The 144179-nt window shown below is 38.2% G+C and overlaps 1 protein-coding gene across 6 annotated transcripts; it reads left to right on the top strand.

Annotated features, from left to right (window-relative positions):
• The first annotated feature begins 89070 nt into the window (after positions 1–89070).
• On the top strand, positions 89071–123271 carry LOC125168846 (uncharacterized). Of its 6 annotated transcripts, none has more exons than XR_007153317.1 (5): positions 89071–89903; positions 90426–90460; positions 90549–90561; positions 92318–92531; positions 123216–123271. XR_007153317.1 is itself a non-coding variant. In XM_047864252.1 (4 exons), exons 1-4 carry the CDS (start codon positions 89472–89474, stop codon positions 92465–92467), a joined length of 630 nt encoding a protein of 209 aa, XP_047720208.1. In that variant the 5' UTR covers positions 89071–89471; the 3' UTR covers positions 92468–93361. The 6 variants fall into 6 exon arrangements, 2 of the variants coding, with proteins under 2 accessions (XP_047720208.1, XP_047720209.1); XR_007153316.1 differs by lacking the exon at positions 123216–123271 and adding an exon at positions 101246–101309; XR_007153315.1 differs by lacking the exon at positions 123216–123271 and adding an exon at positions 93088–93361.
• The last annotated feature ends 20908 nt before the right edge of the window (positions 123272–144179 follow it).

The raw sequence follows: 144179 nt of genomic DNA, 5'->3' as shown, positions 1-144179 counted from the left end.
TTTCTTTCAGCTTTTTTGTAAATTTCAAGGTCACGGGCCTGGAGGAGCTAGGCTCCAACTTTCTTTTAACTCCAAAACTTTTAGAGTTGCTTTTAATCACCCATTCTGAATCCTTTGAAGAAGTAGGACAATAAGCATCTTGTTTCTAATCTCTACAAATGAAATGGATGCTACTTTTGTGCTCTTCCCATTCTTAGCCATTTGGGGTGCAATAAAGTGCTAGCAAATACATTCACCAACTGATATTTCAAAAGTCAACAAAAGAAAACCCAAGTGCCAGGAAAACAATTTGTTAAATACTTCTACCTTTTCATATGAAAATGCCAGAGGTCCCTGAAGACAGAAATATATCTTATTTTATATTTCAAAGTTGTACCGTAATGCCTATGTGTACAAGAATTATCATGAACTTACTTTAAAAGTAGTTTTATACAAAAATCTTCCTACTATATGGTTTAGAAATCATTTTAAGAAAATAAAAGTCTGAAAAGAATATAAAAATTCCTTATATTAAACATTTTGCTCATTCTTTAAAAATTCATAATTAAGTATTTCCACTGTTTAAAAACATACAGAGGAAAAAAATTTAATGAGAATGGAATCCCCTATGTACATGTATAAGCCTACTGTCACTGATTTTTCCCTGCTGTCATACTCTATTTATACAACCTCTATTCAAATGAAAATGCTTCAGGGAGAAGTTAAGTTGCATCTAACCAGATGCAAAGAGGGTCTTACAAGAATGTATCTGCAAAAAACCTCTCTTTATCCTTTGCCCTCCTACCTGCAGCTACACCACACAGGATCAGAGGGTACCTAATTTTCAGGACTCTCACAAACACGTTGCAACTATCTCCCTAAGAAGACTTTCTGACAAGTTCTGCACCACTTACACTGCGTCAGGTAACCCTGCAGTTTCAGTAGAAATGGAAAAGACCTACAAAAGGAACAAATTCCACCTTAGGGTCATGGTTCCTCCTAGTTTCTGACCACTAAGGCCACTGTTTGGTTCTACCTGATCTCCTGGACTCCAGACTATTGCTTATTTCAGAAGCATGGACTCTGAAGTCAGAAAATCTGTTTAATTCCCAACCCTATTACTTACTAGCTTTTTGACCTTGAGTAAGTCACTTATATGCTCTGTTCACCAGCTTCTTCATTTTTAACAGTGGGGGTCATGAAACCCTATCTCAGAGGACTCACTCAGGAGAGAATGTAATAAAACAATATACTGAACTTTATTTGGAGAACCATCAAGTATCACACAAATGTTAGTTCAATCGGCACATAAGAACAAAGTATACCCAGAACTTGGAAAATATAACTGAACCTCAATCTAGAAAGGGTAAACATGTAATGTCTTTAGTTCTCTGTAGAAGTCATCCGTTATAGAAAGGCCATTTGGGGTCCTCTACTCCAAGTCTAATATGGTAATTAGATATCTTAGCAAAAATGATTTATTTAAAATAAAGCTGTAACCTAATGTTATTGAAATTTGTGTGAAGAATTTATTAAAAGAAGATGGCACTAAAAATGGATTTTTTATAAAGAAGGGAGGTGCTACAAATAAAAATGTGGCAATATTTAACCAGCAGTGTCCAACAGAAACAGAACCTGACTCAGCAGACATTAGGATTTTGAGAGACAGATGTTGTTTTTTGTTTTGGGTGCTTGTTTGTTTATTTGGTGTCAGTGTACTTTTTTTTAAAGTTTTTATTTAAATTCCAGTTAGTTAACACACAGTGTAATATTAGTTTCATACATCACACCATGCTCATCACAAGTGCACTTCCTAATCCTCATTACCTATTTAACCCATCCCCCACCTACTTCCCTTCTGGTAACCATGGTTCTCTATGGTTATGAGTCTGTTTCTTGGTTTGCCTCTCTTTTATTTTCCCCTTTGCTCATTTGTTTTGTTTCTTAAATTCTACATGAGTGAAATCATATGGTATTTGTCTTTCTCTGACTTACTTCACTTAGCAAAAAACTCTCTAGCTCCATCCATGTCATTGCAAATGGCAAGATTTCATTCTTTTTTATGGCTGAGTAATATTCCATTGTGTATATATACCACAACTTATTTATCCATTCATCAGTTGATGGACACTTGGGCTGTTTCTGTACTGTGGCTATTAAATATAATGCTGCTATAAACATTGGGGTGTATGTATCCCTTTGAATTAATATTTTTGTGTTCTTGGGTAAATACCTAGTAGTAGGATTACTGGGTCATAAGGTAGGTTTTTTTTTTTTAATGTTTATTTTTGAGAGAGAGAGAGAGAGCGAGAGGGAGCAAGCGTGAGTGGGGGATGGGCAGAGAGAGAGAGAGAGAGAGGGAGACACAGAATCTGAAGAGGGCTCCTGACTCTGAGCTGACAGCACAGAGCCCAACACGAGGTTCAAACCCATGAACTGTGAAATCATGACCTGAGCCTAAGTCAAATGCTCAACCGACTCAGCCACCCAAGCACCCTGATAAGGTAGTTCTATTTTTAAGATGTTCTATATTTTAAAATAAGCTTAATATGCCAGTCTTCACTGCAGTATAATGAAATCTTCTTTCAACAAAAGTAAAAACCAGACCTAAACTGATATGACCCACAATGAGACACTGTGGGTGAAGCCAGTCTTTCTTCTGACTTCTCAATTTCAATATTACCTATTTTTTATTAACATTACCTATTATTTTTACCTATAATCTAATTTCAACATTACCTATTTTATTTGTGAAGGTACTTTGCATATATTCAAGAGCCACATAACTGTTCCCATTCTTCTGACTCCATACTTCTTCTAGATTATAATGCCAATGTGGAAAAATACGTGAACAAAGTTGAAAATAATAGAATTTTATACATTAAAAAACCCTGATGGTTATAGTATTCCTATTCTATGGATATTTCACAATAATTTTAAATAATGGTTGTAAACACCACATATAGCAAGAGCCCACAAAGTCACATGCCCACCAGATCAGGGTAAAAGCAATAAAGAAAGAAGCAACCTGGTTTAAGACCAGGTAATGATGGGAATCATCATTAATGAGAAAGGTGAAATACTAGCCAACAAGGGTAGCCACTACTCAACTCCAGTCATTTACTGCCACAGAACAATGCAGGCCCAATGTTGCTTAATCTTCTGATTTTTTCAAAAGAATCTGGAAGTTAGGATCTGTGAAATATCTCGACTTTCACACATTGGCAATTAATTCAATCAAAAAACCAAAAAACAAAATACACTAAGTAAGCTAATATGAGAGTCAAATAAAACATGAGTATAGCCTGGATTTGGCTCAAAGTCCAGAGTTTGAACTCTGCTCTCCAACTTTGAAAAAGGCTTGTGTTACAATGTCTAAAAACACAAAATATTAGAATATAAGTCAAACTATACAAATGCAATGTACTTTCCTCATAAACATAGATTTATCAAAACTATACATGTGTCACGTGTAATATAAACCAGGAATGAAGGTTGTTATCAATGTCTGCTTTTATATCCATAAAAATAGTCATCTGCACTACTCAGACATTTATGTCACATTGAATTTTAATTCTTTTAAATCTGGGATTGACTTACAAAATCAACTTAAAATATTCTATACTTTTTAATATACTTGAGCTGAAAATATGTTTCTTCCTCACAAAGAAAACTATAAATGGGGCGCCTGGGTGGCTGAATCAGTTACGCATCGGACTTCTGCTCAGGTCATGGTCTCACAGTTCATGGTTTCCTGCTCTGCATCTGGCCCTGTGCTCACAGCTTGGAGCCTAGAGCCCACTTTGGATTCTGTGCCTCATTCTCTCTCTGCCCCTCCCCAGTTCATACTCTGTCTCTCTCTGTCTCTCAAAAATAAGTGAATAAACATTAAAAAAACAAGAAGAAGGAAACTATAAATAAAGCTCAGATATTTAATACAGTATTCAGTCAGTCATGCATGGAAGTAGAGTGATAGTACACAAAACTACCGAAACATATATGTAAAATAATAAAAACTAAGACTGGATTGACATGATAGACTTTATGCACATCTAAACCTCTTCGTATCTTAAATTCAATGAAATGAAAGAATATACTGTAAAAAAATAATTTGAGACTTCCAGTGAAAGCAAGAAAGAGCATTAAGCAGATCACAAATTTTGAGGATTTCTCAAAGTATAGAAAGCATATGGAAACAGATCAGAAAACAAGATTAGAGGAAAGCTCAGTTTTAGACACTTGCAGGAAAAAACTGCTGTGAAGGCAGGCGCAGTTTCAGAGAACTTCAGACTTAGAGTCAGTTGAATAAGGAGCAGATGGAGGTTCTCAGGCAACCATCAGAATGCACAGGTGCACCAAGTACAGCAAGACAGGGTCCTTCCCTCCTTAGATTATGTCAATAAGTAAATGATGGATCAAAGAAGCTACTATGAGCACTGGAGTCCAGGATACTCTTGGTTGATAATTCAGGCCTTGTCCCATCACCCGTATCTGTCTGCTAGCCTTCTTCAACATGTTGGTGGCTAAGGATATGTGCTAACCAGGGAAAATAGTAGGGATAAGGAAGAGGAGGAGAGATGATTTAACAGGATATATGGAGCAATGTTTCAAAATATATTTCTTTAGTTTAACAACTGGCAGAAATGGCCCACGGACTGTGGGATAGAACAATCAGATGATCTGAATGTGCCAATTAGATAAGATGCTCCAACGTAACAGACTTCCATTAACCAGCAAAGAAGTTTTAAAAATAAATAAAATAAAAAAAGAACTTCCTCCCTTGGACTCAAAAAATAGAATTCTTAAATCCTCAAAGCAACCTTATTATGTAACCACAGCATGATTTATTAAAGTGTGAATGCACCCATCCTGGGAGAAGGAGGGGCTAACTAAAATATATTTAGTCTTCACCTAATCAACTTACTTCTCCATCCTGCACAGTCCTCTGAGGAAAATTCTCTTTTGCACTGTCCAGTTTCCCAACACCTACTGTAGTTCAGAATCAAGAGAATGAATGAAGAAAGGTAAGACTGTAGAGCTGAGAGGAAGGAAGGAAGAATTCCTGCTTGCTATGACAGTTTCTGGACTCACCTTTCTTGTGGAGAATCTGAGTAATGGGAAAGGAATAGAGAAAAATAAGAAAAGAAACCAGGAATACTATGTCTGCCCATTTAATAGAGTTGGGGAAAATAGATGAGCACAAAGAAAATCAGCGGACTCCTGGGTGGCTCAGTCAGTTGAGCATCTGACCCTTGATTTCAGCTCAGGTCATGATCCCAGGGTCATGGGATCGAGCCCCGTGTCACTACATAAGATTCTTCCTCTCTCTCCCGCTGCTCCTCTCTCCTGCTCTCTCCTGCTCTCTAATAATAAAAAAAAAAAGAAAGAAAGAAAATCAGGTTGGGGTATCAAAAAGAGCTCAACCTTTTAGAGAGAGAAGGGTTGCTAAGCAGCCCTAATGTGAAAGAATTGGAGAAAAGAATAAAGAGGACTGTCAGAAGCATTACTATGAATTATAACTTAGATTTTATTTAACATTCTTTGAGAGAAGTAAGTCAAGACTGAGATCTCCTTTAAATTCTTTCTGGCTGCTGGACTGTGCTTCTCTGTATGCAATTCTGCAGGGATAATCCAGCAGGGCCTTAGTATTCACAAAGGTTAGGGACTTGTGGCCACCAGGAGACGTCAAAGGAAAAACAGTATAGGTATAATCAAGAGTTCCAGCACCTATGTGTACTTCTTCCCTTGTCCAAGATATTTACGTCCCAAATACTAAAATTAAAAGGCATTTCTAAATAGAACAGCTTTAAAAAAAACTTTTTTAATTTATTTTTGAGAGAGAGACAGAACATGAACAGGGAAGGGACAGAGACAGCTGAAGAGACAGAATCCGAAGCAGGCTCCAGGTTCTGAGCTATCAGCACAGAGCCCGATGCAGGGCTCAAACTCACGAACCATGAGGTCATGACCTGAGCCGAAGTCGGATGCTTAACAGACTGAGCCACCCAGGCGCCCCAAACAGCAACTTGATCACTAATAAATCTTCCGTCTTTCTCATACACATACCCCACTTTAAAAGTGTGCTTTGAAGGGGCACCTGGGTGGTTCAGTCAGTTAAGCATCTGACTTTGGCTCAGGTCCTGAACTCGTGATTCATGAGTATGAGCCCCTTATCAGGCTCTGCAAAGTGTGGGGCCTGCTTAGGATTCTCTCTCTCCCCCTCCCCTGTTCTCTCTCTCTCTCAAAATAAATAAATAAACTTTTCAAGCGTGCTTTGAAGAATTAGAGGAAGGAATAAAAATTAGTTCTTCTGGATTCCATTTCATTTTTTTGGTCATTGTTTTTAACAGAAACAAGTACCTCAAAGATTAATGAAGCTTGCTAGGGATGGTAGTTGAGGAGGGTTCATATATTCTAGTAATTCTCCACTTGTGATTTAGAATAAAATATGAAGAAATTAAAGAAGCAATTATGAAAACTCTGGTACTTAACCTTCTTTAATAGGTCCCAAGTAACTCCATATTAATACATAACTCTCTGGCAGGACCTATCCTTTCCTTCAAAGTAGACCAAATTTTAATTTAGGGAATATAGGGTGTTTTTCTTTCCTCATTTATATTGCACAAGGTCAAACATTCTTTACAAGATTATTCAGCCTTCACTGGTAAATGGAAAATATACTTTAAGTCAGACAGAAGTGTCTTACTGGTGCTCCTAAAATCCAGAATATGTTGGTGGTCACCTCCTCTCACCACTACAAGATTAACTTTGCTTAACACTCTATATTTTTCTATCATAGATACCTCGTTTACCATTTCTGCAATATTCTGTCTCTAATATTCAGTCACTTTCTTGCTCCTCCATACTCACTTTTCCATGAAACTATCTTTTCTTGATTTCCTATCTTATCTTTTTCACTGAACTAAATTCTTACCTCAATTTATCAGAACATATACTTCTCTCATTCAAAATCCAATTTGGGGTGCCTGGGTGGTTCAGTCGGTTAAGCATCAGACTTTGGCTCAGGTCACGATCTCACGGTCCATGGGTTCGAGCCCTGCATCAGGCTCTGTGCGGACAGCTCAGAGCCTGGAACCTGCTTCAGATTCTGTGTCTCCCTCTCTTTCTGCCCCTCTCCCATTTGTGCTCTAAAAAATAAATAAACTTAAAAAAATAAAATCAAAATTCAAACTCAAGCCTCAAGCATGTAATCTTCATAAATTAGGCAGTCATGGGGCGCCTGGATGGCTCAGTCCCTTGAGCATCTGACTGTTGATTTCAGCTCAGGTCATAATTTCATGGGTTTGAGCCCTGCATCAGGCTCTGTGCTGACAGTGTTAAGCTTGCTTGGGATTCTCTCTCTCTCTCTCTGCCCCTCTCCTGCTCTCTCTCTCTTTCGCTCTCTCAATAAATAAACATTTTTTAAAAAATCAGGCAGTCACAAACTCAGATTCATCCAGATTCCCCAATGGGATTCACAAAGGTGTTACAGCTTTGTATAGAGTATGTCCTCAAAATTTTTTAAATTATTATTGCTGAGTTATTATCATTTATTAGATTTATATGGCACTTCTCCAAAATGGCTCACCAATCTTCCTAAGATCCAAGAAAAGGAAGTAAACAGTAATTCTCTCCCCAGTTGACAGTTGGAATAAATAAGTAGTATGAATGGGCTCAAAGTTTCTCATGAAATCAGTTACTGTGTTAAAAACTAAAGGCCACAGACTTCAGACCTAGAGGGAACATCCACCATAACCTAACTGGTTCTACTTCAAGCTGCTTCTTCTCTTCCTTTTTTCCAGTTTTAACAGTATTGAAAAAAGCTAATTGCTCCAAAATTTAAACTTGATTTTAGGCAATTTGATGCTAGCTTAGGGTTCTCTGGCCTTTTGGAATGGAATATCCCTGGGAGAGCTAATACTTTAAACTCTCAATTTTACCTTCTGTAAAAGGAGTAAGTTTCGGCTCCTTTTGTGAGGACAAGTTTTGATAATGGATGAGAGAGAGGGCAATTTATGCATTAGCAGTGATGCCATCTCCTGGGAAGGAAGTGAGGAGAAAGGCCTTTAATAGAAAAGCCAGAATCACGAAGACTAACTTTGTCTACTTCATCCTGGTTTTTTGTTTTTTGGGGTTTTTTTTGTTTTTCTTTTTTTGTTTTGTTTTTTGTTAAGAGTAAGGTACTGTGTACTGTGAGAGGCAAAAGCACCCAACCTAGTCCTGGGTTCTAATAGAATGCAAAGCTCTAGGGGCAGAGATTCTCATCTTTTTTCTTCATTACTATTTCTGGCATCTAAAACATTATTTAGCACACACTATGTAAAAATATTTATTAAATGAGTGAGTGAACTTCTCAGAGAAAGTGATCAAGTAACAAAGAGGGAGCAGGGGTGCCTGGGTGGCTCAGTAAGTTAAGCATCCGACTGTTGATTTCAGCTCAGGTCATGATCTCCTACTTCGTGAATTCCAGCCCTGTGTTGGGCTCTGCGCTGGCAGCATGGAGCCTGCTTGGGATTCTCTCTCTCTCTCTCTCTCTCTCTCTCTCTCTCACTCACTCACTCAAAATAAGTAAATAAACATTAAAAAAAGAAAGAAGGAGCACATTTCAAGGGAACATAATGTACAAATGCACAGTAGCAATGGTCCAGAGATGTACAGATAGTTCAGCATGGCTGGAGCATAGAACACCTATCAAGGAATATCAGAACATAATTATGGACAGATACAGAGGACTTCAATCATAAAGGGACTTACTGACCAGGCTAAGGAGTTTGGGCTTCATCATGACAAAAATGGAACCATTAAAGGAGTCCAAGAAGACGAATGGCATGAGCATGTTGAGTTTTGGAAAGATTTCTCTGACATCACTGTGCAGGTTAAACAGGAAAGACTGTCTAGAGGCAGGGAGACTAGGTAAGAGGCCACTGTAGTTTACTCAAAAAGAATTTTGTATCACTTATTTAATATATATGATGAGCGCGAATTCAATAGCAATTCAATGTTGAGGAATCACCACTTAAGAAATGCTAGAATACCTGAATATTAGTATAAAAAATTTATTTGGATCCACACCTTGCTTATTAGCACATCTGTGTATCTTTATGATCGGATATTTTAAAAGACAAAGAAAATAAACCAGAAAATTAATCTTTTGTGGTAATTAAAAAATTATCTCAGAAAAAATGAGGGGCACTTGGGTGGCTCAGTTGGTTAAGTGTCCAACTCTTGGTTTTGGCTAAGGTCATGATCTTGCGGTTCATAGGTTCGAGCCCTGCATCAGGCTCTGCAGTGACAGTGTGAAGCCTGCTTGGGATTCTCTCTCTCCCTCTCTCTCTCTCTGCCTTTCCCCTGCTCGCCCTGTCTCTCTTGAAATAAATAAATGAACTTTAAAAAATTATCTCAGAAAAAATAAGAGTATCAGTTTATTAAACTGCAATAAAAAAATACCAAAAGGAATACAACAAATTAGGAGAAAGTGATAAAAAGGTGCATTGTGCAAAATGTAAAAGAAGTTTACAATTATGTAAGGGCAACATCAAAGGAGAGAAACTGAAAAAAGAGACACAAATAGGAAAGGAATCATAGGGAAAAATACACAGTTAAAAAATAAAGAAATTTAGTTTCGAGTATTACTGCTTAAAACATAAATTATAAAGTCTGATACTGCCTGGGCTGAACTTCGACCTAGTGACATTACTAGTTGATTCAGTCTTTCTGAAGAATAAGCAGTAATATGTAACAAGAACTATAAAACGGTTCATATTTTTTGACTCAATAATTCTAGCTGGATGAATGTAAAGAATGTAATGAATGTGAAGAAATACTCAGTACCCTAAAAGGGAAAGAGGGAAGGAAGAAAAGAGGGAGGTTAGGAGTAAAGGAGGGAAGAAGGTAAGAAAATAATCTATATAGAGATGTTCTGAGATGTACTATTTAGAATAGCGGAAAACTGGAAATCATCCAAGTACTCCTCAGTAGAAGAATAGTTTTAAAATTATGATATATCAGTAAGACAGGATTTGACACAGCAATTAAAAACACATCTGGTGACAAAGGAGAGCAATGAATTTGGGAAAATGTAAATAAAATTTTATTTTTTTGTATTCTCTTTTCTGTGAAGCCACTTATTTGTGAAAGGGGTACTTTTTCAGCTTGTCAGTGAGAATGTCAATGTGCATCAGAATCTAAAGCTCAATGAAATTAAGAAAGAGTAACTTACTATTTCATCCTGGTCTCTGGCTCTTTCATTCTTTCACAGAACAGGAAATGGATCTGACAAGACCGATTTTCAGAGTCATTTTGATTATTGCCTTAGTACCTGTGCTCCTGTAAGTGATACCAAGCTAGATGTTATATGATTTGTTGCAGTTTCTTACTAAATGCTGAGGTTAAGCTGATTTTTACGTTTCTTTGCTTTACCTCTGGGCCTTTGCAATTGAGGATAAAGCTTCAGCTCTAACTTCTGAGATCTTGAAATTCTTAGACGTAAGAAGGGAAAAACGTGGTCTGATGAATACTAACTACTTTTGACTTGACATTCAGATGAAATAAAAGCTCTTTTCTTACTTCTAAAGAAAAAAAAAAAGAAAGAATATGAAGGTGATAAAATCTCACTCTTTCTCATCAATCTTTAAAATTCCACCATCATTTTTATGACCTCTTTTGTGGAATAAAGCTCCCATCACCAATCCTAGCACAGAGATCCTTTTCTTGTCATTTAGAATGGACCCACAGCTGCACTACCATTGACTTTAGAGTAAGCACAACCTTAACAGTGAAGCCTAGCACATCTTGGCCTTTCCCGAGTGTATCTAAATGCAATAGAAAGCTTTTTTAAATGTAAGCAGTCTTATCAGTAAGTTCCATAAATTACCTTTCACTTGAAGAAATTCCCACAGAGTTGAAATCAGATGCTATCAAAAAACCAATATAAGTCAGGTCAGCCACTTCAGTGATTTTGGTGGGCAAATGTATCATAAGTACACCAAAGTCTCATTAAAAGTTCACCTCTCCGAACCTTCTTCCAAGTGGTAATCAGCACCAGGATCATTTTCTCCTTTTCTCTGATATGTATGTTATGATATTAAAAATGACACCAGCTTGAGTTAGAAGAAAAAAAAAATTCAAGAAATATGGCTCCAACTGACAGCTTTGAAATCCAGGCTGAGTCCTTGAGATAATGGCATTTCCCTATGGTGGTACTACATTCGACAAATTTTTATTTAACCTTCTTCTTTGCCACAGAAATTACTTCAAATCAAACTTTATGATAAAAAACTAAAATGCATAAATACAATAGGTCTTAAAAATAATCTAAGCTCATATGTTGTCTATATTAGGACATGATGAGACTGAACACCACAGTTCTCAAGACAATGGTAGGTTTAAATGAGTGTCATACAGTTCCTAATAAAAGACGAGGGTCTAAAAAACACTTAACTTCTTTTCCCTCTACATGAACATGATCCTTTTATAAACCTTTGCAGGAACATCGCATCATCCTATTGACTAGAAACCACCTCCTTATTCTGAGTTGCACATTCCTGTCACTGCACTTCAAGGACTCTCACCTCTCCTTTCTCTTCTATACATTCTTTCCTCATTAGATTGTATCTAGTCCTTGGGGCACTTGGTTGGCTTAGTCAGTGGAGCATGCGACTCTTGATCTTAGGGTCATGAGTTCGAGCCCCAGGTGGGTCCAGAGATTCCTTTAAAAAAAGGAAAAAGACCCTTATAAAAAAAAAGCCTATATCTCGTCCTCATCCTCTTTACCAGGGTATCACATTCTATCCTTATGTCTTGGGGCACCTTGGGGCACTTGTGTCTTGGGGGTGGCTGAGTCAGTTGAGCACCTGACTCTTGATCTAAGCTCAAGTCATGATCTCAGGGTCGTGAGTTCAAGCCCCACAGTGGGCTCTGCGCTGGGTGTGAAGCCTACTTTTTAAAAAAAGACACAAAAGCTACTTGGCAATGAGAAAGAATGAAATACGGCCTTTTGTAGCAACGTGGATGGAACTGGAGAGTGTTAAGCTAAGTGAAATAAGTCATACAGAGAAAGACAGATACCATATGTTTTCACTCTTATGTGGATCCTGAGAAACTTAACAGAAGACCATGGGGGAGGGGAAGGGGGAAAAAAGTTACAGAGAGGGAAGGAGAAAAACTGTAAGAGACTCTTAAAAATTGAGAGTAAACTGAAGGTTGATGGGGGGATGGGAAGGAGGGGAAAGAAAAAAAAAGACACACACACACACAAAAAATTTAGGTGCCTACCCTTGTCTCTTAGCGGTCTCATATGCTATGTCTCTCCCAGTCTCAGCTGGCCAATCCTTCAACTTGCCATCACTTAAATCACTTTGAAAATCAGTCTTCCTCACAAAAACTTTCCCAAGCAACTGGAAGCAAAGAGAACAGTCCAGCCATTGGACTGTTAAACTAATAAACTTACCTTATACCAATCATTGGGTACCACTGCATTCATCATCAAAAATTCTTTAAGTAACTGTTTGATCCTAATGAGTTTTCATTCTTTGATTGTTCACTTTACATCACAAACATTCACAGAGGGGCACTCTCTTATACGAAGAACAGATCATGTTTCACACAGAGTTATTTAATAAATGCTTTTTTATTATGAAAGTCTTAAGAGAGATACACACCCAAATCCCAATCTGGAGTGTTCAGTGTTCATTCCAGAAACTGAAAAACACTGACTAATCATCACCAACCCCTATTTCCATGGCTACCAAACAATCTCAACTTCATTGTTGTTGTATCTCTTCTTCTTCACTGATCTCCATTAATACAAACAACCCACCAGATGTCATTGTCATTCTAAGAGAACAAACTTTCAGTAGTATGAAGGAGGCAGCCAGAGGAATCTGGCTTTTCCATTATATCTCCATTTTTACTTACACTTCCACTTTTAATTATTTAATTTCTTCAGTAGCAGTGCCAAGGTAGAAGAAAAGGTAAAACTTCACGCCTCAAAGTACAAATGGATCCACCAATCATATTTTAATGATTCTTCAAGAAACAAAGGGTAATTATCAAAAAATGCCCAAGATAGGTAACTATTTTTATGTCTGTATTATTTAGTACTATAAAGTCAAGAGACTAAGTTTCAAAAAGAAGTACCATTGAAAAAGGAACAGGATCATGAAGCTGATTAAGACATATTCTAGGCGCAAATCACTGGGATTACAACACTGGCATTCACTATTGAGTAGGTTAGGGACTCCTAGCTATGTGCTTACTTAGGCAAACTGCTATCATTATCCAACTATTTAAAAGAAAATACTTGTACAACAAATAATATGACTACCTCTAGGACCTCTCCTACTACTCCCAACATCATTCTTTCTTTTTACTGAGAACAATAGGAATCAAATGGAATTAACTGAAGACTGAATTTTTTAGATCTTGACAACTGTGATGAGAGGGAGATGTGGAGTGCCAAAAAAACAAAAACAAAAACAAAAACAAAAACAAACAAAAAGAAACAAACAAACAGGAAAAGGGCAAGGGCAACACAGAGCAAATAATGTGGTAACAAGTGTCTTAGTCTCAATGGGGATAGAAGGCATATTTATTGAAGGCATAATGTGTTACTTTTGAAGAAGAGAGGTAGTGTTAACCAAACAGCAGGTGGAAATGAAATGTTAGTGGAGGTCTAATGCTTTTAAAGAGACAGAAGTCAACAGGAATGGCCATAAAACATTTCTACATTATAAAACCTCAGGGGCCCCTGGCTGGCTCAGTCAGTTGAGCATGCGACTCCTGATCTCAAGGTCATGAGTTCAAGCCTCATGTTGGCCATAGAGCTTACTTAAAAATAAATAAAATAAAATAAAAATAAAAATCTCAGGCAAGTCCTATTTTGAAAGAGATAGTAACACAAAAACTGAGACTAGAGGGTAACTTTAATCCAAGTAACCCTTAAGGATCAATGCCAATTATATCAGAAAAATGAGTAAGATGCTCCTATTTTTCCTGAGTCAAAAATGAACAGAGTTCCCTTGCTTACAGGTCATTTTAAAAGTCAGTTCAAGAAACTACATATAGTAAAAAAGAATTTTGTCTCTAAAGTCAAACTCCAATTTTTGTACACTTGTATAAGCATTTCATAAACCTGAAACCTGTTTTCTGATTTACTAGAAGTCAGACTCTACAACTTTAAGAAGCACTGTCCCAAAAATACAATAAGCAAAGGAATCACAAACATTATCCCCAGGGCTACAGAACTATAGCAACAACTTTGTGCTGTGACTGAATCCAGTGAGGAGTGAAAGCAATTCCTGTAATTGTGTCGTTACCCTGCCACCCATACCTCAAAGCCTTTTTTTTATTTAAAATAAACAAAAAGTGGAAGTAATCCTTAGAGATTCCCTGCAGTCCCTAGATGATGATATAACTCAATTTCTGCTTCAATATCCCATTAACTCCAAATAAGGAAAGACAACTCAAAATCATTTCCAAGGACATCAAGAGATACTGCAGGATAAGCTTTTAGAATGAAGCTCCTCACAATAATCCACACCACTAAAATAGACCTAAGCAGAGCCCAGAACAGAAGGAAGAATGGTTTCCTCTCTAATTTTCACAGCACTGTGCTTCTTCCAGCAGAGGAAGGTCAAGCTTTGACTTACAAGATTTCCCTAGGTTAGTGACTAGGCCACTTCTCATGGTGGACTTCTGACAAGGAACAAATGAGCCACGGGCAAAACAAATGTCTCAGCAAACTCTCTTTTTTCTTTTTAATTTTTTTAATGTTTATTTTTGAGAGACAGAGAGAGACAGAGCATGAGTGGGGGGAGGGGCAGAGAGACACACACACACACAGAATCTGAAGCAGGCTCCAGGCTCTGAGCTGTCAGCAAAGAGCCCCATGTGGGGCCTGAACCCACGAACTGTGAGATCATGACCTGAGCCGAAGTCGGACACTTCAATGACTGAGCCATCCAGGTGCCTCTCAGCAAATTCTTAGAATAGGTGTTCCGCAAGGAACTCCAGCTTGTGTTTTGCAGCCAATGACACTACCTCCAGGTGGGCTGTCCTACCACCAGAAGCATCTTCTGCCCTCTAAACCCACCACGCTTCAGCAGGTTGCTACCATTTGTCACCAATACCACATCTGTGCCCCACCCCCCCATGCAAGGTGAGACCCACGAAAGCCTGGCATCCCCATCCATCCCTGGGGGAAACAGGACTTGCCCACTGGACTGGAACAGCTCTGCTTCAGCTCAGTAGCTTTCTTTCCCACATGGGCAATGCAGATTAGATCCCTTGCCCAGGGCCCTGACTACCTCTTTTGCTAGAAGATTATACCTCAGAGTTGCTACTCCAAGATAGTTTACAAATGAGACTTAGATACTATAAAAGAAAAGCTGTTCTTGGGTGACTCTGGGCAAATAAAGAGAAAAAGGATAAGTCCACCACAGTCCAGGCAAAGTGAAACCTGTTCAAAGTTTTAGAAAATGACCCTAGAATAAATCTTTCTATAATATGCATTATTTGTTAGAAGTGTGAAGCCCGGGAAATTTGTAAGCTTAGCACTTCAGAAAAATACATATTTTTTTCTAAACTTTAAATAGCTACACAAGTTATAAGAGAGCAACAGATTTACAGCTATATGGATCAACTGAGGATGAACTAATAGGGAGAGAATATAGCATTTCTTGGGTACTTTTTCATTATTAGAACTTCGAAGCACTGGATACACAGATTTACAAATTTACTTACAACCCTGACTTAGGCAAGCAGAAACCAGCTTGACATAAACTAATTGTTTTAACATTAAAATTCTTATAGCATAAGAAATTCTTATTTCTATGCTATAAATGTTATAGTAATATCACTGACCAGAACATACATACATACATACACACGCGCGCACGCACACACACACACACACACACACACACACACACACACACACACACGGCTTTGTTTCCTTGGCACGGATGACCTCTACTGACCAAAGGATAAATTCAAGCCAGTTTGACTCTTTTAGGTATCCAAATTTTTTGTCAGCAGTCTAATAAAAAACCTATTATGTATTTAACCCCTCAACTACCATTCATAAAGTCTATAAACCTTACTACATTGCCAAGATAGTTCTATCTACTTTCATTCAAATGGATATGAAAGAGTAATTATTAACTATCCTAGTAAGGAATCTTTAAAATCACTTAATAAAAAAATAATGCTTTTAGGGAAGCTGACAATGAAAAAATAAAGGAAGAAGAGAATTGCTAAACAGGACTTAATTCTGACAAGAAAGAATAGATTGGTGATGTAAAAAAATGACAAAAATCTTCAAAGAAGCCATCTATGTTAAAGTCAAGTATCTAATCACCAAATAAGATAATTCTGGTTGTATTAGACATACAGGTTAAAGTTAAAGAAAATAGATTACCAAAACTTCAGAGGTAAATTAGATATAAGCCAATGTTCAGAGATCGTGAAAGAACAACTTCAGGGGCGCCTGGGTGGCTCAGTCGGTTAAGCAGACAACTTCGGCTCAGGTCATGATCTCACGGTCCGTGAGTTCGAGCCCTGCTTCGGGCTCTGTGCTGACAGCTCAGAGCCTGGAGCCTGTTTCAGATTCTGTGTCTCCCTCTCTCTGACCCTCCCCCATTCATGCTCTGTCTCTCTTTGTCTCAAAAATAAATAAACGTTAAAAAAAATTTAAAAAGAAATTTAAAAAAAAAGAAAAAACAACTTTGAAGTCCCAGAAGACTTTTCAGCAAAATTCAAGCAAAAGTTTCAACTATACAATCACTAACATAAGGGGGAGATCTCAAAGTTGACATGTATTGTCAAGAAACCCTGTGAAGCACCTAAACACTAAAGAACGTGTTCAAACAAGAAACCCTATGAAGCACCTAAACACTAAAGGACGTGTTCAAAACATACAAGAAAAAAAAAATCACATGGCCAAGGTCAAATAGACACAAGACTGGCAAATATTTATAAAAAGAATGTTTGGAAGGTAAAGGCGCAAAATGAGCTTATGTTCACACTCATGGAGGGCAATAGTAGGAGCTCTTCTTAGATGAATAGAAGTGGGGAGAATCAAGAAAGGCAAGGACTACTGTATGAGGCAGAGAAAAAAGCACTCAGTTTCTGTTTCATCTCTTTCTTTATCCAGATTGAAATTCAACTTCACAAGGACAGAAAAACCTTGATTAGAAATAAATAAGGCAAACAAAAGAAATAAATTCCATGTATGTAGTAAGGGACCACTTAAATTAATTCACTTATTGAGCACCTACTATGTCCCAGGTTCTGTTCCAGGCCCTGAGCATGTAACAGTGAACAAAGATGACAAAATCTGTGGTTTCATCACGCTTCCATTCTACTGGAGTCGACAGACAATAAACAAATAAATATAGAATACTCATTAGTGACAATACTTAGAAGAAAAATAAAGCAAGATAAGAGGATAGAGAGGTACTATTTAGATAATCAGTGAAGGCGCTTGTGAGAAGGAATTTAAGCAGTGACTTTAAGCAGTGAAAGAAAAGCCCTACAGGCTAAAGCAACAACAAATGCAGGGTCCTGAGAGGACAGAATGTTTAAGTTGATGGGTAAGCAAGAAGGCAACTGTGGCTAGAATGGTGGGAACAGGGAAAGAGCAACAAGAAATGAAATTGGAAAGATGAACCAACTATAGAGGACTTTATGCTGCCTGAGGGGGAAACCCTTTGGAGTGTTAGAGCAAAGCAGATATGGGATCTGACTTGTACTTTGAAATTATCACTCAGGCCACTGTAGAAAGGGAATATTGAGGAATAAGCATGAAAAGTAAACAAACTAGGATGCTCTTGCAACACCAGGACAGGGATGATGGTGGCTATAAGAGTTGGAAGTCCCCAAGTCTATATAAGCTACATCTCAGAGTACCTAAAAAATGTACAGATGTGTTATTCACACAACCACTCTCAATCATTTTTTATATCTCACAAAAAACAAGAGTGGTGCCAGAAACCGAGAAATAAGCGTTTTCCCAGTTTTCACAAACGGAGGAGAGGAAAGGCAGATTCCATACTCTAGGAGTCAAAACAAGCCTCCTATGAAAAAACAAGCCTGACTGGTTTTATTTCCTCTAAGAAACCATCAAATACTTCCATTTTTTCATATTTCTTTCCAGTACTTATTCTCCACATATTTAATTTTTCAAAGTTGTAATTATAACATAGATACATTTTTATTGGCTACCTATTTTAGATTGCTCTGTATTATAAGCATTACTCTGTGTTGTGATTCTGGCATAATTTTTTAAGTAACTGCAAATGAAAAGAAACAATAAGACAAGTTTGTAGAGGAGGAATGGAATTTCAGGATATTTCTGCTTATTTCCTGGAGTCACAATACACAATACAAATGTGGTACAGATAAGTTTGGGATGGCATGATGTTATGCCAGGAAAATAATGAAAAAGAACATTTCTTATCAATATCTCTTTAATATTTTTAAATGTTTATTCATTTTTTTTGGAAAGACAAAGAGAGACAGAGCACAAGCAGGGGTGGGACGGAGAGGGGGATACAGAATCTGAAGCAGGCTCCACGGTCTGAGCCATCAGCACAGAGCCCAACGCGGGGCTCAAACTCACGAACCGTGAGATCATGTCCTGAGCTGAAGTCGGATGCTCAACCGACTGAGCCACCCAAGCACCCCTCAGTATCTCTTTTAATAAAAACAGTATCAGAAATTTGAGAGCCCTTTCACAAAGATGGCTAGAAAAAATATTTTTCTTCTATAAATTCTAGGAAAGAGCTTTATTTCTTTATATATGTAACTAGCAAACTAGCTGTGATAAAATGTAAGTAGAAAGACAAGAGGGAGAATAAGATTTATTTGTAGCTAGCTGGTGTTTTCTACTTTGTAGTTATATAATTCATCATAGTCTTCAAAGAGCATAACACTTCATTACTTCCAGTGTTAGAAAAATGTATTACATCTTCTAAATTTTCTTAAACCAATCAGTTTGCTTTGGAATCTTAAATATATACTATCCTTTTTCTTCTTGGGGGTAACAGATACCATTTTATTTCTGTTTTACAATCCAGACAATGGTGCAAATCAACATCAGTTTCACATGTTGAGGATCTAAAAGAAACTATTTGAAATTGAAAAACGTAACAATATAAGTGACAGTTCTAGATGACTGTGTAAGTTCACAGTTTGAGCCCACACCCCTCCCCCTATTCCTGCACTACTCATGTAATCATGATAGACAAAAAATAAAAAGGAAAAAAGGGAAAATCCTAGCTGGTGTATTAGCCAGGATTCACTTGCAGGTATAAAAATCCTCTAGTATTTCAAGCGGAATCAGAAATAACACTGAAGTGCTAACATTTAGATGCCAACAAAATAGTTGGAAGAGTTGGAAGACCTGGCTCTATGCTAAACCTTCAGAACAAGTCTCAGAATCCATATAGAACTGGCCTGCCAAGGGAACAGCCACCTCTGCCACCGTCAGAAAGTGAAAGAAGCACAGCACTGCTCTGCTAAGAGCTGGACACAATCATAATTCCTTAGCCACATTCAGGAATTAGGCAGCCACCAATGTGATTGTTGGTTCTAAATACACAATGTCTGGGATGCCTGGATGGCTCAGTCAGTTAAGTGTCTGACTTAGGCTCAGGTCATGGTCTTATGGTCTGTGAGTTCAAGCCCCACATCGAGCTCACTCCCGTCAGTGCAGAGCCCACTCTGGACCCTCTGTTTCCCTCTCTCTCTACCTCTCCCCTGCTAGCTCTTGCTCTCTCTCTCTCTCTCTCAAAAATGAATAAAAACATTCAAAATATAAATAAAATAAAAAATAAAACACAATGTCTTAGCTCCAGTTGCAGATCAGGAAGTTGCTGCCAGAATTGTTGGCTTCAGGGGACACAGCCCAAGGCTACGACCTGGGGATCAGAAACAGCTGCAAACTCTAAGCCACTGGACCTGCTCCAGCAAAACTAATGCCATGTGTACTGAACCCTATCCCCACTGAACTCAGTTCTGAATTCAAGTCTCATAGAAGTGAATGTGATTACTACAATCTGAACTACATCAGGAACCCTAGTAGTAACCTTCATGTAGTAAGAGAAGGAATACTAGAAGGAAGTTGAAACAGATGCTGAGTTATCCTACAGTCATATCCAGGAAGATGACAATAAATTATATGAATTCTATTGTTATACATTGGTTATAATAAATATTCCCAAGGACTATAGATAGAACAGAAACACAAAGCAGTGAATAAAGCTTAATGGACTCCAAGTCTGGAAGCAAGCAAAGAAGGCCAGGAATTCAGCTTCTGTAGGTTAATGAGAATTACAATTGCCTCACTTAAGGCATGTAATTGGAGCCAGCACATTGCTTTAAACCAGGGAGTGGGCAGAACTCCAAAAATGAGACTAAAAAAAGCAGTTTATGTGAAGTTGTACAACAAAAGAGGCAGGAGAGGCCAGGACCCAAGCGAGCCACTTGCTAGATCAATGGCTGGATGTACATTATCACCATTATCATGAAGATCAGGAATCCTGAATTTCCCGTGGAACAAAATAGAGGCAATCATAAAACTGCTAGGCAAAGTAGGGTGAGGTGAAATGGATAGTGACTCTCACTTAAGTTAAGCTCTCAAAACAAAATTCCAAAATACATAAAATAAACACCACAATGAGCAACAATATCAACCACTGAGAGATTAACCCACTCAAGACAAAATGGACATATTAGAACCATCTGAAAGTGACCTCAAACCAAATATGTCTAGAATCCTCAGAGATAAAGAAAGGAAAAACAGCCATAAAAACACAGACATTCAAAGTGTAATCTCAGTACTAATCAAGATAAATACAAATAAATCCACACCTGCACTTGTCATTGTGAAGCTGCAGAACATTAAGGCACCATAAAGAAGTATTATCTACCTAAAGGGGCACATGGGTGGTTTAGTTAGTTGAGCATCCGACTCTTGATTTTGGCTGAGGTCATGATCCCAGGGTCATGGGATCAAGTGTCAACCTCCACACTAAGCGTGGAGCCTACTTAAGATTCTCTCCCTCCCTCCATCCATACCTCTCCCCCACGCACACTCATTTTCTTTCTCTCTCTCAAATTAAAAAAAAAAGTATTATCTACTTAAAAAAAGAAAAGACTGACAGCAGGCACTTCATCAGCAATAATAGATGCCTTGAAGATAATGGAGCTATATAACAAAATGTTAGAAACAAAAGAACTGCCAAGCCAGAATTCAATGCCCAGCTATGCTATCATAAATAATGAGGACAAAATAAAGACACAATGAGTGTTCCACTAACAGATTCTCAGTAAAGAACTGATATATCTTAGGAGGTACTTTAGAAAGGAGGTCCCAAAGAAGAAAGCAAAATATCCTGGTGGTCCCACAAATAGATAAAGTATATTATCAAATGTTCCTAATTGCAGATTACAAAAAATTATGAATTTTTCATAATTAAAAGTGGTAACATAAATGAAAACATATGCTACACGAAAGAAGCCAGTAACAAAACCATATATTGTTTATTCCATTTATATGAAATGTTCAAAAAAGGCAAATCTAAAGAGACAGAAAGTAAATTGTGACTGCCTAAGACTGGGGAACACGGGAGGGAATGGGAAGGAGGCCAAACAAGAATCCTGGGTACAGGATTGCCTTAAAGGGGGACAAAAGTGTCTAAAATTAGAGAGGGGTGATAGGTGCACAGCCCTGTGAATAAACTAAAAAATACTCAATTGTATACTTTAAATGGGTGAATTGTAAACTATGTGAATTCTATCTTAATGAGCAGTTTTTAAAAGTGGAATTGGAAAGAAAGAAGATGTTTGTATACATTTAAAATCCTTTTAACTTGGATACAAAATTTTGTAGTTATGTGTGAATGTTAAAAACATAGGAATAACCATTACAAGAACAGAAATGTTATCTATGCTTCTAAAATCAGTAGAGGAACATAAAAGATGATACTAATAATTTTGTCAATCTAAATCACAATAGTAATATTAAAGAAATCAAGAAGAGAAAATACACAAGAAAATGGCAAAAATGAGTTCAAATCTCTTTCTCTCTCTCTCTCTCTCTCTCTCTCCACACACACACACACACACACACACACACACACACACACACACACACGTCTATTAAAAGACAGTCTAACAAGACTAGGTTAACAAAATGCAACTTGAGACACATCTAAAGCAAAATGATCTGGGTGCCTGGGTGGCTCAGTTGGTTAAACATATGACTCTTGATTTCAGCTCAGGTCATGATCTCACAGTTGTGAGATGGACCCCCACATCGGGCTCCACACTGGGCGTGGAGCCTACTTAAGATTCTCTCTCTGCCTCTCTCAAAAAAAATAAAGAAAATGATCCAGAAAATTTGACAATATAGTAAACAAATATATTTTATCAAAATTAAACAAAGAGGAGCACCTGGGTGGCTTAGTCAGTTAGGCATCCAACTCTTGATTTTGGCTCAGGTCATGAACTCACAGTCTTGAAATCTAGCCCTGTTGTACAACATGCTCTGTGCTGACAGGGTGGAGGCTGCTAGGGATTCTCTCTCTCCTTCTCTCTGCCCCTTTTCCACTCGTGCTCACTCTCTCTCGGTCTCTCTCAAAAATAAACATTTTTAGGGGCACCTGGGTGGCGCAGTCGGTTAAGCGTCCGACTTCAGCCAGGTCACGATCTCGCGGTCTGTGAGTTCGAGCCCCGCGTCGGGCTCTGGGCTGATGGCTCGGAGCCTGGAGCCTGCTTCCGATTCTGTGTCTCCCTCTCTCTCTGCCCCTCCCCCGTTCATGCTCTGTCTCTCTCTGTCCCAAAAAAAATAAATAAACGTTGAAAAAAAAATAAAAAAAAAATAAACATTTTTAAAAATTAAGGGGTGCCTGGGTGGCTCAGTCGATTAAGCATCCAACTTCAGCTCAGTTCATGATCTCACGGCCCGTGGGTTCGAGCCCCGCGTTGGGCTCTGACAGCTTGGAGCCCGAAGCCTGTTTCAGATTCTGTGTCTCCCTCTCTCTCTCTCTGACCCTCCCCCGTTCATACTCTGTCTCTCTCTGTCTCAAAAATAAACATTAAAAAAATTTTTTTTAATTAAACAAAGAAAAGCTGGTAAAGCAATATGAACAACAAAACAGAACTTAGGATATAAAACAGAAATAGGAGCAAAATATGGTATTACATAATGATAAAAAGAACACTCTACAAAGAAGATATAATAATCTTATACAATAAATATAGGCTATCAACTGTATAGGAAGCGCAACCAGATACAATTAACAAGGAGAAGCAAACAAAACTATAATTGTGAGATTGTAAAACTACAGGAGATTTTAACACTCTGATATCAGAACTGCTGATCAAGGAGACAAAAATTCCCTAAGGAGATAGCAAATTCGAATACAATAGTAAGTTTGATCTTATACACAACACACACACACACACACACACACACACCACATTCTCATATAAAACCCTGTACCAAATAGAAAAGAACGTACAGTGGTTTAGGCACACAAAGACATTCATAAAAATTTATTACATATTAGGTCCCAGGGGTAGCATCAACTAATTTCTGAAACCAAAACTCATCCAACCACATTCTTTAAGCACAATGCAATTAGAAATCAATAATAAAAAGTAAAAATAAAACCAACAAAACTATGTTTGGAAAATTTTAAATGTACTAAAAAATAACTCAAGATAAAATCAAAATAGAAATTATGAAATACCAGAGCTGAACAATAAAGAAAGTACCATTTATCAAATCTTGTAAAAATGCAACTAAAAGGGTAAAGAGAGATAGGCAAGAATGGAATAATGATGTACACTATCAGCACTTCTAGTCAACACTGTTTTAGAGGTCCCAGACAGTACAATAAATGGTATAAGAAAAAACATATAAAATAAAAAGGAAATATCAAAACATTAACATCATTTGCATGTTATCATTACTTTCATTAAAAAATCTAAGAGAACCTATAATTAGAATACAGAGAATTCAGAAAGGTTGCTGAATATAATATCAACTTACAAATATTGGCAGTATTCTTATATTCCAGTAGTAACCAATATGAAAATGTAATTTTACAAAAGAAACCATTTGCAATAGCAATAAACACTATAGGGCAACTGGAAATAAATCCAATAAATTATGTGTAAGACTCTACCAGAGGAAAGCATAAATTGTATTAAAAACTCAAAGAAGAACTAAATAGAGAGAAATATGTTCTTAAATAGGAAGACTTGATAGAATAATTGTACCAATTCTCTCCAAATTACTTTATAAAAAAACCAACACAATGCTAACAAATGTTCTACAGGGAATTTTTATGGAACTTAACAAACTGATTCTAAAATTCACATAGAAGAAGAAAGAGCCAAAAGAAGCCAGGATGATTTTGGAAAAAAAAATGTAAAATAATTAAAATAGTGTGATTTTTAGCTCAGGGATAGACAAACCAAGGGAGCATAACAGAGAACTCAGAGACAGCCAGGTGTATCTACAGAAAATTGATATTAGACAGTGGAGACATTCCAAATCAAGGCTGGAAATAGTGTATTTAATAAAAGGTGTTGGGATAATCGGCTGTGCACATGGCAAATCATATCTCCACCATAGAGCCAAACAAAATTGATGGAACCAAAGTAAAAAAAAAAAACAAAAACAAAAAACAAAAAACAAAAAACCCTAAATGTGAAAAGCAAAGCTAGAAATTTCCAAAAGAATTATAACATTGTGGTTCCTTTGACCTTCTTTCTGGATTTAGTTTCTAGATTCCAAACAATCCTAGCTGTTCTCCTCAAGGACACCCTGTACTCAGAACTGAATCTCTTTATAATTTGGAAGCTGCAAGCTGCAGAGTAAAGTGGGAACATGACTTTCTTGGTGCTGTTATTAGACTTCTGGTAACACAGCTTACCTAAGACCACACTAGCTCTATTTCTTCACTACAAAATAGGACTGATGCACACTGCACTCACCATCTATTAAACACCTACATCATTTTTTACATGTGCTACACTTAAGCCAAGTCTCTCACATTTGGGGCTCAATTGTATAGGGTTTTTTTGTCTCCTCCATGTACAAAGCCTTATTCTTACATCTATTTAATGACATCATTAAACTAGGCCAGGTGTCTTTGTCTGTGGTGACTTTTTCAATATCTTCCTATGTCATCAAATGTATTCATTATCCTTTTCTACACTAGGTCATTCACAAAATCAGTAAGCATGCCTTCTACAGGAGTCATCCAAGAATTGAAAAAAAAATAACAACATTGATGGAGAAATTCTAACAGGGCAATGCTAGAGGTATAACACAAAATTTCCTGCATTGATTCACTAATACTCATCCACTTAACTGTATTAGTAATTGGTCCCTATTTTTCCCCTGGCCTTCAAAAATACTATGACATGTGGTCAAATGTCCTCCTGAGTTTTGGCTAAGCTCTTCTTATTGCATTTCCATGATCAGTCAATCTACTAAACCTGCCAAGAAGTGAGGTGAGTGTGACATAACTTGGATTTAGTGAACCCACAGTGGTAGCCTCAAATAACTTGGGCTTCTACTTTTAGATCATTTATTAATTTATTAAGGTTATAAAATCACTTATTAATAATTTAAAGTATATTAGAAATTAACATAAATTACCAAAGACTAAATTATGACGACTCCACACATTCATAACATAATTATTATAGTCTCTGTGGGGGATATATAATTATGAAAAACAAATCTATCTCCATGATGCGTAGGCCAGAAAATTTCTTTAATATCTAGCATTCACAGAAGAGAGCAAGTAACTCTAAGAAACAGGCCCCCCCCTTGGGGTGGGGGAAGAGTTTGGAGAGGGTGATAAATGTATAAGGATAATTTGTGTTAATAAGAATTACTCTATTTAAATTAGGAGAAGGAGTACCGGACACAAGTGGACAAATTCTGTACTTCTTTCTAAGGGGAGAGTAAACAACATGTTCCAGTTCCAGATCCAGATAAGAGTTAGAAAACTCCGCTCCAGGATAACAGGGGTGCCCCACCTGAACACAAAGAATGTACCACACGCAGTGCAGCCCAAACACTGAAACTGGAGATTAGAAAATATTCTGCCATCCTCACAGAGCCAGCTTTGAAACTCTTCCTCATATGATCCTCCTGTTCAATTCCCACATGAAACCTCTCAGAAATTTACCTCCATCTATAGCTTTCTTAATGTCCCCAAAATGCAGACTGTTCACTCTGGGACTGAGAGATCAGCTGCCTGTAAAGATACTGTATATACAGAGATGGATCCAGGGTCAAGAATTTTCACTAACCACAAAGGGCCATGAGCTAGAATAAATATTTTGCTACTTAAGGCACCTTTCCAAGGGTTTGATTAGTAAGATATTATTAGAGAATTATTACAGAATAAGCAAGACATTATTATTAGATGTATTATTAGAAAGCTATTAACTACAAAAACCATTTCTGGAGACAAAGAAATGCATTTCCCAACAAACTACACTAGAGGGATCAGACTGTAATACTGGATAGTAGACAATATTATCTTTGCCTGAAGCTCTTTTTTAAGTTTGTTTATTTATTGTGAGAGAGGGAAAGACGGCGTGTGTGAGGGGCAAAGAGAGAGAGAGAGAGAGAGAGAGAGAGAGAGACCCAAGCAGGCTCCACACTGTCAGCATGGAGCCTATAGTGGGGCTCACGAACTAGGAAATCATGACCTGAGCCAAAATCAAGAGTTAGAAACTTAACCTACTGAGCCACCCAGGTGGCCCTGAAGCTTTCACTTGACTGTAAGTGAGAAATGGAAGTACAGAATTCCTAAAAGCTAAAAACTATAACCAGCTGCTTTGTGTGACTATGAAAGTTCACCAGAGTCTAGTAGTGTCTAATAGACAATTTTTTTATTTTGTCTGCTTTTCTGTAGCCAGTTCCCTTCCATCGGCAGCTAAGCAAAGATAAATGAATCATTCAGATGTTATGATTATCATTAGATACCTATATTTCTTAGAGCTATCAGTAGAATCTGAAAGCTGAAAGACATGCTAGAAGGCAACTAATGTAACCACCTAATCTTTACAGAGGGAAAAACAGACCCAAAGAGTTCAAGAGCCCAAAGTCTCATGATCTGTTAGTAATGAAGTGGAACTAGAACCCAGATCATGAGGGTCCACTTTTACAGGTATAATCTTGGTCTTCCAGTCTCACTCTTCTGAGTAGGGTATTATTTTCATCCTGTTTAAGCATTATTGACCATCAATGGGACACTGCAATGACATTTGACAAAAGCCTTACAACTCTAGAAAGGTGCAGAATACATTGTGCTTTTATCAAACAGTATTTTGGAACTGGAAGAGTCTTTAGAGACTATCCCTCCATATCTCTGAATCTTATGCATGAACAAACAGAGCTTAAGGGGTTTGCACAAGCTCCCAGTGTGGAGTGCAAAGTCAAAATTAACAACTGACTGCCAGTGGTCTTCACATTTCATTGTAGGGCTCTCTTTTCCTCTTTTCTAAAAAAACTAGAAACAAAATACAAAATACAAAGAAAAAAAAAAGCTTCTGCTTAAGAACAAGAATTTTGTAAAGTGAGGCTATCTGTAGAGTAGGTACAGGTACACCCCAGAGGTACCACAGGTTTGGTTCCACACCACCATAACAAAGTGAATATCACAATAAAGTGAGTCAAATGAATTTTTTGGTTTCCCAGTGCATATAAAAGTTATGTTTACACTATACTGTGACCTAATAAGTGTGTTATAATGTTATGTCTAAAAAAAACAATGTGCTGGGGCGTCTGGGTGGCTCAGGCAATTGAGCATCTGACTTCGGCCCAAGGCATCTCATGGTTCATGAGTTTCAGCTCCATATTGGCCTTTCTCTGCTGTCAGCACAGAGCTTGCTTCTGATCCTCTGTCCCCCTCTCTCTCTGCCCCTCCCCCGCTTGTGCTGTCACAAAAATAAACATTAAAAAAAGCAATGTGCATACTTTAAAACATACTTTATTGTTTAAAAGTGCTAAGCATCATCTGAATATTAAGTGAACTGTAATCACTGATCACCACAACAAATACACTAATAATGAAAAACTTGGAAATATTTATTTTTATTTATTTTTTTTGTAAGAGTTACCCAAATGTGATGCAAAGACACAAAGGGAGCAAATGCTTTTGGAAAAATGGCACCAATAGAATTGTTCGATGTGAGGTTGCCATCAATCTTCAATTTGTTAAAACACAACAACAAAACACTATCTCTGAAGCACAATAAAACAAGGTATGCCTGTGTTATTTTTATCAACATTTCTTTTTTTCCAGTAAAACACAGCTGGAAAAGGAACTTATAAATAAATAAGGCCCACTCTGCCTCTGATTCTATCAGCCTGTGGGCTGATTGCTCCCTGCCTATTTCTCATCCACTGGACATGGCCAGCGGTTGAGGCCAAGACACAGGACAGGGAAAGGCCTGGCAATGAATCAGTGAGCATAGAAACGAATGTGCTTAGGTGTGTTCACTCACTTCACTCACTGGACTTCATGTGATGCAAGGCTTTAAGCTATAGAGTGTCCTGGGCCCAGAGGACTTTGTGGTTCAAGAATTCCAAAGGATCCTAGACTTCTAACAACTTCTCTTCGCAGAGACATCTTTAGCTAAATGGTTTCTGGGTACTAGCTTGAAAAGCTAACCACCATATTGCTTATTTATTTCAAACACATCTTCCCATAAATAACAGACATTTGAATGCTCACACAACTCATAAATATGCCAGTTATATTTAAGACATTCTATTCATTTTCTCCAAACAAAATCCTTCTAGAAGGTAGAACTTGCAACAGAGTGAGTCAAGTCTATAGGACATCCAAACCTTCTAAACTATGAAAAGACTGAGGAAGCCCATACTTGTTCCCTTACTGTGGCATGCTGTGAAGAAAGCTAGTTTCCAATGCAGCATTGGTATGGGAGGCAGGACAGAAAAGACCTGGTTGAAACCTGGCCAGAATCACACCATCACAGAATTATTATTGAATTTATACTGATAAATTGTTCTGGAGGTAGAAAGCTCTTACTCTTCTCAGTTTACTAAGATTTAAAATTGAAATTTCTGGTGTGGAAACCCAGGAAGATATTTAAAGTGTAGTAGTCTACTTCCCCATTTCTGCTGCTTCACTACTGATTCTGTTTGACAGACCTACCTATGAAGGCCTCCTGCAAACAGTTGTCCTACGGACCTAATACTCCAGGCCATCAGAGAGCTGGCAGATAGTAAAGCTGTACAGAACTGAATGCACCTGCTACTCACCATAGGCCAAGGTGGGAATGGGAAATGCTCATTTGTTAGGGCACCATCAACTTGGTGTAGCATTAACACTTAACTCTGTGAAGTCCAGCATCTCTTTAAAATCACTGTTCCAGTTAATGTATTACTTTTCTCTAATCTACCAGGGATGAGTTGCTGGTGTTAATAAGATATTTTAGGGGTTTTGGCTCTTAAAAGGTAAATGGAAACTTAGATGAAATATACATTACAAAATAGTAAATTTGGAGTAAAATCCATTACAGTGTAAAACTTATCTGAACAGGACTCTAAGAAACCCAGCCCTAGACTGCTATTGAGTCTGGGATTTGTTAGCATATTACTTTTGGTTACAATTCTGATTGCACACTAGAAGTCCAATTATGTTTAATATGCAGCAGGGACACATGGTTACCAAGAATAATTCTGCCAAACTGAATGAGAAAGTTCAAGATTTAACACATGTAATTTAGTGAGCACATTTGGCCACTAATAAAATATAATTGGCCCCTTGTCTTTCATTTTAATCATCTTTATTAGATGAAAAAATACATCATACTAAAGGAGTTTACCATATGGAAACAGCAACTTAAAATGTAATACGCTGTTACCATGTAGAAAATTAATGCATGATGGTTTCGCCAAGTGGAAATGGAATTGAACTTTCATGTTGACGTGAACTTAAGTTGAATTTTGTCTTTTAACATGACTTAAAACACAGGTGTTAAGAATAGACTAACCAATACAGTACCCAAGTTTTTAGTTTTCCCTAATTACCATGTTACTTCTGTATCTACTTACCTGTTTGGTTACTTAAAGAACTCAAGCTTTTTCTTTGGGATTAATTTGGGTTTTAATTCTACTCAATAGTGTGAAAGAGTATTTATGATTTATAATCAGAGCACGTTTTTAAGATGCTTCTGAGTGAAAATTGCTTGATATATACTGCTAATTAAGTTTTAGTGAACTACTGTCATTACAAAACAGGCAATACTTTATGGATGAAGTCTTTATTATGACCACTATATAATGTCTCTTCTATTTGGCCTGCTAATTCATGCTGTGATGCACTGTAGACAGTGCCTTTATGAAACAAATTCTATACAATTATCACAATCTTAAAAGATTAAGAGTCCTGAATACTTTACAGAAATATTCTGGAAATTACACAGCTCCCTCCTAATTGTTTTAAAAGGCCATTTCTTAGATCTTCTGGTCTCATAAAATCCTCATTTGCCCTCTATCCCTTTCCAAGAAAATATTAACAAACTGCATTGACCACAGTTCTTTCAACAATGAAATGCAAATTGAAAAACCTTCTGTGAAATGAGAATCCAATACTTAATACTTATCACTCACTGATTGCTGGCTCATGACTTTCTTCTCTTCATATCACATCACACTGAAGAGCATAACCACTTAGAAATCTTTCTCAAAATGTGCTCCTTGGAACACTGGTATTCCACAAAAATGTGTGTTCATCATAAAACACAAAAGATGTTAGCAATATTTATTTTAAAACTTATTTTAAATATATCTAAGAAAAACACTAAGAATCTTTACAGGGTTATTACTGTATGCACATCTTTAAGAAATTACTCACAACCCCAAGAGAAATAAAAACATATTTTGACACACAAAAACCTGTACACAAATGTTCTTAGCAGCATTATTCATAACAGCCAAAAGGTGGAAACATTCCAAATGTCCATCAACTGATAAATATGTAAATAAATTATAGTATTTCCATACAATGGAATATTATTCGACAATAAAAATGAGGTACTGGTACATGCTGAATTATGGATAAACTTTGAAAACATTAAGTGAATGAAAGATCTCTTATTGTACGATTCCATTTATATGAAATGTTCACAATAGGCAGATCTATAGAAACAAGTAGATCAGAGGTTGCCAGGGACCTGGGGTGGGTGGGGGACTGAGAAGGAGGGGTTGGGTGGTGACAGCTAAAGAGTGCAAGGTTTATTTTTGGTACAAAGAACACATTTTAAAATTGAAGTGGTGATGGAATCACAACTCTGAATCTACTAAAAGCCACTTAATTATATGCTTTAAATGTATTCTATGGTATATGAATTATGCTTTGATAAAACTATGTTTGAAAAGAAAAATAAGTACTTAAACAGATACTTCACTTTTAAAAAAATCCAAAAATCCACCAATAAACATACGAAAAGATGCTCAACTTTGTTAGGGCATCAGAGAAATACAAATTAACACCAAAATGAGACAGCATCACACACTACCATAATAACTAAAAAGATGGAAAACAACATGTGTTGGTGAGGATGTAGCATAGTGTACATACACCATTGATAAGAACTGAAGTTGTACAGGCACTTTAGAAAGCTATTTGGGGGGCGCCTGGTAGCTCAGTCGGTTGAGCGTCTGACTTCGGCTCAGGTCATGATCTCGTGAGTCACGAGTTCGAGTCCCACATCGGGCTCTGTGCTGACAGCTCAGAGCCCGGAGCCTGCTTTGGATTCTGTGTCTCCCTCTCTCTCTGCCCCTCCCCAGCTTTCCTTCTGTCTCTCTCTCTCTCAAAAAAAAAAAAAAAAAAAAAAAAAAAAATTAAAAAAAAAAAAAAAGAAAGAAAGCTATTTGGTAGGGGCACCTGGGTGGCTCAGTCACTTGAGCATCCAACTCTTGATTTCAGCTCAGGTCATGATCTCAGGGTTGTGGGATTGAGCGTCAAGCTCCATGCTGAGCATGGACTCTGCTAAGATATTCATTCATTCATTCATTCATTCATTCTCTCTTTCTCTCCCCACCCCCCACACTGCCCCTCTCCTCTACTCATGCATGCTCTCTCTCTCTTAAAAAGGCCATTTGCTAGTACCTATTAAAGTTGAATATAAATGTACTGTAGCATTTGGGAATTCTACTACTAGATATATTATACAGAGATAGATATGTATATATAAACAGATATATATATATATATATATCATATATGCACACCTGAAAACATGTGTAAGAATATCCATAGCAGCACTATTTGTAATAGCCCTAAATTGAGAAAAATCTCAAAACTCCGTAAAAAACAAAATGGATTTGGAATTACGGTATATTTACATAGTGGAATACCACAGAGTAATAGAAATGAACTGATACACACAACAACATGGGTAAATTGGACTAATGCTATGCTGAGAGGAAAAAATTGACACAAAAGAATACATATTCAAATAAGGCAGAAGTAATCTGTGTACTTACAAATTAGGATAGTGATTACCTTTGGGCATAAAAAAAAGGTAGTGATGAGGGAGAGGAGTGAGTTATGAGGGAGCTTCTGGGGTGCTAACATTACTTCTTTTTTTAAAATGTTTATTTATTTTTGAAAGGGAAAGAGAACAAGTGGAGGAAGGGCAAAGAGAGAGAGGGAGAGAGAGGGAATCCCAAGCAGGCTTTGCACTGCCAGCACGGAGCCTAATGTGGAACTCAAACTCACAAACTGTGAAATCATGACCTGAGCCGAAATCAAGAATTGGACGCTTGTCTGACTCAGCCACCCAGCCACCCCAATAGTATTTTATTTCTTGATCCAGGTGCTAGTTACATGGATATTCATTTTGTGATAACTCATCTAGCTGCACACTTACTAGGTGTGTCCCTCTGTATATATATTTAATACTTTAGCTTAAAATTTTATTTTTAAACAGTGAAGAGATAAAAAGAAATAGTGCACAATAGCCCTATACCTGACAATGCCAAGAATATCTGATCTGTCATTTATCAAGAGTATTTACTGATACACTGTTACACAGAACATGCATTGCCAGTTCAATACATGCTGGTCTATGTTATGAATACTGTCATTTTATTTCAACATATTTGCAATGTTTTATTTATAATATGAAATAATGATACCACTCTTAGTTGTGGTGAGCTATGGCTAGTATGAGCTAATCTATACATGACGCAAACAAGCAAAAAGCCAAGCCCCTTCAATGTGAAAATAATCATAGCACTTGGTTTCCAAAAAATTGGAGGGTGAGCTGCCGAACATTAATTTATAATTTTCAGAGGTGTCTACATCAAGAGCAGATTATTGTAAACCTGCAGTTCATGTTCTTCCTTTTGTTTCAAAAAGCCTTCCTTTTATAAATGGGCTTATGCTGCAACAAAACACTGCCAACAAAATAAATGAACAGATTTGATGCTACATATGCTATGAAGAGGGACTGAGCAATAAGGTTCCTAATAGTAAAATAGTAGATATATACAACATACAAAACATTGCTTTCATTTTATTTATTTATTTATTTTTGAGAGAGAGAAAAAACGAGCAGGGGAGAGGCAGAGGGAGGAGAGAACCACAAGCAGCCTCTGTGCTGTCAGCGCAGAGCCAGACATAGGCTCAGACTCACAAATTGTGAGGTGAGATCATGACCTGAGCAGAAATCGGGAGTCGGACGCTGAGCCACGCAGGTGCCTCTATTGTTTTCATTTTTAATGTAGTTTCACTTCTGTATTTGAAAACCAAAAAATCATTATTTAAAACATTTTTTATCTTGAAATTTCTTATTCTTTTTGTTCTTAAATTTTTATCTGTGGGTTAAAACCCATTTAAAAAAACAAGATTCAAATTCTTTTTTTTTTTTTAAGATTCAAATTCTGATCATTCTTGTAATAACTAACTCCTCTGTAAAACCGTTTTTTGCTGTATTTTAATCCATGAACTAATTATACTTCTCATGTATTTCATTTTACATTTTAACATGTTTCATGGTCAATACATTTGGGAAACTAGGACCTAGAATTATCTTCTTAATTTTAAAATACCCCTAAACCTGAATCCACAATGGCTACCTTCTATTGTGTCACAAGGTTAACAATTGTTTATTCATTCATTTAATCCCCTCCCTTTATTTTTTTAGTAACCATTCGCTACATGCAATAAGGAGTGCAATGAAATATGCAGGAAGTTCTCCAGAGAAAAGGAGGCGGGGGCGGGGGGAAGTTGGTAGTTACGACACAGCATAGATTCATAAAGGGGGAACAACTGAAGCAAAGATCAAAGGTGTAAGCATACTGAAAAAGACTAACGTTTAGTCTCAATGGACATAAGCCAGTCAACTCTATGCCCAATTGCCAAATAAAGAAGGTATTTTACATAAATAGTCTTTTAACTGTAAATAGGGGTCAAAGATTATGCTTTAAAAAGTAAACTTCAGGATTTTGTAGTAGCTTTCAGCACTCTAAACTTCACTTAAAACACGTAAGTCTAATATTTGAAGTTTACACATTTCACTTTTATATGTTTCCAGTAACATATAATGTATGAAAATTGAGGAATACCTCAAGTTTTGTATGACCCAGGTAGGCTGCTGCTTCTAAAGCTAAATCCCATTTCTTCCCTGCCATTTTGAAGCATGAAAATGGGATTCAATATACAACTTGACTTATATTCACTATTTGGCACCATGATAAACACTGCAAATACATATTTTAAACTGACCCTTCTAGATACACAAGAAACTAGTACCAACAGTAGCCTCCAAGAGAACAAGCTCAGAGACCGTAAATCAGGGATGGGATTGATCAACTTTTCATTCTATACCTTATCGTTCTGCTGTTAAAAATTGTAAGTCAAGCTTTTCAAAAAATACTATGATTACATCTTCTATATCATGTTAAACACACAGAATAATGTTTGCATGCATTAATTCTCTTCAAGGAGAGCTGAAATCCAAATCTCCTCAGATGTTTCATTCCTATGTCTCTAGACCAAGCCTCCTTTCTTCTTCAGAAGACCCGAACCCCGACCTCTTAAAAAGTGTAGTTTATGTCAAAAACACTTAAAGGATCCAAAGTATGTCGCAAAAATCTTCCCTACCAACCAAACATTCAAGAATAATCCATAAGCATGAATATAGATATGTTCTATATTGTGATCTATTTCCTTCATATTAAGAGCTAAAGCTTCAGAATTATTCCTCTTTAAAGAACTGTGGATTATTTGATTATATGAAAGACCTAATAGATGTTTAAATTATTACTATCACCACAGTACCCTGCAAGTAGCAGTGCTTAACATGCTTGCTTTCTTGAAAACCATTTTCCCCTTGGGGCACCTCGGTGGCTAAGTTGGTTAAGCAGCCAACTCTTGGTTTCAGTTCAGGTCATGAACTTGGGTTCTTTGAATCAAGACTGGCATCAGGCTCTGCTGACAGCACAGAGCCTGCTTGCGATTGTCTCTCCCTCTTTCTCTGCTCCGTCCTGGCTCTCACGCTTTCTCTCTCTCTTAAAATAAATAAACGTTAAAAATTTTTTAAAAAGAAAAGCATTTTCCCCTAAAGTATACATACTTTGAGACAAATCCATCAACAAGATTACATCTGTTTTGATCAGAAAATACAGAACATCCTTAAATACTTTTGCTAAGCATGCTAGGAAAAAAAAATGGTAACCATCCTTCTTTCCAGTTGCTACTCACATTTTAAATGACATATTTGGGGAGCAAAAAGACATTCAGTTACATCAATGTACAAATGTGGCCCTCAATTACCAGTAGATGACTCAAGGGTAAAATCTTAGAGGGAGGCATCTTAAAACAACAATCACGTTGTTTTATTAGTATTTAAAGATTTAAAAAAAAAAGAATGTAAGTAACAGAAATGACTTTAAAAGTCCTAAGCAGGTAGATCATACTCCTCGCTACTACTTTCCAAGGTGTTCAAACAGAAATTTCTAAACGTGTTGTGTGAAAAACAACTACTGCTAAGTCATTTATATCATAAATTGTAAATCCAAAATACCACTAGCTCCACAATATGCAAATGTACAATCGAATTTCACTTTAAATTACTCTCACTTCCTTTCTTTACTAGACTCCCAACAGGAAAGAAAATGAAAGAGTACAAAACAGGAAAGAAAATGAATGAAAAGAAAATGCAGGAACTTCAATCAGATCTGCATGACTCATGTTGTGTAAATTGCAAATTTCTGATTTCAAGCCTTTAAAAAAAGAAACTTCAAGGACCCTTTAAATTATGTTCAAGTCATATGCCTGATTAGACAATTGAATCACTTTACTGGACTATGTTTTTTTTCTTGATGCAGATCTCTTGCTGCCACAAATGTTTGTTCAGTGTAAATGGAGTGATGAAGATTGACCTTTCTAGCTGAGCAGCTGGCTGAACAGGATTTTAAACGGTATGCTTAGGATTTTAGTTCACTTAATTTAAGGCAAAAGGAAGTGAAATAAAAGTTTATTGAAGAGAGATCCTACATATCTAATTTTTACTCTAGGAATTTTAAAGCCTCTGTCTCACCCCTTTTGACAAATTCAGCATCTCTCACGAGGGTGAAGTGTAAACCAGAAGTGAAACATTGAACCACTACTGTCAGAAGTTAGGGGCTCCAAAACAGACTAAGTAACACCTCTGTCTTTTAAGAATTAGTCCCATCTATTTTCCTGTTCTCGGCGGTGGGGGGGGGGGGGGGGTTGGGTAACAGAAGGGAAAGAAATTGCTGTGCCCTTAAAGCTTTGTCTAGTACCTTGACTCATTCCAGTGTCTTTTCACCGATTTTCTATTCAATAGCACTGACATGATACTTTCATTTCTTTCTTTTGTACCTCATAGCCTGACAAAGGAGTCTTGAAAACTCACTACTCTGGATAGTTAAGACCACACATACTTTCAGCATTTTGCTAAATTTTTACTCTTCCTAATCCTTGTCTCCCTCACCAATTACTGTACACTCCTAACTCAGCCCATCACTCACTAAAATCATAAATATAGGTGACTCAGGCAGCTTCCTGAGAAATTACATACTCAAATCTGCAGAAACAAAATTCCAGTATATCTAATTAGAAGAGGAGAGAGCCTACATTTATGCAATTTCTTTTAGACCTGCTACCTGATTGTCAGTCAATGCTAGCACATGAGCAAGTGCTAATTTGCATAGCTGATAGGAAGCTGAGTCCAATCACTTATTCACAGCAGGCACAGTGCTAGAAGCTAAGGATGCAGAGATAAGACTCAGACTCTTCATTCAAAGACTTCAAAGTCTAGTGGAAGAGAGAGCCACATAAATTTACAATCACAATAACATTATAGATGTGTCATGATAGGAGTATGTCCAGAGTGGCATGGAAGGACAAAAAAACAAGCACCTAACTCAAGTTTAAAAGAATTGGGGAAAGTTCCAGAGACTCTAATGCCAAGATGGCATTAGAATCAAGTCTGCAGAGATCCTTAGGAGGAACAGGGGTGGGAATGTGGAGGCAGGGCATTCCATTCAGAGGGAAGCAGCATGTAAAAAGACACAGATGTTTGGCTTGAGATGATGGCAAGGTTCTGGAAATAGAGTGGTGATGGTTACACAACATTATAAATGTGCTTAATGCCACTGAATTGTATACCTTAAAATGGTAAATATTATGTAATGTATATTTTGCCACAAGAAAAATAAAAAAACACAGATATGTGGTAGACAGCAGAAATACCAAATAAGGTATCTGTAAGGAAGACTAAGTGGCAGGACAAAGAATGGAAATATACCATGGCTAGACATAAAGGGCTATGTATTCCATGCCTAAAGTGTACGGAGGCTAATCAGGGGGACTGGAGCTTCAGAAGGACTGGAAGCTTCAGGAAGGATTAGGAGGCTATACATAATCCAGATGAGAAATGAAGGTCTGAATTCTGAGAGACAGTGGAGACAAAAAGAATGAATAGATTTCCAAGACAGCAAGACAGAAGAATAAAGAGAACATGGAGGTTAAATGTGAACTAACGGGAGGAGTCTGGAATGCCTCTCTCAGGCTTTTGGCCTGTGCAAATGGCACCTGAGCGATGGTGCCATCCATTTAGGGTGAAATCAGGGTAACCTTCAAGTTGGATTGGGGAACATGGTAACTTCTGCTTTCATCGGTCAAGTCTGAACCCTTGTGAATAAAGAATGAAGACCAGCAGTTAACAGGAAGTGCAGGACTTTTTCAGTCAGTCTATGAACTTGGTGCTTATTTCTAGGACCAGGCAGCAAAGCATGGCCCAGATCTGAGGAGGAAGCCATTTTTTTCCCATTTCTAAACAGAGCCCAGCACCTCTCTATCAACCCCAAATTAAGGACTTTGATCGACTCAGGAGGCAGCTTCTCTAGCAAGGCCCTCAGGTTGTCTACAGTACCTTCAGTGTGGCTTATCAAGGACAGCATCTCTCAACAAAGATGAATAAATAACATAGCTGGCACTTCATGGTGGCGATTGTTGAGATTTAGGTCTCTCAGAAGTAACTAGAGAAGTTTCATAGGATGAACCAAAATCTGACAGGGGGGAGGGGGAGGGGGAGTAGGTGTTATTATCATCTGGAGAATATAAAAAGGACCTATTCTCCTGGGCTACTGAGGCCTGAGATTACCAGTTATACAGTTTAGCAAAAAGCGAAATCATGTTATTCACTGACGATTTTGTAGACTACTTTTGACAATTAACAACACAGTGAGCATCTTTCTAATGTCATAACATTCTTCTACAACTTCATGTTTAAAGAGGAATAGTATTTGATCATATGCCATAATTTATTCTACAAATCCCCTATTGGACAGTTTGGTTTGAATGGAGCTTTTCAAGCAAATTTTGTCACCAGTTAATCACAGGTTAATGACACTTAGGAATATCTACACATTTTATTTGAACATTCTTTGCCCATAAATTTCCCTTCATGTTTAATTTTTCAATAACCAACTAAACAAATGCACAGCAACTTACTGGCCCTGATTTTTTTAAGAAGAAAGTAAATTGTTGTTGGGGGTGCATTAATTTTAAAAAGCCACTAGTGTACCATATTGTACAGTGAAAGAGGCAGGTAATTCGCTATATGACACCCTGGTGGCACACAAGAATAAATGCATCTCCAGTAAGTGAACCATGTGCTCTCTGTCAGCAGGATCAAGTGTATTATTTTATATATCCTTTCCTGTCCCATGGATGCTTATTAGTCCCTCTCCCAGTTAGCAATAAAGTCAAGCAAACAAGCCTCTCTCTACCTGTGCTCATGCTGTTCCTTCTACCTGTAATGTCCTTCCTCTGATTTCTCTACCCAACCAGTTCCTACTTGTCATTCAAGACACTTCAACTGTTAACTTGTTTCAGAAAGTTTCCCCCCATTACACTCATCGTTAGCTAAGTGTTCCCAAAATGTCCTGCCTACACTACTGAATACTTAGCACAGTTTATTATGGTGATCTGATATTCATCCACCAAATGATAAGCCTCTTTAGTTTGGGACCGTGGCTTTCACTTTAACATCTCCAGGGCCTAGAACACTGCTTCTTTAAATGATTACTAAAAAGAATGCTGTGATGTAAAAAGTGCCACAAAGTCTCACCTGCTTATCAATACTCTTATCACAAGTAATGTTTTCTTTTTTTTAAACTGTGAATACTAGTTTTATTTAATCCTGCTTCCATTCTCCATTGATTTATTTTTATTTTTATTTTATTTTTTTAATATAATTTATTGTCACGTTAGCTAACATGTAGTGTATACAGCGTGCTCTTGCTTCAGGAGTAGATTCCCATGATTCATCGCTTACATACAACACCCAGTGCTCAACCCAACAAGTGCCCTCCTCAATGCTCCTCACCCATTTCCCCTTCTTCCCCACATCCGCCCATCAACCTTCAGTTTGTTCTCTGTATTTAAGAGTCTTTCATGGTTTTCCTCCATCCCTGAAACTATTTTTCCCCTTCTCTCCCACCATGGTCTTCTGTTAAGTTTCTCAAATTCTACATACAAGTGAAAACATATGACACCAGTAACATTTTCTATTGAGAGAATCAAGCAACATGCCTAACTAAGAAAGCTAAGTACAGTGTTCTAATAAAATATAACAATAATTTGACAATGCATAATCACTGTTGTGATACATGGTAATTAAACAAACAATAAGCAATTGTATAAATTACTACTATTGGTAACTACCAGGAATGTAGTGGGGTGGCATTCAGTGACCAACTTCTCCCTCCATCAGAAATAATACTGACCTCATCTGACTCTGCTTCTATCTAAATGTCCTAAACCCCCAAACTGTCCCCTACTCCATCAGACCTTTCCCTCATTCTCCACACTCTATATTGAAATGACTATTTCCTTAGGAAATGGGGTTCAGCTGAGAGATTTCTTTCTCTGCCTTTGTACTGAGCTATTACTATTATGAGCCTTATATTCTGCCATTTCTTCCTGGGATTTTTAGGTAGAGACACTTCCTTAAAGGGTTATAAGAACCTCAGACTCCCCTCTTTCCTTCCCAACATCAGGGTCTTTTTAAAATAGGTGCAATAGGTTGAATGGTATGAATGTCCCGCCTCAAAAATCTCACCCTTAGATTATGAGACATTCCATCATTTACAGATTGATTTGGGTTAACTAATAAATACTCACCTCTCCTGCCACCAAAAAAAAAAAAAGCAAACAAACTAACCAAGACAGGTTTATTGGTCACTGGGATGGTACAAAGCAATGATACTTAATGTTTATAATTGTATTATATTTAGTAACAATAATTAATCATACCAAAGGGATAGTTTTGAGGGAATGTGAGGAAGGGAAGGAGCAAGTGGAACTGCTATAATAGGATGACAAAAAAATCTCTGCTGATGAGAGAACAAGGAATGTCAATTGGAAGAGGAAGGAAACTAGGTGAAGCCCAAAGATAAACTTCAACTTTCCATCTACAGCTCTCCAAGCATCCTCCTTTCTTTCCTTCCTCTCTGAAGGCCAATTTCTGTCCCCAACACCTGCCATGTGAAGAGATCATTTAACTTTTGTTAGTCTTAAATGTTACACACTCCTTTTCACAGTAGTTTGAGCTTTATAGAGTTTTGAAAATGGGGATAAGACCACCTTGTCAGAGACCAAGAGAAGTAGATGATTGTCCAGGAACATGTCAGCAATACCTCACTAATCTAAGAGAGGCACTTAAAATACAAGTCCAAAGTTCTTTCTTCCTCAAAATGATTGAGGTATTTCAGATTAAAGTAAATTCTGGGGTGGAGCATGCCTGGATGGCTCAGTTGTGTAAGCATCTGACTCAGCTCAGGTCTTGATCTTAGGGTCTGAGTTCAAGGAGTACTACAGGGCAATGAGAAAGAACGAAATATGTCCCTTTGTAGCAACATGGATGGAACTGGAGAGTGTGATGCTAAGTGAAATAAGCCATACAGAGAAAGACAGATATCATATGCTTTCACTCTTATGTGGATCCTGAGAAACTTAACAGAAATCCATGGGGGAGGGGAAGGAAAAAAAAAAAAAAGAGGTTAGAGTGGGAGAGAGCCAAAGCATAAGAGACTCTTAAAAACTGAGAACAGGGGCGCCTGGGTGGCGCAGTCGGTTGAGCGTCCGACTTCAGCCAGGTCACAATCTCGCGGTCTGTGAGTTCGAGCCCCGCATCAGGCTCTGGGCTGATGGCTCAGACCCTGGAGCCTGTTTCCGATTCTGTGTGTCCCTCTCTCTCTGCTCCTCCCCCGTTCATGCTCTGTCTCTCTCTGTCCCAAAAATAAATAAACGTTGAAAAAAAAAATTAAAAAAAAAAACTGAGAACAAACTGAGGGTTGATGGGGGGTGGGAAGGAGGGGAGGGTGGGTGATGGGTATTGAGGAGGGCACCTTTTGGGATGAGCACTGGGTGTTGTATGGAAACCATTTTGACAATAAATTTCATATATTGAAAAAATAAATAAATAAATAAAAATGTAAAAACCAAACAAACAAAAAGCCCCATGTTGGGCTCCATGCAGGGCATGAAGTCTACTTAAAACAAAAACAAAAACAAAAACAAATGCTGGTAGGTCAAAGTTCATTAGGAGAACTGTTCATAATAGCCAAAAGTAGAAATAGTCCACTGTCTACCAAATGATGACTAGATAAACAAAAGGTAGTATATCCATACCATAGAATACTATTCAGCAATAAAAAGGAATGAAGCACAACAATGTGAATGTATCTAATGCCATAGACCTGTATTTTAAGTATGTTTTACCACATTTTCTAAAAAAAAGGAGTGAAGTAGTGATACATACTACAACATGCATGAACTTTGGAAACACAATGCTACTGAAAGAACTTATTCACAAAAGGCTACATACAATATAGTTCCATCCATATGAAATGTCCAAAACAGGCAAACTTATCAACACAGAAAGTAGATTAAGTGGTTGCCACAGACTGGTGGTAGGAGAAAATGAGTAGTGTGGGGTGGTGAAAATGGTCTAAAACAAAGAGTGGTAATAGTTGCACATCTTAATGATTACTCTAAAAACCAGTCAACCATACTCCTTATAATGGTGAATTTACAGTTAGTAAATTATCTCAATAAAACTGTTATCTTTTAAAAGTCAAATACTGGTAAACAAAGTACGGCTGATATACCTGGGACATTTCAGAAACGTTTAGAAAATCAAGATTAATCAGAAACTACATAATTGATCTATTTGTATACCAAAAAAAAAAAAAACCACATAAATAAGGTACAAAGCACAAACTCAACTAATATCATGAAACTAACAACAAACAGATCACTTAGAAAACAAACAAGATTGACAAGAATTTTTTTAATGTGCAGAATTATACCTCTCATTGATTTAAAGGGGCAGTAATGTGTAATGAATGGTTAAGAAATCAGGCTCTGAAAATCAAATGGCCTAGGATCTAATCACTGGCTCTGTGATTCTGAGAAAGTGACTTAACCTTATAAAACTTTAATTTCTTTATACAACACACAGGCAGTATTTTATTTTATTTTATTTATTTTTTTTATGAAATTTATTGACAAATTGGTTTCCATACAACACCCAGTGCTCATCCCAAAAGGTGCCCTCCTCAATACCCATCACCCACCCTCTCCTCCCTCCCACCCCCCATCAACCCTCAGTTTGTTCTCAGTTTTTAACAGTCTCTTATGCTTTGGCTCTCTCCCATTCTAACCTCTTTTTTTTTTCCCTTCCCCTCCCCCATGGGTTCCTGGTAAGTTTCTCAGGATCCACATAAGAGTGAAACCATATGGTATCTGTCTTTCTCTGTATGGCTTATTTCACTTAGCATCACGGTCTCCAGTTCCATCCACGTTGCTACAAAAGGCCATATTTCATTTTTTCTCGTTGCCACGTAATATTCCATTGTGTATATAAACCACAATTTCTTTATCCGTTCATCAGTTGATGGACATTTAGGCTCTTTCCATAATTTGGCTATTGTTGAGAGTGCTGCTATGAACATTGGGGTACAAGTGGCCCTATGCATCAGTACTCCTGTATCCCTTGGATAAATTCCTAGCAGTGCTATTGCTGGGTCATAGGGTAGGTCTATTTTTAATTTTCTGAGGAACCTCCACACTGCTTTCCAGAGCGGCTGCACGAATTTGCATTCCCACCAACAGTGCAAGAGGGTTCCCGTTTCTCCACATCCTCTCCAGCATCTATAGTCTCCTGATTTGTTCATTTTGGCCACTCTGACTGGCGTGAGGTGATACCTGAGTGTGGTTTTCATTTGTATTTCCCTGATAAGGAGCGACGCTGAACATCTTTTCATGTGCCTGTTGGCCATCCGGATGTCTTCTTTAGAGAAGTGTCTATTCATGTTTTCTGCCCATTTCTTCACTGGGTTATTTGTTTTTCGGGTGTGGAGTTTGGTGAGCTCTTTATAGATTTTGGATACTAGCCCTTTGTCCGATATGTCATTTGCGAATATCTTTTCCCATTCCGTTGGTTGCCTTTTAGTTTTGTTGGTTGTTTCCTTGGCTGTGCAGAAGCTTTTTATCTTCATAAGGTCCCAGTAATTCACTTTTGCTTTTAATTCCCTTGCCTTTGGGGATGTGTCGAGGAAGAGATTGCTACGGCTGAGGTCAGAGAGGTCTTTTCCTGCTTTCTCCTCTAAGGTTTTGATGGTTTCCTGTCTCACATTTAGGTCCTTTATCCATTTTGAGTTTATTTTTGTGAATGGTGTGAGAAAGTGGTCTAGTTTCAACCTTCTGCATGTTGCTGTCCAGTTCTCCCAGCACCATTTGTTAAAGAGGCTGTCTTTTTTCCATTGGATGTTCTTTCCTGCTTTGTCAAAGATGAGTTGGCCATACGTTTGTGGGTCTAGTTCTGGGGTTTCTATTCTATTCCATTGGTCTATGCATCTGTTTTGGTGCCAATACCATGCTGTCTTGATGATGACAGCTTTGTAGTAGAGGCTAAAGTCTGGGATTGTGATGCCTCCTGCTTTGGTCTTCTTCTTCAAAATTCCTTTGGCTATTCGGGGCCTTTTGTGGTTCCATATGAATTTTAGGATTGCTTGTTCTAGTTTCAAGAAGAATGCTGGTGCAATTTTGATTGGGATTGCATTGAATGTGTAGATAGCTTTGGGTAGTATTGACATTTTGACAATATTTATTTTTCCAATCCATGAGCAGGGAATGTCTTTCCATTTCTTTAAATCTTCTTCAATTTCCTTCATAAGCTTTCTATAGTTTTCAGCATACAGATCCTTTACATCTTTGGTTAGATTTATTCCTAGGTATTTTATGCTTCTTGATGCAATTGTGAATGGGATCAGTTTCTTTATTTGTCTTTCTGTTGCTTCATTGTTAGTGTATAAAAATGCAACTGATTTCTGTACATTGATTTTGTATCCTGCAACTTTGCTGAATTCATGTATCAGTTCTAGCAGACTTTTGGTGGAGTCTATTGGATTTTCCATGTATAATATCATGTCATCTGCAAAAAGCGAAAGCTTGACTTCATCTTTGCCAATTTTGATGCCTTTGATTTCCTTTTGTTGTCTGATTGCTGATGCTAGAACTTCCAGCACTATGTTAAACAGCAGCGGTGAGAGTGGGCATCCCTGTCGTGTTCCTGATCTCAGGGAAAAAGCTCTAAGTTTTTCCCCGTTGAGGATGATGTTAGCTGTGGGCTTTTCATAAATGGCTTTTATGATCTTTAAGTATGTTCCTTCTATCCCGACTTTCTCAAGGGTTTTTATTAAGAAAGGGTGCTGGATTTTGTCAAAGGCCTTTTCTGCATCGATTGACAGGATCATATGGTTCTTCTCTTTTTTTTTGTTAATGTGATGTATCACGTTGATTGATTTGCGAATGTTGAACCAGCCCTGCATCCCAGGAATGAATCCCACTTGATCATGGTGAATAATTCTTTTTATATGCTGTGGAATTCAATTTGCTAGTATCTTATTGAGAATTTTTGCATCCATATTCATCAGGGATATTGGCCTGTAGTTCTCTTTTTTTACTGGGTCTCTGTCTGGTTTAGGAATCAAAGTAATACTGGCTTCATAGAATGAGTCTGGAAGTTTTCCTTCCCTTTCTATTTCTTGGAATAGCTTGAGAAGGATAGGTATTATCTCTGCTTTAAACGTCTGGTAGAACTCCCCTGGGAAGCCATCTGGTCCTGGACTCTTATTTGTTGGGAGATTTTTGATAACCGATTCAATTTCTTCGCTGGTTATGGGTCTGTTCAAGCTTTCTATTTCCTCCTGATTGAGTTTTGGAAGAGTGTGGGTGTTCAGGAATTTGTCCATTTCTTCCAGGTTGTCCAATTTGTTGGCATATAATTTTTCATAGTATTCCCTGATAATTGTTTGTATCTCTGAGGGATTGGTTGTAATCATTCCATTTTCATTCATGATTTTATCTATTTGGGTCATCTCCCTTTTCTTTTTGAGAAGCCTGGCTAGAGGTTTGTCAATTTTGTTTATTTTTTCAAAAAACCAACTCTTGGTTTCGTTGATCTGCTCTACAGTTTTTTTAGATTCTATATTGTTTATTTCTGCTCTGATCTTTATTATTTCTCTTCTGCTGGGTTTAGGCTGCCTTTGCTGTTCTGCTTCTAGTTCCTTTAGGTGTGCTGTTAGATTTTGTATTTGGGATTTTTCTTGTTTCTTGAGATAGGCCTGGATTGCAATGTATTTTCCTCTCAGGACTGCCTTTGCTGCGTCCCAAAGCGTTTGGATTGTTGTATTTTCATTTTCGTTTGTTTCCATATATTTTTTATTTCTTCTCTAATTGCCTGGTTGACCCACTCATTCGTTAGTAGGGTGTTCTTTAACCTCCATGCTTTTGGAGGTTTTCCAGACTTTTTTCTGTGGTTGATTTCAAGCTTCATAGCATTGTGGTCTGAAAGTAAGCATGGTAAAATTTCAATTCTTGTAAACTTATGAAGGGCTCTTTTGTGACCCAGTATATGATCTATCTTGGAGAATGTTCCATGTGCACTCGAGAAGAAAGTATATTCTGTTGCTTTGGGATGCAGAGTTCTAAATAGATCTGTCAAGTCCATCTGATCCAATGTCTCATTCAGGGCCCTTGTTTCTTTATTGACCGTGTGTCTAGATGATCTATCCATTTCTGTAAGTGGGGTGTTAAAGTCCCCTGCAATTACCACATTCTTATCAATAAGGTTGCTTATGTTTATGAGTAATTGTTTTATATATTTGGGGGCTCCGGTATTCGGCGCATAGACATTTATAATTGTTAGCTCTTCCTGATGGATAGACCCTATAACTATTATATAATGTCCTTCTTCATCTCTTGTTACAGCCTTTAATTTAAAGTCTAGTTTGTCTGATATAAGTATGGCTACTCCAGCTTTCTTTTGGCTTCCAGTCGCATGATAAATAGTTCTCCATCCCCTCACTCTCAATCTAAAGGTGTCCTCAGGTCTAAAATGAGTCTCTTGTAGACAGCAAATAGATGGGTCTTGTTTTTTTATCCATTCTGATACCTTATGTCTTTTGGTTGGCACATTTAATCCATTTACATTCAGTGTTATTATAGAAAGATACGGGTTTAGAGTCATTGTGATGTCTGTATGTTTTATGCTTGTAGTGATGTCTCTGGGACTTTGTCTCACAGGGTCCCCCTTAGGATCTCTTGTGGGGCTGGTTTAGTGGTGACAAATTCCTTCAGTTTTTGTTTGTTTGGGAAGACCTTTATCTCTCCTTCTATTCTAAATGACAGACTTGCTGGATAAAGGATTCTTGGCTGCATATTTTTTCTGTCTAGCACCCTGAAAATCTCGTGCCAATTCTTTCTGGCCTGCCAAGTTTCAAAAGAGAGATCAGTCACGAGTCTTATAGGTCTCCCTTTATATGTGAGGGCACGTATACCCCTTGCTGCTTTCAGAATCTTCTCTTTATCCTTGTATTTTGCCAGTTTCACTATGATATGTCATGCAGAAGATCGATTCAAGTTACGTCTGAAGGGAGTTCTCTGTGCCTCTTGGATTTCAATGCCTTTTTCCTTCCCCAGTTCAGGGAAGTTCTCAGCTATGATTTCTTCAAGTACCCCTTCAGCACCTTTCCCTCTCTCTTCCTCCTCTGGGATACCAATTATGCGTATATTATTTCTTTTTAGTGTATCACTTAGTTCTCTAATTTTCCCCCTCATACTCCTGGATTTTTTTATCTCTCTTTTTCTCAGCTTCCTCTTTTTCCATAACTTTATCTTCTAGTTCACCTATTCTCTCCTCTGCCTCTTCAAGCCGAGCTGTGGTGGTTTCCATTTTGTTATGCATTTCGTTTAAAGCGTTTTTCAGCTCTTCGTGACTGTTCCTTAGTCCCTTGATCTCTGTAGCAAGAGATTCTCTGCTGTCCTGTATACTGTTTTCAAGCCCAGCGATTAATTTTATGACTATTATTCTAAATTCACTTTCTGTTATATTATTTAAATCCTTTTTGATCAGCTCATTAGCTGTTGTTATTTCCTGGAGATTCTTCTGAGGGGAATTCTTCCGCTTGGTCATTTTGGATAGTCCCTGACGTGGTGAGGACCTGCAGGGCACTTCCCCTGTGCTGTGGTGTATAACTGGAGTTGGTGGGCGGGGCCGCAGTCAGACCTGATGTCTGCCCCCAGCCCACCGCTGGGGCCACAGTCAGACTGGTGTGTGCCTTCTCTTCCCCTCTCCTAGGGGCGGGATTCACTGTGGGGTGGTGTGGCTCGTCTGGGCTACTTGCACCCTGCCAGGCTTGTGATGCTGGGGATCTGGCGTATTAGCTGGGGTGGGTAGGCAAGGTGCTCGGGGGCAGGAGGGGCAGGCTTAGATCGCTTCTCCTTAGGTGATCCACTTCAGGAGGGGCCCTGTGGCAGCGGGAGGGAGTCAGATCCGCTGCCGGAGGTTTGGCTCCGCAGAAGGGCAGAGTTGGGTGTTTGCGCGGAGCGAGCAAGTTCCCTGACAGGAACTGGTTCTCTTTGGGATTTTGGCTGGGGGATGGGCGGGGGAGATGGCGCTGGCGAGCGCCTTTGTTCCCCACCAAACTGAGCTCTGTTGTCAGGGGGCTCAGCAGCTCTCCCTCCCTTTGTCCTCCAGCCTTCCCGCTTTCAGAGCAGGGCTGTTAACTTATGACCTCCCAGACGCTAAGTCGCGCTTGTTGTGGGAACACAGTCCGTCAGGCCCCTCCGCTTTTGCAAGCCAGATTCAGGTGCTCTGCTTGGCCGGCGAGCCGCCCCTCCGCCCCGGCTCCCTCCCGCCAGTCCGTGGAGCACACCACCTCGCCGCCCTTCCTACCCTCTTCCGTGGGCCTCTCGTCTGCGTTTGGCTCCGGCGACTCCGTTCTGCTAATCCTGTGGCGGTTTTCTGGGTTATTTAGGCAGGTGTAGATGGAATCTAAGTGATCAGCAGGACGTGCGGTGAGCCCAGCATCCTCCTAGGCCGCCATCTTGCCTCCTCCTCTTAATTTCTTTTTAATATTCTTTCTTCCTCTTGGTCTTTATATTTACATTTCATTTTCTAACATTGAATTTCTTCTCTCGGCTTTTTAATTACAGTTTGCCAATTTGGGATTTCTGTGCTCTTCTTTAAAGCCATGTTTTTTGTGCCTTGCCTCCAGGCTAAAAAATATGATGTTCTTGGGGCACCTGGGTAGCTCAGTCAGTTAAGCATATGACTCTTGATATGGGCTCAGGTCATGATCTCACGGTTTGTGAGATCAACACAGAGCCTGCTTGGGATTCTCCCTTCCAGTAAATACACATTTAAAAAATAAAAAATAAAAAATAAAAATGTTCCTTTGTCTTAAGACTCCCATGTTCCCTACAGCTCTGCATCTTCAGGGCTTAAGTTATGCTTGAGTCTCTCAGGACATTAGGGAAAGCACATAGCATTTCTGGATCGTACTCAGTGTGTCTACTTCTCAGTAGACTGAGAACTCTTCAAGAGCAGGCAACAGGCCTATGTACCTTCCTTGCTACACCGTGTGTACATGAATAGTTCCTGGAAGAGAGTAGGTGGGCAAATAGTTTTTTAGTAACTTATTAAAAGTCCTATTACTTATTCATCATCCTCATTGGACTCTTCAAAGCTGAGCTGCTATGAACCTCGCTTCAGTGCATATGGATATTCCACCATTTGCTGATCAGACTGCAAACTGAACCCACATGAAGCTAAATGCCCAAGTGTTCATTCTTTATCGATCTGAAAGAGAATAAAGTGTCTAGTGAATAACAACTTCTGCTGGGTCTCAGGCAAAGGTAAAAGGATGCTACGTGTCTCCCTCTCCTTTCTTTGCCGTGCTAAGATTTTTAACAAGGCCACTTTCCTTGTTGCATGGGGACAGTGTGCAGCTGACTAGAGCCCTGAATGTTACCCAGTCAAGTGCTTCCACTGCATTCCACATGAGCCAAATTAAATGTGGATGGACATCATCATCCATTTTTTAACCCCATATTCTCTATCTCCGCCTTTCTACTATTAAGAGGGAGTCTTTCAAATCTGTGCCTACCTTTATGGTGCTCTTTAACCATTGCACCACCTCTTGGCAAAGCAAGACAGATTGAGCAAAGACAAACTAAAGACAAGAGGCTTCTCTCTGGCTTCTTACTATCCTCCTCACCTTTTATATCTGTAGCCTCAATTCCTTCCACACAATGGTGTTTTCTTTGGTCTCCCTGAAAATATTGGCTTACTAGTGCCTATCATCATCTCAGAAGGTTCCAAGAAGACAAGCCTGAGCTTTTCTCATCTGACTTTTTGATATTACAGTCTACTAATACATTTCCCAGTGAAAATCACATTCCCCCACTTGATCACAGTACATTCTTCTGGTGTACTGTTTATTTTTGTATTTTAAGTACATTTATGTGTTTAAAAAACATACTTTTCCTAACTTCTATGAATTTAACAACATCTGACTACTTACCATGCACAAAGCACATATTATTGGTCATTCTTTGCAGATTCAGAACTATTCTTCAAACTAAAATCAGCCTAAATAATGGAGGCAGCTATGCATGTATATGGGAAATCTCTCTGCCTTCCTCTTAATTTTGTTGTAAACCTAAAACTACTTGAAGAAAAATAATGTCTTTAAAAAATCAGCCTAAAGATCAGAGATCATATATGAAGCTAGACTGTAACACACTCATAAATAGCATCATACAATAATAAAAATTAACACTACACTGGTCCATTCATAAATAGGATAAGGAAGGGGTACAGAAATTAAGTTTTAAAACTCCATTCATATTTTGATGGATACATACATATAATGAAATTTTCCATCAAGTATATGGACTGCCTTACATACTTTATGAGTCTTGGTGGGAGATACTATAGAAACTGAAAATATCAGACAAGCACTCTCCCTGTCTCCCTTGCAGCTAATGTATGACTTGGGCTTGGCCAATTAGACATTCCCATCCTAGATATTGACTCCAAAGCTGGCAAGGACCAAGGAGAATACATTCTAGTAGCAGATGCAAGCAGTGAAGATAGTTGCATCACCAGTATCAAGTTACAGGGGCAGAACTGGCAGCAATGTGGCACAGATGCCTAGTTTCCAGTACCCTTGGTGACAATGGGACAAGCTGTGGCATCCAGAGTTCACAGGCAGAGGCAGAAGTATCCTCCCCAGACAGGGTCTGTAGGGTTATTCTGAGTTCTGGGTGTTCCCTAGCCTGTGTTGCTACTGTCCATTTTCCAAGCCTGCTCTACATTCTTCCTATAAATTTTCTGAGCTACTCAATGTCCTTTCCATAAATTTCTGTTTAAGTCAGCCAAAGTCAATTTCTGTTGCTTGCAGCTAAGGACTCTGAAACAATGAGCTAGTGGCCAGGAGGTAGCAGATATTAATCTAACTCCAGCAAATTAGTATTTGTTGAGGACCCACTCAGTACACCATAACTTTTGGGGGAGGGTCATATTTAATGGAGTACAATTTACAAAAAGTAAATTCACCCTTTTAAGTAAAGTGTTTTGACAAATGTTACAGTCACATAACCACTACCACAATCAAGATACAGAATGTTTCCGTCACCTAAAAAAGTTGCCTTGTGTCTTTTTTTTTTTAATTTTTAATGTTTATTTTTGAGAGAAAGAGAGAGAGCACAAGTGAGGGAGGGGTGGGGAGAGAGAGGGAGACACAAAATCTGTAGCAGGCTCCCGGCTCGGAGCACAGAGCCGGATGCAGGGCTCAAACTCACGAGCCATGAGATCACGACCTGAGCCAAAGTCAGACACTTAACTGACTGAGCCACCCAGGCGCTTCACCTTTTGTCTTTTTGTAATCAATTCCTCCTCCACATCTATAGTTCCTGGTAACACTAATGTGATTTCTGTCCCTGTGATTTGCTTTTTCCAGAATGTCATATAATGGGATTATATTGATGTAATTCTTTTGTGTCTGGCTTCTTTCACTTAGCATAATGCATTTTAGACTCATCCATGTTGTTGCATGTATCAGTGGTTTACTCCTTTTTATTGATGAGTAATATTCCATTTTATGGACATACCACAATTTGTCTTTTCACCAATTGATGGATATTTGGGTTGTCTCCTACAGAAACCTTTTGAAACACAGAAATTTACCAAAATATTTACACTCTACTTTCTGGAAGCTAAAATAGTAAGAATTTTTAAACAATGTGAAGGAAATCATGTATTCTATCATAAAACATTTTATTCTATTTTAAAAACCATTATATACTGAGATACATATATTTAATTTTTCTTTCAGTATCCCCTTTTGGTACATTAGTAAAAATAAAGACAACATTATTGATCCTTCCCAAATGACACAAGAAAATCATAAGAAAAATCCATCTTTTCCCTGAAAATTTCTTCAGAGAAAATAACTCAGGCAATATATACATACATTATTGTTTCTCCTTTGTTTAGCAATATCACTGTAGTGTAACGCAATAAAAAGCAGAATGCTACTTAGTGCCACCTTCTCTCTTAAATCAACTAAGTTCCTAACTCAATAGCAATTCCAAAGCTGTGGCCAGTTTTAAACCTTTGGTAATTCATCCTACAGGAGAAAGGTCATTCTCCAAACCTATTTTCATGAGTTTCAAGCTTTATAAACAATATGGCTAAAGGCTGTTACGGTCAGTCCATTCAGCTTCTGACTATTAAAAGAGCTATCATTAACACACATATTTCAAAATATAGAAGAAATATTGGTTCAGAAAAAAATCCTTACACTCCTATATAAAACAGAATTCTAGCCCTAACTCCACTGATAGAGTTTGGGCATAAAGGCTGTATCTCCACTGCATCTCCTCTGGTCATGCTGAAAAAAGCATCCTTGCCACATCTTAGATTCTAATACCTATTGTAAGGCTTTTGAGATTTTCAAAATAATAGATTTGCTTAACTCTACTATTTTGTGGTCGCTTTACAAGCATACTTCCCAAGTACATGGATTCCAGTCAAAGACAATGATAATTAACTATAATTAAAAGTTAAAAATATTAAAATTCTCAGGCAATCAGAGTACATATTTACACCCATACTAAGGAAAGTCAATTCAGTTCACTTATAAATAGCTAGTAGCACTGAACTAATACTATTCTGGATAAATTATGGAGATATTATCCAATATGTATAAAACAGAAGGGAACCATATACTGCAGCATATAATAAACCTCAGAAATGAAATCATGAACTTGGTCATATCACATTTGTTGTTTGAGGCAAAATTTTTTCCTGCTATGCTATAGTTCTACTGTAAAATAAAACACATGTGTGGGAAAGAGTCACTGTGATTTACCGAAGAACACCCACACCTTGAACAACACAAAATAACCAAGAGAACTGAAATTTACCTCCCTACCCCACAAGCTAACCATTTTTTATGTAGTCCCAAACTTAATATTCAAGTTCTCCCTCATCTGCTTTGCTTCTTTAAGAAAGGAGGTGGGGAATTCAAAGGAGTACAGATAAACAGGGGCTGGTAGAAGTAGCCAATGGTAGCAAAATTAGAGGCCAAAATCCTCAAATGGATAAGAACACAATTTCAACCTTCCAGCAACCTGACGTATCCAAACTCCAGAGGGATGCTAGAAACGAATAAAGACAACTTCAAGAACTAGCATATCCGAGAAGAAAACGGGTGAGCTCCTGCTTTGTTCCTGCAGTAACAAACACCCAGCTGAACTCTCCTGTCTTTATATCTTAATAGTTTACCACGTTGCTCTCTGTCCAGCAGAATGAAATGGGACCTTTACTGCTTTCTAAAGTTAAAAACTAGTTTAAGCAAGGTAGAAAGTAAGCTGAAGATGAAAGGTAAATTGGGGTAGTTACTAACACGAAAACAGAAATTCTGAATGCTGTACAAAAGTGAAAGGACCCTGACAAAAGCAGAAATGATTTTATTAAAGATGACAAACCTACAAGTCTAGTTTTGGATTCAATTATTAATTTTGTAAAAAAAAAAAAAGTCATCCTAAAAAAGACAAGAATAACTTGAAATAAAGCATCTTTTTAAAAATATTTCAAGAAAGAAATTCTTTTTTTTTAAGTTTATTTATTTATTTTGAGAGAGAGAGCAAGGGAGGGTCAGAGAGGGAGAGAGAGTGAGACAGAGAGAGACAGAGAATCCCAGACAGGCTCCTCACTGTCAGCATGGAGCCCGTAGTGGGGCTTGAACTCACAAACTGGGAGACTATGACCTGAACTGATATCAACAGTAGGATGCTTAATCAACTTAGCCACCCAGGCACCCCTCAAGAAATAAACTCTAAGAGTGTTCTCAGAGTTCTCAAGACATTTAGGAATTGAAAACACCCATTAAAACAACTACCCACAAAGGGAATAAGAGTGATAATCTATGAGGTATTTTCAATATTTTGAAGAGCCCAATGGAAATTCTACACTGAGTGTTAGGATTTCTTTGTATTCAATTATTTTGTAATGTACAGATATTATCATTGAAATTTATATGTCCTTCATTCATTAAAATAGGAAAATTATTACTAAATATAGTAATATATTTGGCTAAATATATTGGTTAAAAAATCTTTTAAAACCCATGGGAGGAAAAATAATAAAAGGAGTTCTGTCTAACTGTCCTTGTAGTGTACAGCCTCTAAATCAAATAACCATCATAAAAGTGGAGGGGAGAAAATCCCTTTTTTTAATGTTTTCAAATCCCTTCTGAACATTTAAGCAGAGAGACCTGATAATCAAGAAATTTGAAAAGGTTTAAATCATATGTACTATAGTTTAAGAGCAGCTCCTGGACTTAATAATATCATTTCCCTGAGTCCTCCTTGAAGACATAAGGATATAAGAAATAAAATTAAAATTCTGCATAATCATTATACCCAAAGATAATCACCATGAAGATTTTAATGTATTACCTTCTGTAATAGGCTGAATAAGTGCTTCCAACTATATCAGGTCTAATCCCTGGAATCTGTAAATGTCACCTTTTATAGAAAAGGCTCTTTACATATGTGATTAGGATAAACTAAGTCCAGGAGATTATTCTGAATTATTCAAGTGGGTCCTAAATGCAATCACAATTATCCTTACAAAAGAGAGGCAGAGGAAGGTTACACACAGAAGAGGAGAAGGCAGATTGGAGTGATGCAGCCACAAGCCAACGAGTGCCTGAAGGCAGGAGAAGCTGTTAGAGGCAAGGAACAGGTTCTCCTCGAGAGCCTCTAGTGAGAACACAAACATACCAGATGTACCATATATAACATTTATGTAACCATTCTTCTATTTTATATATGTTCAATTTTTTTCACTTTTATAAATAGTGTTCTTTTTTCTTTCTTTCTTTTTTTTTTTAATTTTTTTTAACGTTTATTTATTTTGGAGACAGAGAGAGACAGAGCATGAACGGGGGAGGGGCAGAGAGAGAGGGAGACACAGAATCGGAAACAGGCTCCAGGCTCTGAGCCATCAGCCCAGAGCCTGACGCGGGGCTCGAATTCACGGACCGCGAGATCGTGACCTGGCTGAAGTCGGATGCTTAACCGACTGAGCCACCCAGGCGCCCCATAAATAGTGTTCTAATGAACATCTTGGTATAAAAATTATTCTTGTATTTTTCATCATTTCCCTAGGAGGGAGTCCTAAGGAATTCCTGAAGTTGTCAATCTTTTCAGAAGAACTATACCAATTTAAACATGCACTCCGTGTATTCTCACCATAACTGAGAATTTTTTTTTCGCTAACTACTATCATAAAACCTGGCATCTCGTTTTAACCTACAGTTTCTTGCTTACTAACGAAGGTGAAGTAAACATTTTTCACGTGTTCATTAGCCAATTGTAACTCCTAATTGTATTGTCCATTTGGGGGCATTTTTCCCCATTGAGCTACTGGGTTCTTTTTTTTAAGGTTTAGATAATGAGTTTTCATTATTATTACTAAGGATATTAATCTTTTGCCATATTATCTGCAAATTTTTCTTCTGAAGTTTTGCTTGCCTTCCAGCTTTTGTTTTTGATGTTTTGCCATGAAGAAATTTTTAATTTTCATGTAACAGATACATCTTTTGATCTTTTCCTTTTTGATTTCTTCCATCATCTTTATGCTTAGAAAGTTCTCCCCATGCAAATATTACATAAATACTTCTAGTTACTTCTAGTGACTTTCATTACTGCTATTTGGAAATTAATGTTTATCCAAAGTGATAAATCATCTACTGAGTTTCTTCTCTAAACTTGGTCAATACTTTTGAACATCAATGAATCATTCCAACTGAACCAAATGACAATAGATTTACTTTCTTCCAGTATCTTTCAATCCAACTAATTCATTTGTAAATTTTTTTCTAATGAATCTGTCTTTATCAATTGGACATTTCAATATAATAACAGTAGAAAAAAGGGCCCAGAGGTTCCACCACCAAGCAACTAGTATTGCCCCAGAGCCCTGGGTTAAGAAAAATGCTCAGTAGTAAAAAGTACTTACACCGCTAACCATGGTCCAGGAAGGAGAGCACAGCAACAATGCTCTCTCTTCCCTAGCACCTGGATCCTGGGGCCAAGACTTTATTCCTCACCCTCTGTACTTGGCCTAGTGCCTATCACATAAAAGATACTCTGTAAAGCTTTTTTGGGTAACTGAATGATGTCCATTCCAAGGCCCCTCTCTCAGGCATTCTAAGCACTTTAATGATGCATTTCATTAATACAATGTAACTTCAAATTTATTATAGAGCCACTGAGGGAAAGCCCATGTTCAACAAAGCAGACATTGATTCTATTTATCCTCTGTTCTAAGACACACTGAGGCTATTAGATCAATTAACAGTACAATCTTCCAATCAAGTAAAGCATCTAGAAACTCTATGACCAGTCAATTAATAGATAAGCAATTCTTCATTGAAAAGGGAGAATAATTTATTTAACTGTAGGACAAACTGTTAGAGTAAATCAAATTGTCTGCATTTAGAAAGTATACCTCTCGGGGTGCCAGTCAGTTAAGCATCAGACTATTTTGGCTCAGGTCATGATCTTGTGGTTTGGAGAGCCCCGCGTTGTTAGTACAGAGCCTACTTTGGGATTCTCTCTCTTCCTCTCCCTCTGGCCCTCTCCCACTCACATGCACACTCTTTCATAAATAAATTAATTAATTAATTAAACAAACAAACAAACAAACACAACTCTTGTTGCAAGATAATGAAAACATTCAACAGAACAGACCCTGCCAAAGTTTATACAGCTTAAATAGAAGTCTCATGCTTTCTGAGTGATTTCCCTATTAAAAGGAAATTGATTTTGTGATGCAATTAATACCAACTTCTTTTAATCTCTAAAATTTTAAAGTCAGACTAGACTACATATGAGGATCCTTCTGAATTTAAAATTCTTTCATATAGAAGATCACCCTTTTGATTAAGTTCCCACAAGGATTAGTGGGAGAATCATGCATATAGACTTGCTCATTGCCAAATTAAAATGAATTTTAGACTTCTTGTCTTTGATTCTTGTGTGTTAGAGCCAATTTTATTTTTGGTGGCAAACACAACTGAACTATAATGGTAAGGACAAGAACAGTTATCTGGTGTAAAAAAAATTTTTTTTTAACAGCTCTACTATCTGAAAGTAAACATAAACTATATTTTCATTTCCCAATCAGAACCCAGGAATCAATTTCTTTTTTTTTTAATTTTTTTTCAATGTTTATTTATTTTTGGGACAGAGAGAGAGACAGAGCATGAACGGGGGAGGGGCAGAGAGAGAGGGAGACACAGAATAGGAAACAGGCTCCAGGCTCTGAGCCATCAGCCCAGAGCCTGACGCGGGGCTCGAACTCCCGGACCGCGAGATCGTGACCTGGCTGAAGTCTGACGCTTAACCGACTGCGCCACCCAGGCGCCCCTCCAGGAATCAATTTCAATGTTTTTGAGAGTTAAGACTGAAAATTGTAGGTGCAATTTTACTTGGAGGCTGGGACAATGCAAAGAATTGGAGTTAACTAATTCCCTAAGATAATTCATTTTGATAGTTCAGATTTTATGTTTACTCCACCTCTACCCATTCTTTCTCTTCCGACACTCTCTGAGGTGCTAATCTGAATGCCCTAATTCCTCTTCTGCCAAGCTAAGTAAGTGCTATTCCATCGTACTACTCATCTGCTGCTACAGGCTTCCTTTACTTCAAAGGTTTCTTCTCTCCCCGTTGTTCCCTGATCGATATCATTGCAGAATCACCTATGCTACTCCTCCCCATTGCTTACTACTTCAAATTGCTCTATTTGATCTTTCCTGCGCTCATGTGCAATCGCCAGCCTCAGAGAGCTCACATGGAAAACGCACGAGCCCTGGGTGAGCCAACTTTAATTTTACTCAACAGAGAGTGAAAGTATAAAACTTAAGCACTTAATGAAACACTTATTTCTGGCTCCTGTATTACACTCGGAATTACTCTCTTCTATTTACTCCTGGCTTCTTGGAAGGCTTAAATTATCTTTTATTCTCACCATGCACATAATCCTTCAGGATGCTCTACATCCTTTAATCTACACCTACATAAGGAAAATGTAAAACAGTCCCCTAGATTCTCCTCCATTCCTCCAGACCGTACATGAAGGTTAACTTTAACCAAATGATTCCCGTGGAATTGGAATCCCCAAAAAAGTATTTTGAGGAGGGAAAATTTTTTTTAATCTCTGCGACCCAAGATCAGGTAGAGGGGGTAAGTTGAGAGAAGTTTCTAAGAAAATAGAGTTAATCGAAGAGAGGAGTGCTGGCAGAGATCTGTTGAGAACAGAGTTACCCTGAAAATATTCAAGTACACATCTCTTCACAGTAAATGTAGATGGAATGGGAAGCCACACCAGGACCTGCTGGGTTTGGTTTTATAGGAGTTTACCTGACAGGAGCATATTTCTTGTTTCATCAGCACTCACCAAAATATATGAGCTCCAATAAGACACAATAACAAAATGAGGAATTTTTAAAGCATATATGGTGGCTATGGTTATATAATCTCTTATAATGCTAAATTCAGTTAGACTATCTGAATATACTTTTTAAAAAAAATTTTTTTTAACGTTTATTTGTTATTGAGAGACAGACACAGGATGTGAGCAGGGGAGGGGTAGAGAGAGAGGGAGACACAGAATCTGAAGCGGGCTTCAGGCTACGAGCTGTCAGCACAGAGCCCGACGCGGGGCTCAAACTCACGAACCGTGAGATCATGACCTGAGCCGAAGTCGGTTGCCCAACCGACGGAGCCACCCAGGCGCCCCTATACTTTTTTTTTAATTGTCTTAAGGTTTATTTATTACTGAGAGACAGAGAGACACAGAGCATGAGCAGGGGAGGGGCGGAGAGATGGAGAGAGACAGAATCCGAAGCAGGCTCCAGGCTCCGAGCTGTCAGCATAGAGCCCGACTTTGGGGCTCGAACCCACGAGCTGTGAGATCATGACCTGAGCCGAAGTCAGACGCTCAACCAACTGAGCCACCCAGGCGCCCTGAATATACTTTTTAAAAAATGTGGTGGGGTGCCTGCGTGGCTCAGTCAGTTAAGCATCTGACTCTTGATTTCAGCTGAAGTCGTCATGTCACAGTTCACGGCATCGAGCCCCACATCAGGCTCTGCGCTGACAGCGGGGAGGCTGCTTGGGATTCTTTCTCTTCTCTCTGTGCCCCCCCCCCCCGCTCGTGTGTGCAGTCTCTAACTAAATAAACATTTTTTAAAATGTGGTAACCACAGCTATTTCCCTATTTAGATAAAGTACTACCAAAACTCCTTTCTGTGTTATAGAAAAAAAAAAAATACTTCATTACTGAAGCACATAAAGAGGTAGAATATAATACTTAGCCTTTTGCATATTGCCTTGTATATAGCAGCTACATGCCCTTTTATTCTTGGAAAGAAGACTTTATCAGTGTATGAACTATTTCTTCTGATTTTCAAATATTATTTTTCAAGGTTTTCTTCTCAAATATAGATTTCTCAAAATTTATTTTTCCCACCTTTTTAAAAAACCACCTGATTGTTCATATTTTCAGGCATCTCGGAATATAGAAAGGCATCTCCATTTTCTCAAGATTTTTCCCTTTCTATAATTGAGAATCCTTACACTTATACCATTTCTCTATTTTTGGCCCCAATAGCATTTCTAGGCCCAGAGCCTCTTGCAAACACAGCTGGTTGGGTCTCTAACCCCTGATGGTCACTTCTGATAGGACTTCTGCCCTTAGATAAACCTCTGGCTTCTGTCTGCTACTCCAGGAAGGGCTACCTTGCCCAGCTGCTTATACTACAATACGAATAACATGAAAACTCAAGGTTGAATTATGTATTACTGTAATTTATATACAACTTTTTTCATTTAACAGGATTTTCTATAGATTTTTAGAAGTAGTTCATTTAAAATACTTCCATTTATATTCAACTTTTTTAAAGTGACCTACTCTGTGACTCAAGATATACCTATAATATTACTCTAGCTGCTAATGTCTATGCATGCTGACATGTTTATTTTTTTTAATTTTTTTTTTAACGTTTATTGATTTTTGAGACAGAGAGAGACAGAGCATGAACGAGGGAGGGTCAGAGAGAGGGAGACACAGAATCTGAAACAGGCTCCAGGCTCTGAGCTGTCAGCACAGAGCCCGACGCGGGGCTCGAACTCACAGACCGCGATATCATGACCTGAGCTGAAGTAGGACGCCCAACCGACTGAGCCACCCAGGCGCCCAATGCTGACATGTTTAAACACACACACACACACACACACACACACACACACACACACACACACACACAAAGTATGTTAGTGCATTTTTGTGTAAGACTTCTAAACACAAAATACACTAAGTTATCACAAAATGGTGCCAATTGCAGTATATGACTTAATGCATACATTACTGAAAAACATGAAAGCCATCTTATAATCCCCACCATAAGTAATCTGATAAGTGGTATTTTAAACAAGTCATTATATTTCCAGCCAAATCATTGATTAAGCTGTTCAAACTACCCAATTTTACTCGTTAGGACTACCTCTGGTCTATTCAGTATTCAATATTAAGTTTTAATTATAATTGCAGGGCTATACTTAGGAACACATCATTTTTGTTTTTGTTTTTAATATACTAATACTACACAGCATACAATAATGCACAGTGAGAATGCTAACCCTGTAGTATTTTTAGAAATCATATTTTTCTATGCCAAGATACGATTTTCTCCTAGATATAAATCATTAAAGTATATGCTGACCTTTGATTTCCTGATGAGTAACTCAACTGGCACAGGGACCTTCATCTACCACATTCCAGGCTCTGTCTTCTCACCCGTCCCATAAAATATTGCTGTGAAGAAAATGACCCTACTAGAATGTCATTACTGAAGACAGTATCCTTAAATAACCATCTGCTAGCTTTTAACACAGTATCCCTATAAATCATTTTTATTTAACTACATAAACTACTTGTTTCTAAAATAAAAAGTATAACATAACCCACAGTCATTTTAAATAAATTCTAAACACACTGCTATTTTTATTTTCTTTTAGAATTAAATTCAGTGACTTTTTAAAAACTAGCTCCTAGGGACCCCCAGTTGACTCAGTTAGTAAAGCATGTGACTCTTGATATCAGGGTGGTGGGTTCAAGCCCCACGTTTGGCATAGAGCTTACATAAGAAAAAAAAACTAGGCTCTAGTTTTTTAAAATGGGATCTTATTTTTATTTTTTTCACATTGTTTTTTAAGTTTATTTTTTTCTCTTTTTTTTACCATTTTATTTTTTAAATTTACATCCAAGTTAGTTAGCATATAGTGCAACAATTTCAGGAGTAGATTCTTTAATGTCTCTTACCCATTTAGCCTACCCCCCTCCCACAGCTCCTCCAGTAACCCTCTGTTTGTTCTCCATATTTAAGAGTCTCCTATGTTTTGTTCCCCTCCGTTTTTATAATTTTGCTTCCCTTCCCTTATGTTCATCTGTTTTATATCTTCAAGTCCTCATACGAGTGAAGTCATATATTTGTCTTTCACTGACAAATTTCGCTTAGCATAATACCCTCTAGTTCCATCTACGTAGTTGCAAATGACAAGATTTCATTCTTTTTAATTGCCAAGTAATATTCCATTGTATATATATACACCACATCTTCTTTAAAAAATTTTGTTAACATTTATTCATTTTTGAGAAACAGAGCATGAGCAGGGGAGGGGCGGAGAGAGAGGGAGACACAGAATCCAAAGCAGTCTCCAGATTCCAAGCTGTCAGCACATAGCCCAATGCGGGGCCAAACCCACAAACCACGAGATCATGACCTGAGCTGAAGTCGGAAGCTTAACCAACTGAGCCACCAAGGCACCCCTATATACCACATCTTCTTCTTTTTTTTTTTTAATTTTAATTTACATGCAAATTAGTTAGCATACAGTGCAATAATGATTTCAGGAATAGATTCCTTAGTGCTCCTTACTCATTTACTCCATCCCCCCTCCCACAACCCCTCCAGTAACCCTAAGTTTGTTCTCTATATTTGAGTCTCTTATGTTTTGTCCCCTTCCCTGTTTTTATATTATTTTTGTTTCCCTTCCCTTATGTTCATCTGTTTTGTCTCTTAAAGTCCAAATATGAGTGAAGTCATATGATTTTTGTCTTTCTCTGACTAATTTCACTTAGCATAATACCCTCCACTTCCATCCACGTAATTGCAAATGGCAAGATTTCATTCTTTTTGATTGCCAAGTAATACTCCATTGTATATATATACTACATCTTCTTTATCCCTTCATCCATTGATGGACATCTGGGCTCTTTCCATACTTTGGCTATTGTTGATAGTGCTGCTATAAACATTGGGGTGCAATGTGCCCCTTCGAAACAGCATACCTGTATCCCTTGGATAAATACCTAGTAGTGTAATTGGTGGGTCCTAGGGTAGTTCTATTTTTAATTTTTTTGAGGAACCTCCATACTGTTTTCCAGAGTGGCTGCACCAGTTCACATTCCCACCAGCAGTTCAAAAGAGATCCTCTTTCTAATGAGATCTTATTTTTACAACATGACTCCATCAGACTCTGTGCTGGCAGTACGGAGCCTACTTGGGATTCTCTCTTTCTCTTTCTCTCTCTCTCTCTCTCTCTCTGCCCCTCCCTAGCTCAGATATGCATGCTCTCCCTCTCTCTCAAAATAAACATTAAAAAAATAAATAAATTAGGGGCGCCTGGGTGGCGCAGTCGGTTAAGCGTCCGACTTCAGCCAGGTCACGATCTCGCGGCCCGTGAGTTCGAGCCCCGCGTCGGGCTCTGGGCTGATGGCTCAGAGCCTGGAGCCTGTTTCCGATTCTGTGTCTCCCTCTCTCTCTGCCCCTCCCCCGTTCATGCTCTGTCTCTCTCTGTCCCAAAAATAAATAAACGTTGAAAAAAAATTTTTAAAAAATAAATTAATTAATTAAATATGGGCACCTGAGTGGCTCAGTTGGTTAAGCATCTGACTTTTGATTTCAGTTCAGGTCATGATCTCATGAGTTTGGGAGTTTGAGCCCCGCATCAGACTCCTCGCACTGACAATATAGAGACTGCTTGGGATAATCTCTTTCTCCCTCTCTCTGCCCCTCCTGCACATGCTCTCTCTCTCAAAATAAATAAACTTAAAAAACAAAGAATCTAAAATATTAATTGATTAATTAAACATGACTCCAAATAATGAAGTTTAACAAAAAAGGATAAATAGATCTCTTAGGAATTAAACAGTACTGTATACTAGATATGATTATTCCCCCAAATACCCCTTTATCTCAGTAATATTTAAAATATACAAGTTTATTTTTTTCAATTAACTTGAATAAAAAGAAGTTGATAAGACAAGACAGACAGTGGCCACTGGAAAGGACTTTGAAAACCCTCAGGTACAAAATGTTCCCCCTCTTAACCAGGAAGAAAAATAAATAACACTAAAATTGAAAACTTCATCACCTTTAGGTATCAGAAAGGGAAAACACTTCCATTTTACCAACAGAGAAGAAACACCGGTTTCCCATATCTAGAGTTTCTAAAAACTGACAAAGATCCTTAACTCCATCTCAGACATAGAGCCAGATCAGCAAATGAAATCTCCTCTTGTCAGTCCTGGGGGAGCTGAAGTATATGACTCTACCATTCTGTCCACAAAACATATTCTGTTAAGGTATCATGAACGCTTACAGACCAACAAATCAGATTGACCAAGGTAAAGGCAGATTAGGTATTAAACCCACCCAAAGGAAGCAAAGAGGCCAGAGAAAAAGGCAGCAGTGTAGGAAACTCAACCACAAGAAAGAGAAATGCAATGCCACATAAGAAAATCTACATGCAGCTTATTTAATACTTCAGCCAGGCTTCTGAATATCTGTACAAAAAAAAAAAAAAAACCTCATCTTTTCCTTAGGGGGAAATTAACAGTCATCTCTTCTAATGGACAGAAATAAGAAAGGGACATCTATTTGAAAGAAAAAGTAGGACTAAGGACAGAACAAAACTTCCCCCTAAAACTGAAGACATGAGATAGAGACCAAATGAATGTAAGTAAATTGTGGCCAAACAAAAGGAAGAAAAACCTAAAAAAAAATAACCTGTATATCACAATTCCAAAGGTTATTATTAATAATAAACATGAAGGCTGAGTAACACTTTAAAATTTACAAACTGTAGGGTGCCTGGCTGGTTTAGTTGGTAGAGCATGGGACTACTGATCTCAGGCTTGTGAGTTTGAGCTCCACCTTGGGTGTAGAGATTACTTAAAAAAAAAAAAATTAAAAAAATAAAATTTACAAGGTGCTTTAATATATATATTTTTTCTCATTTTTTCCCCTCCTCATACAAGTCTGGGATCTCTGGGAAGTAGGCTGAGCAGTTATCACACTACCTTTTTCCAATCGGTTGTTTTAAAAAAATGAAAAGTCACAGAAGTTAAGCGACTCATTCAAGGTCACATAGGTACTATGAAGCAGAGTCAAGATTGACTTAAAGTTTTCTGAGTCAAAATATGACACTTCTTCCACTATATGATTATTAAATTAAACTTCTACCCAAATCAACCAAAGGCATTCTAATAAAATTCTGCTCAGTCTAACCATGGACTGCTTACTCATCGGTCCTGCAGCTAGTCTTAGAATTGTCAATATAGAACTGCTTTCACCCTCTGGTACTTTCTAGAAAAACTTCAATAAAGGAAGGATTTCAGAACCGAACACTTCTTACAAAATATAACTTATTCTAACCATTATGATTGTGACTAATGAATTCAATTTTACCCTTTCAACATTGATGAGCCAGTGCCGGTATTTGTCAAAACTGATAACAAAATATAATGTCTGTTTCCCCATGGCAAATCCCTGCTTGTTTCCTCACCCATTTCCATAATGTACTGTCATTTATAACCTCTGACAGTTGTGCCACATTTTTTACACTACTTAGAAACCCAAGCACAGTAATTTTAGAAGGTTTTGTGCTAGAAACTGGTTTCCTAAAGAAAAGATAACCCCCACTTTCTTAGTGCAGATAACTCACAAAAGATGACTGAGTTTCCATGTGCTATTTTTCAGTATAAAAGAAAATTCTTTCTAAAATATTTAGGAGTTTGGGGTGTTTGGGTGGTTCAGTCGGCTAAGTGTCCAACTCTTGATTTCGGCTCAGGTCATGATCTCACAGTTCATGAGTTCAAGCCCTGCATCAGGCTCTGTACTGGCAGTGCAGAGCTTGACTGGGATTCTCTCTCTCTTTCTGCTCCTCCCTCACTCATGTACACACTCTCTCCCTCTCTCTCTCAAAATAAATAAATAAACAAACTTTAAAAAAAAATTAGGAGCTTAACAAATCTTGATCACACTTTTCATTGTAATTTTTCCATGAGCCAATAAATACTACCATTTTAGCATTATGACAAAATAATGCAATATAGAAAAAAGAACACTGAAGTATCTGCCTACTCCAAACTATATGACCTTGAGCAAGTCACTTTACCTCTCTAGATCTCAGGTTTCTCCTCAAAAAAGAAGAGTGAGCTCAATAACTTTCAAACATTTTCAAACGTTTTTTCTAATAATCTGTTACATGGATTCAACATTAAGAGACTGGTAAAACTAGAGCCCTTCTGGGCAGGGGCTCAGATCCCTACCCACTCAGTATGTTCCTCAGTCCAACTATCCCAGCCTCTGACAGCCCATGAAATATGTCTGAGGAACACAATATAAAAACCAGGAACAAACTCTTTCATATCTCTTCTAACTCCAAAAGTCTAGAATTCCATTAATTTTATGGTCCCTATTATTAGTTATTAGAGAAATGAAAATTAAAATCTCAATGAAATGTACCCATCTATCAGAATAGCTTTAAAAGAATAATAATACCAGCTGCTAGTGAAGATGTGGAGCAACTGGAACTCTCATATGGTGAGAATGCAAAAAGGTAACAGCCACTTTGGAAAACGGTTTGGCAGTTTCTCATAAAGGTAAACATACACTTACTGAAAACTAGCAAGCCCATTTCCATGAATTTACCCAAATGAAACAAAAACCTATGTTTATATAAGAACTTACATGCAAGTATCTTTTGCAGATGTATTCATAAATGCTAAAAAAAAAAAGGAAATAACTCAAATTCCCATCAACTGGCTTGTGGATAAACAAACTGTGATACATCCATAAAATGGAATACTACTCAGCACTAAAAAGGAACAAACCTCTGATAGGTACACCAATATGAATGAATTCCAAAGCATTAGGCTTACACTTAAAACCATAAAATATTGTTTAAAAAATTAAATACCTATACAAATGGAAAGACATCTGACGTTCATGAATCAAAAGAATTTTATCATTAATGGGATAGCAACACTCTCCAAGTTAATCTACAGATTCAATACAATTCCTATCAAAATTCAACTTGCTTTTTGGTTTTTGCAAAAATTAACAAGCTGATTCTGAAATTCATATAGGAAAGCAATGAACTAAGAATAGTGAAAATTATCTTGAAATAGAACAAAGTTGGTGGATTCCTACTTTCTGATTTCAAAACTTACTACAAAGCTAAAGTAATCCAGGCAGAGTAGTGCTGGCATTGAGATATATAGATCAATGGAATAGATCAATAGAATAGATCCAGAAATAAACCCATAAACAGTCCAGAAATAAACCCATAAGCTTATGGTCAACTGATCTTCAACAAAAGGGATGAAGACAATATGACAGGGCAAGAGAAGTCTTCTAACCAATGGTATTGGACAACTGATATTAACATATAAAAATACAAATCTGGAGGGGCACCTGGGTGGCTCTGTCAGTTAAGCATCTGATTTCAAGTCAGGTCATGATCTCACAGTCCATGAGCTTGAGCCCTGCATCAGGCTCTTTGCTGACAGCTCAGAGTCTGGAGCCTGTTTCAGATTCTATGTCTCCCTCTCTCTCTGCCCCTCCCCCATTCTCTCTCTCTGCAAAATAAACACAAAAAAATTAAAAATATATATATACATACATATATATATATATATATGTAAATAAATAAATTTGAAGTCCCCACCCTTAAAAAGACAGCACAACAAACAGCCTTCCTAATATAGAGCATAGAAACAATAGTTTGAAAAATACCTGGGGTATATACTAATATCAGAGCATGTGCTGGACGGGCAGGGATCTTTGGAAGACTTCTCCAACAACAAGAGAGCTTGTGGGAACCATTTCTTTCCCCTGTCCCCAGCCTAGATACATGGACACCTGCACGGACCAGTGCAGCCAGAACATTCTCCACCTAGCGTGCTAAGAGTGTGCCTCACGCCCATGCTCTTCTGCAGACCCACCCCTTCCATCCTGGCCTTGCCAGGACTTTTCCCAGGTGGCTGCAGGTCCCCTCCCACAGTGGCCAGCTCGAACCTTTCTGGCACCAAGCGCCCCACCTCTGCATTCGCCTGGAGACCTACCCCCCCCCCCCCCCCCCGCAACATGCTCATGTCAGGAGTCCATCCAAAGTGGTGCCACAAGCCTGGCAGTATTCAAGCAACCCCAACAGGGGCCAGCACCACTCCAAAGTGGCTCCTGCCCTGGGGAAAGAGTAAGATAACTACACACACCAGTCCAACTGTGGCCCCAAGAGTGGGTAGGGGGCAGATATCTGGTCTGCCTGCAGCCCCCACTCACCAATGACAGCTTTTTAGCAGACAGCACAGAGTGTGCCTTGCAGTTTGGTGTGACCACAGCTCTGGCAAATGCCTGATCTGACTCAACTCAAGTCCAAGGCAGCCCCAGATTGGTCCACTAACAACAGAGGGCTCAAACCCTGCCCACAACAGGCAAACAGGGCCATTGCAGCTGACTGGACTGAAGGTAAATGTGGCTCAGCTACAAGAGTAGGGTGCACACAACACAGATAGCAGATACCCCTGAAGTGACAGGTTCTAGTGAACAGGGGACATTGCACTACAGGGTACTATAGGACCTCTTCTTTATCAGGCCACTACTTCCAAGAGCAGGAGACATAGCTGACTTTCCTAACACATATAAAGAGACATCGGGAGTTAAACAAAATGAGGAGACAAAGGAATATGTCCCAAACAAAAGATCTTAACAAAATCACAGCAAGAGCTAAAAGAAATGGAGATAAGTAATAAGCCTGATAGAGAATTTAAAGTAATGGTCATAAAGATACTCACTGTACCTTTACATGGAGGACCTTAGTGAGACCCTAAACAAGGAGATAGAAACATAAAAAAGAATCAATCAGAGGTAAACTCAATAACCAAAATTAAATGTCAGGCTTTGCATTAATAGCGTGGAGTCTGCTTCGGATTCTTTGTCTCCCTCTCTCTCTCTGCCCCTCCCCTGATTGCATGCTCTTTCTCTCCCTCTCTCAAAAGTAAACATTTATACATATATGTTATATATTATATGGGTTACATATTATATATATATATATATATATATATATAACATTTATATATGATGTGTTACATATATATGTTACATATATATGTATATGTATATATATGTGTATGTATAATGTAACATATATACCACACTAAGGAGAATTAATCATAGATTAGAAGAAGCAGAACAGATCAGTGACCTGGAGGACAGAGTAAGGGTGGGGGGGAAATCAACCTTAACAGGAGAGAGAAAAAATAATAATAAACGAAAATATGTTAAAGGAACCATCAAGCATAATAACATGTACATTATAGGGATCCCAGAAGAAGAGAGAGGAGAGGAGGCAGAAAATTTATTTGAAGAAATAATAGCTGAAAAGTTACCGAATCTAGGGAGGGAAACAGAGGCACATAGAGCTCCCAACAAAATCAGCCCAAGGAGTTCCACAACAAGACACATAGTAATTAAAATGGCAAAATATAGTGATAAAAGAGAATTTTTAAAGCAGGAGGAAAAAAGAAAACAGGTACACACCAGGAGAAAACCCATAAGGCTAATGATGGATTTTTGAGCAGAAATTTTCCAGGCCAGAAGGGAGTGGCATAATATATTCCAAGTGCTGAAAGGAAAAAACCTGCAACCAAGATTACTCTATTCAGCAAGGCTATCCTTCAGAATAGAAGGAAAGATAGAGTTTCCTAGACAAACAAAAATTGAAGAAATTCATGGCCACTAAACCAGCCTTACAAGAAATGTTAAAGGGACACTGAGTAAAAAGGACAGACAAAAAGTAGGAAGCATAAGAGAGGTAAAATTAAGTAGATCTATAAAAATCAGTTCAAGGGATTCACAAAATAAAAGGATATATAGTATGATACCATATGCCTAAAATGAGTAGGGGCAAGTAGTAAAAATTTAATGCTTTTAGAATGGGTTCAAACTTAAGAGACCATTAACTTAATATTGACTGCTTATATGCATAGAATGTTATACACAAAACAAATGGTAACCACGAAACAAAAACTGGTGATAAAAAGAAAAAATAACAAATAAAAAAATAAAGAGAAAGAATCCAAGTATATCACTTAAGAAACCCACCAAATCATGAGAGAACAGAGCAAGAGAAGATTCATATGTGGTACTTAAGAAACAAAAGAAGAAAGAAGAAAGACAAAAAAACAGACTCTTAAATAGAATTGATGGTTGCCAGAGGGAAACTGCACGGGGAATGGGTTAAATAGGCAAAGGGGAATAAGAGTACACTTACTGTGATGAGCACTGAATAATGCATAGAATTGTTGAATCACTATATGGTATACCTGAAATTAATGTAACACTGTACATTAATTATACTGGAATTGAAATTTATTTATATATATGAATAAATTTGGACCACTACTTCACATCATACACAAAAAATAACTCAAAATGAGCCAGAGACCTAAATTTAAGAGATAACACTACAATACTCTTAGAGGAAAATACAGAAGTAAATCTTCTTAACCTCCATTTAGGCATTGATTTCTTAGATATGACACCAAAAGCACAAGTAATAAAAAAGAAGATTGTTAAGTTGGACTTCATTATTTTAAAACCTTTTGTGCTTCAAAGACAGCATCACGAAAATGAAAAAACAACCCATAGACTAGGAGAAAGTATCTATTGACAAACCATCTATTTCATAAAGGACTTGCATCCAGAATATAAAATGAACTTTTACAACTCAATAACAAAAAGACAACTCATTTTAAAAATAGGCAAAAAAAAAAAATTGAATAGACATTTCTCAAAAAAAGATATACAAAGAGCTAAAAGCATATGCAAAGAGGTTCAACATCTTTAGTCATTAGGAAAATGTAAATTGAAACCAAAATGAGCATAATATCTTTCTAGAGATGTCTCCTGAAGCAAGGGAAACAAAAGCAAAAATAAACTATTGAGACTACATTGAAAAGCTTCTTCATGGCAAAGGAAACAACCAACCAAATTGAAACACAACCTACTGAATGGGAAATTTCAAAAGACATATCTGGTAAAGGGTTAGTATCCAAAATATATAAAGAACTCCTACAATTCAACACCCAAGAAACCAAATAATCCAATTAAAAAATGGGCAGAAAATATAAACAGGCATTTCACCAAAGAAGACCTACAGATGGCAGGGTGCCTGGGTGGCTCAGTCGGTTAAGCATCTGACTCTTGATTTCAGCTCAGGTCATTATCTCGTGGTTCGTGGGATCACCCCACATCTAGATCTGTGCTCACAGCTCAGAGCCTGCTTCAGATCCTCTGTCTCCCTCTCTCCACCCCTCCCCCCCACACACACTTTCTCTATTTCTCCCTCAAAAATAAAGGTTAAAAAAAAATTTTGTAAGACCTACAGATGGCCAACAGACACATGAAACAATGCTCAATATCACTCATCATCAGGGAAATGCAAACAAAACTATAATGAGACATCTCCTCAATAGCTGTCAGAATGGCTAAAATCAAAAAACACAAGAAACAACAGGTGTTGATGAGGATGTGGGGAAAAAGGAACCCTCATGCACTGTTGGAGAGAATGCAAACTGGTGTAGCCACCATGAAAGATAGTATCGGGGTTCCTCAAAAAATTAAAACTAGAACTACCAATGCTCCAGTAATCACACAACTGGGTTGTTTACCCAAAGGATACAAAAACACTATGAAAGGATACATACGCCCCTATGGTTACTGCAGCATTATTTACAATAGCAAAATTATGGAAGCAGACCAAGTGTCCAAATAATACTGCAGCATTATTTACAATAGCAAAATTATGGAAGCAGACTAATGAATGAAGAAAGAAGATGTGGGGTATGTGTGTGTGTGTGTGTGTGTGTGTGTGTGTGTGTGTGTGTGTGTAATGGAATATATTTCAACCATAAAAAAGAATGAAATCTTGCCATTTGCAACAACATGGTTGCAGCTAAAGAGTATAATGCTAAGTGAAATAAGTCAATCAGAGAAAGATAAATACTGTATGATCTCATCATATATGGAATGTAAGAAACAAATAGGGGCACCTGAGTGGCTCAGTTAGGTGAGCATTCAACTCTTGATTTTGGCTCAGGTCATGATCCTATGATCATGGGACTGAGCCCAACACTGGGCTCTGCACTGAGTGTGAATCCTGCTTAAGATTCTCTGTCTCTCTCTCTGCCCTCTCCCCCCAACCCTGCTCATGTGCTCTGTTAAAGAAAAAAAAAAACCTCTTTCTAAAAAAGAAAGAAAGAAAACAAATGAACAAAGGAGGGGAAAGAGAAACAAAACAAAACAAAACAAACCAGACTCTTAACTATAGAGAACAAACAAATGGTTGGGGGCAGGGGATGAATGAAATAGGTGAAGAGGATTAAGAGTACACCTATCATGATGAGCACTGAGTAATGGATAGAATTGTTGAATCACTATATTGTACATCTGAAATTAATGTAACACTGTATGTTAACTACACAAATTAAAATAAAATTAAAATAGAAAAAAAACCACAATGAGATACTACTTCACTCCCACAGAATGGCTATTATCAAAAAGATAATCGTGAGGATTTGTGGCAAGGATGTGGAGAAACTGGAGCCCTCATGCAGCCACTTCGGAAAACTGGCAATTCCTCAAATATTAAATATCAAGTTACCCACATGATCCAGCAATTCTACTCCTAGGTATCGATCCAAGAGAAATAAAAGCCTATTTCCACACAAAAAATTATATATATGTGTTGTGCATCTGAAACAAATACAGTATTGTATGTCAACTGTATTTCAACTAAAAACAAACAAAAACTTGTATGGGAATGTTCACAGCACATCTAAAAGAAAATATACATCCACACAAAAACTTGTACATAAATTGTCAAGATTTATAATAGCCAAAAAGTGGAACAACAATGTCCAACAACTCATGAATGGATAAACAAAATGTGACAGATCCATACTACGGTAAATTATTTGGCAATAAAATAGAATGAGGTACTAATACAAGTTATTACTTGGATGAGCCCCAGAAACATTATATGCTAAGTGAAAGAAGTCAGTTACAAAAGACCATGTATTGTATGATACCATTTATTTGAAATGTTCATAATTGGCCAATCTATAGAGACAGAAAGTGGATTAGTGTTTGCCTAAGGCAGAGAGTTGAGGGGAGGGAGACAGGAAACGGAAGTGACTGCTCATGGGTACAAGGTTTCTTTCTGGGGTGATATAAATGTTCTAAAATTAGATTATGTTGATGATTGCACATCTCCATAAATATGCTAAAAACTGTTCAATTGTACACTTTAAACAGATGAACTTTATGATACGTAATTTGTATCTCAAAAAAGCATTATGCTAAGTGTAAGAAGTCAGACTCAAAAGATTACATATTGTATGATTCTATTCATATGACATTGTGGAAAAAGCAAAACTATAAGGACAGAAATCACATTAGTGGCTGCCAGACACCCAGAGAAGCAAGAGGAGACTGACTATAAAGGGGCAAAAGAGAACTTGATGGGATGGTGGAAATATTCTATATACGGTTACACAATTTACACGCATTTGTCAAAATTCAAAGAACTGTACAGCTATGAAAGAGTGATTTTTAGGAGCACCCAGCTGGCTCAGTCAGTGGAGCACACAACTCTTGATTTCAGGGTTGTGAGTTCAAGCCCTATGTTGGGCCTAGAACTTACTTTAAAAAAAAAAGTGAACTTAATGTAAATTGTACCCAAATAAACCTGACTTTTTAAAAAAGCCAAGTTTACATTGTAAGAAATGCAGAAAACAGTATTTGGAACCTTGAGACCCCAAGAATAGTGGAAACATTTACAATGTATCAAAATGCACTCTTAAGTTCTATAACATATGTGGCACATGCCTCCTACAAAGGTCATCAATATTATGTAATATTGCCTATGAAAAGAGTGGTAATGTAGTAGTAATATACATGAGGACCATGCAGAATTTGAGATCAAAGTTTAAAAAAAAAAAAGGCCATCCCTCCAAAAAAACAAAGCAGTAAAATTCAACATAAATAAAAGAAAGTTATCTGGCCAAGTCCACTTAGGGGAGAAAATGGCATTTAAAGTACAGTCTTGAGAAACACTCAAGTGTAATCAAAGTAAACAGAGTGTAACCTCTAAACTGGGACATACCTTCAAAAAAAAAGAAATTAAAACTGTATTGTTAACATATGTACAGTAATCTGCACTAAGTAGGGAAAGGACTAAAGGGCAGAGTTTATCAGCATTTAGAAAGTACTAATCAAACAAGATAGAAACACTGATTCTTGTAGATACATAATTACTAGCTCTGTACTCTGAAACAGACATGGTTTATAAGGCTTCTACACAACCTCGAAGAATACTCCTCAAAACTATTTGCCTTCCAAGATGGCTTTCAAATTTGTTCTTCCAGTCTCTGATCCTGAAGAAGTGCCTATAATGACAGAAACTAGTATTCACTACCCCACTGTAGTTAACAGAGATTCTAAATTATAAATTTAAAAAAAGCTATAATTTTGATTAGCATGACTCAATCCCCCAGAATCTGATCTGTGTTGAACGAGTAGATAAAATGGTATTTTGTATTCTGCAAAACTAAGGGCCAGAATACAGACCGAAGCAGTCACAAAGATGTGCCTTGACATCTCTTTCCTTAAAAGGAATATTTGTGTTTACAAAGAATATCCTTCACAGAGGGAACACTAGGGGAAAATGGGTGATGGGCACTGAGGAGTGTACATGTTGGGATGAGCACTGGGTGTTGTACATAAGCAATGAATCACGGGAATCTACCCCTAAAACTAAGAGCATACTGTATACACTGTATGTTAGCCAACTTGGCAATAAATTATAAAACAACAACAACAAAAACCCTATTGAGCCATGGACAAATTCCTTAGGAACTGTAGAATATTTGTGCTGAAAGAGACTGGAAGGGTCTTCTTTCTGAGCCTCTTCATTTTGCAGATGAAAGCTTAAATTACCTGCTTAAGCCCTCAAAGTTAATCAGTCTAGAAAGTCAGGCATTTAACACAAATCTCCTGACTCCCCCAAGTCAATGTTTTTCCCATTGGACTATACTGCCTGCTTCATCAGAAAGCAATGACTAAGAACAATGATGAGGTCATACAGAGTTTGAATTCCAGCTCCCCCCCACTGACTAGCTGTAGGACAGTAGGCAAGTAGGCAAGTTATTTAACATTTCTAAGCTTTATTGTACTCATCTGGAATTAGGGACAATGACACTTTCCATTAAACAGGTAGGATTAAATGAAGAATACACATAAAGTGCTTATCACAGAGCCCAGAACACAGTAAGTACACAATAAATTTTTAAATGGCTCAATTAACATATTAAATTAAAATATGTAATATGGACATTACACCAAATAACTCTCTAAAATACAACAATGACACATTATGTGTAATTTGTCAGGACATTCATTTTAATTGTAATTAATTATGTCAGAGAAAACTTACAAAGAGAGGAACAGAGAATCACAGCAAAAAATAAAGATGCAAAAAAACTACCAGATATTACTTTTAAACTCTTACCTTACCTTTTTATTATCACAGAATTGACTTTATTTTCAAGTATGTTATGTCAAAACCTATCTACTTATAAACCTACATCATTTTGAAAGGTTACTGGAGTCTAATCAGTGAGAAAACTTTCTATAGTCATTCTGAACCATAAACCCAAACTAAGTAATAAGCATATTTGCTAAAGAAAACTGATTCAATCACATTTTAAAACTTTATAATTATAGACTCATAAGAAGTTGTAAAAATAGTATTAAATTGTCCCATGTATGCTTCACCCAGCTTCCCCCCCCCCCAGGGTAACTTCTTACATAACTGTGGTATATGATCAAAGGCAGGAAACTGACATGTGAATTAAGATATAATTCATATCATAAGATTACCTTTTTTTAAAAAAAGATTTTATTTTTTTTAAGTAATCTCTATACCAAACGTGGAACTCACAACCCTGAGATTGAGAGTCACAAACTCTTCTAAGCCAGCCAAGTGCCCCGATTATCTTTTTTTAAAAAAATGTTTATTTATTTATTTTGAGAGAGAACACACGAGTGTGAATGGGGAAGAGGCAGAGAGAGGGAGAGACAGAGCAGATTGCCATTTTAAAGTGTATAATGCAGTGGGTTTTAGTACAATCCTAGAATTGTACACCTATCACCACTAACCACCTTTTAAAGTACCATAATATCACCCCAACGACCAGAAAAATCTGTTCATTTTTTAAACCTATTTAGCTCAAGTTAAAGGTAACTTTACATTTGCATTATTAATAATCCTCTTTATCAAAGCTAACATTTTCATTCCTGCATATCTACAATCAACATTTATGGAGCCCCTTGGTGAGACCTTAGATACTAACTGTACAAAGTCTCCGCCCTTCAAACAATTGTCTAGTGAGAGGCAGACATGTGAGTAAATATTTACAAGTGAATATGGTAGATGCTATAATAAGGTCCCCCAAAGCACAGCCGAACAACACTGTGGAGGGCGTTTACCTTGGAATAACGTGATGAAAAGCTGATGGTCTACAAAGCAGTATAAAACGCATTGGGAGGACAACAGGAGACAAGTCTGGAAAGGAAGGCAGCAGAGGTAACGGAAGAGCATCTATGCCATGCTAAAAGACTGTTATCAAGTAAGTAATGGGAGAATCTTGAAGGATTTTAAAAAAGAGAAAATGATCAAAGTTGCATTTTGGAAGCATGTGAAAGATAGGAATGCGCCTACTGTTCCACAGGAAAGTAAAACCTAGACCATTGAGACCCTGTATTTGGCAAGCAGCAAATGGACAGCTTACTTTTAAATATATATACCAAAATATTTCTCTACCAGTCAGCAAATAGCCACAGCCCTAAGAGGCCTCTCCCTCTTCCCCAGGACCACCCCCACCTCCCATGATTCAACACGAAACAGTGTCTGGCCCAGCAGAGGGCCATAGAGTCAATTCCAGCATGTTCTCGCAGAGTCTTGGTCAGTGAGGCATTCAACATGACTCACTGATTGTTGAGTTATTTTATTTTTATTTTTTAAGTAAGCTCTAGGCCCAGCGTGGGGCTTGAACCCACAACCCCAAGATCAAAAGTCACATGCTCCACCAACTGAGCCAGCCAGGGGCCCCGATTATTGAGTATTTTAATTACCCCCATATGGGGGCCAACCTCAGTGAACTCCTTTAAATCATTAAAGCTCTCCTATCACAAACAGCTGCAACAACAAAAAATAGACATCCAACATTCTTTCATTTTCTCCAACCTGCTTCTCCAGATTCTCACTCCAGATTCTGACCAGGTATTTCTGCTGAGGGTTCATCTTGCTCCATCCCAGAGGTTTCTCTGGTTTTGATCTTTTCTTTCTCCTTATCAATTATCTTAATGCTCCCTCTAGTTTCACCAACTTCAGCTGTCAAAAATAAAGACTCTCCTGGCCATAGGCAGTGCCCCCACTGTGCAGACCCAGCCCTGAAATACCAGACCTGAAGTTACAGTACAGGAAGAGTCTCACTGAGTCTGTTAATCTAATCTAATTAAGAAATCATTGCAGGAGCGCCTGGATGGCTCAGTGGGCTGAGTGTCCAACTTCGGCTCAGGTCATGACCTTGTGTTGGTGAGTTTAAGCCCCGCATCAGGCTCCATGCTAACAGCACAGAGACTGGAGCCTACTTTGGATTCTGTGTCTCCCTCTCTCTCTGACCCTCCCCTGCTTGCACTCTCTTTGTCTCTCAAAAAATAAAACATTAAGAAAAAAATTTTTTAAAGAAATAACTGCAAAAAAAGTGAATAGAAAACTCTGAACATACTCAGTCCATCCCCAAAGTATCACTTTATACAATATTTTCATTTGTTTATATTGTCTCAAATTCCAGTTAATTAAAATATACACTATTGTGTTAAATAATGAAATTAAAGGAAATCAATCACATTATGCTCCAATGTGTATTTATACACATTATAATTGCACCTTTTTTAACACCTCCCACCACTACCAACAGGTGTGTCCACCAAAGAATTTGACAATAAGCAAAGGTATAACTTAGTAGTGATAACAATTAGAAACGGTGTTACGAAGGGATATCTGGCTGGCTCAGTCAGTGGAGCATGCAACTCTTGATTCTGGGGTCATGAGTTTGATTCTGGGGTCCTAAGTTCGAGCCCCACACTGGGTGTAGAGCTTACTTTAAAAAAAGAAAAAGAAAGAAATAGTGATAAGAGATTGTATTAAATAAGTGGCCCAAGAATAAATTACGATAAAACAAAGGAGATCATAAGAGATGGACAGAAGAGCTATGGTGTTAGGAAAGATGGTGGGAAATAAAACTATAGAATTCAAGATGTGAAGAAAAGGCTTTCCATTTTTGATTATTTTCTTTCAACCAGAAACTAAAGATATTTTATGTGAGATATATTCTTAGTAGGAATAGTCTGTATTACTTTATAATGACACAGTAAAAGATATAATGTGCAGCAAGACAATATTATATCTGTCTCTTAAAAATAATCAGTCTAGGGGCACCTGGGTAGCTTAGTCGGTTAAGAGCCTGACTCTTGGCTTTGGCTCAGGTCATGATCGCCTGGTTCCTGAGTTCGAGCTCCATATCAGGCTCTGTGCTGACAGTGCAGAATCTGCTTAGGATTCTCTGTCTCCCTCTCTCTCTGCCACTTTCCCACTCGTGCTTACTCGCTTGCTCTCTCTCTCTCAAAAATAAACTTAAAAAAATAATCAGTCTACTGTACCCAATATCAAAAATTAGAATGAGAAATATGTGTTCTCTTTTACCATACAAATTAGAAAACAATTTAATTTTTTTTAGCATTTATTTATTTTTGAGAGAGAGAGAGAGAGACAGAGTGTGAGCTGGGAAGGGGCAAAGAGAGGGAGACACAGAAGCCAAAGCAGGCTTCAAGGCTCTAAGCTGTCAGCACAGAGCCCAATATGGGGCTCGAACTCATAAACCTCGAGATCATGATCAGAGCTGAAGCCAGCAGCTTAACTGGCTGAGCCACCCAGGTGCCCCTACAATTCTTTTTTTTTTTCTTTTTTAATGTTTATTTGCTTTTGAGAGAGAGACAGACCACAAGTGGGGGAGGGGCAGAGAGAGAGAGGGAGACACAGAATGCAAAGCAGGCTGCAGGCCCTGAGCTGTCAGCACAGAGCCCAACGTGGGGCTCGAACTCATTAACTGTGAGATCACGACCTGAGCCAAAGTCGGACGCTCAACTGAGTCAACCAGGCTCAGGCTCAGGCTCAACTGAGTCAACCCAAATTAGAAAACAATTCTTAGATGTGCTTTCTGTACTGTGGGTACTCATTTAGGTAAGCTTATCTAAATAAGATATATTTAAAAATAAGCAAAGTACTGATTTTTCAGATCAGCTATGTTGCTTATATATTCTGACACTGCAATAGTTGGTTCAGTATCTTATGTCCTGAAGCTACACCAAGCCAACTCCCATTCACTTCTTAAAAAAAACCTTCACATAATGCTAGAATCTAAAGCTGGGTATAGATTAAGTTGCACTGTAGTACTAGGACTACCTTATGTTTTGATCAGATTTTTATCTTTTATACAGCCAAATTTCTTCTGAGAGGACACCTAAAGAGCTGATATGATATTTTGTTGTAGGGATGAGTGTATCCTATGAAACTGCAGGCTCTACATGCCTTGTAACATCCCAGGCATCACTGCCAGCCCATGGGGTCCTTCTGCCCTACAAACCTCCAATTCCATAATTACTCTGGAGGATTCTGGATTTTTCTAGAATCAAAAATCTGAAAGAGGGCAGGCTGGATGTTTTCTTCAGCCTAAATTATGCCCTAGAGGGGTGACTGGGTGGCTCAGTCAGTTAAGCATCCAACTTCAGCTCAGGTCAAGATCTCATGGTCTGTGAGTTCGAGCCCCGCAACAAGCTCTGTGCCGACATGACAGCTCAGAGCCTGGAGCCCACCTTGGATTCTGTGTCTCCCTTTCTCTCTGCTCCTCCCCTGCTCATGCTCTGTCTCTCCTTCAAAAAATAAACATTCAAAAAATTTAAAAAAAATTATCCCCTAAAAGTACTTGAGATCCTTAGATGAATTAATTCTACTTCCTTATGCTGTGATCAATGTTCTTATCTGCCTGGCTCATGTCTGACCAAACAACAATCTTAGTGGCATCTCCTGAATAGAGTATATGGAATCCTCTGGTACTTGTGAAACCAACCCTTCCACTTGGGTGTCCTCAAAATTAGGCTAAGGCCCAGACTAGAGGGCCCTGGAGTTAAATCAAGCAATATGGAAATAAGGCTTTGCACCTGCCTGGAGGCAAAGGATAATTTGCCTGACTATGGAGTGCCTGAATGGACTACCAGCTTATAAGGGTTCCTAATGATTTGGCTTTTTTCTACTATGAGTTCAATGAAAGTGGCCAGACTTTTGAGCGTGCCCTGGGGCATGCTGTTTTGATGAACCACTATTTCTTTCAGGTCTTGGGCCTGTGGGCCTTTGCTAATTTATCTGGCTCCCATAATACCACTTCACAGCAAGCCTCCTTAATCTCTCCAACAAAGTGGAGTGCCTGTATTGTCAGTCATTCCCCTATTCATCAGTCTTTAAACTATCCCTTCTTTTTCTCCTTTTCCAGAGCAAAATAACCTATTAGCATTGGCATTCTGCCGAACATTGATTGCCTAAATGCCAAACAGTACTTTCCTGGAGGTTCCCATCCCCAAAGCTCTAGCCTGGCATTGTGTGGAATGCTCAAAGTGCACCCTGTGTTGGGCTGGGAACTTCAGAGCTGGCAGGCAGGGGTTCACTGGGGAATCCAGGGAAGCATTCCTCCATCCTCTAGAAAAGCGATTTTTGGTGGTCACTTAGGTTTGGGAACAGAGATGCAGAATTGTGCCTCTTAGGGCTCCACTGGTCACATTTCTTAACTGTTAATGCACCATTTAGGCTGCATTGTATCAGCCAAAGGATTTTCAAACATCAGCTGAATGTTGGGATTTGATACTCTCTTTTTTGGGGCGGATAAATAAGCTGATGCCAGAGATGAGGTCCCCTGGAAACAAAAGTATATGCATAGTTGCTGCAGCCACAGAATTAGCACAGATTGATACATGACTCTACCTTTTTATATGATGCCATTGCTTTGTGAAGAATCTTAATTTGGGTTATATACTTTTGGAGTTAGATTTAATTCAACACCAGCTTTGTGTTATTTTTAGTTTAGACTAAGTCTTCTGAGCAGTCAAGAGTGATTGAAATTTGCTGACAGCAATTTTTCCTAGGCAACTAGATTGTTATTCGACTCAACTGTACCAGAGTACGTCAGATAAACATAGTAAAGACTAAATACATTTGGCTTTACATTTTTAGCTTTCCTACCTTCAAGTTGCCTGCTGTTACCTCAGCCTGGAATGCCCTTTACCCATCCCCACAGCCCATTTTCTGCTTTTGGCACTCTTTCATGACCTAGTTCAAATCTCACCTCCTTTGAGAAATATTTAATTTCTATTCCCCCAGATTTGCACTGCCACAACATACTACCTTGTCTTAGTGCTGAATCCCATGAGATTTTTTGTTTGCTATTTACATGTTTGCAAACAAGGGTCTTCCTACACCCCCAGTGCTTTAAGAGGTGAAGATTTCTTTGAAAAACAGTATAGAAATATAAAATAATCATATTCTTTCTAGGTCAGGGAAGACAAAAATAAAACCAATACATATAAGAGCATCAAATTGGAATGATGACCCATCATGACTCCTGCCCACCTGAAACTGGTATGCATATCTGCAAATAAACTTTTACCCTACAAGGGTAGAGAATCAGTTAAGGCCATTCAGAAATAAATCAAAAATTAGAAATATGAGATTCACTCTTGGCTTCTCCTTCTCCCTCATTATACTCAATCAACAATACTCATCAATTTTACTAAATATCTGTGTGACCCAGTACTAGTGATCTCAAACCTCAGAAAGCGTTAAGACCTACCTTGTTAAAACAGAAAGCTGAGGGGCGCCTGGGTGGCTCAGTCGGTTAAGCGTCCCACTTCGGCTCAGGTCATGATCTCACAGTCTGTGAGTTTGAGCCCCGCATCAGGCTCTGTGCTGATAGCTCAGAGCCTGGAGCCTGCTTCGGATTCTGTGTCTCCCTCTCACTCTGACCCTCCCCTATTCATGCTCTGTCTCTCTCTGCCTCAAAAATAAATAAACGTTAAAAAAAAAAAACTTAAAAAAAAAAACAAAACAGAAAGCTGAGCTCCATCCTCTGTATTTCTCATTCACTAGGTCAGCAGTGGGGCCAGAAATTTGCATTTGTAACAAGTGCCCAGGAGAACCTGATGCTGCTCATCCAGGAACCACACTTTGAGAACCATTGCTTTAACTCATCCCCCTATTCTATTCTCCTTGCTTTCTAACAAGGTTCCCAATTTCTACAAAAGGAAAAAGCCCCCTGAGTTGTGACACAGTAAGATGGCTCAAATAAGACATAAAAATAGCTAGTTTTGGTCCTGATCTAGAATGGTTTCCCTTGGTGGGCAGGGGTTGTCTACGTCTTTGAAATGACCCTTAACATACAGAAATGAGTCCTACAGCATTTCTGGAGTGGTCCAAAGTGTCTCTAAATACAGACCAGAAGATGAGGTCATGGTAATGCAAGGAGTCAGAAGTAGAGGAGGGGGAATGAAAGCTATAATCACTGTCAAAGGGGTGTTTTCTGTAGACAAGTGAATGGAGCTATTGTACACAAACTCAGTGGTTGCCAAGCATGTGGCCCAATTATTTTGCCTGTATGAGCATGGCACGGAAGGATCTCCTTAGAGGACTTGATTCACACATGTTGGCGTTTAGTAGCAAGCAAAAGTCTGGAGAATTTGAACCTAACTATACAAGTTCCTGCTTTCCAAATCTAGGATATAATACAATTAAGTTGGAAAGACTACATAAGTAAAACACCATCCTTAGAGATAGTACAGCATTTACAGTTGGTGAAAGACCAATATAGAAGATCTTGCCTAAAATACTGACAATAATGAGGATCACATGGTGGCCTTGGGCAGCAAGAAGTCCATAATTTAAATCTAGGGGTTAGCCTCCGAAACTGCTTTCCCTACTCTCTTGGGCTCCACTGCTATTTAAAATGTTTGTAAAAGTTCAAAAAGTTGTATTGGCCACCCACCAGATCTAAGGTCTTAAAGAAATGGGAGGTTTACTTCAGTGGCTAGGATGGATATGTGACAAGGTGTTTTGCTCTCTTAGGTGAAATACCATTCACTCTACAACATAGGAACGGAGATGCTTTAGTGGTCTTCAAAGTTCTCAGCTGCATGAGAGAACCATTCAGGTGGTTCACCTGAGCCCAAAGTATCAAGGCGAGAAAACAGAAGGACAACAATAGCCACCTGGCCTCCAGGAGAGCAGCACCTTCCTCCCTGAGCACCACGTAAGTAAGAAATAGAAGCTGTGAGGTTGCTGCCAATCCTCCATATTCCCATCTGTTGTATAAGCTCTGGCTAGGCAGAGCTGAAGAACAGTGTCCCACAGGAGGCTGCTCCATGGAACAGGGTCTACAGTCAGAATGTTACAGATGAGGCTATCAGAAGATGAATTCAGCTTAAAATAGACATAATTAGAAACAGGTTGGGAAGCATGGGTTTCTTCCTGTTAGGGCAAGAGGTTAGAAAATGAGGCTATGAGAAGATTTTATGTGGCATTGACTTAGGGGAAAGAGTGAAGGAAGCTTCTGTGGCTGTGGTGATCCCAATGTTAATATCCTAATTCCGCCAGACCTCCAACTCCCCATGAAGCACTGTACTACACAGTATTTATTTGATCTAAGCCTTCTAAACCTGCAGAGATGGAGGAAGGGGAGACCTGAAAGGCTTGAAATCCTAAGAGACAAACCAAAAAAATCATAGGAATTCTAGACCACAGCTCTACTAATTCAACCAAGGATAATTGCAGAAAGTTATCAGAGACCTCAAAGGCTCCGTAAAATACCACATTTACATACCATACCTCTCACCAGGGAGAGGGGCTGCAAAGCAAAGTGGTTTGGAATGGGATGGGTTGAAACTGGTTTACAGTTGTTAGAGAATGTTGTTTTCAGACACATGAAATGTTATTTATTGTTTTAATGTTTATTTATTTTTGAGACAGAGAGAGACAGAGCATGAGCGGGGGAGGGGCAGAGAGAGAGGGAGACACAGAATCCGAAACAGGCTCCAGGCTCCGAGCTGTCAGCACAGAGCCCGACGCGGGGCTCGAACTCACGGACCGCGAGATCATGACCTGAGCCGGAGTCAGACGCCCAACCGACTGAGCCACCCAGGCACCCCAGACACATGAAATTTTAAAATGCTGGAGTTAACTCAGCCATCATGTAGCACAAACAAATCAGAACAAATATTCATTCAACTATAAACATATAAGTCACTGTGATATAATTCTTAGGGTTTAAAATTTATAGCTTCCTCTTACTCTCCCCTTTAAAAATTCTAAAGTGTAATCTATTAAAAAATAGTTATTAAAATAATCCAAAATATTTTACTATAATAATCATATCACTTAAATTACCACCTTGCTTATTTTGGGCTACACATTTTAATACCTATACATAAACCACTACAATTGTATAATAAAAATGACTATTTTTTGTCTTAGGTCGTCTGATTTTTATCTTGGCAAACTTTTTTTTTAAGTGTGATATTAACACCAGCACAGACACGATCAACTTGTCTCTGGGCAATGTAACAAACAGGGGACTCAAAAACCACATGCTCTTTTATTATACACTATGTTGAATTGCCTTGTCTAGCATATTCATTCCAAGCATTTAATTGAATGCAAATTCATACAAATACCCTTGAGTAAAATCTGCTATGGTGAATGCTTCTAGGTTTCTCTTGGATGCCACTGCTATTTCACTAAACTGGACTTTTTCAAAAGGAGAAAGAATAAGCATACATACATATCTAAAATATACCTTTTGTCCTTAAAGGTTGATCTGCATTAGTTTTATACAATAGATATTTCCATATACAAATTAAGAAACAGAATACGAGTGCTTTTAGGATTCTAGAAGGCTAATTTTGGAACTTAGTTTCAAGAATTAGAGTCTGACTTACTATTTTAACAGATCCTGAGACACCATAATTACCTTTTTAAAACAAAGTTTTAGAAAAAAACAATGAATTCACGAAAATACAACAGCTTTGTGTTTTTCTGTGGATAAAATTATCTTAATTCTCTAACAACATCCCTTTTGCATTAATGAAACCAAGGATTTTGCTTACCAAATATGAAACAGAAATTCTTAGAAAAGACAAATCATGGTCAGTCCAGGAAATAAATGCCCCTCTAAAGCCAAAGCTTTGGTAGGATGGAAGGAAAGCAAACCTGAACTCTTGAATTTTAGAGAAGAATTCTACTACAGAATCCAGTTATTCCAGCTTTGGATTGTACAATTTCACTGAGATTAATCAGACATCATTTTAAGGACACCTAAGGGTTAATTTATTTTCCAAAAACAAAATCCTATTTTTTATTTGAATAGAATAAGGCACAATGTAAGTACAGATTAGTCTGTTTAAATCTTGTTAGTATTTGTAAAGACATTACCAAATAATTTTCTCTTTACTATGAAATAAGTATTGATTATTGTTCTCATTTTACAGATGAGAAAATTAAGATACAGACAGGTGAACTGACTTAGGAAGTCAGGAGGAATATAGGGAACAAAGCTGGGATTTTATAGACAAAATGACCAGAGTTTCAATATAGTATAGCCACCTACTACTAGCTTTGAGGAAGTTCCTTCATCCAAGCCTTTCATCTGTAAAATCAGGATAATAACACCTACCTCTCAAATAGTTGATGTAAGGTATAAGCAAAGCACCTAGCAGAAAGCATAGCACAGAGCTGCCCATTCAAGAAACATCAGCTCTCCCAGCAATCCACAATCTTATTTTCTTCAGCTGGTATAAGAGGTGTCTACTGAATCCACATGCTATTGTGAGGTAAGTGAGAACACAAGCGGGGCACCTCGCAAGTATGGGGCTCAATACATTTGTTCTCTCCCCCAGTACTCCCTCTCTTACCCTAGGTCCCACAGTTACTAAATGGCTGAGCCGCAGTCAAATCCAGATCTTGGTTCTACTATAGAACTGTTTCTGTACATATGCATTTTATTTATGATAGTACCTCATTTAACTGCAAAAACAAATTTAACCTAGCTCCTTGATCAGTTATTATTTTAATGTGTTCCCAGTAAAATCAAATTTATTTCTAGGGCAGCTTTACTTTTCAGTAATCAGAGAAAAAGTGATTAATATTTCACACTTGAAAATATGTATTTTTGATATGAATTTCTACTGGCATTCCTTAATGTATATTCTTAATATTTTATAAACTATTAAACTCAAAACAGTCAAAAATCTATTACTTAGGTTATTACATATCTAAGCATTTAAGTGAGTCCATTTGATATACTAAGTTCAAAGATAATAGGTAGCCTTTTCATTTTTCCTATTTGCTCCCAAATAAAATAACAAAGTAGGGTAGTAAATGTAGTAAATAAATGTAGATATTCATAAATGAAACAGATGTGTAGAAATTACGGACTAGATCTGCATTTATGAAGCAATGACCTTCAAAACTGGCAGGGAGCTGTTAACAATGTTCTTCACAGGGGAGCAATTATATTACAACCCTATGTATACTTTCATTTCTCATGATCTACAAATACATTTGCATATCAGAAAGAATAAAAGAATAGTCTGGTAACTGAGGCAATCTTTACTGAAAGGATATAAGGCGTTTTCCTTACCTTAATAATCACATCCTAAATGCTAGATCAGTAGAACTGGTGCAATATGAAAGGCTAGAACAATACTTTGACAGAATTTCCTACAACTGAAATTTACCAAATGTGGCTATTATGGCTCTAACCTAGTGATACATTTCTGACTCTCTAATACCCTAAGTGTTCTCTGATTATCCCAAGAAGTACTGAAATCACTCTACAATACATACCTTAAAGAAAAATATGGCATACAATATTTTAAGGAAAATGATTCCAAATTATCACCAAGTTGTTTTTTTTTAAATACTGTACTGCAATTCCTAGAATGTTAGGAATATTGCTTTAACCTAGCAAGTAGCTCACAGCTCCTTTCCATACTGATTTAAAAGACCCAGTGCCCAATGCTTGACAAATAAGCGCATGCACGAACACACAAATACACACACTACAGAAATGTATAAGGGGTGAAAGTTACTAAGAAAAGCTCAATCTCTAAAAGCTTAAAAAAAGCTATATCCACAAAATATTAATTTCACATAATATCCTGTCTTTTTTGGGGTTTTTTGGCATTTCCTCTCATTGGGTAAAAACAAAAGGAATTCACAATAGTGGTGCCAAAGACTGACAATATTACATAAATTTCAGAATTCCTGTATTTTTAAAATTTTCATGCAAGAATCACAATGCACAATCATTAACATGTCTAGACAGTGGACACTCACTACAGTATAATCATGTTACACCAAGCTTAATTTTTTATGTGGCCTGAATTGTTATAACACATTGACTTGTAATAATGTAAAGAAGACCAGCAGGAAAAGAAACACAACCATAGTAAGATATAGCAAGCATAAACCCAGTAAGTCCTGTTAGACTTAAAAATACTGTTTTTCTTAACAGTAATAAAAACTACCCACAACTGTAATACCAACCAACCTCAAAGGTTCCACTAACTGGGAAAAAATCCAACTAGTTGTCTTATTGTGATACTGTAAAAGCCACAAGATTATCACTAGTGAAGTGGTGATGTGAATTTTGTTTCATTTGTACTCTATACCTTGGCAAAAGTTAATGACCTGCCCTAGGAATTTTATTTCACCATATACCCCAAAGTATTCTTAGGACTCACAAAGTCTAAATCTTACACTGCCCTTCATATGCTATTGTGTAAATGCTTTAAATTTTAAAACAAAAGGATAAAGACTTTAAAAGCTCTAGACAATGTATTCAAATGGTGAATATGTCAAGTCAATGTTTTCTCCTCCCCTACCCAAAAACAAACAAAAAAACCTGTACATGGCACATAAAGATACAATAGAAACAAAAAGTAGCATGCCACTCATTCTGTGAGAAAATACAGAACATCTATCAGATTCAACTACCAAAATCCTTTTCACGTGATGGCTAGCATCTTTATGACTGTGTTTAAGTGGCCTTAAAAAGCGATGTTGTTCTCTTTCTCTGCCCTCCTGGATCTTTGACAGCAGTCAGCACTTATGCCCAGAGCTGGTTTGGAGAGTGGGAGAAAAGGGAAAGTGAGGAGAAGGCTGAACTGAGCACGGACTCAGCAGAGAGCAGCTGCTCTCACACACTACCCAGCGTCTTTCTCACACACCGCTATTTTCCGCTATTGAGCATTGTCAGCAAAAAAATAAATGGGGGGTTGGGGGGCCAGGAGACAAAGAGGGTAGAACCAGAGGCCGACAGTTTTTGTCTGCCACATCTGAGGCGAGAAGCCCCCTCTGGTTTCTTGCTGCAAAGGCAAGGGATCAGATGAGACCCCTCCGGGTCCAACTCAATTTGCTTCTCCAGAAAGAGCAGTTTCCGGCAGCGAGCGCAGGATCCTCCGGCTGCTGAACTAAACACCGGAGCATTGTCAATGTTTCCTATCACTGACTTTACAGAGGAGGAGAGAGGGCTGTGACTGCATTCCTGGGAAAGACTACTACTCCAGACGTTCCACACAGCAGTAGTGAAAACACATAAGAGGTTGTAAAAATCCCTTCCAAAATACCAGGTTTCTGAAGAAATGCTGCGAAGCATTAACGTATTGTTGGTGTTATTTGTAAGTCACCGATTCTTTCTCGCCACGGCCAATCCTCAAATCTCTGGTACTTGTTGCTAAATCTTTACCTCACGCCCCCCAGAATTGCCCAACACAAATGAGATCTGCGGAGCGAAAGGCGGGGGGTGGGGGGTGCTAATCCTGGGAGCCCAGAGGCTGGGCTCCCTTCCATAGGCCACTCTGCATGGGCTGCGCGTTCACTTCTACCTTCTGAGAGCTCTGACTCACAAATGCTGGGGGGGGGATTATGACATACAGCATTATCCTTCCAACCAAAGATAGATAAGAAAAGCCGGCCAGCGGTCCTTGCCTGGCTGGAGAGCCAAAGCCTGTAGCCCCCCGACGGGGCGGCCGGGGTAGGAGCCTCCCGCCCTGCCCGCCTCTCTATGGACGCCCGCGGAAGATGCTCCCCACCCCAGCAGGCTCGAGGAGCCAGGATGGGGTGCCCTCATCCTGGGAGAGGGCAGAGGGATAGCTGAGGGTCCGGGACGGAGGGACTCTCACCGCAGCTGCGCGGAGCGCCTGGTACCCCGCCCCGGACCCGGTCTCGGGCGGAGGCGCTCTCTGCACCGGGGCCGTCCGCCGCAGCCGGGGACGGACAAAGCACCGGGGTCTGCGGCGACCCCGGGCGGCGGCGGCGGGCCAAGTTGGCCAGAGTCGGGGGACGAAGGGGTTCCGCGGGCAAGGCAGCGCGGCACTGACCTGGATGGTGCAGGTGTACTCGCTGTCGTCCAGCAGCCGCACGGTGCAGCTGTACTCGCGCTCCAGGCTCCTGCTGCTGCCGCTCATCAACCTGCTCAGCATCTTCCCGCCCGCCCGCCCGCCCGCCCCCGGGAGAGACGCGGCGGCGCTGCGGACCCCGGACCAGGCGCCCCTCAGCCGGGCAGCTCCTCGCGGGCCCCGGGCACCTGCACCATCACCCCAGCCGGGTCGCGGCCGCTGCCTCCTGCTGTCCCAGCTCCTCCTTCTTCTCCTCCTCCTTCGCCACCGCCTCCCCCCAGCCCCGAGCAAGCGCCCCGCTCTCTCTCCTCCGCGCCCCACTCCCCATGCCCAGTTCGTGGGGCGGGGCCTCGGCCGGAGAGGGGCCAATGGGGGTCAGCGCGGCGGAACCGAGTGGCAGAGAGAAGAGCCAATCGAGGTAGGGTACTGATATGATGGACAGGTGGGAGAAGCAATCACGGGAAAGCAGTCGGACAGAGCCTAGCGGGACCAGCCCTCTGGCGTCCCAAACGAGGGGCTCCTCTTGTCTCTGCGGTTCCTGTAGAAGCTGTTTCCCCTCCCCCAGGCCAGGTGTGGGCACCCGGCTGGATAAATGTCTGCTGCGTGGAATACGTTTAGACTGTGCTTCAGGGGCCAAGTCCCACACTCTGCAACGCCGCGAGTCCCGCCCTCTCGGGAGCCGGGGCGGTGCAAGAAAACAATCCCCGCACCTGCAGAATGCTGGCACCTTCCGCTCCGGACCAGGCGGCTGCCCCCACCTGAGCTGTACCCCAGGTGGGCGCGACGGGCCTCTGCCCCAGCCCTCTTATTTTGAACAACATCTATTTTACAGTAGCTACTTAAGTAAAAGCTGTAGGGTTCGAAAGGGCTCTTAAGCACTCGGGTTTAACCCCTAGGAAACCCTTCACTCTAACACCCTATGCCTCGCTTTTATTTTCAGAAGACAAAAGAGACTGAGGTGTGCTCCTTCAGCCGGTAGGGTGCAGAGGAAGTGGTGGGTCCTTTCCTTGCACCTTCAGAACTAGAATTACCGTATTTTCTTACTTCCTCAACAAAACATCAGAGTATGTCAGGAGGTATGTATCACAGAGGAAAAAAAAAATTGTCTACTGCCCTTTGTGACCCCTTATCTAAAGATCTCACGTTCTTTATGAAAACTTCACCAAGAAACGTAATATTCTCGCTCAAAATTTTTTGATGGAAGGAAATGTTATATAAAAGAATCATATCAACACAAAATTGATGCCAAAATATATTAATTTAATAAATAATGAAAGATGCATAATTTCCTATTTTAATTTATACTGTTCTTGTTTGTACGGATAACAAACACATAAAAATGAAACCCTACATTAACTTAGAAAACAGCCAACTTTTAAAGTACTTGTTTGTTTGTTTACCCGGAGGCACCTGGCTGGCTCGGTGGGTACAGCATGTGACTCTTGATCTCAGGTCCTGAGCTCAAGCCCCTTTCTGGGCATAGAGCCTCCTTAAATATAGTATGCTTCTCTTGCGTCCTTGATTTCCAATATTTCTCCCAATTTTTTTGCATGGGACCCTCTCCCACTTTAGTTATCACCTCTTTATTAGTTGCATTCTCATTTATGTCATTCAATAGTCATAAGAGGAGGTTTCGCTTTTCAATGTAATCCTAGAGTTAAGAAACTAGAACAGTAAGTCAAATATTCTAGCCATTAAACCAGATGTGAGTTCCTCTACTTTGTAGCCACAGCAGGTAGCCTTGTATGTGCAACACAGTAAGTATTCAGTAAGTTTTTGTTGAATGAAGTAAATGAGATAGATATTTCATTGCATCTAAGTCCCAGGGAAAGATACATGAAAAAATTAAGAATTTCAGGAAGGTCTTGGAGATAAATGAAATTATTAATATGTCAAAGTGATATTTTGCAAAACTCAGCTTTGTTGTGTAGTTGGGAGAAGACAATGAAAGATTTCAGGCAGGCAGAACTTATGTTGAAGGCAAAAGTTGCTGTTTGTTTACAGAATCTGTAAGAGCAAGAAAAAATGTCCAAGAAGCTAGAGGAAGCCCAGTAGTTTGATGGTAGGGAAATGTCTTTAACAGGTTATGCAAATAAGCAGCTGTTAGAATAAAAAGGCAAAGCATCATGAATCCAGAAAAGCTCTCAGGAACTGAATGCAGTCTTTTTTCAGAGTATGACCATAGATGCAATCAACAGGGATGAGACTGTGGCTTCTATGCCAATGTGTTAAGTAACATTCCTGTTCAGCCTAAGAAAATCATATAAACTTAGATGTGCACCTCATTGAAAGACCAGTTACATATTCATCCATGCTTATGCATAATATCCAGAAAGAATTTCAAACTTTCCCTTACGCTCTTATTCAGAACACTTTGTGAGGAAAACAGAGGATGGATGCATAATGGAAGAAAAGCAAGAAACTATCAGTTTCTGGTGAAATGTATGCCTATTTAGGGATTGAGAGCAGAAGCCTGGGAGAAACTAAAAAGAAAAGACTCATATAAAATCACACTGAGGAATATTTTGTTTGTCTTTGTTTTTGTCAAGCCTTTTGAGCAGGATATCCAGGATAAAAAGGGTGTGTTCAATAAAAGGCCTCATGTGCCCTTGATAATCAGAGCATCATAGCTTTCATTAATTTTTTGGGTATAAAGGAGGCCATATTTAAAATTCCAAACTACAATAACTCTGAGCTCCCACCTTCCAAATTATTAGGATATCGGCTCCCTTTAAAGTTTCCCTCTCTGCTCTACTGTTGAGGAGTCCCTAAGGGTGATTCTGTCACCAACATATGCCTGAAATAACTGAATTACTCCTGCCTGTATTTCAGATGTCACATACCCTGATGTTCTGGGATACTGATCTCTCTCCAGCCAATGAAACTTTCACCATTGCCTTGGGATCCAGCAGGAAGAAGCACTGCCTCCTCTTCACCAGGACATCACAAACCCTGGTTCTTCCCATCATAGTCTCCTTATAGCACAGCTAAGACCAGGGTTATATAACAATATTAAAAAGGAAGAGCAATACAGAGTAAACTGCAGGTATGACATGGCTACTCTCAAAGCCCTTGTGGACTACAGGCCTGCCTTATTGTTGAGCTTGCAGCCAGGGTCTATGTGGCTAATGACAGCCCCCCTCTCCATCAAGAGTTCCCCTGACCCTGTCTTGAACATTCAGGCTCAACCACTCAGAGAAGAAAACAACTCTCCTCACCCAGTTTAAGGTGCATTTTCAAAGTCCCACCCCCTGTCCCAGTTGCTGCCTTTCCATAGGATGACTGACCATGGGAATACCTACTCCTTTAGAGGAAACCCCACCTTCCATCCTGAGGAGTGTGACCTTAACCTTTGACCCAACTGGACTATCACCTTCATAACATAAAAGTCCAAACCCAGCACATTTCTCACAAAGACTGAGTTAATCTTTATAAATAGGTCTAGGTAGAGCCTCACCAAAGCCAGTCCAGTCCCTTTGCCTAATTATTTCTCCAGTAAGCAGTAAGGATTATGCCTGTCCTTGTTTGCCTGTATCTTTTAGAGCTCAGCTTTTGTTCTTCTAAGAGCAAGGGCTGAAACAAGGACATTCGCATCTCCACAGAAACAACACATATGTGGTCTACATCCACAGAGAGAAAAGGAACAGTTTTTCTCTTCTGCATCAATGTCTGCGGAAGCAATGCTCCTGCTCCACACACAAAGATTTGCATATCCAAATGGAGCACTCTGCTTCACAAACTAAAGCATCTACACTCAAGTTATAGTTTTCCAAGAGTAATAAATGTATACTTGCTTTAACATGAATAGTTAAACAATCCATGTAGTTTTTCCAGAGCAGTCTGCCTCTGAAGAAATGTTCAAGTCTTCTCTTTCATCAGGACAGAAATGACCAATGGTTTAAGAAAGCCTTTCTACCTTCTACTAACTCTTAGGATTTTCAGTTAGCCCCCATTACATTTAGAAGAATTTTTAATGTGTATTTCTATGTGGAAATATAAGTGCATGTATTGTTTTTATTCCAAACTACATTTATTGATCATTTACTGTGTGTTAGGCACATAATCTATGACAGCTTTCTAGAAAACATAGACATAGCCCAAAGAATATGGGAAAATGAGATGTGCAAACAAAAAAGTTCACAATCTAGGAGAGAGTGTTAGGTATATAAACAGTTAGCTATTATACAACATATGGAGCATGAGTAAAGTACTATAAGAGAACAACAAATGGTACAATTATTTAAGCATAGGAGACAGCACAGTCTCCCATGAGAAAGCATTTGAGTTGAGCCCCTAGGAATGAATAGTATGGTGATGGGTGTAGACAGCAGAAGAGCAAGATATGGTATGAGGAGTGACATTTTAAGTAGAGGAAACAGCATGATAAAGACATAGAAGAACAAATATGTATAGCATGTTTTAGAAATTGCAAGTGCCCCTGGATAGATAGCACGTGGGCTGCATTGGCTGGAAAGAAATGAACTGAGGACAAATCATATAGAACCTTCCATGCCATAGTTAGGAATTTGGACTCTGTTGTATAGACTGGTGGTGGGGGGTTGGGGGTGTTGCAGGTTTTTAAGCAGCGAAATGACAGAATCAGATCTGTGTTTTGGAACTGATCATTTTGATAGTGTCAATGTTTAAATTATAGCAAGAGGTGATTATTTACTATGGAAAAAAATGCATTCTGAAAACAATACAATGTCTTTAATGAGGCATCAGAAGCATTTATAATAGGTGTCTCAGATGTGAGTGACAGGCTTTATTATATTCTCCAATTATGGTTCATTTTCCTTATATTTCCAGCCAGTCTTTAGTTATTGTTCTAGAAATGAAATGTATATGAAACAAAGCAAATTAATTCATTTATTCAAAAAAGATTATTAATGGTCTACTATGTGCAAGTCCCCATGCCAGGTGCTGAGAGAATTCAAAGATGAATAAAATATATTCCTAATCCTCATAGAATTTACAGCTCTATGCAATCTGCAAAATTACTTCAACATTTATTAAGTATTCAGTTTATGTAGATTAAAATTCAACACACATTGGTCAAATATATATATATATTTCTCATAAATATATATATGTGTATATATATATATTTATGAGAAAGACAGCAAAGATAGGAGAAACAGCCTAAATATGGGCAAAGAAAGTATATAAATATGAAGAAATTGGAACAGCCCGTATTTCTTGATTAATAGTGTCAATTGACTATTTGCTCTACAAAATGAAATAATTAACATTACTGTACTTCCTCCCAAACTCTGACTCTAACTCCCAATCTGTGTGGTTCATACTATTTGTATTTTGTCAGGATTTATAATATTTATGGCTTCTGGCAACTGATTTCCTCTAGTTATTTAATCTTACTTCTGTATTCAAATGGATTCAGGGCTTTTACCACCAGTCCTTTTATCCTCCAGATTCACCATTCACATTTTACTCATGTCCTGGTACATGGGATTTTTCCGCTAAGTAGTTTAAGAATGGCTAATGGCCACATTACCTTTCTTTTCTTTTCTTTTCTTTTCTTTTCTTTTCTTTTCTTTTCTCTTCTTCTTTCTAAACATACAGTGTTGTGTGAGTTTCAGGTGTATAATATAGTGTTCCAACAATTCCATACATAAATCACCTGGTGCTCATCATGACAAGTGACTTCCTTTATCCCCATCACCTATTTCACTCATCCCCCCACCCACCTCCCTACTGGTAACCATCAGTTTGTTCTCTATAATTAAGAGTTTGTTTCTTGATTTGTCTCTCTCTCTCTCTCTTTCTCTTTCTCTCTCTCTTCCCACCCCCTTTGCTCATTTCTTTTGTTTCTTAAATTCCACATATTCCACATATGAATGAAATTATATGGTATTTGTCTTTCTCTGACTGACCTATTTCACTTAGCATTATACTCTCCAGCTTCATCCATGTCATTGCAAATGGCAGGATTCATTCTTTTTTACGGCTGAATAATATTCCATTGTAAATATACACCACATCTTATCCATTCATCCTTGATGGACACTTCAGATGCTTCCATAATTTGGCTATTGTAAATAATGCTGTGATAAAAATAGAGGTGCATGTATTCCTTCATATTAGTGTTTTTGTATTCTTTGGGTAAATACCCAGTAGTGCAATTACTGGATGATATGGTAGTTCTATTTTTAATTTTTTGAGGAACCTCCATATTCCACAGTGAGTATACCAGTCTGCACTCCCAACAGTGCATGAGTTTTTCAAAAGTCTCAGCATCCTTGCCAACACCTGTTGTTTCTTATGTTGTTTATGTTAGTCATTCTGATAGATGTGAGGTGATATCTCATTGTGGTTTTGATTTGCATTTCCCTGATGATAAGTGATGTCGAACATCTCTTCATGTGTCTGATGGCCATGTGTATGTCTTCTCTGGAGAAATGTCTGTTCCTCTCTTCTGCCCATTTTTAAATTGGATTATTTGTTTTTTGGGGTATTACCTGCATTCTTTCTTGTCTACCTGTTGCATTTATACTTGAACAAATACTTGTATAGAAATATTACTTTGGGCTCACATTTTTTTCATTTTCTTTCTCTCAGAATTTTACAGTCATTGCTCCTTTGTCTTTTTTCCTGATATTTGCTATAGAAAAGTCTCAGATGAATCAAAATTTTCCCTATACATGATTTTCTTTTTCTTCAAGATATCTGAAAGACTTATACATTTAACCCTGAAGTTTAAGAACTTAGAATATATCTCTATGTTAATTTTTCTAAATCAATTTTCTCTGGTATAAGATGGGTAGTTTTCTGAACAATAATTCTTATTACCTTTGAATTTGTTGGGTTCTCTTCCTCTGGGATGCCAGTTAGCCCAATTTTGGATCATATTTGACTACATCTTTCTTTTTTTTTTAATTCTTAAATTTCTGTGGCTTTTCCCTCTTCATTCATTGTGATTGTCCCAAGTCTTTTCCTCTCTGCCATTAACCTGATTTTCAGCCAAGTCTATTTTGTTCCTTGCTGTTCAAATTTATTTATATTACTTTGATTCTCAATTATTCTGCTGGTTTTTTTTTACTTTATTTTTAAGTAATCTCTACATTGTGGGGCTTGAACCCCAAACCCCAAGATCAAGAATTATATGCTCTGCCCACTGAGCCAGCCAGGTACCCCTCAATTATTCTGTTGTTTTAATATTTCATCTTGGATTTCTTATTTTTTTTTAATACTATTTCTTACTGAGTCTATAGAAGAAAACCTTCATAAAGAATATGCTTCAGAGCACCTGGGTGGCTCTGGGTGGCTCAGCTGAGTGTCTGACTCTTGATTTCAGCTCAGGTCATAATCCCAGGGTCGTGGGATCAAGCCTCATGTTTGGTGTAGAGATTGCTAAAATAAAGAAATAAGCTTCAAAGAATATGCTTCTCTTCTCTGAGTTGTGACAGTCTCTTCTTGACCAAACTTTAGTCAGATTCCTCTGAATCCCCTTCCCAACTAGCCTTGAGTTTTGGACTTTTTTCTGTCTTTTGGAATTTTGCCCACCTTTGCATCAGGTTAGCCGGAATCCCCCAAACTCAGTATCTAAACGTCTTCAATGTGTTACCAAATTCTTCATCTCCTACTATTCCCAGATGACATTTGATGACTTTGGCCCATCTTCAGCAAGAATCTTGTTAGGCCGCTTTAGCCAGAATCTCCCCTTATCCTTGATGTTTCATCTTAGTAATTTTTCATCCACTGACATCCATCTCATCCCCACTCTGCTCTTTGATTATAAATTCCCACTTTTCCTTGCTGTCTTCAGAATTAAACCTAGGTGGTTTTTTTTTTTTTTGGTTTTTGGTTTTTGTTTTGTTTTGTTTTAGTTTATTTCCTTTGAAAGAGAGAGGAAACGTAAGCAAGGGAGGGGCAGAGAGAGGAGGGAACAGAGGATCTGAAGCAGGCTCTGTGCAGAACAGCAGAGAACCCGATGTGGGGCTCGAACTCACAAACCCTGAGGTCACAACCTGAGCCAAAATTGGATGCTTAACTGATTGAACCACCCAGGTGCCCCAGAATTGAGCCTAGTTTTGTACTGAGGTCTCCTTTCCCCTGAATAGTTTTTATGAATAAAATCTGTTTTTAATCACTTTAACTACTGTCCAGCTCTGGTTTTTCCTTAACAGTTGTTTTCATCTGAACTAGATCCTTTTACCATGCTTGAAGGGTGGTCATGTCATATAGTTCATCCAGTTCATGCTTAGCATGGACAGACCATTCAGATTTTCACTTTGCTCTGGTATATGCCAGTTTTTCTTCCTCCTGCTTAGGACTTTGGACTTGTTTTCCAACTAATTTTCTCTAACATGAGGATGCAGGATAAGGGGAAGAAAAGAGGGAACTTAGGGCCAAGTGATGCCTGTATTAGCTCTACTCTCTTGTGAGATTCAGTTAAATGGCCTTTCGGAGCCCAGTCTAACCAGCCAGGGGTGTATTACTCTCCTTGTATCAGTTCTTTTTCTCAGCTTTGTTACCTGGAAAATGGAAAGCTTATTGTCTCTACTGAGGTCCCATGGTAGTATATAGAGGATTCTTTCTAAAACAAATTTCTTGGGGGCCCCTGGGTGGCTCAGTTTGTCAAGTGTCTGTTGATTTGGGCTCAGGTCATGATCTCACGGGTTGGTGAGATCAAGCCCCAGGTTGGGTTCCTTGCCCAACAACAGCACAGAGCCTGCTTGGTATTCTCTCTCTCCCCCTCTCTCTGCCCCTTCACCCCACTCAAAGCATTTAAAGAAAAATAAAACAATTTTCTTGGATTCCTCCATTTCTCCACCCTCCTCAGAGTTATTTATCTACATCCTCAGAATTATTCACCAATTAATGAATGTGGTGTATCCCCACCACACCCTTTCTTCCTCTGATTCTTCTTTGAGGAATAGGGGCAGGGTGAGGAGACATACCTTACTACACCAGAATATTCTTTTTCATTTGTTGGCCACATTTTTTTTCACATTTCATTTCTACATGAGATTTTATCCTTTATCTTGTAGCTGCTGGTGAATTTTGGGCTTTGTCAATGAATTTTTATTCTTGTCCATTTCATTACATATTGGTGGAGAGAAAACCTGTGACCCTGCCTAATTCTTCTATCCTTACTCAGAAGTTTGTCACCTAACATCAGCTAGGTTTGAAGTAGTTGCTAACCAAAGATATTTTCATAGAGAGGTTCAAATAAAAGAGAAAGGAAGAATAAACATTCCACAGTGCACATGCTAATTATTCAGTAAATGTCTACAGAATTAATTTAAAAGTTTCCCTGGACGTCGTTCAGTTAATTAAAACTGCAAATCATTATTATATCTTATCATTTCATTTTTTTCCATTATAGTAATAAGGGAGCACTCACTATATGCCAGGGACTCAGCTGGGTACTTTACATGTATTATCTAATTAAATCCTCACAACACCATGGTGAGGTCATGCTATTGTTATCATCCCCATTTTATAGATGAGGAACTTCCAGTATAGTGAAACTAAACAGTTTGTCATAAGAATTCAACTGTTAGGAAGCAGAACCTGGACTCATATCTAGGTCTCTGGTGCCAAAGACTATGCATTTAATAGCTACATTACACAGCCTTCTTTTTCAGAAAGTTAGTGAAAAGAGTGGAGTCAGAAAAACTGAATACAAGCTCTAGATCCAACATTATATACTATATAATCTTGGCTAGTCATTTGAACTCCCTTTCTCATATGTAAAATGGAGATAATAATGTCTTCCCTGGCTGTTCTGAAAGTCATAAGACTTTTATTTGTTTAATGTTTGTTTGTTTGTTTGTTTTGAGAGAGAGAGAGAGAGAGAGAGAGAGAAAGAGAGGCACAAGGAGAGGGAGAGAGAGAATCCCAAGCAAGCTCTGTGATGTCAGCCCAGAACCCGATGTGGGGCTCGATCTCATGAACTGTGAGACTATGACCTGAGTTAAAAATCAGGAGTCTGATGTTTAACTGACTGGGCCACCCAGGAGCCCCACTTTATTTTTTCGAATATGTTTTTTTCAAATATGTTTTTTAAGGTTTTATTTTTAATTAGTCTCTACACCCAGTTTGTGGCTCAAACTCCCAAGATCAAGAGTCACACACTCTACTGGCTGAGCCAGCCAGGAACCCTAAGACTTTAAAGTGGCAGGTTGAACACAAGCATTTACCTCTGTTATTGCTCTAAATCCACCAAAATGACAGTAAAGTGATTAGGAAAAAAAACATAAACTTACGAGACCAAGGTGAATGGAGGGGAGCCACAGCAATAACATTTTGGAAACCAGAAAGCATATGGGTGAGTAATAATTGACTAAGCAGACCCAAGAAAGTTGAATCCAAACCCAGCAAAGGGGAGAGGTGAGAGGCAATTTGATTTGCATGTAGAATCCACAAAATATTTAGAAATTGATGAACCAGGTGCTTTTATAAGGGGAGACAGAACTGAAAATAGGAGGATTGTTTGAAAGTCCATTTAAGTAGCAGTTCCCTTCCTCAGCTCCATGCAGCCAAAAGACTTATTTTCTCCACTCTGTCAGAAGAGAGAAGGTAATTCCCTGGAGAGAGTAAAACAGAGTTTCTCAACTGGGGATAGGGTCACCAGAAATTTAAGAAATTTAAGTAATACTACTAAAATAAAATATAGAGGCCAAAACAAAAGGGAAACAGTCAACTTTGAGTATGGAAAGTCTAAGCAGGAGAAAGAAGATTTTCAAAGAACAAATTATTAGTAAAGATTCTAATAGAAATGGGAGACAATATGGCATCTCTTAAGTAAGTACAGGATGCGATTTGGGGGAAAAACACATTCAGAGAATAATAACAAAACAGATTATCTTTATAAGTATAAAATAAAATAGGAGAAATGAAAATTAAAACTTAATAGGAATAGGGAAAGAAGGTAGAGGGCAGGAAATTATCAAAGGCATAATTCAAGAAAAATTTCTTTACTGAAGGACATGAATTTCCCAATTTAGAGGGCCTGCCAAGTGCCCAGCACAATGGATAGAAACAAAGCCACACCATGACACACCACTGTGAAATTTCAGAACACTAGGAACAAAAATAAGCTTCCAGAAAGAAAAAAAGCTACAAACAAGCATTAGGATTACACTGGACTTTTCAATAGCACACTGGAATCAAGAAGATACTAGAGCAATATTCTCATATTCTGAGGAAAATGATTTCCAATCTAGAATTCTATTTTCGGGGTGCCTGAGTGGCTCGGTCAGTTAAGCGTCTGACTTTGGCTTAGGTCATGATCTCACTGCTTGTGAGTTTGAAGCCTGCATCAGGCTCTGTGCTGACTGCTCAGAGCCCCGAGCCTCCTTCAGATTCTGTCTCCATCTCTCTGCCACTCCCCTGCTCTGTCTCTCTCTCTCTTCCTCTCTCCCCCTCTCTCTCTCAAATATATAAAACATTTAAAAAAATTAGAATTCTATTTTCAAATAAACTATCAGTTGGGTAAAAAGACATTTTAGACATGCAAGATTGCAATAAATTTAACTCTTATGCATCCTTCCTCTGGAAGCTATCAGAGGATGGGCTCTCAAAGAATGTGGGAGAAAACCAAGAAATAGAAACACAAGGTAGACTGTGTTATGTGTTCAAAATATTCCCTGTTCCTCTCTATCAGGACTAGAATTTTACTTCCCATCCCACTGACATCAATTTTGGCCACAGTTTTGCTTTGTACAATAAAACATAAGGGAAAATGGTAAACATCATTGCTTTTTTCTTTCCTAAAACATTGGTATGGCCCAGATGAAGACCGCCTCTGGGTCCTGTGAAGAAGCCAACAGGGAGCACAGGTGCCCCCAATGCCGAGAAGATATCTAACAAAAGTGAGAAATAAATCTTTTTTGTTTTAAGCCACCAAAATTTTGGAGTCATTGGAGTACTTGGCTGGCTCAGTCAGTAGAGCATGCAACTCTTCACCTCAGGGCTGTAGGTTCAAGCTCCACATTGGGTGTTGAGATTACTTAAAAATAAAACCTTTGGGGTGCCTGGGTGGCGCAGTCGGTTAAGCGTCCGACTTCAGCCAGGTCACGATCTCGCGGTCCGCGAGTTCGAGCCCCGCGTCGGGCTCTGGGCTGATGGCTCAGAGCCTGGAGCCTATTTCCGATTCTGTGTCTCCCTCTCTCTCTGCCCCTCCCCCGTTCATGCTCTGTCTCTCTCTGTCCCCAAAATAAATAAACGTTGAAAAATAAATAAATAAATAAAATAAATAAAAAATAAAATCTTTAGGGGTGCGTGGGTGGCTGAATTAGTTGAGTGTCGACTTCAGCTCAGGTCATGATCTCACAGTTTGTGGGTTCCAGCCCTGCATCATGCTCTGTGCTGACAGCTCAGAGCCTGGAGCCTACTTCGGATTCTGTGTCTCCCTCTCTCTCTGTCCCTTCCCTGCTCCCACTCTGTCTCTCTCTCTCTCAAAAATAAATAAACATTAAAAGAAAAAGAAAATATTTAAAAAGAAAATAAATTTTGGAGTCACCATTGAAAAAGAAAAGAAGGGGCACCTGGGTGGCTCAGTTGATTAAGCATCAGACTTTGGCTCAGGTCATGAGCCCATGTTTCCTGGTTTTGAGCTCCACATCGGGCTCTGTGCTGACAGCTCAGAGCTTGGAGCCTGCTTCAGATTTTGTGTCTCTTCTCGCTCTCTGCCCCTCGCCCATTCACATCTGTCTCTCTCTTTCTCAAAAATAAATAAACATTAAAAAATTTTTTTAAAGAAAAGAAAAGAAAAAAGTTCAAAAACGAATATATATGATCCTGGAAATGGGATCTAACACAAGAAAGAGATTGTACATCTAAAACCTTTTTTAAAAAGAAGAAAAAAGAGATGTAAATTCTCAGAAAAATGGTAACGTTTAATCTCAGAATCATAGCTGTGAAGCAACTCTAGAGAAGGATCAAAGCCAAAATGGAGAAAATCAGAAGGCTCTCAGGTGTTTCAAAGAAAGTAAAAGCGATAGACTACCTAATGTGCCTGATTATATTGAGAAGAAATAGACTTTTGGGGGAAGTTTGGGTGAGTTAGTGATAATTATATTAAAAGCAAGTGAAAAATAAAAACAAAGCATTTAACAGCTCTAGGAAAAACCAAAGGAAAAGTAATAGTAGTATATACTCATTTACATAGCTACAGTAATATAAATAGTGATTTGATTTATTCAACATTATGATATAACTATATAAGAAGAGTGGGTCGGAAAGTGTGTACATAGGTGATTGGTGTAGGCTGGGGGTTGAGGCAGTTGAAAGATATATCTTTCATAGATAACACCTAGTTTTTTTTATCAAGATGTAGAAATGTAAGCATATTATTTAGAGATATTGAGACCAATACAAAAAAAAACAGCTAAAATAGCTGAAAATTGTTGACTCTAGGCAAGATAGATAAGAAAACAGGGGACTAGAAAATTGCTGTTTTCTGTAATAGACCTAATAGAACTATTTGACTCCTAAACCATGTGCATATTTAACTTTGATAAAAATGAAAACTAGGGACACCTGGCAGGCTCAGTCAGTAGAACGGGCGACTGTTGATCTCAGGGTCATGAATTCGAGCCCCACATTGGGCGTAGAGTTTACTTAAAAGAAAACTAAACCTAAACATTGCAGCACAGGGGTGGCTTAAGGCTTAACAACTCCAAAGATAAAAAAAGAAAATTAATACAATAAACCAATGCAACACACATTTATGCACCAAAAGAGGGAAGGAAGGGATAAATGGAAAGGGAGGGAGGAAAGAAGGAAGGAAGGAAAGGATGGTAAGAAAGAAAAAGAAAGAGAGTGGGAGGAAAGGAGAAAGGAAGGAAGAAAAGAAAGAAAAAGAGGGAGTTTGAAAGAATTTTGTAAACTGTAAAGCCCTGGGAATATTTCTAGTGAATGTAAACAAGTTAGAAGACTGAGTGGCATGGAAGCAGCAGAACATACCCGGTAAGTGCATGACTCTAGGTTCAGGCAGCCCATGACTCAAATTCTAACCCTGCTGCATACTAACCGGGTGACCTTAGGAATATTACTAAGCTTCAGATTCCTCATTTGTTAAAAACAAACAAACAAAAAAGGATAATGATAGTCCCTTTCTCCTAGCCTTGCTGTGAGAATGAAATGAGATCAACCCTTCCACAAACAAAACATCAGAAAAGTTTTATCTAATACGAGCCTCTTTTGGGGCACCTGGGTGACTCAGTCAGTTAAGGATCCAACTCTTTTTTTATTATTATTATATGAAATTTATTGTCAAATTTGTTTCCATACAACACCCAGTGCTCATCCCAAAAGATGCCCTTTTCAATGCCCATCACCTACCCTACCCTCCCTCCCACCCCCCATCAACCCTCAGTTTGTTCTCAGTTTTTAGGAGTCTCTTAGGCTTTGGCTCTCTCTCCCACTCTAACCTCTTTTTTTTTTTCTTTTTTTTCCTTCCCCTCCCCCATGGGTTTCTGTTAAGTTTCTCAGGAAGGGATCCAACTCTTAATTGCAGTTCAGATCCTGATCTCTCACAGTTCTTGGGACCAAGCCCTGCAACGGGCTGCACACTGTGACAGAACAGGGCCGCCTTTAGATTCTCTTTAGAAAATCTTTAGATTCTCTATCTCTGCCCCTCCCTCTCTCTCAGTATCTTGCTCTCAAAATAAATAAGTGTGTATATGTATATGTATATGTATATGTATATGTATATGTTTATGTAATACCAACCTTTTTTGTTCTCTCATCTTCTGTGGATTGATAGACATGAAATGGATGACTTACAAGGCAATCAATAAAAGGGAAAATTGAAAGCAAAAATCTGAGATGATACCCAAACTGGAGAACCAGCCTCTGAATCACTGAAAACTGCATTATGGTTGCTTCAGCAGCAGTAATTGGCAAGCCAATTGCCTTAGAGCTACAGCTGTTCCTTGTCTTTCTGTTTCTTTCTTGTTCCTTTCTCTCCTTCATTCTTAATCATTGTCATTATCATCATCTTTTTTTAAGTTTATTTATTTATTTTGAGAGACAGAGAAAGAGAGCAGGGAAGGAGCAGAGGGAGAATCCCAAGCAAGACCTGTGTTGCCAGCATGGAGTCTACACAGGGCTTGATCCCACAAACCGTGAGATCATGACCTGAGCCGAAATCAAGAGTATGCTTAACTGACTGATCCACCCAGATGCCCATATCATCAACTTTTAATGCATGCTGACATCTCATTCATTCTGCAAATGATAGTTGAATGCTAAATGTACTTCTTTTAGACTCTGCTTCCCATGTGCTCATCTTATCTACCTACACAATTTAGGCAACAAGTTATAATTATAGATATGGAAAGGAATTTTTTTTCTGCAACAAGGAGTTGGTTATTATGATCCATAATAGGTAAGGAGGTTTTATTATTCCAAAAGCAACCACAAGGATATTTGACCAGCATCCAACTCGCACAGGAGATTGTTTTCCTCTGAAAGTAGTATAATTCTTTCTGAATCCGAAAGCCATTCTACTTCCCTAATCTGGTAATCACAAAATGTGATTTTTCAAATTAGATTTTTATGTCGTGCTAAATAAACTTAGTTCTTCGTTGCATACTAGGAAGCAGGTTTTTTAAGGACATGGTGGGTGAGGGAAACTTCCAATCTCCTAGAGTTTATTGCCAGGAGAAATCTAGGAGTTCTGTGTGAAATATAGTCCTTTTTTTTCCCCCTACCCATCATCCAGAGATGCAGCTAGGGCTAACATAAGGCATTTTTAAGGATCACCAATCCTTCATTAAGAGAATGCCCAGAAGTTAAAGTACAGAAGACAAAAGAAACTGCCTAAAAAACTGCCTTATCCATAGATATCCTGGTGTTTTGTTCTCCCTCTCCCTCCCAGCCTTTTTTATCCTTCTTATCCATACAGGTGTGCCTTTGGGAGCTGAAGATCCCTATAACCATCCCAGCATCCAGTCTAATTTGCCATTGATGCTGTGGTTCCAGTCTCATGCTGTAGTTTTGACACAGAGTTCTGTGTCTTCTGGTAACTGCATTCCTTTCTGATTCCTTTAGTTGGCTCCTTTGTCTTAATACCCTGCAAAATCACAGTCCCTTTGAGAAAGGATCTAATATGCTGTTACTAGTCCTACATTCCAGATGCTGATATATGTATGCAAACAGCAGGCTGTCTGTTTAGATCTCTGAATATTCCCTTTCTTGAATTACCCAGCACTGTGCTATCCACTATAGAAAAACTGACCCCAAGTTATTCTTCCTTCTTGTCAACTGCTTCCCCCAGGCTACCCTCCCTTTCCTATTTCCATGTCCTTCTTATATGTACCAATAAGGCAGGATTCCTTCCAGGGCCTGCAGCTGGGTCCACCCTGTACCTCTCCTGACCCAGTGTACCTTGTCCACTTGTAGTTAACAAGAACATGTTGGCCCTGTCCTAAGAACAGTCATCCAACCAACCTGCTGGGAAAAATGTGATTCTCAGAAGGAAGAAGTCTGAACTTTGAGATCAAGGCAGTTTGTACATATATGACTCTACATAGCCCTCCATACCCACACTGGTTTCCCTGTTAAAGATAGACAATTGTCTATTTCCCTAATTTTGAGTTATTAACGGAGTTTGAAAGAGTATGGCATCAGTTGGAATAATTAGTTATGTTGGCTGAACCTTCAAGAGAGTATAAGATTTTGCATTTTAGTATAATAATGGCTAATGCCAATTATTATATGCTAGGCACTATATTAAGTGCTTCCTATAAATTAACTCATTTTATCCTCACAACTACCCAAAGAAGTAGGTACTGTTATTTTTTTTTTATTTTTATTTACTTATTTTTAATTCCAGTATAACTAACATACAGTGTTATATTAGTTTCATTTGTATACTATAGTGATTCACAGTTCTATACATTAGTCAGTGCTCATCACAATAAGTGTTTTCTTAATCCCCCTCACCTATTTCACCCCCGCCCCCGGCCACCAGTTTGTTCTCTATAAAGGGTCTGTTTTCTGTTTGTCTCTTTTTTTTTCTTTTTTTTTCTTTTGTTTCTTAAATTCACATATGAGTGAAATCATGTGGTATTTGTCTTTCTATGGCTGACTTATTTCACTTAGCATTATACTCTAGATCCATCCATGTTGTTGTAAATGGCAAGATTTCATTCTTTTTTATGGCTGAGTAATATTCCTCTGTGTGTGTGTGTGTGTGTGTGTGTGTGTGTGTGTGTGTGTGTCTATACCACATCTTCTTTATCCATTCATCTATGGATGGACACTGGGGTTGCTTCCATATCAGTAAATAATGCTGAAGTAAACATAGGGGTGGATATATATGTCTTTCCGAATTAGAGTTTCTCTTTTCTTTGAGTAAATACCCCATAGTGGAATTACTGGATTATACTGTTATTATCCCTACTTCACAAAGGAGAAAATTAAAGCACAGTGAGGTCGAAAAACTTACCCAGGTTTACACAGCTAGTAAAACTAGATGTTAAATTCAAGCAGTCCTAGAAGACTACTATGTGATATTGCCTTTGGGAAACTAAAACAGATAAGGGATGGGGTCTTTAGCTCCTCCTTCAAAATGGACATTATAGTTGTTAAAATAAGAAAAGTTCAGACTGATTGGTCTCAGTAAATCAAGAACTCCTAATACATTTGGCTCTATCTCCATAATACATTTGCTAATATAAACAGGAAAGCAGCCAATTACTAGGAAAGTGTGTTTTGTATTTATTAAACAATACTATAAAATTCTGATGAAAACCCCTATTGTAATTCAGACTTGAGGGGTTTTTTTGTTGGTGTTCAGAAACTGGTCCAGCTGTTCCTCCAGCTGCCTGGTTATTCGGCAGGGACAAAATCAGTGAATCAGTTCAAATTCTAAATTTTGAAAAGGACAATGCATTTCTTTTTGTCTTCATGAGATACCTACATTTAAATTACAATGCCAAAGCAACCAGGCGTTGTGTGAACAAATTTACATAATTGGTGTCAAGGGTCTAAAGCAGACGCAGAGGGGGCTAGAAATTGATGGAACTGATAGGGCTCATTATTCTATCCATCTTCGTGTTTTTTAAGCCCTTTAAAATGGAGACATTAAATTGCTGTGCATATCTCCTTTAAGTCTAGCTATATTATTAGGGAGTAATTAGGTTAAAGAAAGAAAATGCAACTGTAAGATTTTGCATGTTTAGATCTATGCCTTTTTGTTTAGAACTTGTATGGTAAAACATGTTCCCGTTGCTGCAAAGATTTCATTCCATTCAGCATTTCTTTGTGACCCATTTGCTCACGAAGGCTGCTGCATCTGTTGTACTAAACAGCCAGTTCAACCACCGGAAGGGTAATCTGGATAATTCAAACTAAATTTTAAGGAGCCGCACATCTGCAGTAAATGTGGCCTATGTCCTTCATAGATTTTAGCTATTCTTTGTGGAGAAGAACATGTCTTAATCAGGGATAATTGCTTGCAAGGAACAGAAACCCACATAAACTTGCTGAAGCACAAAGGGGGTGATGCTTATTAAAAAGATACAGGAGTATCTTATGGAACCAAAGTCACAAGATAGCTAGATTGTGACATGGGACTTAAGATGCCAAGGCATTTGACTTGGAACTTGAAAGTCAGGACCTAAAGGTATTTTCTTCACCTCCTCTAGGCTCAGTAATATCTTTTTTCTTTTAATTCTGAAGGTCAGCTTTCTCTGCTTCAGCATCCCCTTCATAAGAAATGACAATCCAGCCCCAGCGCTTAATCACCTACCAGGTCCAGTGCCCAAAACAAACAAACTGGAGACTCTGTATCCCAATTCCAAATATCCAGAAGAAAGAATGTAATTAGCCCAACTTAAATCATGTGCCTACCTTTTGTCCAATCAACTTTGAATAGAGGACACTCATATGGACACTGACTTGCTCTGTCCTGTTTAGTAAGTGAGGCCAGTAGGCATTTGAACAAGGATTCATTACAACACATTGTTGTCATTCTTTGGAATTAAGTGGTGGTGAACTGGAAAACGAGTTAGCATTTAAACCTTCTTGGATCCACTTTTTATCCATCTCTGCATCTCAAATCCACCCTTGTCTCTACTGATAACCCTAGACACTTGATTTTACCATTTCTGCATCTGCCAAAATCATCACCAAAGAGTTGACAAGCTGATTGCGAGCATTTGTCAGGTTGTACAACTGATGCTAACTCTCTCGTGGAGAATTTCCTGGAAATTTTATTTTCATGCTTCAGGAAATTTCACAAGTGATGCCTGCAAATATCTCCAGACTTGCCCTCGAGTGGCAAGGTGCTCAGTTCTCAAAAATAGTATCAGGAAAGCCAATGTGCACCTTTTCGTTAGAACTCCCAAATAAATGCTATCCACTGTGAAGATGTATAAAAGGAAAATATAAAGTGAAACCCTTGTTAATTAACACATTATAATTTTGACTTCCAGGCTGGAAATGAGTACCTTCATTAAAATACAGCCATATCATTGTCAATTCCAACTGACATTTCAGGAAAGAAGTGATGATCCATCTAATGGCCAAATTCAGCCATGATAATCCCATGCTACTGTCATTTAGCCCAGATCAAGGCTCCTTTCCATGTTACTAAGAAGGAGAAAGTGCTTTATCTTCTTAATTTTTAAAAATTTAGTTTAACTGTTAATTTTCACAATCTATGTGAAAGCCTCCCTGTGGCATCTAGAGTTTTCCCTTGATATAGAAGAAAAGAAAATTCCATATTAAATAACTTTTTTTAACCTACTCAGTAAGAACTTCAAATTTTAGGAGCTGAAGATAGAGATGATTTCCAAATTGCATCTGTGCAGAAAATGCTGACTTTGGGTAATAGTCTAGGAATAACTATAACCATTTTTCCCCCTTCTTATGTTTTCCAAATGAGTCATAAAGGACCCTCTGCGTTCAAATAGTATGTCATGAAATGGAAAAGATAAAACACAGAAATTGGACATTGCTGTCTATTCTTGATGAATCCAGCTTAGTGTTATCTTGTGTGAGGCCAGAATAGCTGCTCTAAAATAGGAGTGAGTTGTAAGCCATGACAGCCATTTCCAGTGTGCTGTGCTATTTCTCTGTTTGTGTGTGGCACATCTCCCTGGGTGGAAGAAATGTTGCTTTGTCTTTGATAATGTCTGATCCAGTGGTTCTTAATCTTGTTTGCAAATTAGAATTACCCAGGAACTTTTTTTAAAAATACCAATGTATGGAGTCTACCAAGTAAACGTGAATCTTGGAGAACCAGGGTAGGGTATCAGTGTTTTTAGAGAGCTCTCAAGGGGATCTAGATGTGTCACCAGAGTTGAGAATGCCTGGATTAGACTTTATGAAGATAATCTGACCACTCCTTTTTGCCCTATGGACCAGTGTTCCTCAACTTTAATTCATTATCACCTCCTAATGAGCCTTTTGAGATTTTTTTCCCCTAGTTGCCCCTTCATTAAAATTTAATACCACACATATATTGTATACCTGTTGTGTACTGTATGTATATCTGTACTTTATACATTAAAAAGTAAGGCTCTTTTGCCCCCCAGAATGAATATTTGTCCTTTTGGGGTGATATTATTCCTATTAAGAATGGATGTGGTAGACTGAACCAATCTATTGATCTAGATGGGCTGGGTTGTGCTGCAGTGACAAACAACCCAAAATTTCAGTGGTTTAAAACAGCATAAGTTCACATCTTGCTTACCCAACATGTACATTCGAAATTAGCAAAAGAGTCCTGCTTGCCAGATTTCCAGAGTGCCTTCTATCTGGAGTTTTACTGGTTACTATGGCAGAGGAAAAAGGAAACATAAAGAAGGATGCCCTGGCTCTTAAAACTGATGCCAGGGGAACTTCCAAAACTTCCATTCAGATTTCAATGGCCAGAGCAAATCACAGGGTGACACCTAAGTTCAATAGGACAGGTAAGTGTGATCCTCCCACAAGAAGGGAAACTAGATATTGATGAATAATCCACCAAGTAGGCAGTCTTCTCAGACATTAAGAGAGAGAGCGAGAAAAGGAAGGAAAGAAAGAAAAGAGAGGAAGGAAGGAAGGGAGGAAGGAAGGAAGGAAACAAAAGGCACATATGCCCCTATTGATCACCAAGAGTATCTTTCCTGGCTACTGTGCTCCTGGATCCAGGGCAAGAGAGGACATGACATACTACTGGCAATGCTACTCAATTCTTGATTTTTATGCCTATCTTTTACTTGAATTAAGGTAAAATTAAGAGAATTCAGCAGGCATTCTTTACTAATTTTTTTTCATGGTTCTACTAACCCCGTACCAATAAGCATGGCATCCCACTTACATCATTAACAAGAATCCTTTTAGTGGACTCTCCAAATAGTCTCCTGGAGCACGTTAGGTTTTCCTTGTTGGCTTTTGATAGGTTTCATGTTTCCAGTTTGATGTTTGGGAGTATTTGCTAACTACATTATATACCCTGTACAAAACTTATTTTAACTTCAAACACAGAAAATGCAGGTCAACATCCTGTATCTTTTGTTTATCAATAAAATTTCTACCAGACTGTGAAAGATTTCCAAACCTGGTGAAGGAAGTGGTCAGGATTTCCCATTACAAACCATGATAATTGGACATATTGCCACGTGCTCTAATCTCGAATGAAGTCTGGATACGGTGTACAAAAAAAAAAAAAAAAAAAGTAACTTCATAGTTGAAGCCAGGCATCATTTAGCCAGGCTATATCATTTAGAAATAACAAGGGGGCCATAAAAGAAATAATGCTTGTGGAAAGCAAGAATTTCAAGTTGAATTGACATTATGACTCAAAATATTTAATATGATGCTTCTCTTGTTTCTTGTTGCAGTTAGACACATCGGCTCTCATTGGTTAACAAAAGTCACACCAGCTCCTTGGTTACTTCAAAGTCAGAGCTTACCAAAAGACTTTTTGAACTATAAGATTGTCTATAACTTGGAAGATTTTAGAAAGCCTCTGATTAGGAAAAGTAAAAAATGGGTTATTGGTCCTTGCTCTATGTTCTATGTTGCATAATAAACCTTTTAATGCTGAAGGAATCCCAAACAGATCACTATACATCCATAGTTATTAGAGCTTTATCTTGCAGATTCCTATAATGTGCTTCCCACATACCTCTTTCTCTTTGATTTACCTTGATTCATCTTGAGGATAGAGGTTCTCTCTTAGTGATATGGGCTTCCCATAACCCTCTCCTGTCATAGTCCCTTCTTTACCTTTGCCCCTATCCCTGCTGCAACAATCTCAGACTTTAAGGAGATTAAAAGGTGTTTTTCTTCCTAAAATGTGATCATTTTATGACTGTCTTCAGTTCTGTTCCTTCCTGGGCAACAGAGAAGCGTATTCCTAAATATCATAGAGCAAGATCATTCTCTCAAGATCTCAAAGATATCACCAATGACAAACTTTTTACTCTAGTAGATATGTAATGACCCAAAAAGTCTAAAAATGATTTTCAAATATGTCTCTAGAATTTAACAATGAAAACTGGAGCCTCTGTGCTCTTTATCACCTGTACCTGGCTGGAATTCTACAAGGTTTGGGAAATCCAAACATGATCTCCCAAGCCTTTTACAGAAAGGTACTATCAAAAGATCCAAGCCTTTTTTTTAGTGGCTCAGAGACCCTTGGAGCCATGAGGGATACCATGAAAGCCTTTGACTGGGTCCTATAACTTTAGTTTGTAATAAAGGGAAAATTTTGTTCATGGCAGAGTCAGATGCACATTTTCACAAAACTGGACCCCCAGCCCTTCCAGTACTTCTGCAGAAGTAGGCAATTGATAGGTTTTCCAGGCAGCACCTTGCTCCGCGCTTCCATTGGCTGTCTCGTGGCTAATCTATTCCCACTATTTCTCCACATACAAACAGTTCAGTCTGGTGCAGTTCTTTGCTCACTTCTGGTTTTCTTCATGAATTAGGAATCTGGTGTTGACCTGTCATTTCAGTATCAGGGACTGACTGTCTCTGGGAGGACTTGAGTCTTTATAACCCTTCCTGGACAATGAAGGAAGTGTTGGCTGTGGGGAGATTGTTGAACAGTAAGCAATACTGCCGCCTTGTGGAAGACAATGATTTTACTTTTTTGTGGCAGAAATAATTTTTAGAAAGTAACCTTTGAAAGTGCAAATTGGAATGAGGTTGAAGATTTGCTTTTCATTTTGTATCTTTGTGCATTGTTTAAATTTTTATCATTTGCATAAATTAATCTTATTTTAAAATAAATTTAGTTCACTAAGACATAAATTAAACTTTAAAAAGTAAAAAATATTTAGGAGCGCCTGGGTGGCTCAGTTGGTTGAGAGTCCGACTGCGGCTCAGGGCATGATCTCGCGGTCTGTGAGTTCGAGCCCCGCGTCGGGCTATGTGCTGACAGCTTAGAGCCTGGAACCTGCTTTGGATTCTGTGTCTCCCTCTTTCTCTACCCCTCCCCCTGCTCATGTTCTGTCTGTCTGTCTCTCTCTGTCAGAAATAAATAAACATTAAAAAAATATAGAGAGCATTTTTAATATCCTATTGTTTAAGTCATTTAAAATTTGTCCCGCTCCACTTTTGTGTAAACTTAATCATTTGAACCTGTTTCCTCGTTAGTAAAATGTGGGAGTTGGATCTGATGACACTTAAATAATCATTATTTTTCTATTACCTTAAATTTTTCCCAGACTTCTTTTTACCAGATACAGCAATTAATGTGTAACTTACATAACAGAGAAATGGAAATTTTTAATATCGAAAACTAAACCAAGATAGTCATTCTAACCTGGTGGTGAAGCATCTGGGATGCTTTAAAAATTCTAATACCTGGGCTCCACCCCAGGCCAATCATATTAGAATCTCTGAGGGTGGAGTCTTTGCAGTTGGCATCTTTTAAAACCTTCTCAAATGATTCCAATAGGCAGCTAAGATTGAGAACTACTGCAAGATAAATTGTTGCCTGAGCTGAAAGACATCTCCTTTACAGAGTTTAAAATTCTACTACAACATAACTTGGATCAGTGGCTGTTTTCTTTTTAAATGTAAATATACTCATAAAGATTAAGTCAACCAAATCCTTTGATCCAAATTAGTTCAGTAAGGGTACTTTCTTCCTAACATCTAGCTAAAGTCAGGCTCATGAAGAGTTTAATTTTTTTTTTAATGTTTTTATTTATTTTTGGGACAGAGAGAGACAGAGCATGAACGGGGTAGGGGCAGAGAGAGAGGGAGACACAGAATCGGAAACAGGCTCCAGGCTCCGAGCCATCAGCCCAGAGCCTGACGCGGGGCTCGAACTCACGGACCGCGAGATCGTGACCTGGCTGAAGTCGGACGCTCAACCGACTGCGCCACCCAGGCGCCCCACATGAAGAGTTTAAATAGGGTTAGGGCGGAAAAATAAAAAATAAATAAGGTTAGGGGAAAAGATAACTCATTTTGGAATATATCATGAAAGACTTTGGGAGAGGTTAGGTCTGAATAGGCGATAGAAAGGGAAGCAACGAGCAATCAGAAATCATCAGGAGGACATCATGAATGTGAGTTATGGAAGAGAATGAAGCAGGGATTAGCAGAGGAATGGAAAGGAGCAGAGGACTGAACCAAAGACTAATTGCAACTACTAAAAATTTTCTCTAGATCATGGGCACCTGGGTGGCTCAGCTGGTTTAAACTTCTGACTTCTGCTCAGGTCATGATCTCAGAGCTTGTGAGTTTGAGCCCCACATAGGGCTCTGTGCTGACAGTTCAGAGCCTGGAGCCTGCTTGGGATTCTGTGTCTCCCTCTCTCTCTGCCCCAACCCCACTTGCGCTCTGTCTCTCTCTCTCAAAAATAAATAAACATTAAAAAAAAAGTGTTTTTAAATTTTCTCTAGATCAAAAAGCGCAAACTTCCAGTTGTAAGATGAATAAGTTTTGGGGATCCAGTGTAGAGCACGGTAATTGTAACCAATAATACTGTATTATATACCTGAATGTTCTAAGAGAGTAGATCCTAAATATTCTCAACACAAAACAGAAGTGGTAATTATGTGACATAATGGCACTGTTGGCTAAGGCTATGGGATAATAATCACTTCTCAATATGTAAACGTATCATTTTGTTGAGGGGGTTAAGATTTTTTTTTAAGTAATCTCTACACCCAGTGTGGGACTCGAACTCACAACCTTGAGATCAAGTCATGTGCATCACTGACTAAGCCAGCCAGGCATCTTGATATGTAAGTGTGTCAAATCAACATGTTGCACACCTTAAACTTACACGATATTATCTGTCAATCATATCACGATAAAGTGGAAAAAATTTGTCTAAAAATGTCCCTTAATCCAACCCATAATGTAATCATTATGAATAATATCAAATCTTTCAGGTTGAGTAGGAAAGACTAGATATGCAGAACATCTTAGCATGATTTTTAAATATTTCATTAATTAAATACTTTATGTACTTATTTGTTTTTTATATATTATTTTATTTAACCCTTACCACTTCATGAAGTTATATCCGTATCCATTTTACAGATAAGAACACTGGGTTCAAAGGAAATGGGATCAAATTTTTGTGTTTTTTGTGGGTTTTTTTTTTTTGCTTTATCATAATGAAAAGACAGTTAAAAGTGGATTATATTTTGGGGTGCCTGGGTGGCTCAGTCTGTTAAGCATCCAATTCTTGATTTCCTCTCAAGTCATGATCTTACAGTTCATGGGCTCGAGCCCTGCATCGGTGCACAGAGCCTATTTGGGATTCTCTCACTCTCTGCCCTTCCTCTGCTCATTCTCTCTCTCAAATAAATAAATAAACTTTTTTTTAAAAAAGGTGATTATATTTTAATGTATCTAGTATCTGAAAGGGTATAGATACACATATCTCCCAGATGTCCTGAACAAATTATGCCTTACATAACTGATTGCTACCCTCTGATATCTATTTCTCTGTTCTTTTCTTTTTAAAAAATATTTTGAATATTTTCTATATAATTATGTTCATTTCAAAGTGAAAATGTGACAAATAAATCATCCTTTACTCATCTTCTTCTTGAATCACACATATGCATACCCATAGACACTTCCCTTTTTGATGATAAATGGTTATCTTGAAATTTAAAAAAAATTATGAAGCATAAACAACGGTCTGACGCAAGGATACTAAATATCATACCTGGACTGATTTTCTAACCTCACAAAAGATTAAAAGCATAAGCTGTTGTTTTTTATGCTGTAAGCTAAGGGAGAGATTTTATTTGCATCTTTTGTAACATTAGCAACCAAAGCAGGAGCCAGCTAATGAGAAAGTATGAGCTTCCTTTTTTCGAAGTGGAAAGGAATGTCATTTCCACCAATACTTGACAAGTGACCTTTATAGGGAAGTGTCCTATAAAATGAGGCTGGCAGTAGTTTTAGCTACAGCATTTTCTCCCTGATACAGAATCTTCAGGAGTCTCCTGAGAAGGAATGGTTTTCTCTGGACTAACAGACCTGAGGAGGTCACCTAGAGAAAATGCCCAATTGTTAAAATGTTTTCCTGACACTCCCTTGTAGTGTCTTGTAGTTTACAGGATATTAATCAATTCACTTACTTCAGTTCAAGCAACATTTATTAACTATACTGGAAACACTTGTACTCAACCTCACAGGAGATGCCAAGATCTAAGGATCTAAGTCATTGTTTTCTCTTGCCTGGATTACTGCAAAAAAAAAAAAAAAAAAAAAAAAAAGATGTTCCCACATCTACTCTTGTGTTTCTTCTTTCTACGCCCAGCATAGGACCCAATGCAGGACTTAAACTCACAACCCTGAGATCAAGAGTCAGAGGCTTAGCCAACTGAGCCACCCAGGTGCCCCCACATAAATCACTCTGGATTTTAATATAAGGTAAAGAAAGTGTAGTAGTAACACGACATACTTTCACAACAGTGAGAGTAATAGGAAAATAAGGAAGGAAGCCATTAACTTCCAATGATGAGATGTGAAATAGCACTACCTCAGCTGGGCTGTGAAGGATGGGAAGAACTCTAACAGGAAGAATGAGGGAAAAGGATTCCACAAGGAGTAGTGGAAGCAAAGGTGTGGGAAAAGGAGACTACAGGTATTTCTGGGCAAAGGCAAGAAATGTGATTGAGGTAGAGAATGTCTGAAGGGTGTGCTGCAGGATAAAGGTGGAAAGGTAGGCTAGCATTATCCAACTGAATATCAGACTGAGAAGTTTGTATGTTATTCTACAGGCGGTAGGATCAGATCTGGCTTTAAAAAAGGAAATTTTGCATTGTATAGAATTAAATAAAAGGAGAGAAGAGGAAGAGAAATCCTTTAGGGACTGTTTAGAGGAGCAAATCAATATACAGGTAGCAGTCTCTCCACACTCTAAAATGTAATCCTTAAAGAAACTTCCATCCTGCTGCGCACAAGCATTTCCAGAGGAGTACGAACTATCCTATGGATACTGTGGTTGCTGATTCTAGAGAAGAAAAAATCCATCCACCTAAATTTATATTGAGTGGTGCAAGTTCCAAAGTTTGAATTTTTTTTAAGTTTTTTTCAGCTTTATTGAGGTATAATTGACAAATAAAATTGTAATATATTTAAAGGGTATATCATGATTATTTGATATACGTATACATTGTCCAAGAATTCCCCCATCAGGTTAATTAATCCATCACTCCCATATTTGTTTTTGCTTATTTACTTGTTTGTTTGTTTGTTTTTTTAGTGAGAACATCTAAGGTCTCCCTTAGCAAATTTCAACTATATAATACAATGTTATCAATTATAGTCACCACATTATACTTTAGATCCTCAGACTTTATTCATCTTATACTGAAAGTTTGTACCCTTTTCTCAATGTCTTCCTATTTCCCCCACCCTGTAGCCCCTGGCAACCACTTTATTACTCTCTGTTTTTATGAGCTTGGCTTTTTTAGATTCTACATCTGAGTGATACCATGCAATATTCGAAACAGATTTGTATCAGAGCTAAATAATGCTATCTCCAATAACAGTACTGTTATTAGAATAAACTATCCAATTATGCAAAGAAAAGAAGCTTATCTGGCTTTTGAGAATAAAAATAATAGTAAAAAGTCAAATTATTATTATTATTATTATTTTTAGAGAGAGAGAGAGAGAGCACAAGTGAGGGAGAGGGCAGAGGGAGAGAGAGACTCCTAAGCAGGTTCTAGGCTCAGCGCAAAGCCTGACATGGGGCTGGATCCCATGACCCTGGGACCATGACCTGAGCCAAAATCAGGAGTCCGACACTTAACTGACAGAGCCACCCAGGTGCCCCATAGGTGGTCAAATTATTAAAAACTCTTCCCCTATTTCGGGAAAACAAAAATTCATACACAGTTGGTATAACCACAATCTACCTAAAAAATCAGTTTAGCAATTAGTTTCCTATAAGCAAAAGACAATTGACAGTGTTTCCATTTTCTATAGCACAATGCCTTAATCACAGTCCTGCATCATGCATGAATCCATAACACAAGGTTCTTGTGACTTTGAAATTTCCTATATCTGTTCTGAGGGGTGTGGCATTTTTTTCTAACTTTCAGGTGCATCGTTTGATGTATGATAGGCATTTCTTTTACATATGTCTCAGTAACAAAATGTAACAGCTTCATATACTTGTGGATCCTGTATAAGGTATTTACAAGAAACTATGGAATTGTGGTAATTCCTCCAAGGATTAATATTTTCTCCATTTATATCAAATGATATTCTAATGTCTCTATGCTTTTCTGCAGACAGTATAGCTTTTATTCCAATTCTGAATGATAATATAGTCATGATTAACTTTAAACACAATTGAACAACACATGAATGTCAAATAATACATAGAATTAAAACATCAGTAATATGAATGGTATAACTGAAGTTATGCATACATATGCATAGGCATTGATGACGACGATAAGGTTGCTGTTTGGCTGAGAACAATATTACAACACTTGACCCTGATTTCAGAGACACATCCTGCTTAGGATTCTCTCTCTCTCCCTCTGCCCTTCTCCCTTGCTTGTGCTCTCTCTCTCTAAAGTTTCAGAGATATTAAAATGTGATGAAAAGGAACTGCATCACAGAGTCAATATGGTGAGTCCTGCCTCTCCAACTAGATTATGGGTCTTTGAAGGTTGGAACTTGCATCCAAGTAGGATGTTTCCTGTAAATAACATCAACTAGATTCAAACTGACCTAAATAGGAAAGTTTATTGGCTCACAAAACTGGAAAGGTAGAGTGATGCAGGAGAAACTTGCAGGGTTGGTTAATCCTGAAGAAAAAAAAAAACTGTGATCAAGAACTCAGATTTTTTCGGGGCGCCTGGGTGGCTCAGTCGGCTAAGTGTCCAACTTCGGCTCAGGTCATGATCTCGCAGTCCACGAGTTCAAGCCCCGCGTCGGGCTCTGGGCTGATGGCTCAGAGCCTGGAGCCTGCTTCCGATTCTGTGTCTCCCTCTCTCTCTGCCCCTCCCCCGTTCATGCTGTGTCTCTCTCTGTCTCAAAAATAAATAAACGTTAAAAAAAATTAAAAAAAAAAAAAAGAACTCAGATTTTTTTTCCACCTGTCTGCTCTGACTTCTAATGTAAGCCTCATTGTGAGGTTACCCTTCCCCCTGTCTCAGTGATCTTCAGATGGGTGTCAGTAGCTATTGAAGCTCCATTCTACCTATTAACATCCAGCTAGTTCCATGAACTTCCTTCTCTAGAAGCTTCCAACAAACTTTTCCTATGATTTGTCAGATGATTCACAACATGCCTCTTTTTAAACCAATTACATGATAAAGTATTGTGATTATCCTGATTGGTTCAGAATAATCAAGTCTCTAGAACCATGAAATTGGATCTGTTTCTCCTGAGCCATATATGAAAGGGTGAACTCTTGGTCAAAATCTGAGTTCTGTTAGTAAGGGGAAATGGGGTAACAATCTCTGTCAGCTCTAAAACCTTCTTGAATTCTTTTGCATCTCTACTAGTCTCTAGCACATGACAGACTGGTACTAATTTATTTAAGGCCAAGGACTGTCTCTTACCTGTCTTTTCTCTTTAATTTCTTGGACATAGTCAATGCTTAATAAATACTTGCTATTGTTTTAACTGTAGGCATTATTTTTTATAATAGCAATTGTGTTTTTTGACAAAATAAATCTTGAAATGACCTATAGTTTCCTTTTCTTTATTCAGAGGTCAGTCCTTGTACCAATAAAAAAAAAAAAAGATTTCCTTGAAAACTGTAGCCCAGTAACATTCTTGAGGTAAATTCTTGATGTTCTCAAGAATTTCATGGACACGGCAGCTTACCCAAGAAAGTAAACTGAAGGTATGTAATAAATAAAAAATTAAAAAAAAAAACAAGATGAATTAAACAAAGCTGTTTATCAAGAAATTTAGAAAAGATTCAGGGAAAGGAGGAGGTAACCCTATGTCTGTATCAAAAAAGTAGAGATTCTAGCTTTTTAGTTTCTTTTTTATTATGTTTCTCTTCCAATATGAATCATTTCTTGTTCTAAACCACTCTACTTCCCTTTCATTTGATTCCCCAACTCTGAAAACTGAAGAGAGACAAGATCTGTTTGACTAGCTAACTTTTCTCCTAGGTAGTCAGAGCTTTATGCCTTGGAGAATTTTTCCTGTTTCTTTTCATTTTAAGTGTCTTAGAGGCACCAGAGTGCAAGCTCCACTTAGACAGGGACTTTGTCTTCTTCCTGTTTCCCCAATTCCTAGTACAGTGTCTGGCCCAAAGAAAATTATTTTTAAAATAATGCAATAAATGAGTGAGAATAATGCCATTAGAAGAAACAATGAAAATATATAGTGAATTGTGGATTATGAACATTGTATTGTATTTTCCACCTAGAAAATTCTGTCAGAGCTTTAAATGAAAGGGGCTTGGAAAATGTGCAATTAAACATTTCATGGCTGGGGCGCCTGGGTGGCGCAGTCGGTTAAGCATCCGACTTCAGCCAGGTCACGATCTTGCGGTCCGTGAGTTCGAGCCCCGCGTCAGGCTCTGGGCTGATGGCTCAGAGCCTGGAGCCTGTTTCCGATTCTGTGTCTCCCTCTCTCTCTGCCCCTCCCCCATTCATGCTCTGTCTCTCTCTGTCCCAAAAATAAATAAACGTTGAAAAAAAAAATTTAAAAAAAACATTTCATGGTAATGGTTCCCCTATAGAAAATTCATATCTTCAAGGTGCACATTTGGAAAAACCCCAAATCTTGATTTTAATTAAAAAATGTATAATTCAGTTTTACATATAGTTTATAAGAAGAGCTTAGAATTAAATTACCAAAGTGTCATGTACAGAGGAGGCATTTCAGTGACTGATTATTGAATGTAATTACACTTTTTAATGAAATTATATTTTCTTGTATAAAAAATTACATTGTCCCATATAAATTACATTGTCTTATATATTTTGATTGTACAAATCATGTAGTAGGGGTTCAAGAGACAAGTAGATGATTTGTGAAAAAACACTAGCATGCTGAGCTGTTCCTATTCAGAGGCTTTTGGTTACTTAATATCTTCAACTATATGCAGATAATGCCTCAGAATCCCTGGAAGGATTACTTTGTGAGTGGCACCTTGCACTCAAGTGATTAATAGCAAATAGAGGGAATGGGTGTTGGAAGAGGACACTTGTTCCTTTCCTTCATTTCCAAGTAATTATTCAATAAAATTGAATCCCATTTTTAGTCTATTAGACACTGTGGAGGTGTAATCTCATACACTCTCCTACATCCACAGGAGGAAAACCTCTACTTCTGTGCTGCTTATGATGTATGCTTGAAGGAAACATTTGAAATAGAGTGACCAATTATTTTCAGTTGGAGAAGACTTTCCCAATTTTAAAACTTCTATGTCCCAGGAAATCCTTCAGTTTCAGGAAAACCAGGACAGTTGATCATCCTACTTTGAAAATTCCTTTAAAAAATAATAGGTGCGTCTGGGTGGCTCAGTGGGTTAAGTGTCCAACTCTTGATTTCAGCTCAGGTCATGATCTCATTATTGTGAGATCAAGCCCTGCATGGAGAATTGCGTGAGGAGCCTGCTTAAGACTCAGTCTCTGTCTCTGTCTGTTTGTCTCTCTCTCTAGGGGAGCCTGGGTGGTTCAGTAGTTTAAGCATCTGAAACTTGATTTTGGCTCAGGTCATGATCTTGTGGTTTGCGAGATGGAGCCCCCAGTAGGCCTCCAGACTGACAGCGTGGACACTGCTTGGGATTTTCTCTTTCTCTCTCCCTCTGCCTCTCTCTCTCTCTCTCTCTCCCTCAAAATAAATAAATAAACTTAAAAAAAATTTTTTTAAAGATTCTATTTCTCTCTCAAAATGAAAGAAAGAAAAAAGGAAGGAAAAATAATAGAAAACTTACTTGAATCTACCTAGATTTCATAATACACTTCTTTTCTCCTTCCTAGGTTACCCCAGTTGCTCTCCTGAAATCCTAAAATGTTTCTCCCTGTAATTCTGCTGACTTGTTTCCTTTCAGCTTGTTATGGACTTCCAAGCCGAGGTTTTGGGTATATTGCTTAATATCTGTTGTATTTGCTAACCACTAAATAAGCAGATAACCTTCATGAATTTTACTTGAGCTTTCAGAGAAAGTGATGTAGGTTCATTGAAAGACCTTCTTTTATTAACCCTGAGCCTTTGTAATGAGTGATCCCAGAATGAAAATAAAAACTAACAGAATTGTGCTTTACAGATTTGACTGTTGTGTACAACAGTCTTTGATGACATAAGGATACTTCCTTTTTGGGGTTCTCCCTTAGTTTTTTTTTCTTAAGTGATTTAATTTTGGGGTATCTGGCTGGCACAGTCAGTAGATCATGCAACTCTTGCTTTCAGGGTCATGAGTTCATGCCCCAAGTTGGGGCATAAAGCCTGATGTGGAGAAAAAAGGCAAAAGAAAAATTAAATTTCCCTACAACTTACAGACCATTGACAAGTCCTTGAGACAGGTAGAGTGACCTTCCTCCAGGAACTCAGCAGCCTCAATGTTAATACTTTGCTAAGGGCAAAGAGCAACCTTAGCTTAAAGTTAGCCTGACCTCTAGGATCCTGTAAGTCATCTTTAACATATGAAAATCCCTTTGACGGCTTCCTTTATCTCTACCCCCTCCTCCAAAACGTATGTTAGCAATCATCCTCCAAGCATATGGCCCACTGATATACATCTGAAGGGTGTATATGACTGAGAGCTTACTTGACAGTAGTAAATGACATTTTTGTAAAAACAGATAGCCCCCCAAGGTCCTGGAAACTTTGCTTCTAAATTTCTTAGAGACTTACGCTATCTCTATCCCCCTACCAACTTGAAAGTATATAATCAGCCACTCCTCAAAACTCCAGTGCAGCATTTTCTGCCCATGAGTCCTGTCCCCACGCTTTAATAAAACCACCTTTACTTTGCACCAAAGGCATCTCAGGAATTCCTTCTTGACCATTTGCCCTGAAGCCCCAACACTTCACATCAGAGCTTATGTAAAAAAAAAAAAAGGAAAAAGAAAGTGATTCAATTTAAAATTTCTTCTAGTCCAGTGTTTCCCAAGGTGGGGTGCACAGGAATATTAGGTGGTATGCAAGTATGAGAATCAGTGAGATGATTCATTTTCACAAACAACAAATAAAAGCTGTGCTGTCTAGTTAACAATAGGTTTACAACTTATTGGAAATATGTATGAACCCTACACACACACACACACACACACACACACACAATGGAGTCCCATACCCTTAAACACTTCACTTACTGGTTCTTCTTCTCCTCTCCATTTTGCAGGCTTATTTTTCATGGGCTTTGTAATGAGCATGTGCCAAAGAACTGAAGTCTTTGTGTCACCTCAAGGAATGTACATTTGTTCCACTAAGACTACTTTTTGCCTTATGTGAGCATAGGCAACTTCTGGGTAAGGGTCTAACCTCTGTAGTACTCAGCCAATGAGGAATCAGGGGGGACTTGCAAGCTAGGAGATAATCGCCTGCTATAACCACCTAGAATGTCCATCAGACACCCGCTCTTGCAAGAATGTCGATTAAAACCTCTTCACTGGGCTCCGAGTCTCTGAGTCTGTCCTTTGATTGAGTCAGTGGGCTTATTTCTCATAGCAAGGATGACATTAACTAACTTAAGCCAATGAGAAAATTGTTTTCTTTAAATTCTCTCTCTCTCTACATGAGAAAATGGCTGCACTTTTGTAAAGGCAAAGGGAAACAACAATGAAGCCATTTTTCCCACGCAATATTTGACAAATATTTTATTTTATTTTATTTTTCAAATTAAAAAAGAAACTTTTTTTGAGGGAGAGAGAGTGCGCAAGTGGGGGAGAGGGGCAGAGGGAGAGAAAGAGAGAATCCTAAGCAGGCTCCACTCTTAGTACATTGCTCGATATGGAGCTCATTCCCATGCCTGGGATCTTGACCTGAGCCAAAATGAAGAGTCAGAAGTTCAAATGACTCAGCCACCCAGGTGCCCCAGTAAGTATTTTAAAACTTTGACATTATTAGGGGTGAGCAATGACGTGCAGCTATGGGACATTTGTCTATGCATGATGGCAATGTAACTTGCACTTAAAAATAGGCATAGAGAATAACTTGTGCACCTCAATGGCTCAGCAATTCCTCTCTTAAGTAATTCAGCATTCTGGCACATATAAGCCAAGAATGTTCAAAACAGCATTGTTTATCATAGCAAAAATTGAGAAACAAAACTATGACTGATAGACTAGATTAACCATAATATATTTTACACCTGAATACTGTAAGACAGTAAAAAAATAAATGAACCACGGCTAAAACAAATTTAACATTGACAAATCTCAAGAACAAAATGGTAAGTGAAAGAAGGAGCTTACAGAAGGATATATTCTCTATAAATCAAAACCAGGGAAAACTAAACCTATCTCTTAAGGGAACATGTATCAGTGGGAAAAATAAAAAGAAAGTTGAGAATAATTAACACAATCAACTTGTTTTTAATAACACTGATTTTGAGAAGAAGAAAGTCTCTTTCGTGGGGAGCCTGGGTGGGGGCTCTAAATAAATAAATAGATAAATAAACAAATTAAAAAAAGAAGAAGAAAGTCTCATATTAATACTAATGTGTCTTAACAGCTCTCTAACAACTACTCATGTTCCTTACAAGAGTGAGTGAAGCCTTTAAGCTCAGAGTCCAAAAGTATCTGGCTGTATAGCCAAATTATGGAAAGGCCCTAAATGTCCTCACTTAATGAATGGATAAAGAAGATTTCATATACAATGGAATGCTACTAGGCAATGAGAAAGAATGAAATTATGCCATTGCCAGCAATGTGCATGGATCTGGAGGGTATTATGCTAAGTGAAATAAGTCAGTCAGCGAAAGACAGATATCACACATTTTTACACATATGTGGATCTTGAGAAACTTAACAGAAGACCATGGGGGAAGGGAAGGGGAAAAAATAGTTACAAACAGAGAGGGAGGGAGGCAAACCATGAAAGACTCTTAAATACAGAGAACAAACAGGGTTGATGGGGGGGTGAGAGAGAGGGAAAATGGGTGATGGGCACTGAGAAGGGATGAGCACTGGGTGTTGTATGTAAGCCAATTTGACAATAAATTATATTTTTTAAAAAGTAAACACACACACACACACATACACACACACACAAAACCCAAAAGTATCTGGCTGGAATTTGATAAAAAGGTTTGGTTTTTGTTGTGTTTATTGTCATGATTACATTCTACTTATGACAACAGGAACTGTTTTTTTATTTTGGAAAGTGATATAAAGACATTTTTCTTTTAGGTAAATATATGTAAATGAAAGTAATCAATTTAAAGCAAAAATATGTAGCCAAATCCATAAAGGTGAGATTAAGATTACTGAAGCATAAGAAGACTTGTCCAGGTAACCTTTCCCATACTTATGGAGGGATGGAAGAGGATGGCATCTGACATCCCCACCCCCACAAACCTCAGTTATTTCCCTAAGACAGCACTGAATAAAACCCTGTAGCACACTATGTCAGATCATAGTATCTCAGATTTCTAACAAGATTTAAAAGGAAATCACTTTAGAGTGTCTGTCATTTTCTCATGGCACAATCCCCTTCTTAGCATCCAACAACCCCCAACCAGCCCTGCAGTTGGACCCAACAGATTCCTCTAAATTCTACATTCTTGGCATGTCCATAAGCTGGACTCATTATGAGGGGCAGCAGCCATGAGGTCTCCATGGTATTAGTGTTGGAAGGATTGAAATGAACATCTTTGAATTTACTTGTTGAGCTGGCATTTAGAAATGGAAATTTCAAATGGTGTTTGATTTCTGTGATTTTTTATTCCTCTTTATGGAACATTTTAGGCATCACATTCAGATTTAAAAAGCTAAATATGGGAGAGACATTTCATTAATGGCAAACTTTGTTTTTATTAAAATAAGTGATATGATAACATTTTACCTACTAGTCAATGTAAAACAGACAACATAATCTGGCATTGAATGAAATTATTTGGAAACATCATAGATCTGATCTTGGATCAAAATTTGAGAAATATCTCTTTCCCCAAACACTAAATTCATCAGATTTACTTCCACAGTATCAATCAATTCAATGTTTTTGAGCTTCTACTTTGTACTCATCTCAGACAGTGAAGAACACACGGAGAATTATAACTCTTTTAATGGATTTATGATACAGCTAGGGTGTGACTATACTAACTAACCTACGTAAAACAATTGTACAGTAATAAATTGGAGTAAATATTTACATGGTAGGCAGGATAATAAAGATTTTATATGGGAGTTAAGTAAGTTTATAAGAGAATTATATGAAGAAGAAAGAAATAATTGAAGATTACAACAGTCCAGGAAAGTGTTATGAAGGGATTCTCTTTTCTTTTTAAAAGATGGGTAAATTTTGAGGTGAAAAAATGAAGATAAGGATGTTTCATGATTGATACCATGATTAAAGCCAGGTTTGATAAGACATCAAGAGTAGATATGAAGGAAAATGTTTAAGATTAGTGGTACCAGCTTGGGTGGAACATGGGGTTAATGAGGGATGTTGATGAGTGAAAATGCTGCGAGGAAAGTAAAACGACACCAACCTGTGAAAAACGTTGAAAATTGTTCGCAGAGCATTAGCTGATTCCATAAGCTGTTGAGAAACCATCCTCATAGCATTGCTATGAGGATTAAATAAGGTAATATTTGTGATTAGAAATGCTGTTTTAGGAATATCTATCAGTCATAGACAAGATAGATTAAAATGAAAGAATATTAGGGAGCCAGATAGAAAGTGATTTCAATATTCTAGACTTGAGTCATTAAGGGTCTGTACTAGGGTAGTGTCATTGGGGAAAGAATAGAGGCAAATCTGAAACATTTTAAAATAAGAATCTAAGGGAACTCTGGGGGTGCTCAGTCGGTTGAGCATTCAACTCTTGATTTCGGTTCAGGTCACGATCTCACGATTTGTGAGATGGAGCCTCTTGTCCGGCTGTGTGCTGACAGAGCAGAGCCTGCTTGGGATTCTCTGCCTCCCTTCCTCTTTGCCCCTCCCCTGCGTGTACATGCATGCTCTCTCTCTCACTCTCTCTCTCTCTCTCTCTCTCTCTCAAAATAAATAAATATTAAAAAATGTTAAAATAAAAATCTAGTAATTTGTATATATATTAATTTATATTTTGAGTCATTAACATTTTTGAGCAAGTGTTATGTGAGAGACATTGAGCCAGGAGCATACAGAATTGATAGACCTCAGTGAGATCTTTTTAAAAATGTTTATTCATTTTGAGAGAGAACGTGAGCAGGAGAGAGACACAGAGAGAGGGAGAGAGAGATGTGGGGCTCAATCTGAAGAATCATGAAACCATGACCTAAACTGAAATCAAGAGTCAGATGCTTAACCAACTGAGCCACCCACGTGCCCCCAGTGAGATCTTGTATATAAGAAATTCATGAGAAATGGCGAAGGTTTCTGTACTAGATTAGAAATAAAGGTGATGTCTTAACAGAGACAGAATAAAAGGAATTGAGAAGGGGAGCAGATTTTGTGGAGAAAGATAATCACTCTAATTTGGACACTTGAAATTTGAAGAGAACAGGATTGTGTATCACCATTTATTTGCCAAACACCAGGCTAGATGCTAAAGCTACAAGGAGGTGTAAGGCAAGATCCCTACCTTCAAAAGCTTACACTTAAACCAGGGATCTAAGAATTATTACAAAATGGTAAATGACAGTACACAGTGATATATGCTAACTTGTCATTTAGGTGGTATATATAGATAACAAATGCCACAGAAGTTCAGAAGAAGGAAGTAGCATTGTGGTTGGAGCAATCGGCAGAGGCTTTGTGGATAATGTAGTATTTGTGCAGAATATAGAAGATCAGGCAGTAACAACAATGGAATAACTACTATTTTAGTGTTTACCTTGTACTTGTATCATCTCATTCATGTATATTACCTAATTTAATCCTCACAACAATTCTATGATATAGATGAAGATGAGGAGATGAAGGCTGGGAGAGATGAAGTATGTTACACAAGGTCATATGATTGGTGAGAACTAGAACTGAAATACTAACTTGTTGTTTGACTCAACAGGCCATACTCTTAATCACTTCTTTACAAGAAGGAGAAAGCTGTAGGGCTTGAAAGTATGGAATGATTTCAAGGGATATGCCAATGGGGATGTACTGAGAGCAGATTTTAAAATTTGATAATGCATAATAATAATGCATAATAATAATGAGTTATGATGGTGCATAATAATAATGAGTTAATACTCACATAGTAGCTACTATGTAACAGGCACTCTTCTGTGCATACTACTCTATTCTGTGCATAATAATCCTCTAATAATCCAATGAAGTAAGTTTTATTATTTCCACTTTACAGATAAGGAAACTAGGTGACACTTCTAGTAAGTGGCAGAGCCAGGATTTGAACTCAGACATTGTGACACCAGAATCCATACTTTTAACCTGTGTACTATTAGGACTTTTGAATTAAGCACAAGTTAAGTCTTAGAATTTGGGTGGAATATATATATATATATATATATATATATGGAGTTTATAGATATAAAAGAATAGGAGGTCACAAAAAATGAGCAAGGAATTGAGTATAAAGCCAGGCCAAGGACACAATTTTAGGGGCACACACAATTGGAGACAAAAAAAAAGGGAGACATGCTGACAAAGCAAAGGAGTGATGGACCATCAAAAAGTTATAAAGAAACACATCCATCAGGCAGTGTGGTCAGCAGAATAAATGTTACTGAGAAGAGAATATGAACTAAATAAAATTGACTGAAAAAAAAAAAGAATGCTGGTTTATCTTACAGAAAGCAGTCAGGGGTAAAAGTCAAAGTTCAAGGAGTCACTAAGAGAACAAGAGAGGAGGGAGTAGGGGCCAGGAGTATGGACTACAGATGTGGGAAGATTGACAATGAAAGGAGAGAAAGGAGATGAGCTCACAGTGTCAACAAGGTCAGTTCTCTTACCTGCTCTTGGGGACCTGGCCATAGAAAGATACTCCACTCTTTACAACCATTAAGTTAGAAAAGAAGGCCCAGAGAAGTCCCTCCCTTAATAATAAGTCAAATGGAAATGATGCATTAGTAAGTGGACAAACAAGACCTCACTCTGAGTTCTTCAGGGCAGGTCTATTCTGTACTATTCGATTTAGCCCTTCTTTCTATATTGAGTTGTAGCTTATTTTTAGATATTGCTACACATAGGCTGAGCTTTTCCAGTTGGTTACCTCCAAGGTTCAGCCCAAATGCTCTGCCTTTTTGCAGTCTGAGTGAGAGCCCCACCCTATGTAACACCCACTGCATTCTACTATAACCATTAGTATTTTTTCTGGTTTCCTTACATAGACAATGAAATCTTGTGGGAATCAATTATAGGGTGTAGGAGACCAGTGGAGGGGTAATAAGGAGAGTCACAAACCAGTCTCATCTAGAAACTCAGCACAGACAGAGCAAACCATCCAATTCTTGAAAGTACCTGAGATCCTAAGTATAAGAGGTGAACTGTTACATTTATTTCACTGTTTTCTGCCTTAGTTTCCTTATCTGTGAAAAGAAATAAGAATGTTTGCTTTCACTTCACTCTGCGTATCACAATGACTAGTAGTTCCCTGTCTTATAGAAGTTTGCAACAAAGGGTAGTGGGATTAACAATCACAACGTACAAACAATTTCATTTGTTTGTGTTTATTTGATCCATTTTCTTTAATCCATGTGAGATGAGCGAAAAGAATTGTTCATCTTGAATCTGTCCACAGGCTTGAGCATTCAAATATACTAAATGGGTGATTCACCATAAAACTTTAGCTCTGTCCATTTGTAAACCCAGAGATGAAGTATGGTTTTCAGGTGTGGTCTTTGCTGATTTGCAAGTTTAAAGGCAGTTGGGTGACTGGCTCCACTTAGTGCTGAAATGCCATAGTGCAGCCTGCTTACTGTTCCACAATCATAAGAATCAAGGAAGGAGTGGACTAACTACAGGCCACTTTTCTGTTTAAGACAGGTGTGTGGCAATCCTATTCAGAGAAGTTGTAGTTCAAATCCTTCAGGATTGGTGCTGAAAATAATAAAATCCGGGAGCAAGAAATATGAGGCCAGAAATGGAGTCAAGAGAAAGAGGAGAGTCTCTGGCTACTATGGTAAATTAGGTTCCTGGTCTGTATTTTATGCTTTCTAGATAATGTTGCAAATCCTTTTAAAATCAGTTGTCCGAATGTCATTGCTAAGACTTCATGGAGGAAGGGAAAGGGGCCTAGAGTTAGGCTACAATCAGAAACAGGATGTTCTCAGTAGCATCACTGTATTACCCCAAATTTTGAGTTTACAATATATCAAAAATTTTCATAGCAGATTATGGGATTTTTAAGTTTTGTTTTATTTGTAATGCTTATGTATTTATTTTTAGAGAGAGAGAGAGAGAGAGGAGGGGAGGGGCACAGAGAGAGGGAGAGAGAGAATCCCAAGCAGACTCCATGCTGTCAGCACAGAGATGGACTTGTGGCTCAATCTCACGAACCGTGAGATCATGACCTGAGCTGAAATCAAGAGTCGGAAGCTCAACCAACTAAGCCACTCAGGCGCCCGCAGCAGCTTTTATGTGTAATGGGTGCTCCATTCATCTCACTGACTGATGAACACGGTGGGTGACCACTCTGGGCAAACAATCAGACTCTACAACTTGAATTACTTCCACATGACAGTTTATGTTGGTTTAGGAAACATACTGCATGGCTTTGGAAGAAAAATAATTTGATCCTGACATATTTATATTTTAACAGGGACAAAGCCTTTATTTTATATCTGAAAGACACAGGGGTCATGCTTATTACCAGGCAAATCCTTGGGTTTTCTGAATGAATAGAGTTATAGAAATGAGATTGCATCTGAGTAAATACATTAATCTGGTTCCAGGCTCAGTTTTTTGGCTAGTACAATTTCAATTGTTCATTGTTCCCCCTTGAATGGACCTCTCTGTGTAATCATAAAAACATTTTCTTAACAACCATTACTAAATAATTAAAAGGATAGGAGACAGTGCCCTTGTGCTATGATATAGAGATAACTCTATAACCTTTATGGACAAGGTACTTTTTCATCTTATGACACTTAACTCACCTAATATTTATGACTCCACAAGGTAAATATCATTAGCATTATCACTATCTTGCAGGTGAGTTAACTGAGACTCAGAAAGGTTGGGTAATTTTCCAAGACCATAAATAAAGGAAGGAGTAGGAAAGCAAGCCCTGTCCACCTCCATCTCACTGTTTTTCCCTTCTCACACCTTGACCTTTCAGTGTAATTTGGGATAATCATAATGTTTGGATGATAAGAAGAAGGAAAGAAAAAAAGTTAAAATGTCAACTGAGGAAGAATAAACATTTAATTAAAACATCATCTCTTAGATGAGAGTGTCTGTCAGGTTTATATAAAAATTACATGTATAATGCTAGAAAATAGAAAAGTGCCTCCCACCCCCAAAAATGGAAAAGAAGAGATAGGAACATGTCAAAAAGACACAGAAGCTAACCTGAAAGAGCTCCCAATGGCTAAAGCTGGAATAATTTGATCAACAAAATATATGATGATGATATGATATTACAAATCAAAAAATAAAATAAATACCCTGAGTCCACACTGGCATAAATAAATGGTTGAAAAAAAAATGGGCAATGGACAATTGTTCCTTATGGAAGAATTCCAATTAATTATGTAGAAAAAGTGAGGGAAAAGGAAATAGAAAATCACCATTAGAACCCACAGTAATAATTGCTAAGGGTAAGATTGATTGAATATTAAAATCATTGCATGAAGTAGTAAAATCTAAATAAAGTACAGAGTTTAGTTAACAGTAATGTGTTGATATTTGTTCAGCAGTTATGCAAATGCATATCTAAGATGTTAACAATAGGGGGAAATGGAGGAGGGGGGTATGGGAATGCTACATACTACCTTTGCAACCTTTCTGTCAACCTAAAACTATTCTAAAATAAAAATAATTTTAGTAATGCAAAATTAATGGGTGATGGTTTAAGGAAAAACAAGATATTGACATAGCCCTGAAATATTTTCCACAAAATATTTGTTAATTACAAAGAGAAAAAAATAGTAATCTGGCAGATATTATGTTAACAGATGTTCAAGGTCAATATCTCTAGTAATTAGACATAACAATATCACATAATCCTGACAAGACGTGCTGAGGGTACATAGCTCCTGTGAGGTTTTTCTCAAAAATCTATATAACCTCAATCTAAGAATGAAAAAACATCAGACAAACCCCAAATGGGGGGCATTCTGCAAAACTCCTGATTGGTACTATCCAAAAATGTCAAGATCATGAAAGGTAAGGAAAGATTGAGGAACTGTTAGAGACTGAAGGAGACTAAGACATGGTAAGTAAAGGCAATGTTGGAGCCTACATCAGATCCTGGAACAGAGGAAGGCTATCAGTGGAAAATTGGTGATAGTCAAATAAAATCTGTGCTTAAGTCAATAGTATTGTGCCAATGTTAATTTCCCAGTTTTGATGAATACACCATGGTTACATGTTAATATTAGGGGAACTTAGGTGAAGGAGACATAGGAGCTCAGTAGAGGAATATAGATTTGTACTATCTTTTCAACTCTTCTGCAAGTCTAAAATTATTTTAGGGGCACCTGGGTAGCTCAGTTGGTTGGGTGTCTGGCTTTGGCTCAGGTCATGATCTCACAGTTCATGAGTTCGAGCCCCACATTGGGCTGTGTGCTGACAGCTCAGAGCCTGGAGCCTGCTTCAGATTCTGTGTCTCCCTTTCTTGGCCCCTCCCCTGCCTGCACTCTGTCTCCCTTTCTCTCAGAAGTAAATAAACATTAAAATAAATAAATAAATAAATAAATAAATAAATAAATAAAATAATTTGAAAACTTAGAAAATTTAATTCAAATATAAAAATTAAATGATACACAAATTTGTTGTCTTCTGCTTCCTATGGCTGAACTGTGCCTTCTGGAGGGTCCTGTTAGGTTTTAATACTTTAGGTAAAATGTGTCTCTTCTCCCTCATTTATTTATTTATTCACTTACTTATATCAGTGTGGACTTGTAGACATTTATTATATTATTTGGGTTATAATACAATACAATCATTATTTATTTTGTTGATCAATTTATTCCAGCATTGGCCATTGGTACAGTGTAACAAACGTGGTTCCCATGTATAAAATCTTCTCTTTAGAAAGACAAATACCATTAGGCCATAAGCTACTTGAGAGCAGGGATCATATCTTATTCATCTCTGTGTCCTGTATGCCTGGTGGTGCCTTAATAAATACCTACTGAACTGAACTGACCTATGCTATATAGACATGTAATAGATATACGCATATTCACACACACACACACACACACACACATACACATATATATAAAGAAGTGAAGAGGAAGCAAAAGATTACACAATAAAGACATGAGTTTCTAAAACTGAAGAGCCAAATATAAAAATAAAACATTTCATGAATTAAATGAGTATGTTTTAGGGGCGCCTGGATGGCTCAGTCAGTTGAGTGGCAGACTTTGGCTCAGGTCACGATCTCACGGTCCGTGGGTTCGAGCCCCACATCGGGCTCTGTGCTGACAGCTCAGAGCCTGGAACCTGCTTCAGATTCTGTGTCTCCCTCTCTCTCTCTGCCCCTCCCCCACTCACATTCTGTCTCTCTCCCTCAAAAATAAATAAACATTAAGAAAATAAAAAAATAAATGAGCATGTTGTATAAGTTCAGATGCTATAAATCCTTTCCTCTCTGTTAAGCTTTTAGGTTATTTGGCAGAACACATTTGCCTTTGCCACCTGGTGACAGGATGGCAGTAATAGCAGTGGCTGACAGACTCTCCACTTTTCTCCCGTGAGACACCTCCCACAAAGTGTTCAAAGTTCCCTATGTAACCATAAAAGAACATCTCGTGATGGCTCCTGTGAGCTGACGGCAGCCATGGAGTCACTGAAAAGGGAAATCATGCAGCGGGAAATAATGGACTGCCTTTTGCACACCCACTTTGTCTTCAACTCAGCATGAGTAAGAGAATAAGGACTAAAAGAGAGAAATGAATACAGGAGTGAGCGTTTTGCCCCATTTTGCAGTGATAGATAGAAAAGGACAGATGGTGGATGGATCAGATGGGAGCTGTTTTTATCTTTTCTTTTTCTAGATTCTTTTCTTTATGTGTATCTGAATATGTGTGTATGTGAGTGTGTGAGAGATTCAGAGATTGGGAGGGGACTGGAATTCATTTTTGAATGTGTGTAAGAGGCCATATGCAGTCACAGTTATACACATTTAGAGGTGTAGATAGATTTGGAGACAAAATTGCCTGCCTGCCAATTTTTCTAAATAAATATGTTCACAGATTTCATAGCATTAATGAGCTGCAAAATAACCACATATTGAAGCTGGATGCAGCTGTCTATACTGAGTTTGAGACTATTTTAAGTGAATATTAAACTACTAATATAAATTAGAGAGGCCAAATTCTCAAAGATGCTTAAATAAGAAGACAGAATGAATAGGAGTATATGGTTTGGATTTCAAATGTGAGATTCACGAGTATTTATTATAACTTTATAGTTTCCATATATGCTTTTCGTGCGTGTAAGTTAAAATATATGCACTGAGTGTATGGTAAAAAAGATAATAATAAAAAAGTTTTTAATTAGTTTGTAGGCAACTACAAATGTTTAAAGTTTAAAAGGTGAAGCACAAACTATAGTTATGATACACGTGTAATGATGCTCACAGCTGCCAGATGCAATGTATGTAGCATTGTTGCGACAGTTTTGACTTAGCCTTAGGTTAAACTAAAAAATACTTATCATGATGCCAACATACCTGTGCAGTGCTGAATTTTAACAGTAATTTTAGTAATAAAAATGTTTCTGTTATTATGGACTAAGAAAAATAGATGATTGATCAAGGTAGACAAAAACAAGCCTGAACCCTTCTTTTTTTTTTTAATTTTTTAACGTTTATTTATTTTTGAGACAGAGAGAGACAGAGCATGAATGGGGGAGTGTCACAGAGAGAGGGAGACACAGAATCTGAAACAGGCTCCAGGCTCTGAGCTGTCAGCACAGAACCCGACACGGGGCTTGAACCCACAGACCGTGAGATCATGACCTGAGCCGAAGTCGGATGCTTAACCGACCGAGCCACCCAGGCGCCCTAAGCCTGAACCCTTCTAATGGCCCAATTCATGGATGTAGGCAGGGGTACACTCCAACTCAAGTCTGACTCCACAGCCCATGTTTTTTCCATTATATCATGTCTTTTCAAAGTTCTATTGCCATTAAAGTTCTAACTTAAACATCATCCCAGGGGAACTTAGCTGAAAGTCAGCCTTAGGAGAGAAAATGAAAGTGCCACTCGACAGGCTAGTTCTAAAAGTTATATAGAAGTGCAGGAGTGCCTGGGTGGCTCAGTTGGTTGAGCATCCAACTTCAGCTCAGGTCATGATCTCATGTTTTGTGGGTTTGAGCCCTACATCGGGCTCACTGCTATCAGTGCGTACCCCACTTCAGATCCTCTGTTCCCCTCTCTGTCTGTTCCCTGCTCACACTCTTTCAAAAATTAATAAACATTTTAAAAAATAATAAAAGTTATATAGAAGTGCAAAGTAACAAAAATAGCCAAAACCTTTTTGAAGAAGAACTAAAAAGGAGAACTTATTCTCCCGAGTATAAACACACAGTAGAGGGGTGCCTGGGTGGCTCAGTTAGTTAAGCGACTGACTCTTAAATTCTTTTTTTAAGTTTATTTATTTTTGATAGAGACAGATCGCAAGCATGAGCTGGGGAGGGGCAGAGAGAGAAGGAGACACACAATCCAAAGCAGGCTCCAGGCTCCAAGCTGTCAGCACGGAGCCTGACTCGGGGCTCAAACTCACGAACCGTGAGATCATGACCTGGGCCGAAGTTGGACGCTTAACTGACTGAGCCACCCAGGCGCCCCTAAGTGACCAAATCTTGATTTCGGCTCAGGTCATGATGCTACGGTTTGTGAGATTGAGCCTGGTGCCCTGCTCTGAGCTGACAGTGTGGAGCCTGCTTGGGATTCTCTCCCTTCTTCTCTCTCTGCCCTCCCTCACTCTCTCAAAATAAATAAATACACATTTAAAAGATAAATAAATAAAAATAAATACATGGTAGAAAGCTATAGGAATGAAGACAGTGTGGTGTTGGTGCAAAGAAGGACAAACAGAATGAAATAGCTCACAGTTGATGGACATTTGGTTCTTAACATTTGGTTCTTACTGCAGAGCAGTAGGGAAAGAGCAGTCTTTTCAACAAATAGGATATTTGAACAAGAATATTGGGGAGAAAGGGGCGCCTGGGTGGCGCAGTCGGTTAAGCGTCCGACTTCAGCCAGGTCACGATCTCGGGGGTTCGAGCCCCGCGTCGGGCTCTGGGCTGATGGCTCAGAGCCTGGAGCCTGCTTCCGATTCTGTGTCTCCCTCTCTCTCTGCCCCTCCCCCGTTCATGCTCTGTCTCTCTCTGTCCCAAAAATAAATAAACGTTGAAAAAAAAATTAAAAAAAAAATAAAATTGATGTACTTTAAAAAAAAAAAAAAGAATATTGGGGAGAAAAAAAAAAGGGACATAACCCTTAACTTATACCATACATAAAAATCAATTCAAGGTGGATTGTAGATCTAAATTTGAAAGGCAAAAAATTAAAGTTCCTACAGAATAATAAAAATCTTCATGACTTGGTATAAGGGAAGCATTCCAAAACAAGATACATAAATTTAAAGTTGACAAATTTGACTCTGTTAAAATTAAGAACTTCCATTCATCGAAAGACATTATTAAGATAATAAAAAGACAAGCCACAAAAAAGGAAACAAAAATTTAATGTATAGAGTTGATGAATCACTGTTATACATGTGAAACTAATGTAACATTGTGTGTCAATTATAAAATATTAAAAAAGGAAAATAAATTTACAGCATATATAACTGACAAAGGGCTTGTATTCAAAATATATAAAGAACTGCTAGAAATAAGAAAAAGATAAACAATCCAATTGAAAATAGGCAAGAGATTGGGGCGCCTGGGTGGCTCAGTCGGTTAAGTGTCTGACTTCAGCTCAGGTTGTGATCTCATGGTTCGTGGGTTCGAGCCTGGCGTCAGGCTCTATGCTGACAGCTCAGAGCCTACAGTCTGTTTCAGATTCTGTCTCCGGCTCTCTCTGCCCCTCCCCTGCTTGTGCTCTGTCTCTCTGTCTCTAAAATAATAAACATTAAAAAAAAATTTTTTAAAGAAAGAAAATAAGCAAGAGATTTAAATAGGCATTTCTCAAAACAGGATATCAAATAGCCAATAAACATGAAAATTGCCCAACCGCATTAGTAATCCAGGAAATGCAAATTAAAACTACATTTGGATAGTATTGCATATCCACTAGAACAGCTAAAATTAAATACACTGACCATAACAATTGTTGGCAAAGATGTGAAGCAGTGGAAACTCTCATATTCTGCTGGCAGAAGTGATACAACCAATGTGACTTTCTCAACGAAAGTTAAAAGATGCACATACCCTTATGACTCAGCAATTCAACACTCAGGTACCCATAGAAATGTGTGCACATAATAAACCAAAGAGACATATACATAAATGTTCATGGAAGTATTATTTGTAATCTCTCTAAACTGGAAACAACCCAAGTATGGCATTGACAGCAGAATAGATAAATATGTAATGTGATGCTCTCATTCAATAAAATGATATACAGCAATGAAACTGAACAGACCACATCTACATACAATGTTATGGATGAATCTCACAAACAAAATGTCTTGTTAAAGAAGCTAGATACAAAAGAATACATAATGTGTATTTCCATTTGTAGCAAGTTTGAAAAAATGGGCAAGACTAAACTATAATGTTTTAGAGTGCATACTTAGAAATGTCAGGAAAATGGTTAGCTTTGGGAGAACGGAGGAGATCGTGATTGTGAGAAGGTTCTGGTAATGTTATTTTGCTTGAGCTGAGTAGTGGTTTACATGGGTGTTTGCTTAGTGGTAATTCTCTGAGCTATACATTTTTGTGTTGTGTACTTTCCTGATTGAATTATATTTTACAACAAAAAGGTTTAAAGAAAAAGGGTCAGAATCTTTTTATCCCTGTAATTCTACCCAGGAAAAAAAGTATTGAATACTTTTGCACAAGGCTTGGTGCTCCTTTCTGAAGTGAAGAGTAGAATGGGAACAAAAATGAATGTCATGATTTTTGACTTTGAGAAGCTTACAGTCTTATGGAGATGAGAGATACATAAAATATTACAAGGTAGAATTTAATTATCAACAAAGATACTGTTCTATTATTTGTACCAGTTGGATTCCTACAAAACAATATCTAAAAATTGCATTGTAAAAATGATCGTCTCAGGGCACCTGGGTGGCTCAGTCAATTAAGGGTATGAATTTGGCTCAGGTCATAATTTCATGGTTCTTGAGTTTGAGCCCCACATTGTGAGGCTCTGTGCTGCCAGCTCAGAGCCTGCCTTGGATCCTCTGTCTTCCCCTCTCTGCCCCATCCCCTGAATGTTCTATCTCTCTCTCTCAAAAATAAAATAAACATTAAAACATAAAGTGACTGTTTTAATGGGGAGAATTGAGCCATCTCTTCGGTAATTTCAGCAATAAAAATATTTTTGTTATTGTGGCCTAAAAAATAACAGATTGGTTGACCAAAACAGACAAAAACAAACCTGAATCTTTCTCCTGGCCCTTTAGCTTCACACTCTGGAACTTCTCTATTTCTGTTATCATCTTTGGCCTGAAGTTTTCTAAGCATTTATTTTCCAGAAAGATAATTTTAAAAATCTTATTAACATTTACTCTAATGATATGAAATCCAACAGCTCCAATGATATTGCATGTCTTTTCAAAAAAAGCTATTACTCTCAACTTTTGCATAAGTCATAGCCTTTATTTTCCTAGCTCTACACAATGTTATCATTAACCCAGCACTTCTAATACACGTTATTATCACATTTGTTACCCATTGTTATGACATATGACGCAGGAGTGAAATATGATGCAAAACAAATTTACGCCCAGTTCACAAACAAGAGGCCAAGTTAGCTGTCAGCCATTCATTCAGTCTTATGTTCCTACATAACAAGCAGCAGCAATTGTGTCTCATGGCTGGATCATAGAATCTGTAGCCAGTCTAGGCACTGTGACTCACATTCCCTATGCATTTAATTATATCCAGTTTGCAAGACGAAAACCCGCAGTAGGTAAAATGCCTATACATGTAAGTTGCTATGGAAACGTAGAAAAAGAAATGTTTAATTCCTTCTCGGAGGTGCCAGGGAAATTGAAGTTCAGGGAAGGTTTCACATTTGATCTGAATTTTGAGCAGGAGTAGAGAAGAGGGGGAGGCATCTCCAGGTTATGATGAGGTGGGAACAAAGGCAGAAAACATTGCCAGGGAAGTCCAGACAACAAATTAAACTGTCATGATTGAAACAGGTGTTTTTGAAAGCCAGTTTTCAAAACCTTTTAAAATAATGCAAATATATATCCATCTCATTAAGTAGAACTAGTATATCTAATTTCCTGAGAATAGATGCTGTTGCTCCCCAGTCACTTCTCAATGGCATATTTATTTAGATGATTTCACTCTTGTTAATCTGCATTCATTTTCTTCCCATTAGACATTTTCCCCTTTATAAAAATTACTGTAATTCACAAAAGGTGCTGGCAGTCTCTGATAAAAATGTATTTCCATGAATGGGCTTTTGTGTGGTTTAGCAGCACAACACTGAACTCTAAGCAGGATATCTGGATCCTGGTCCTGGCATGACCTTCAAAGGGCTCCATGAACCTGTGTAAGTCACTCAACCTGTTTTGACCTCAAGTTTTTTATCTGTATGACAAGATGATCTCCAAGATCCCTTCTATTGTAATGATCCTTTCGGATAGTGGACTGTGAGCTATCAAGCGGCCTAGTGTCCTAGTGTCCTAATCTCCTAGTGTCTGCCTAGGAGATTTGCCTCAGATGCCTGATGCAAGACAGAAATTAAAATATTTACTTTCTAAGAAAGAGCCTTTTGGGTAGAGTTCCCTAGATGGTTTTAAAGCATTAAGAAGAACCTCAATTTAGGTATGTGATAAACTATAATAGTAATGCTAATCTGTCATTAAAATTTAGTTAAATTAGATTCAGAAATCTGTAGGCTTGATTAATGCTATGCTGTTTTAGAAAATTATAGTAAAATATACATTACATGACTTATCTTTTTAACCATTTTTAAGTGAACAGTTCAGTAGCATTATGTATATTCACAATATTGTATAACCATCATGGCTTTTTTTTTTATTTCTTATTTTTTTTATTTCTTATTTATTTATTTTGAGAGAGAAAGAATCCCAAGCAGCCTTCGTGCTGTCAGAGCAGAGCCTAATGTGGGGTTTCATGTGATGAACGGTGAGATCATGACCTGAGCCAAAATCAAGAGTCAGACACTTAACCAACTGAGCCACCCAGGTGCCCTGCCCACATCATGGCTGTTTACTAATGCTTTGCTTCTGTATTTTGCTTTTGTTCCCCTAGTTTCCTTAGAAAATATTATTTTAAATACATTCTGTCCTTCTTTCAACTGAATTAAAAGAAAAAGGGCCTTTTCTCAATTTTTTCTCAATTTGGGGCCCCTTTTTCCCCTCAGGGGGCATTTGGCAATGTCTGGAGATATTTTTGGTTGTCACAACTGAGAGGTGGGAATGTTCTGACATTTAATTGCTACAAGCTAAGAATACTGCTAAATATCCTACAATGTTCAGGACAGGCCGCCACAACAAAAAATTAACTGTTCCAAAATGTCATTAGGGTTGCTTTTAAGAATCCTTGTTTAGGGGCGCCTGGGTGGCGCAGTCGGTTGAGCGTCTGACTTCAGCCAGGTCACGATCTCGCGGTCTGGGAGTTCGAGCCCCACGTGGGGCTCTGGGCTGATGGCTCAGAGCCTGGAGCCTGTTTCCGATTCTGCGTCTCCCTCTCTCTCTGCCCCTCCCCCGTTCATGCTCTGTCTCTCTCTGTCCCAAAAATAAATAAACGTTGAAAAAAAAATTAAAAAAAAAATCCTTGTTTAGCCATAAAAAAGAAAAATGAAATCTTGCCATTTGCAACAATATGGATGGGCTTTGAGGGCACTATGCCAAGTGAAATACGTCAAATGGAGAAAAGACAAATACCATATGATTCCACTTGTATATTAGTGGAATCTAAGCCCTGCGCTCCCCCCCCCCCCCAAAACCCCAGACTCATAGATACAAAGAACAGATTGGTGGTTGTCAGAGGTGGGGGGTGGTGAGTGAAATGGGTAAAGGTGGTCAAAAAGTACAAACTTCCAATGATAAAATAAGTAAATCAAAGGGATGCACAGAGTGGTGACTTTAGTTAATAATATTACTGAAAGTTGCTAAGAGAGCAGACCTTAAAAGTTTTCATCACAAGAAAATAATTTTTTAACTATGTGGTAATGGATGTTAACTACACTCATTGTGGTGATCATTTTGCAATATATGCAAATATCAAATCATTATGTTGTACACCTGAAACTAATATAATGCTATATGTCAATTATATCTCATTTAAAAAAGAAAAAAGAATCCTTCCTCTCTCAGAATCAATATGGGGCTCAATGTTTCTCAACTCAGCCTTGGGAGGCACGGTAGCAGCAAGAATGGGAAAGTTCTGAAACCTAGTGAAATACAGCAAGGCTTGGGCAGATAAAGAGTAGAAATGAAATTAGGATGGACTGTGAACATTCCCTTTCCTCCTGGTGATCCCCTCAGTGCTCTGCTCTCTAATTCTGTGGTAGTGGTCATTTTATAACCCTTCTTGCAGTACAAGGTTTATTAATGGTACAAGTTATACTATTAAAAAGGCTGACCCAAAAGGCAGGAGACGTAAGCTGAGAAAGGCAGTTTTTAATTGCTTCTTCCTTTGGGATGAGTTTCTAAGAGGCAACCTCTCCTTGAAATTTGGCTGCTATTACACCTTTACTACTCCCATCTCACCCCCAACTCACTAGGGATATATCTGGTTCTGGTTGTGGCTTGTTTGAGGTCTTTTTCCAAGAGACATAAAACTTGGTTAAGTCCAACTGAACTCCCTACCAGAAAAAGTAAGCAGTAATTCCTTTTATAACCTTATTCTCGCTTATTTGCATTTGAATATCTTTTTATGAGTGGGAAATGAAAAAACAGAATTGCAGCCTGTGCTGAGAATTATAGATAACCTTAGAAGAGTGTCACATTGGTGATCACCATTTTTCATGTGTCATAAAACAAAAACAGCTAAGAACTATTGGCTTATTAGAAAATTTTAGCCATAGCTTAAATGAAACATAATTAGAAAGGTAAATCTGCTACTGTAAAGAATGTGCATTGTAATCAACTTTCAATAGTTTAAAATGACCTATTTGTGGAATTCATATCACCGTTCTCCTCTATTAGTAAAGATAGGATTTAAAGCAACCCAACCTTTGGAGTTGGGAGCTTTACTTTGGCTACCATGTAAGCTGACAGTTCGGTTTGTCTACATTTCCATGTAAGATCTATCTGTTAGGTCAGTTTTTATTTTTTTAATTTTAACTTTTTCTATTTTTTTAAGCTTTTATTTAAATTCTAGTTAGTAAACATGCAGTGTAATGTTAGTCTCAGGTGTACAATTTAGCGATTCAACACTTACAGACAGCACTCCTTGCTCATCACAAGTGCACTCCTTAATCTCCTTAATCTCCATCACCTGTTTCACCCATCCCACCACCCACTTCCCCTCTTTTATTTTTTTTTATTTTTTTTTTTTTTCAACATTTATTTATTTTTGGGACAGAGAGAGACAGAGCATGAACGGGGGTGGGGCAGAGAGAGAGGGAGACACAGAATCAGAAACAGGCTCCAGGCTCTGAGCCATCAGCCCAGAGCCTGACGCGGGGCTCGAACTCACGGACCGCGAGATCGTGACCTGGCTGAAGTCGGACGCTTAACCGACTGCGCCACCCAGGCGCCCCCACTTCCCCTCTTTTAACCATCAGTTTGTTCTCCATAGTTAAGGGTCTGTTTCTTGGTTTGCCTCTCTCTGTGTTAGATCAGTCTTTAAATTCCAGGACTTTCACCTGTATGTTAATTAGCTAGGATTTAAATAAAAACTTGAGGACAAAATACATAAAATAAATTTCAGGACTTTGCTCATTTAAAGAGCAGGAATTATTTTGACCCCAGGTCTATGTTAGAAATTAGTTGAACTGTCCTTATGACACAAATATGGGGGAAATGGCCAGGTTGTTAGTTTCTGTATTTGATGGGTTTTTTTTCCTTATTTATTTTGAGAGAGACAGAGAGAGTGCAGGAGATGATCAGAGAGAGAGGGACAAGAGAATCTTAACTAGGCTGTGTGCTGTCAGTGTGGAGCCTGATGTGGGGCTTGACCTCACTGCTCTGAGACCATGACCTGCTGAGATGAAGCGTTGGACATTTAACTAACTGAGCCACTCAGGCACCTCTGTATTTGATGTTTTATGAAGTCTCAAATGATTGCTGTTAGAATAAGATCACAACCTTTGACCTAAAGAGAAATAATTTGTCTCTGGAATGAAGTTAAGAAACGAGGTAACTAGAGCAGCATTTCTCAAGGTATGTTCCACAGGACATTAATTCCAAGGAAGTTAGGAAATGCTATGGCAAAAAGGGGGTGGGGACTTAAAACCAAGGCCCAAATTAATTAATAGGTTTAATGACTTAAAATGTCAGCTCTTTAAGAGACAGGCATTAAAGCGGTTTTTCAACATAGTCTCCATATTTTTTACTCAAGATAGCATTAAGTCCTGGATATTACATGCACTGGTTTAACAATGATCTACTCTTGGTGATCTTGCTCCTGGAATTTTGTCCAAGTTTCAAACAGAACTGAAGATTGACCCTGCCCTGTCCTTAAGACATGATCTGGCTACTGCTGGTTGCCTCCCAGGTAACTAGCCTTCTTTTTTTTAATCAAGATTGTCTGTGGAAGACATCCAATGACTACTTATTCCTTCTTATTTGGTGCACTAAAATGTAGGTTTCCTTTCTTCTCTACTAGAAATTTTATAAAGTAGTAAGCATGCAAACATTTTTGTAACATTGTGTTCTTCCTTTTCTTCTGATATAATTTATATGCATTACTTTAAGCTAAA

This window comes from Prionailurus viverrinus, chromosome B3 (assembly GCF_022837055.1).
Source record: "Prionailurus viverrinus isolate Anna chromosome B3, UM_Priviv_1.0, whole genome shotgun sequence".
NCBI classification, from domain to species: domain Eukaryota; kingdom Metazoa; phylum Chordata; class Mammalia; order Carnivora; family Felidae; genus Prionailurus; species Prionailurus viverrinus.
Note: the sequence above shows the minus strand (reverse complement) of the source record. Positions and strands in the feature narration are given on the sequence as shown.

What these genes read in the sequence shown, in the direction of transcription:
- LOC125168846 (XM_047864252.1), top strand. Translation starts at nt 89,472, where the DNA reads ATGGTGCAGGTGTACTCGCTGTCGTCCAGCAGCCGCACGGTGCAGCTG. An exon ending in AGAGAGAAGAGCCAATCGAG is followed by an intron (nt 89,904 to 90,425) that starts GTAGGGTACTGA and finishes TTTTATTTTCAG; the next exon opens with AAGACAAAAGAGACTGAGGT.